We start from the raw sequence: 125,594 nt of genomic DNA, 5'->3' as shown, positions 1-125,594 counted from the left end.
CAAGAGTTGTGACAGAGTCAGGCCAAAGCCAGGAGCCTCAAACTCAATCTAGGTCTGCCACATAGGTGGCAGGGACCCATGGACTTGAGCCATCACCTGCTGCCTCCCAGGGTTGCATTGGCAGGAAGCTGAAATGGGAAGTAGACTTTGGATTGAAACCCAGGCACTCCAATATGGGATGCAGATGTGCCAATCAGTAGCTTACCCCACACCCCCATGGGAAGTGAGCTAGCAGATGGAAGAGCAAGCCTCTCTCTCTCTAAATCTCTCTCTCTCTCTCCCCCCTCTCTCTGCCTTTCGAATAAATAATTTTAAAAGTTCATTAAAATTTAAAATTGAGTTCTCTAGGCACACTGGCCACATTTCAAATGTTCTAAAGCCATACGTGATTAATGGTTTAAGATACTGGGCAGTGCAGAGCAGATTACAGAACATTGCCACAATTGCCAAAAGTTCTGTTGGACAGCTCTGGACCAAGCAGTGTGAGCTGGCTGAGAAGGAATGCCTAGGAGGAAAGTAATCCGTGAGGGCACCCTGGAGGAGGAGTACCCCTTAGAAAGGCATTGAGGGCAGCCAGGGGGTGTCTTTCAGCCTGGATGGGAAGGGGACACTGTGTGTCATGCTCACTGAGTAGCCACTTTGTCCTGGGGCAGGGACAGGGTGAGGTGCCTCTTTTTGCCAGATTCCAGAAAAGTAGCCTCTGTCTTGGGTTCTGGTTTTCACTCTGGCTTGGCCATTGACCCCATTCATCAAATACACAAATGAGCAAACTGAGGCTGAGAGAGGGTGGCATTAGCCAGAGGAGACATAAAAATTAGTGAACGAGGCTGGGCCAGAGCTTCAGAGTCCTCTTTAGGCTCAGACCCGACAATGCAGTGGCACGGCCCAGCTCCAGCCTGTGTACTTCCAAGAATGGGAGCCAGCTGCAATGCATATCGCTGAAGCTTCCGCCCAGCCGTACTGATGTTAGGCCCCCAAAAAATGTTCTGCACCAAAGGGAGGGGGTCAAAAAGCTGGGGAGGGAAGGCCGGAGGGGTCAGGATCCACTACAAAGAGCAGGGTCTTGGAGAAAGGGCCGCAAGTCGTCCCTACGCCTGTTCTCTAGGGAGTCAGGAACTCTGCCCCTTCCAGTCCTCTCTTGCCTCCAGCCCTGCCAGTACAGCTTGGGCGTTCCGGGTTTACTTCTCTCTCTACCTGGATATCTGCCTTTTCCTCCTCCACGGAGCTCGCAGCAGCTTTGTCAAGAATTGGTGTCCCCTACCCGTGAGACGGAGGGGCGGGGGTAGCTTGATAGGCAGGAATGAGGAACTCCCTTCCCCCTCAGGTCAGGGGGAGGGACTGAGTGGACACAGCCAGAAACCTGGGACTGGCGCCTAGGCCCCCATTCTGTGACCTGTGTTCCAGAGCCTGCCTCCATTCCCCTTCCAACACCATATGAGTGGTCTGAGTCCTAGCCAAGCCTGCTCTCGGAGCCCAACACACGGATTCCTGGGAGAGAGTTTGCCCTGGTTTCCCAGGATCTAGGTAAAGTGTCCCCGACCCTGGCTCTGGCTCCACGGCAAGACTTCAGCTGCTGCTCCTCACCAAGCTCCAAGTCTAAGGCAAATGTCACTCTTTCGACCCCCAACATCAGACCCCGTCAATTCGAGACTGGATCACCACAGTGGTCTCCTCAATCTTTCCACTCTTGGACCCTTCAATCCACACAGCAGCCAAAGAAATATTTCTGAAACGTAATCATGTCACTTGGGGAAAAAAAAAAATCCAAGCTCTGGCATCCAAGGCTGCTAAAATCTGGCTCCTTCTCACACCTCTGTTGCGGTTTCACATACACACAGGCAGACTCTGAAAAGCGTCTGAAGAAATATTACCTTCTGTTCTGGGAACAGCTGTACAACCATCCCTGCCAGGAGTCTGCTTAGATTCAGCCTTGAAGAAAAACACGGTGGCAACCACGGTGTGGTTTCCTTTCCTGCCATTGTCTGACCCGGTGGGGTTTCTGCTGATACCCTGCCCCATCCTGTACACACCCCGGCTCCCAATCCTGTACACACCCCGGCTCCCAAGGAACAGGCTGTTTTTATCTCAAGGCGGCTCACTTACTTCATCTTGCCCAGATCTTTCCAGCAGTCTGGGGGGGAAGGGAGAATGGCCTCTTGGGGCTACTCCTGAGTGTGGCTCTCGGTGGGGTTGGGGGAGCCTGGGGAAAAGACAGAAGAGGAGGCCCTGTTCCGGGGACCTCTCGGTGTAGCGCTCAGCTTGAGGCTGTGCCTCTCATGCGCTGGGTCCCTGTGCTGCTTTCCCCGCCTAGGCCCCTTGCTGCTCCCCAGGGAGTCCTGTGGGGAACTCCCTATGACACAATCCCAAGCAGGATAAGGGGTTGGAGGGGGTGGGAAGGAAAGATGGAGAGCAGGTCTCCCTGGGTACCTGTACTCCAGCCTCAAGGGGGCAGTAGTGGGGGCTGGCATGGTCCTCACATCCTCTTCTAGAAAAGACCGAACAGGTGGGGTCAAAGGCAAGGTGGCTGCAGAGGGCAACCTGTAGTCTCCAAATGCAGTGGCCTCACCTGAGGTCCCAGCTCTGCACGGAAATCCCATTTGAAATCCTCCCACTGTGACTCCCAAAACTTCATTCCTTTAGGTGTTGAGTTCACTGGAAGTGTGATTTTTCGGAAGTCAGGAGGGAATTTTGGTTTTCCAGAGCCTCTGTTACATGCACCTAGGAGCAGGGAACTCAACAGCACCCCCGTGGGAATAAACCTGCTAGATGCTTCCTTTCTCTGGGTGTTGGAGGTGGCAGTGGGGGAAACACACGGCACCCAGGAGGCACCTCTTTGGGTGTGGGTGGGAAATCGGGTGAGTGGTCTCGAGGAAAAGCTCCCAGGAGGAGATGCTCTTCGCCTACGAAGGGACAGGGATACGGGGCTGAGATCTCATTTTCTTCTTCAACCTGGGACCCCACATTCTTCAGGCATGGCACAGAATCCAGACCAGGACTTTATGACCCCTGTTCAAGGATGGAGAAACTTCCAATCTGTGTTAAAACATGATTCTAGGGGCTGGCGCTGTGACGTAGCAGGAAAAGCCGCCGCCTTTAGTGCTGGCATCCTATAGGGGCGCCGGTTTGTGTCCCGGCTGCTCCACTTCCGATCCAGCTCTCTGCTATGGCCTGGGAAAACAGTGGAAGAAGGCCCAAGTCCTTGGGCCCCTGCACCCACGTGGGAGACCTGGAAGAAACTCCTGGCTCCTGGCTTTGGATCGGCGCAGCTCCAGCCATTGTAGTCATCTGGGGAGTGAATCATCGGATGGAAGACCCCTCTCTCTGTCTCTGCCTCTCCTTCTCTCTCTCTGTAACTTTGAGTTTCAAATAAATAAATGAATTTTTTAAAAAACATGATTTTATTAAATTGTGCTTTTTGTATAAGTAGGCTTCTTAGTAAAAATCAAAAGAACAAAATACATTTTTCTATTTAAAAAAGTGATATACAATAAGAAATTTTTTGAAAATGAAATTAAAGCACAGGTTTATTTTTGTGCAAAAAATTGCAGTTTTTGATAATGTGCATTTTATTTTTTATAGAAAGCTTTTATTTAATAAATATAAATTTCATAAGTACAACTTTTGGATTATAGCGGTTCTTCCCCTATACCTGCCCTCCCACCTCCTACTCCCTCTCCCATCCCATTCTTTATTAAGAATCATTTTTAATTATCTTTATATACAGAATATCAACTTAGTATATACTAAGTAAAGATTTCAACAGTTTGCACCCACACAGGCACACAAAGTATAAAGTACTGTTTGAAGACAAGTTTTACCATTAATTCTCATAGTACAACTCATTAAGGACAGAGGTCCTACATGGGGAGCAAGTGCACAGTGACTCTTGCTGTTGATTTAACAATTGTCACTTTTTAAAAAAAAAAGATTTATTTATTTATTTATTTGAAAGTCAGAATTACGCAGAGAAAGCAGAGGCAGAGAGAGAGGTCTTCCATCCGCTGGTTCACTCCCCAACTGGCCGCAATGGCCGGAGCTGCGCCAATCTGAAGCCAGGAGCCAGGAACTTCTTCCAGGTCTCCCACGCGGGTGCAGGGCCCAAGGACTTGGGCCATCTTCTACTGCTTTCCCAGGCCATAGCAGAGAGCTGGATCGGAAGTAGAGCAGCCAGGTCTTGAACCAGTGCCCATATGGGATGCTGGCACTTCAGGCCAGGGCGTTAACCCGTTGCACCACAGCGCTGGCCCCTAACAATTGACATTCTTATTTATGATGTCAGTGATCACCCAAGGCTTTTGTCATGAGCTGCCAAGGCTATGGAAGCCTTTTGAGTCCACAAACTCTGAAATTATTTAGACAAAGCCATAATCAAAGTGGAAGTTCTCTCCTCCCTTCAGAGAAAGTGAGGTACCTCCTTCCTTGATGGCCCCTTACAGTAAGAAAGATTTTAAACAGCATAAACACATATATGCCATTTGACACACTTTTAAAAAAAGATTTATTTATTTATTTGAAAGACAGAGTGATCCAGAGACAAAGAGAGGGTGAAGGGAGGAGAGAGAGAGAGAGAGAGAGAGAGAGAGAGAGAGAGAATCTTCCATCTGCTGGTTTACTCCCCAAATGCCTGCAACAGCCAGACCTGGGTCATGCTGAAGCCAGGAGCCAGGAATTCCAACCAGGTCTCTCACTCAGGCCCTCTTCCACTGCCTTCCCAGGCACAGGAACTGGATCAGAATAAGAACATAGGGAATGGAATCAGATCTCCCATACGACACACTAGTGTTGTAAGCAGAGGCTTAACTTGACACCACCAGCCCCTACAATTTGACACATTTGAAATGAACTTCAATTATTATTAATTATGATTTAGCTTAACTCTAGGGTTAGCATAAAACTAGAAACAAAAAAACCTAAAAATATAGGGAGTACAGGGGCTGGCACCATGGCTCACTTGGTTAATCCTCTGCCTGTGGCACCGGCATCCCATATAGGCGCCAGGTTCTAGTCCCGGCTGCTCCTCTTCCAGTCCAGCTCTCTGCTGTGGCCCGGGATGGCAGTGGAGGATGGCCCAAGTGCTTGGGCCCCTGCACCCACGTGGGAGACCAGGAAGAAGCTCCTGGCTCCTGGCTTCAGATCAGTGCAGCGCCAGCCGTAGCGGCCATTTGGGGAGTGAACCAATGGAAGGAAGACCTTTCTCTTTCTCTCTCTCTCTCTCTCTCTCTCTCTCTCTCTCACTGTCTAACTCTGTCAAATAAAAAAATATGGAGTACAAACTGTCAAAACTGAAGAAAGAACTAACTAGTGCTAACAGACATCTATAGTATATTTGAAGAGTAACAACAGAATATACACTCTTCTGAAGAGCATGTGGGACATTTTCTGGAATAGACAATCTGTTATTCCATAAAGCAAGTCTCAATACATTTAAAAGGATTGAAATCATACAAAATGTATTCCCTGGTCACAATGGAATGAAATTAGGAATCAATAACAGAGGAAATGGGGAACATTAACAAACGTGTGGAATTTAAACAATACATTCCTGAATAACCAACAGTCAAAGAAGAAATCACAAGGGAAATTAGAAAATGCTTTGAGATGAATGGAAATGAAAATACACTAAAACTTATGGGAGGCAGTGAAAGCATTAGTTGGAGGAAGATTTACGGCTGTGAACACCTACATTAAAAAAGAAGATGAGATAGAAAACAGAATGGAGGGTCCCCAAAACATTAAAAATAGAGCCGTGAGGGGCCAGTGCTGTGGCATAGTGGGTAAAGCTGCCACCTGCAATGTTGGCATCTCATATGGGCGCCAGTTCAAGTCCTGGCTGCTCCTATCCCAATCCAGCTTTCTGCTATGGCCTGGGAAAGCAGTAGAAGATGGCCCAAGTCCTTAGGACCCTGCATCCACATAGGAGACATGGAGGAAGCTCCTGGTTTCAGATCAGTGCAGCTCTGGCCATTGAGGCCATCTGGGGAGTGAACCAGAGGATGGAAGACCCCCTTCCCTGCCTCTCCTTTTCTCTCTGTGTAACTCTGACTTTCAAATAAATAAATCTTAAAAAAAAAAAAAAATAGAGCCATGAAATGATCAGCAACATTACTTCTGAGTATATATGTAAGGAACTGAAATCAGCATGTCAAAGAGATATCTGTATTCCATATTTATTGAGTATTATTCACAATGGCCAAGATATGAAATTAATTTAGAAAATGTGGCATATATATGCAATGGACTACTAGTCAGCCTTTTAAATGAAGGAAAGAGTGGGCATTTGAACAAGCAGTTAAGATGTCCACTTCCCACAAAAGAGGGGCTGGGTTTCTGAGCCAGCTTCCTGCTAATACTCACCCTGGAAGTCAGCAGGCGATGCATCAAATAGTTGAGTCCCTGCCATCCACATGGGAGACTCAGACTGAGTTCCCAACTTCTGGCTTTGGCCTTACCCAGCCCTGGCTGTTGTAGACATTTGTAGAATGAACCAGCAGATGGGAGCTTCCTCTTTCTCTCTCTCTCTCTTTTAAGATTTATTTTATTTATTTGAAAGTTACACAGAGAGAGAAGGAGAGTCAGAGAGAGAGAGAGAGGTCTTCCATATGCTGGTTCACTCCCCAATTGGCCGCAACGGCCAGAGGTACACCAATCCGAAGCAAGGAGCCAGGAGCTTCCTCCAGAGCTTCCCATGTGGGTGCAGGGGCCCAAAGACCTGGACCATCTTTCACTGCTTTCCCAGGCCACAGCAGAGAGCTGGATCAGAAGTGGAGCTGCCGGGACTCGAAACGGCACCCATATGGGATGCCGGCATTGCAGTGGCAGCTTCACTCACTAAGCCAAAGCCCGGGCCCCATTTCCCTCTCCCCTCCCCCCATAGCTCTTTCAAATAAATAAATCTTTTCTTTAAAAGAGAAACTATAAAAATCAGAGCAAAATAAACCCAAAACAAGCAGAGGAAAAGAAATAAAAAAGACTAGAATAGAAACAGAAAACAGAAAAACAATAGGGAAAATCAATTAAGACCAAAAGTTGGTTTTTGAAAACATTAATATAATCAGCAAGACTGCTTATACTCACTAATAAAAAAGAAAAGATTAAATTCAGGAATGAAAGAGGAGATGTTACTACTGACTTCATCAAACTGCAAAAGGGGGCCAGTACTGTGGGACTGCAGCTTAAGCCCCTGCTTGCAATGCTGGGTGCTCCACTTTCGATCCAACTCTCCATTATTACATGTGGGAAGGCAGTAGAAGATGGCCCAAGTACTCAGGCCCCTACACCCACGTGGGAGACCCTGATGGAGTTCTAGGCTCCTAACTTCCACCTGGCCTAACCCTGGCCATTGAGGCCATCTGGGTAGTGAACCAGCAGATGGAAGATCTCTCTCTTGCTCTGTCTGTCGCTCTCTGTCTCTCACTCTTTCTCTCTCTCCTTCTCTACCTGTAACTCTGTTTTTCAAATAAATATATCTTTTTTTTTTTTTTTTGACAGGCAGAGTTAGATAGTGAGAGACAGAGAGAAACAAATAAATATATCTTTAAAAAAGAAAAAAGAGGGCCAGCGCTGCAGCTCAATAGGCTAATCCTCCGCCTTGCGGCGCCAGCACACCGAGTTCTAGTCCCGGTTGGGGCGCCGGATTCTGTCCCGGTCGCTCCTCTTCCTGTCCAGCTCCCTGCTGTGGCCCGGGAGTGCAGTGGATGATGGCCCACCTGCATGGGAGACCAGGAGAAGCACCTGGCTCCTGGTTTTGGATCAGCGCAGTGCGCCGTCCGCAGCGGCCACTGGGGGGTGAACCAACGGAAAAGGAAGACCTTCCTCTGTCTCTCTCTCTCTCACTGTCCACTCTGCCTATCAAAAATAAATAAATAAATAAAAAAGAAAAAAGAAAGTCCTAAAGAATCAACAATAGCACTATTAGGATTAATAAATTAATTTAGGGGCTGGCATGTGGCACAGCAGATTAAGCAGCTGTCTGCAGTGCCAGCACCCCATATGGGTGCCAGTTTGAGTCCCAGCTGTTCCACTTCTGATCCAGCTCCCTGCTAACATGCCTTGTAAAGCAGTGGAGAATGGCTTGAGTGCTTGGGCCCCTGAACCCATGTGGAATACCCAGAAGAAGCTCCTGGCTCCTGGCTTCAGCCTAGTCCGCCCTGGCTATAGAGACCAACTGGTGAGTGAACCAAATAAATAAATAAATCTTTTTAAAAAAAACCCACAATTGTTATATCTGTAAAAAAAATAATTCACTCATTTAGCTGTGTTGCAAGAAAGAAGATAAATATATAAAAATTAATTGTATTTCTTTTTAAATTTTAAAATCTTTTTAAAATTTTATTTGAAAGTCAGAATTAGAGAGAGAAATCTTCCATTCGCAGGTTCACTCTCCAGCTGGCCACAATGGCCAGAACTGGGCCAGGCTAAAGCCAGGAGTCAGAAGATTCTCCTCTGTCTCCCACATGGGTGGCAGGGGCCCAGGCACTTTGACCATCTGCTGCTTTGTCAAGCCATTGGCAGGGAGCTGGATCAGAGGTAGAGCAGCCAGGACATAAACTGGCACCTGTATGGAATGACAGCATCACAGGCAGTGGCTTTACCCACTACACCACATTGCCATCCCCTCAACTCTATTTCTGTACATTAGCCCTGAACAGGTCAAAAATGAAATAAAGAAAATAATTCCATTTACAATAGCAATAACCATAATAAAATACTTAGGAACAAATTTAACAGAAGTATAAGCTATCTACACTGAAAATCATATTATTGAAAGAAATTAAAGACAACTTAATAAATGGAAAGACACAGTCATAGGCTGGAAGGCTTATTTTTGCTAAGATCAATACTCCCATATTGATCTACAGATTCAATGCAATACCTATCAAAATCCTGGTTAAGTTCTTTGCATAAATTAGCAAAATGATGCTAAAATTTATAAGAGAACTTAGGGGACCCAGAATATCCAAGTAACCTTGAACAAGAAGAATAAAGTGGGAGGATTCACAATTTCTCCATTTCAAAATGTACCACAAACCTATAGTAATTGAGATAATGTGGTATTGGCATAAAGATAGAAATATAGGGGCTGATACTATGGCACAGCGGGTAAAGCCACCACCAGCAGTGTCAGCATCTCATATTGGGTGCCGGTTCAAGACCTGGCTGCTCCACTTCCAATCCAGCTCTCTGCTGTGGTCTGGGAAAGCAATGGATGATAGTCCAATGGATGATTGGTCCCCTGCACCCATGTGGGAGACTTGGAAGAAGCTCCTGGCTCCTGGCTCCTGGCTTTGGATCAATGCAGCTCCAGCCATTGTGGCCAACTGGGGAGTAAACCAGCAGATGGAAGACCTCTCTCTCTACCTCTCCTTCTCTCTCTGTGCTAACTCTGACTTTCAAATAAATAAATAACTCTTTAAAAAAAAGTTCATAAAAAAGATAGACATGTAGTTCAATGGAACACAACTGAGAGTCCAGGAATAAACTCTCATGCTTATGATCAAATAAATTTTGACAAAGGTGCCAAGACCATTCTGTGGGTGAAAGAATCACCTTCTCAACACCTGGTGCTGAGACAACTTAATATGCACCTGCAAAGATATGAAATTGGATCCCCTCCCTCACACCATATGCAAAATTAATTCAAAAAGGACCATAGACCTAAATGTGATAGCTAGTAGTTAAGAAGCTAGTTGGGGCCGGCGCCTTGGCTCAATAGGCTAATCCTCCACCTAGCGGCGCTGGCACACCGGGTTCTAGTCCCAGTCGGGGCTCCAGATTCTGTCCCGGTTGCCCTTCTTCCAGGCCAGCTCTCTGCTGTGGCCCGGGAGTGCAGTGGAGGATGGCTCAGGTGCTTGGGCCCTGCACCCCATGGGAGACCAGGAGAAGCATCTGGCTCCTGCCTTCGGGTGTGGTGTGCCGGCCGCAGCGCGCCGGCCGCGGCAGCCATTGGAGGGTGAACCAACGGCAAAAGGAAGACCTTTCTCTCTGTCTCTCTCTCTCTCACTATCCACTCTGCCTGTCAAAAAAAAAAAAAAAAAAAAAAGAAGCTAGTTGGGAAGTGTGTATCCCGTAACAGACTACCTGGGTTTGGGTCCCAGCTCTGTTCCCAAATTCAGCTTCCTACTAATGTGCACCCCGAGAGGCAGGTGGTGGCTCAAGTAGTTGGGTCCCTGACAACCACATGGGAGACCTGGATTGAATTCCTGGCCTGACCCAGTCATTTGAGTAGTGAACCACTAGATGGGAGCTCTCTCTGTCTCTGTCTCTCTGCCTGTCAAATAAAATAATAAAATAAAATTTTTTAAAAAACACAAAAGCCACACAAGGAAAAAATTGACTTATATCATTAAAATTACAAACCTCAGGGCTTTTTAAAAAAAGATTTATTCATTTATTTGAAAGGCAGAGTTACGGGGTGGGGGAGGGATAGAGAGAGGGGGAGAGATATTCCATCTGTTGGTTTACTCCCTAAATGGCCACGGTGGTCAGTGCTGGGCCAGGCCAAAGTCAGGAGCCCAGAGCTTCCTCAGGGTCTTCCATGCAGGAGGCAGGAGTCCAAGCTGGCCCATCCTCTGCTGCTTTCCCAGGCACATCAGCAGAGAGCTGGGTCAGAAGTGGAGCAGTTGGGACTCAAACCAGAGTCCATATGGGATGCTGATGCTGCATGTGGTGGCTGAACCCGCTGCAACACAATGGTGGCCCAAACTGCAGGGCTTTAAAGGGCACCATCAAGAAAGACAAAAGAAGGGTTGACATTGTGGCACAGCAAGTTAAGCTGCCTCTTGTGATGCTCAGCGTTGGATCCAGCTTCCTGCCACCCGGGTGGGAGACCAGGAAGGAATTCCTGGCTCCTGGCTTAGGCCTGGTCCAGATGTATCTGTTGCAGCCATCTGGGGGAGTTAACCAGTGAATGGAAGCTCCTTCTCTGTTTCTCCCTCTCTCTCTATCACTCTTCCTTTCAAATAATAAATAAATCTTTAAAAAAATGAGTTCACAGAATGAGAGCAAATTTTTGCAAATTATATATCTGATAAGGGACTTGTACCTGGAATACACAAAGAATTCTTATAAGCCATAATGAAAGGACCAAAAAAAAAATTAAAAATAGATACTTCTGCAAAGAAGATAAACAAGTGGTCAAGTGGCCAAGACACACATGGAAAATATGCTCAAAAACATTAGGTCTCAGGGCAATGCAAATCAAGAACGCAATGAGGAGGTATCGCTTCCCACCCACGAGGGTGACTAAAATAGAAAAGATATAATAACAAATGTAAGTGAGGACGTGAAGATATTGGAACCCTCATGCATTGTTGGTGGGGCTATAAAAGGTTCAGCCACTTTGGAAAACAGTTTGGCAGTTCCTCAAAAGGCTAAACATAGAGTCATCATATGCCACTGCAATTCCACGCCTAGGCATTTTATCCAAGGAAATGAAAACACAGCCACACGAAAACTTGTACACAATGTTCAGAGCTGCATTATTCATAATAGCTTAAACATGCGAGCAACCCAAATGTCCATCTGTTAGGTAGCAAGGTAGACACTAGCCCGTATGTGAAAGAGGGGCTGTAGAATAAAGATGAGAATTTTTGTGTGGTTGAACAAGGGAAATGTGGAAGCATGCCTTGGAAGCAGAGCAGCATTCACACATTGAAAGTCTTGGCCGGTGCCGCGGCTCACTAGGCTAATCCTCTGCCTGGCGGTGCCGGCACACCAGGTTCTAGTCCCGGTCGGGGCGCCGGATTCTGTCCCGGTTGCCCCTCTTCCAGGCCAGCTCTCTGCTGTGGCCAGGGAGTGCAGTGGAGGATGGCCCAAGTGCTTGGGCCCTGCACCCCATGGGAGACCAGGAGAAGCACCTGGCTCCTGCCTTCCGGTGCAATGCACCGGCCGCAGCGCACCAGCCGTGGCGGCCATTGGAGGGTGAACCAACGGCAAAGGAAGACCTTTCTCTCTGTCTCTCTCTCTCACTGTCCACTCTGCCTGTCCAAAAAAAAAAAAAAAGTCTTGCCTCTATTCCATAACCTTGTTTGGTGGGTCCCAGCCCTCTTCCCAGTGGGCAGCTTAAGGGAATTTTCTCCACTGTGGGTGCACCCAGGACCTATTATGTCCAATTGCACTATGCTGGTAAAGTTCTAGGAGGAACTTCATGAGTTTCGGGCTCAGAAAATCCTCAACCCAGCAATATTCCGAGGCGGGAGGGGTGAAGAGAAACAGTGGACCCTTACACACATCTCGAAGAACTCCAGTCTAAAGCATCCTGGGCTCCCAGTTCTTTCCTGAGGTGCCCACCTGCTCTGTCAGGTGTCTGCTCTTCACGGAACTTGGCTAACTCGCTTACTGCTGCTCTCTGTCTCACATATGAAATTACTGTCTTGTGTGAAGACTAGAACCCATGATCCAGCCGTCTCTGGTCAACACATCAGCTGTTAACTGTGTCACAGGAGGGGGACGTTGTCAGTTCTTGTTCTATGCCAAAGACCTTGATAGTGAGCAAAGCAGAAATTTTATTGAAAGTGGGGAGGGCAGGCCGGCGCCGCGGCTCACTAGGCTAATCCTCCGCCTAGCGGCGCCGGCACACCGGGTTCTAGTCCCGGTTGGGGTGCCAGATTCTGTCCCGGTTGCCCCTCTTCCAGGCCAGCTCTCTGCTGTGGCCAGGGAGTGCAGTGGAGGATGGCCCAAGTGCTTGGGCCCTGCACCCCATGGGAGACCAGGAGAAGCACCTGGCTCCTGGCTCCTGCCATCGGATCAGTGCGGTGTGCCGGCCGCAGCGCGCCGGCCGCGCAGCGGCCATTGGAGGGTGAACCAACGGCAAAGGAAGACCTTTCTCTCTGTCTCTCTCTCTCTCACTGTCCACTCTGCCTGTCAAATAAATAAATAAATAAAGAAAAGAAAAGAAAAAAAAGAAAGTGGGGAGGGCAGCCTCCTGATGCGGCAATGGGCGGCGGTTGCGGGGTGGGGTGGGGGGTTTCCAAGGGAGAAGTTGCTAAAGTAGCTTGCAAGTGAGGGCTCTTCTATCACACAGAGTGATGTCAAAAAGAGTGTCTTCTTGTTTGATTGGCTAGTTTAAAGGATTGAAACTGTGTCCAATTGGCGGTGCAGAAAGGGTCATGCAAATTTACACTTTCAATTGGTCTATGAAGGTAAAGGATTATATCCAACCAGGGAGGCAGGAATAGAAATTATTGTCCAATCAGCAAGCGATGGGTCTTACTGCTTATAAGCTGGGATCAGAGAAATATTGCTGGGCTTATCTCTAATAGACACCTGGTTCTGCACTGATCCTGCATTAAGGACCCAAGTGCTGCCTTTGGCAACCCCCAGGAATAAGCAGGTGCTTTCTTCCCCAGTCTTACAGAGACCTCGTCCCTTTCTCACTTCATCAAGAACCTTACTTAACTGCCTATTAACCTAACCTACCTAAAGCCTCACAATTGGGTAAAAAAAAATATAGTACATCCACACAATGGAATAATTTGAAGTACTGACTTGTACTACAACATGACTGAATCTTGAAAATATGCTACATGAAAGAAGCCAGTCACTAAAGCCCACTGTATGATTCCAGGTGAAATGTCCACAATAGGCAAATGCATAGACAGACAGTAAACCGGTGGTTGCCTAGGACTGGGGAGGCTTGGAGGAAATAGTGATTGCTCACAGGTGTGGTTTTCTTTTGGGGCTAATGAATATGTCCTAAAATAGATTGGTTGTACAACTCTGTGATTACATTAAACCCTTGAATCACACACTTCACTTTAAATAGGCATTTTGGAGCTATAGGAATTGTATCAGCAAAGTTGCTATAATAACAAAAATGGAAATATAATAATACATATTACAATGTGGGTAAATATTCCTTTAATGTATTAAAGGAAAAATTATCCTTGCTAAAAAAAATTGTAAAATTAAAAAAAATTACCCTAAATCAAGGAAGGCAGACACAAAGACCACATATTGTTTGTATTTGTATGATTCCATTTACACAAAATACAGAGACTAGAAAACCCATAAGCAAAAAGCCGACTAGGGATAGCCAGGGACTGGAGGGTTTGTGAGGAAATAGACTGATTGCTAATAAGTATGGGGACTTTCGGGGGAATGATGAGAATCTTCTAGAATTAGTGGGGTGATGATTGCACAATCTTATGAATAAACTAAAAACTAATAAACTTGTACTTTTTGCAGCGGTGATTTTTATGATATATGAATGATATCTCAATTGATTTAAAAACAGCTTTCCACAATAAACAGAAACAAAGGTATCATGGTTCTAGCTGCAGGACCTTTGAGCTTTGTCACCTCTGATTATTTCACCCTTACAGTCAACATTCTTGACCCACTGTTTGTTTCTGCCTGGGGCTTGGTCCAACTGGGGGAAGAAATAGCTGTGACCTGAATGTCCTTTCCCAACTGGAATAGATTCTACCTTCTCTTTGGCCCCTCCTTTCTTATCTCCTAGCCCTTTGAAGCTTAAGTCCTGTTAAAAATTACATCTGCTGTCAAAGAACTTTGCTGGCCTTTGAACATTCTCTGCTCACACCCAAACTGGTTTGTTTTTTCCTTTGGAGGGATGAAAATCTCTTTTCAAAATACACCTTTTAATCACATGATACAGTAAATAGAAAGAAAAACATTTTAAAAGTCATCTTTGTACAAAGGCAATCCATCATCATCAGAAAATTTGGAAAATTCATAAAAGTATAACAAATGAAAAATATCACCCCTTATTTCCCTACCCAGAAACAAGCACTCTTTCATTTTTAACTTTATTTATTTATTTGAATTGGCAGATAAAATGGTGTGTATTGTACACAACATGATGTTATGAAGTATACACATGTCTACAATGTGGAATGATTAAATCTGGCTAATTAACATATACATATCACATAGTTATCATTGCTGGGGTAGGAACACTCAACATCTACTCTTCACATTTTCAAAATTATAATATATCATCATTAGATATAGTCACCATGCTTTACAACAGATCCAGAAGGAACTATTCTTAATAATCCCCTTCCTGTTTTTTTTCTAGTTTTACTGCCTAAGTAAAATCATACTCATTGTTTCTCAAATTTTTTCAGGAAAATTTCAAACATAGAGAAAAGTTGGAAGTTTAGTATAATGAACATCCATATTATCATCATCTTGAGTCAACAATTGTTAAAAGTTTTGATAAATATTTTTATCTACATATATATGTGTATTCTTTTTCTGAACCATTTCAAAGTAAGTTGCAGATAATTGTGACCTAAATTTTCCAGCATGTACCTCCTATAAAAAAGGGATTTTTTTTTGACAGGCAGAGTGTACAGTGAGAGAGAGAGACAGAGAGAAAGGTCTTCCTTTTGCCGTTGGTTCACCCTCCAATGGCTGCCGCTGCCGGTGCGCTGCAGCCGGCGCACTGCGCTGATCCGATGGCAGGAGCCAGGTGCTTCTCCTGGTCTCCCATGGGGTGCAGGGCCCAAGCACCTGGGCCATCCTCCACTGCACTCCCTGGCCACAGCAGAGAGCTGGCCTGGAAGAGGGGCAACCAGGACAGAATCCAGCGCCCCGACCGGGACTAGAACCCGGTGTGCCGGCGCCGCAAGGTGGAGGATTAGCCTAGTGAGCCGCAGCCGGTCTTTTTTTTTTTTTTTTTTTTTTTTTTTTTTTTAATTTTATTTGAATGGCAGAGTTACAGAGAGGCAAAGGTAGAGAGAGAGAGAGAGAGAGAGAGAGAGAAAGAGGTATACCTTCCATCTGCTGGTTCACTCCCCAAGTGGCTGCAACGGCCGGAGCTGGGTTGATCTGAAGCCAGGAGCCAGGATCTTCTTCTGGGTCTTCCACATGGGTACAGGGGCTCAAGCACTTGGGCCATCTTCTACTGCGTTCCCAAGTCATAGCAGACAGCTGGATTGGAAGTGGTGCACACGCTCACTCGGAGTTACCCCTAATGGTTGAGCTAGAAAAGTGCTATGGGATTCAAAATCCCATTAAGGTGGCATGTACCAATGCCATCTTACTAGTTAAAGTGATCACTTTAAGTTCATAATTGATCATAAAGATAGGATTAAGTGTCAAAGGGATCACATAAATAATAATGCTAATAATAACTGATAGAATTAAAAAGGAGAGAACAATCCAACATGGGAAGCAGGATACACAGCAGACTCAAAAAATGGCAGATGCCCTGAACAGCACTCTGGCCTCAGAATCAGCCCTTAAGGCATTCGGATCTGGCTAAAGAGCCCATGAGAGTTTCTCAGGCATTGAAAGCCAAGACACTGTGGCAAAAAAATGACCTAAATGAAAGATCTCTGTGAGTGAGATCCCAGTGGAAAGAACGGGCCATCAAACAAGGAGGTACCTTTCTTTGAAGGGAGGAGAGAACTTCCACTTTGATTATGGCCTTGTCTAAATAAGGTTGTAGTTTGTGAACTCAAGAGGCTTCCATATCCTTGGCAACTCATGACAACAGCCTCAGGTGATTACTGACATCATAAATAAGAGTGTCAATTGTTAAATCAACAACAGGAGTCACTGTGCACTGACTCCCCATGTAGGATCTCTGTCCTTAATGTGTTGTACTATGCGAATTAATGGCAAAACTAGTATTCAAACAGTGCTTTTTAATTTGTGTATCTGTGTGGGTGTAAACTGTTGAAATGTTTACTTAGTATATACTAAGTTAGGGGCCATTGCCGTGGTGCACTAGGTTAAGCCTCCGCCTGTGGCGCCAGCATCCTATGCATATGGGCGCCAGTTCTAGTCCCGGTTGCCCCTCTTCCAGGCCAGCTCTCTGCTGTGGCCCGGGAGTGCAGTGGAGGATGGCCCAGGTGCTTGGGCCCTGCACCTGCATGGGAGACCTGGAGGAAGCACCTGGCTCCTGGCTTCGGATCAGCACAGCTCCAGCAGCTTCGGCCACTGCGGCCATTTGGGGAGTGAACCAACAGAAGGAAGACCTTTTTCTCTGTCTCTGTCTCTCTCTCTCACTGTCTGTAACTCTACCTGTCAAATAAATAAATTTAAAAAAAATTTTAAAAAAGTATATACTAAGTTGATCTTCTGTATATAAAGATAATTAAAAATGAATCTTAATGATGAATGGGATGGCAGAGGGAATAGGAGACGGGATGGTTTGTGGGTGGGAGGGAGGTTATGGGGGGAAACTACTATAATCTGAAAGTTGTACTTTCAAAATTTATATTTATTAAGTAAAAGTTTAAAAAAAAGAAAGGAAACTGAAAATATACTTTCATAAAAATTAAATGTTGGAATAGGAGAGAGAGGAGAAAGAAAAGTGGGAGTGTGGATGGGAAGAAGGGTAGGGTGGGAAGAATCACTATGTTCCTAAATTTGCATATATGAAATGCATGAAGTGTGTATATCTTAAATAAAATTAAAATTAAAAAAAAGGAAGGCAGACTCGAACCAGCGCCCATATGGGATGCCGGCACTGCAGGTGGCATCACATCTTTACCTTCTATGCCACAGTTCTTGCCCCCCAAAAAGGGTATTTTCCTACATCATTTTTCATACTTAAAGAAATTAATAATTCCCTAATATTATCCAATATCCAGTCCATATGAAAATTATTCTAATTCTCATAACTTTGAGAAATAACTATACAATAGTTCTTCACATTATAACTCTCTGACTCCCAGCAGAAAAGCAAGGCCATTTGAAAGACATTCAACAACTGGAGGACAAGCTCTCATCTGTCCTTGCAAATAAACACTACGGCTAACTCTGAAAACAGGTGATGGAAGAAATGTGAAGGCCACAGTTTTGGGGAGGTGGCTGTTGATTTTTTTTTTAATTTTTATTCCTTTATCTTTATCCGAAAAGCAGAGTGCGACATACACACAGAGACAGAGACCTCGATCCACCTGTTCACTCCCCAAATGACTGCAATATCTGCGTTGGGCCAGGTCAAAACCAAGAGCTTGAGACTCAATCTGGGCCTCCCACATGGGTGGCAGGAACCCAGCTACTTTGGCCACTACCTGCTGCCTCCCAGCTTCCCAGAGTTCATATTAGCAGGAAGCTAGAATCAGAAGTGGAGCCAGAACTGAAACCCAGACACTCTAACAGGGGAAGTGGTTTCCCAAGCAGCATCTTAACCACTGTGCCAAACACTTGCCCTGAGAACAGTGTTTATGCTCCTCCTACCATCCAACCAGGCTCACTAGCTTCACTGGGAGGGAGCATTGCGAAACACATCTGCATTTTCTTCCTGATTGGCATCCAATCTCAACAACAATCATGTTGACCTTATTTCCTCTGGCCTGGTGTGTGTCCTGGGAGTCATCACGGTCACCCTCAACATCTACTCAAGGAAGCAAAGGTGCTTCAAGGGCCAGCATAGCTGATACTCCATCCTCTGTTCCGCCCCAGCTGGCCACTACTCTGTGAGTCACTACTCTGAGTTCACTTGTGCTCAGACAGCCCCTCACATGGCATTTTGCTTTTGTTCTAATTTCCATTTAAATATTTTTAAAATATTTATTTATTTGAAAGAGCAACAGAGAGAGACAGGGCAGGGGTAGGTGGGGGGAGGGAGGAGAAATAGATCTTCCATCTGCTGGTTCACTCCCCAAATTATTCTAACAGCCAGGTCTAGGCCGGGAACCAAGATCTCTAACCTGGTTTCCCACTGGGGTGCAAGAGGCCTAAGCACTCAAGCCATCTTCTGCTTCCTTCCCAGGTGTGTTAGCAGGGAGCTACATCAGAAGCAGAGTAGCAGGGACTTGAACTTGCACTCTGATATGGGATGCTGGCATTGCAAGTGGTGGCTTAACCCACTGCTCTACAACACTGGTCCCCATACACTGGTCATCTTGAGACTGAAGTGGGGAGAAGTCCCTGAGCCAAAAACAGAATAGCAATAAAAGATTCAGATTGAAGCAGGGGCGGTGCGCAGCAGCAGCGATTTCCCAAAGTGTAAGATGAGTTTTGAGGAAGGGGAAATAGCCATACGGAAGTGAGAAATTTCTGAGTATCCTGGGAAAGCATTTTTGAAGGAGGCAGGACTTTGGAGCTATAGAAATGATAACAAAAATATTTAAACAACGGCACCTCAAGCCAGAGGCTGCTCCTCTCCAAACTGTGGCCCTATCCAGGCTGCCTCCTAAAGCCAACCTCTATGGAGATCTTAAGAACTAGCCGGCGCCGCGGCTCACTAGGCTAATCCTCTGCCTTGCGGCGCCGGCACACCGGGTTCTAGTCCTGGTCGGGGTGCCGGATTCTGTCCCAGTTGCCCCTCTTCCAGGCCAGCTCTCTGCTGTGGCCAGGGAGTGCAGTGGAAGATGGCCCAAGTACTTGGGCCCTGCACCCCATGGGAGACCAGGAGAAGTACCTGGCTCCTGCCATCAGATCAGCGCGGTGCGCCGGCTGCAGCACGCCAGCCGTGGCGGCCATTGGAGAACCAACGGCAAAAGGAAGACCTTTCTCTCTGTCTCTCTCTCTCACTGTCCACTCTGCCTGTCAAAAAAAAGAACGACTTGTCATCTTTCTTCCGATCCCAGTACAAAGACAAAAGAGGTCCCATTCTCTGTTCTATGGAACCAACCCAGGACAAGCAGGACCCTCTTCCAGTGTTCCAGCTTGTTCCTGGGCAAGATTCCTGTAGAGAGGAAAGATAACCACATCAGCAATCTCTCTGTTTACTGTGGTCGTGTAACCTCCTGAAACTCTCCCCCACAGAACCTGGGAAGGATTGGACTCTAGAACTCCAGGGCTTGGAGCCAAAGGGCTTGCAAACTGGCTGGGATCCCAGGAGAGCTCTCCTTCAGAGGGGCCGGCGCATGGGTATCTTCCCATTTCAGAGCAATCCTGCCCAACCTACCTTTCAACATGGAAGCATCCCCTGAGTTGGCACAACCCTGCTGAGGCTTCTCTGCTGAGCCTGGCCCAACCCAGAGTGGAATGTCAGTAGAGTGCTGAATATCTATTTATCTATTTGAAAGGCAGAGCATCAGAGAGAGAGAGGGAATAGAGAGAAAAAGATATCTTCCATCCAGTGGTTCACTCCTCAAATGGCCACAATGGCTGGGGCTGGGCCAGAAACTCCATCCTGGTCTCCCACATGGGTAGCAGGGGCCCAATTTCTTGGGCCACTTTCTACTACCTTCCCAGGAGAAGTAGCAGGGAGCCAGATCAGAAACAAAGCAGCCAGGACTCAAATTGGCACTCTCATATAGGATGCTGATGTTACAATCAGCAGCTTAATCCACTGCACCATAACGGCAGGGCTGGGTAGGTAGACTCTGTAATACTCTGGGGTCTCTGAGTTCAGGAAGAACAAGCCCAACTGGTCAAAAGCAAAGTGGCAATAATGGTCAATCTTACTTGCCTTCCATATCTCAATTTCAGTTCCACTTTATGTCAACCTCATCTACCTCCCATAACAGGCAGTAGTCTCACCCGCTGTCACTTATTTCCACAAAGTGTATAATTTATGAGGGACTCTTTCACCAAACTATCAATGCTTTAATGTAACACCCTGTATGGCCTGGAGGAATGACACCAAAGCTAACTAAGATATTCTAAGGCAACGTATCCCCTCTGGCGCCTTATCTTCAAAGCACCCCATATATAGACAACTCTCACGGCCATCTACCTTTTTAGGCCTCAATTTCCCCAGCAATAAAAACGAGCAGCAAAATCAGGTCATTTTTCCAGGGCTCTTCCAACTTTGATCTATGAGGCTTTCGTCTCGACATTCCACAGCCTCCCATTCTGAGAGCACAGGGCCAGCCAGGCCTCGTTAGGAGGCAGCCTGTCTGTGGCTTGGCACCACTGCCCAGCAGGCATTTATTAAATCAGTGGGATGTGGTCCCTGCTGGCCTGAAAAGAGAACATTAAGCTCCAAAAACTTCCTGCAGCAGGCCTCCTTCCGAGAGTGCTGCTCAAAAGGGTGAGGAACAAAACCATTCAGGTCCCTGGCTGCGCTCCAAGATCCTGTTCACTAGTGCTTTTGCCCTGTCTGCACGGAGAAGCCGTGACTGGAAACATCTGGAGGCCTGCTTAAGACCTGGGTGACTCCTCTTTCCTTCCTGTGGGGGGCAGCGGTTCTTGACCTTGGTAATCCAGATTGACCTTTGCCAATGCCCCTTCTTTTCCAATCTTCTGCACTTCATTGGACAACAACCCTCTAATAAAATCCACATGAACCCAGCTGCTAACAGCTCCTGGAAGGGCTGTAAGATCTAACACCTGCCTCTGAATTCCTTGAGCCCTAGTAGCAAGGGAAAAGAGTGCAGAGACCCAACTCTTGCACCTCTGGGTCTTGCAGTGTAATTGTAGAGAAAGGAAGTAGGTGGGAAGACAAACATCCATGATGAGGGTTTACTGAAGGTAGAAAGGCAATGCAGCTGCTGGGTGGCCCAGCAGAGCCCTGTGCGCCTGTGTCTGCCCCATTGCCAGTGACCTTAGGCTGACAAGGCTCATCACTCTGAGAGGTAGGCCTGGGCTGAGAGGTCAGAGTGCATGTGTCACTGATGACCTGGTGGTCCAGGGATGCCTGTCCCTGCTCTCTCTGTTGTGACTTGGGGAGCCCCAAATTCCTTAGGTTTCTGATGAAGGAAATATTTACTGAGCACTTCAAGATATGTGCCTGGTACTGGCGAAAGGCACATGAGTGAGTATAACAGACCCACTTCCTGTGCTCCAGTCCCACATGCTTGGAAATCCTGACCATGGCTCACAAAGTCTCAGGGACACTGGTGGGGGTGAGGTGACAGGGCTCAGAGTTCCAAAGGCAGAAGTGTCATGTTGGCAGGGGCTCGGTGTCTCCCATTGTGCCTTCCTAGCCTCAGCTCCTCTGCAGTTTAGGGTACAGACACAGGATCCCTGTGGGTAAGGTCAGGGCTCTGATTCACGTTAGCTTTCTTCTTCCCACCAGTGGATGGCAACAGACCAAGACATACAACAACTGGTTAGAGGGACTGAGAAGCTGCTTGAGATTTATTGATAAGGTACAGGATACACTTACTGGGCTTGGCCTCTTAAAATGTTTACTTCTCCTTTGCCTTTCCACCCAGCTGAGGTTTTTGCTTGTTCTCGTTTAAGAGACCTCAGCAGATTTCACCGACTTATCTGCTCTTTGCTGCAATGAGCCTAATACCCGTGCAGTCTTCCTGGGACCTGAGGATGGTGCATTTCAGCAGGCCCCTGAAAGACCCTACCAAAGCCAATGACTCTGCTCTGGCCAGTCAGGCCGCTGTGGAGCAGAGAAACTGGTGTCCTTCTTGGAGTGCTGCCTTCATATCCTTGAACTGAGCCAAATGGCAGGCCTCGTCCAGCCCCAGCCAGCGGTAGGCTTGGTGCTCGTGGGAGAGGCGGATCTCCACGTTGTAGTCCTTCACTTCCGCCAGCCAGTAAATGACTGTTTTAGGCTTCTCCCTGGCCACATAATTGAGCTCCTTTCGGAACCCCTCAATGATGGTCAGCTGGCCTGCTTCTATGCCGGCTTCCTCTTGAGTCTCCCTCAGGGCCGTTTCCAAGTCATTCTCTCCCGGTTCCACGTGGCCTGGTTAGGAGAAAAGAAGGAGGAAATCTTCAGTAGTCCCCAAAGCTGGATTTGTCCTGGCCAGATGATTTAAAGACAGGCTCTTCCGTGACTTTTCTAGGTGTTTCTAGGCTACAGGAAGCCTGAAGATTGGCAATACCCTCATGTGCTTGGGAAGGGGTGCGGGGCAGGTAGTCTCTGGGGTCTGGGCAGTCCCTCCTTCCCATTCCATCTTCTCTGCAGAGAGGAAAGCAGCCCATGTGTCTGGCAAGTCAGGTTTCCAGTACTGCTCTTTGATGGTGAGAGAGACGACCCCCCTCAGACTCCTGCATTCTTATGCTTTGGAGCTGTCCTCAACCCATGTTCTCAGGGACCACTTTTCCCGTGGAGACCTTAGAGTGATTTTTCCTAGAAGGGGCAGTCCCTTCTTGGCAGGTTTGGAGCTAGCTGAAGAGGCAGTACTTTGCCTACAATCCAGTGAGGACTTAACACTGTCTACAGCTGGACCCTGCAGTCCCGGGGCCAGCGGACAGGCTCAAAACCCTGCACTGTTGCACCAGCAGCTGTTTCCAAGTAGCTATCAAGGCTTTTTCCAAATTGTTTTCATCTTTCTAACTGAGCAAGGCCAGATTTCAGTTTCATAGGGAAACTGATGGGAACTTAGACTTAGGACGAGCTGAGAGCCAGTTCTAAGAAAATTTATTGGCAAGACCCAAACCCAAGCAGACAGCTGCCAAAAAACTGTTGTAGCAGAACTTGAAGCTCTGCAGACTGGAGCAGCCCTCAGCTTTACCCCTAGACCTTTCCCACAAATTCTCAGCTTGCATAGAAGGAAGGCCTGGGGAAGGTTTGGCAGCCTCTGTCTACTCACAGATCCAACAAGTTTCTGGGGAGTCTTCTGGTTTGGGAGCTCCTGGGGAGCAGGAACTCTTAACTGCTCCCTTCTTGGTTGGGAGATGGAGCTGCACCCGAGCCCTCCTCCTTCCCAGGGGCCTGCATAGATAGCAGTGCCTGAAGCAGTTGCTGCTGCATAGAAAACAGCTTAGCACTTGAAACCCACTGTAGGCCAGCGCCACGGCTCAATAGGTTAATCCTCCACCTAGTGGCGCCGGCACACCGGGTTCTAGTCCCGGTCGGGGTGCTGGATTCTGTCCCGGTTGCCCCTCTTCCAGGCCAGCTCTCTGCTGTGGCCCAGGAAGGCAGTGGAGGATGGCCCAGGTGCTTGGGCCCTGCACCCCATGGGAGACCAGGAGAAGCACTTGACTCCTGCCTTCGGATCAGCGCGGTGCACCGGCCGCAGCGCACCAGCCGTGGCGGCCATTGGAGGGTGAACCAACAGCAAAAAGGAAGACCTTTCTCTCTGTCTCTCTCTCTCACTATCCACTCTGCCTGTGTTAAAAAAAAAAAAAAAAAAAAAGGAAACCCACTGTAGCCACTGGCTGCTGGAAAATTTTCTCTGCATAGCACCTCCTACAGCAATGTGCACAAAAATGGATAGGTAATGCGTTGGGTGAGGAAGGAGGGAAGGGTGCTGGCGGGGACAGGTAACACTGATTCCCCTGAAAAGTGTGGGAGTCTCTGAGCATACTCCTCCCAGGAGCATCTATTCTGCCCATCGGTGTCAACAGGGTAACTTCTCCCCAAACCCAAGCAGGATATGATGGGGTAGGTCCTCTGACATCTTTCAGAGAAGAATCATGCAGTGTGACATAGGTGTGAATATTCCTATTTATAGTACAAATTTGTGACACCTCTGTCTCTTTTTTCACTTTGTTCATCCCTAGTGCAATTCAAATCTGTAAAATTTATTTCCTGTTCCCATTTCTTCTTTTCCTCCAGCCACAGATCATGGTCCTCCACTCTTTGACCACTCTCCTTTAAAGGTCCTCTTCCCTTCTGTCTGGGCTGTTCCCTCCGGGTGTCAGAGCCACAGTCTGTCCCTACCCACTGGGACCATTCCAATGGCGTTAGCTAAGGATGACTCTTTTTCCCCATTTCTCCCTACACATTCTGGCTTCTCTTTCAGGACCATTAAACTGCATCTTTCTTACTCTCCGAGTTGGGATCTGGAGAGCTGGTGGATGAAAAACAGGCAGCTTGTAAACAGATCTTGGTTTGGTCTAAGTCCTCAGAACCCTAATCTTCACTCTTCTGCCCTCTGGAGACTTAGCCAACTCCACCCCGGATGCCGAGTGATGGATCCAGGGTGCAGGTGGCTGATCAAGCTGCGATCTCAAGGTCTCTAATCTTCACAGCCTCCTGGGCTGAGAAGGATCCTCCTAGCCCTCATTCCCCCACTCCTGCCAGAGCTGGCAGACGAATGCACCTACGATCAGGGAACTCACCTTCTCCATGCTCCTAAATCAAAAGACAGCTATGTTCAGAAACACTCCAGAAATCATGCTCTATGTGTATAGTTGAAAAATCAAAGAAAAAACAAGTGATGAGGACACTAAACCAGGAGTCAAAGGAAACCGAACAAATGAAGTCAGAGACAGGGCTAGAAGCAAGCTTAGAATTTTCTAGTCCAACCCCATGTTTGACAGAAGAAAACACTCACAGCCCAGCCATGACTTGACCCCAGCATCCCCAATGCCCAGCCCAGTGGCTTTTCTCCTACCCAGTCATTTACTACAGAGGCCACAGAGCTCTGGAGGACTGGTGAATGATACGCACAAAAACACCAGGTGTTGCTTCCACCCTGTGATTCGGCCACCGAATTCTATTTTGAGCTCTGCTTTGGCCTCGGAACCCTCTATGTAGAAAGGATCAAGGGCCCTATCCACCCTGCCCCTCTTTCTGCACAGTCCCTGGGAAACAAGCCTTGTGGGGGCGGGGCAGGGTGGATTTCTGAGCAACACTCGGCATTTCCCCAAGACCCAGCCCTTCTGGCCTCGCACCTTTGGGAGGAGTCCAGTGATGAATGCCATCCGATGCCTGCAGCAGGAGAAACTCAATCGCACTGTTGTCCGCCTTGGGCGCGAGGCATCTTCGGAAGATGATCAAGCCACATGCTCGCAGGGCCATGGTCTGTGCAAGGACTTAACAAAGGTGAGGTGGGACACGGGGAAGTTACACAGAACAGGAAGATCCATGCTGGGGGTGGTGCTCTGGTGCTGGAGAGAGGCACAGACTATCTACAGGGATCTCATGACCTGCAGGAAAGGGCAGCCTGCTGAGGGCCAGTGGAGGGAACCTGGCAGGACTTGGCAACTGCTCTCAGGCAGTGCGGCCTCTATTCCAACCCCACCAGGTTTGCCTGCAAAACACAGGGCTCCAGTGTATTTGTTATGAGACTGGAGGCTCCACAGCAAACCCACCGACACACGAGAGATGTGGTAATGGGTGACAGGCAGTACAAATATTATCCTCAAATCCATCATCCCACTTCCCTCAGTCTGTATCTTGAGCTCTCAGACCTGACAAGGCAGTTCCTGATGATTCACAGGGGTCACCTACAGAAGACAGCTGGGTAACCTACAAACGTTTTTGTTGTTGATTTATTTTAGTCTTTTATTTTACCCATGTTATTATACATCCACAAGGTTCAAAATCAATTTAAGAGGGTATACATAGCAGAAGGTCTCTTTGCCAGCCCATTAAAGGTAAATTAACATAGTGGTCAACAGCACGAGCCTGGGAGGCCAGTGTTGTGGCACAGCAGGTTAGGTCTCCACTTGTGACGCTGGCATCCCCTATGGGGGCACCAGTTCGAGGCCTGGCTGCTCTGCTTGCAATTCTGCTTACCACTAAGGTGCCTGGGAAAGCACCAGGTGATGGCCCAAGTGCCTGGCCACCTGCCACCCAAGTGGGATACCCAGATGGGTGGGTCTTAGTCTAGTCCAGACCTGGTTATTGCGGCCATTGGGGGAGTGAACAAGTGGATGGTTTTTCTTTGTCACTCTGCTTTTTGAAAAAAAAAAAATCTTAAAAAAAAAGCATGAATCTGGAACCAAGGTTCATACTCTATGGCTCTAACATACATCAGCTATATGACCTTCCTGTTCCTCAGTTATTCCATCTGTAAGATGGAATAATAGCTCTATCTCAAACAGGTTACTGTGAGGAGCACATAATTTAATTTTTAAGAAAGCTTTTATTTAATGAATTCAAATTTCATAAGTACAGCTTTAGGAATATAGTGGTTCTTCCTCCCATACCCACCCATAATTTAAATTTTGTGGATTTAAAACAGTGCCTGGCACATAATAGCACTCAAGAGTTTTCATTATGTGTAGACAGATGTCTGAAAGGACATACATACATCATTAATAGTGGTTTCTGGAAGCTGAGATCATAGGGAATCTTTCATTTTCTACTTCACATATTTCTGTATTCTTTTTTTTATTTTTTATTTATTTTTTCACAGGCAGAGTGGACAGCAAGAGAGAGAGACAGAGAGAAAGGTCTTCCTTTTGCCGTTGGTTCACCCCCCCAATGGCCGCCACAGCTGGCGCGCTGCGGCCAGTGCACCGCGCTGATCCAAAGGCAGGAGCCAGGTGCTTCTCCTGGTCTCCCATGGGGTGCAGGGCCCAAGCACCTGAGCCATCCTCCACTGCACTCCCTGGCCACAGCAGAGAGCTGGCCTGGAAGAAGGGCAACCGGGACAGAATCCTGCACCCGACTGGGACTAGAACCTGGTGTGCTGGTGCCGCTAGGCGGAGGATTAGCCTACTGAGCCGCGGCACCGGTTCATATTTCTCTATTCTTTAAAATTTTACCAAAAAATCTATTAATTTTGTAATCAGCAATACAATAAAGATTTTTTCTACTACAAGAAAGAAGTCAACAGCAAAAAGAAAGACAGGAGAAAAGAATATCTGCACAGAGGAAAGAACAGCCCATGGCGCGGGCGCTGTGGTGCAGCGGGTTAGGCCTGCCACCCGGAATGCCCACAACCCATATCAGAGTGCCAGTCTGGGTCACAGCTGCTCTGCTTCTGATCAAGCAGTGATGGCTCAAGTACTTCAGGCCCTGCCACCCACATGGGAGACCCAGACGGAGTTCCTGGTTTCAGCCCATTTGGGGAGTAAACCAACAGACAAAAGATCTCTTTCTCTCTGTCACTCTGCCTGTGAAATAAATAAATCTTTACAACAAATTCATCATCTGAAGGAGGACATGCAATTAAGATGACAGATCTTATGAAAGGGATAGCTAACATTTTCTGTAATAGCATAGCCGAAATGAAAGCTTAAATTATAATTTCACAGCTAGATTTACTTCGCCATGGGCACAGTAAACAGGCAAGACCGCCCTTTCAGACCAAACAAAGGGTAAGAAAGTTTTAAAGCGAGGACATAGCTTTCCTCATGGGCATTATCTACCTCAGAAAAACCACTATCAGAATATGCCTGTGACTACAGACTTCTAGTTTAGGCCACAAAGATTAGAGATGGGATTTGAGCACCCCCTTGACTTGCATCCTCTGGTCTGCTTTAACAAAAACCAGGAGGAAGAGAAAGCTAGGCATCAGAAGCAATGTAAAGATAGGTGGCAGGCCTATTAAAGGCTGCTCTGTACAGTCATCTGCCATAAAGGAGACCCAACAGGTCAGTCCACTGCGGTGGCTTTCAATGTGGTAAGATTGGGCTTCAGCAGAAGTCAGCTTATGAAGCGCCCTGGCAGCTCTGTCAGCCAAGAGTTGATCACTGGAAATGGACCTGCCCTGGAGTCAAAGGACTTCAGGTCAGAGCCACAGATCTTACTGGCTCTAAGCTGAAAAGTCCTTCACTCAGCCCAGCTTCCAAAGTGACCATCGCAGCTGAGGGGACGGCCAAGTAGGGTCAGCAACATTGGAGGCAGAACTGTAAATTTCTTGCCAGAGTTGCCACCTGCCTTTACCTGGCCAGCTCTTCTCCCAGGCCAGCTAGGTAATGGAGGTCAACAGGGTGCATTCCCAAAGAGGTTCACACCTCCCTTATGATGTACCCCACCCACCAGATTATTATCAGGCCCCCTTCTGTCAGTTTCTATTTGGCTGAGACAGCATCTTTCTTGGGTCCTCTAATAATGACTCTGTCCTTTGTTCTAGAACCTGTCTAGCCCACTTGGGTCTCATTCCTTTGTAATCATAGCCTCTACTCTAACATCATTGGCTCTACTCCCAACCTGTGTGTGTTGATGTTCCTCTCCTCCACTTAATGTTGTATGATTATTCAGAATTTCTCTACAGACAAACTCCTCTACCTGCAAAAGTTGAGTGGCCTTTCTCCCAGTCTTGGCTGGGATCAGCTTTAAGCCATATCCATCAAACTGTCCTTACAAGGGTCCAGAGACCCCCCTCATTTTCTCTCCTCTATGAAATCCTCTCTACCTGGTTAATGCCACTCTTAGGATCAGTGGTTACTATTCTCACCCTGACTTGTATACTACAGTGTCTGTGTAAGTGTTTATAGCAGGTGATAATGGAATGAACCAAGGCCTTCAGCAACCAGGTGGTCAACCAAATGCTGCTACAGGCATATATTTGGCTCCCTACCCAGGAGACAGCGGCTTGAGACATCGCCCCATGCCAGCGAAGAGTACCTCATTGTCCCCAATCACCATAAAGTAGCCAGAGAGACTTATCGCCCCCTTTTCTATCACCAAAAGGTCGGGATGGTAGCTTTGGGATCCGCAAGGAGGACAGGCCTATACTTCTGGGAATGGAGAGTCCCTACCTGTACTTCTGGGGAAGAAAAGTCTTTGTCAAGGTCCCTGCGGGTGCCTAAAGGTCAACCAATGAGGATCAGACCCGCCTCAACCTTTAACCTCCATGCCCTGTATCTATAAAAGGAGCCCTCCTAACCTCTGATGTGCGACTTCCCCGGCCCCCAGTCTGTTGGGACCGGGGAACCTTGCCCGGGAGCAGAATCCCAATAAAAGCTTGTGAATTAATTGATTCGCCTGCCTGGGAAGATTTGTTATGCGCCAGACACCTTGCAAAATGTATGGAAGATCTTTTATCTCAGTTTCTGCTATAGAAAAATTTGTGTTATTCAATTATTCAGCAAATCCTGTGCTGGGCCTTTGCCCTCATGCAGCCAGTATTCCAGTGGGAGAGGCAGACTTTCATCAAATAATTAAGCAAACTAAAAAATAACTTTTAATAAAGTATATGCTACAAAGAAAAAAAATGTGTGAACAGTAGCTTGCCCTCGTCTGAGGGAATCAAGGAAGGCTTCCTGAACAAAGGGTATCTGAGCAGAGAAGCCAAGGAAGAGTCATGGGAAGTTAGCAAAGGGAAGGAGAAACACGTGCTCCGGGTGGAGGGAAGAGGCTGGGCAGAGGTCTGCAGGTGAGAGGGAAGGTGGGATGGCAGAACGGAAAGCAAGCCCGGTGTCCCCAAAGCAGTGAAGGCCTGGGAGAGTGGCCCAGGCAGGATCATGCCCGAGCCATGACAGCAGGGCTCGCGAGGAGCTGCTGCAGGGATGTCAGCTAGAGTAGGAGTCGCTGTCCTGTGCCATCCTTCTACTGGTGCTCAATCAGGATGAGTCTGTGGCTGTCAAAGGCCCAGACTGAAACCTGGTCCAAGGAAACTGTCAGGGCTGCAGGCAGATGGTAATGTTACCTTAGGGGGATAACAGCTTCTCCCCAAAATAAAAGCAAACCCCTAACACTGAGACCTTTCCTGACTTTTCTTAGCCTGTAGCAAGAAGTTTGTAAGGATTACAAATAATCTCAAAAGGGGTTTTTGAAATGACCTGTTGAAGAGAAACTCAGCATATCCCTTTAGGAGGACATTTGGTAATAGTTATCAAGACATAAAGTACACATTCTCTTGGACTCAGCAATACCATTTCTAGCACTCCCACATAAAGAAATACATGTTTAAGATGCACACACAGGGCCGGCGCCGTGGCTCAATAGGCTAATCCTCCACCTTGCGGCGCCGGCACACCGGGTTCTAGTCCCGGTCGGGGCGCCGGATTCTGTCCCGGTTGCCCCTCTTCCAGGCCAGCTCTCTGCTATGGCCAGGGAGTGCAGTGGAGGATGGCCCAGGTGCTTGGGCCCTGCACCCCATGGGAGACCAGGAAAAGCACCTGGATCCTGGCTCCTGCCATCGGATCAGCGCGGTGCGCCGGCTGCAGCGGCGGCCATTGGAGGGTGATCCAACGGCAAAGGAAGACCTTTCTCTCTGTCTCTCTCTCTCTCACTGTCCACTCTGCCTGTCAAAAAAAAAAAAAAAAAAAAAAAAAAAAAAAAAAAAAAAGATGCACACACAGAGACGTTCACTACAACCTTGTTTGCAATATCAAGGAAAAAAATGGCAGAAACAAATATCCATCAACATGGGAACAGTTAAGGTAAAATATAGTATTATCTATATAATGGAATATTATGAAGCCCTTATCAAAATAAGGTAGAGCCAAATGTGTTGCTTCTAAGAAAAGATTTTCAGATATGCTGAGTAAAAGAAGTACAGTTCTGTATGTATAATGTGACTTGTCTGAGTTTAAAAATCCATATGTAAAGTAGTAGCAGGCTTTTATTAAACACGGTGTTCTATTTTCCTGCACTCTCTGTTTATGCACAGAACGTTCCTCATTCTGGAAAGGAAGTACCACGTCACTGAGAACTGGTGAAAAAAAGATTTCAAATTACTGTTCATGGTTCAGGCAGCAGGAGGTAGCTGGAACTCTGCCTTCCCTGTAAAGATGCTCAGAACCCACTGGGAAGTTACAGATGTAGGGTACCTTACTCTTGCCTCAGCTAGAGCACCACAGAAGAAGTGTTGAACTCCTAGATAAACTTAGGGATCCAAGACCTCCCTAGGACTGGAAGCCCCACAGTATTCCTCCACACCACTGTCACCACCAATACAGCATGAGAATGCAACGATGCCTGCACAGGGAGCCAAAAAAGACAGGCCTGGAGTGGCCACGTGGAGCCACTGGTGGGTAGACAGCAGGCCAAGATCTTCCTATGTGGCAGGGGTTGGGGGATGTACCCTAGCAAGAACGTATCTCACTGAATGCCAGTGTGTAGGCAGACATCTAAGAACCAGGTTGGCCAATGATTTATCTCATTGGGATCAGAGGAGCTAGGATCAGCAGCCGGCATTGTGGCACAATGGGTTAAGCTGCTGCCTGCAACACTAACATTCTATATAAGCATTGGTTTCAGTTTGGCTGCTCTACTTCCAATCCAGCTCCCGCTAATGCACCTGGAAAGACAGCAGAAGATAGATGGCCCAAGTGTCTGGGCCCCCACTATCCACAAGTTGGAACAGATGGAGTTCCAGGTTCCTGGCTTTGGCCTGGCTCAGCTCCAGCTGTTGCAGCCATTTGAGGAGTGAACCAGTAAATGAAATATATCTCTGTCTCTCCCTCTCATCTGTAACTCTGCCTTTCAAAAAATAAATAAATAAATCTTTAAGCAGAGTTAGGATCACATGTTCACTCCCCATGTGTGCTATGAACCCATGGAAAAGACTGTTCTTCGAGAAAGGCAGAACTCCTTTCAGTTGCTTTGCTTGAGCAACTCTAGAACCCGCCCTGCCTCCCCAACCCCACTCCATACACACAACTTCCTCCTCCTCCTCTGTGAAGCAACTCAAATGTCACCTCCTCTGTGAAGCCTTCTCGCTGCTAATCACTCCAGCATCTGACTCCTAACACAGTTAAATCGACTTCTATTACAGGTTTCAATTGGAGAAGCAGAAAAGTATGAGTGACAGAAAATTAAGGATTTATTTTAGGGATCATTCCTTGTGTGCAATTATGAAATCTGGTAGAGATCCATGCACTCCATCACCTTTGCATCTGGTTTTGGGTCTGAAGTTTCTATAGCTCGCTGAGGTCAGCAGTTGGAAAGACAACAGAAGGAGAAGTGGAGGTGAGCAAGGACAAACTAGGACCTGTGAGAACAAATCAGGACCTACGAAGACAACTGGAACTTATGAGGACAAACCCAAACCCGAACCTTCCTTTTGCTGTCTCCAAGCTCAGTGACATGGGTGACCTGCAGGAGAAGCTGCCCTCTGCCACAATGCTGAATGTACACCTGGCCCAGGACCCAGAGGAAATGAAGGAAGAGAGTCAGCAGGAGCTGGGAGAGCTGTCCTTGACGAGCAAGGCGAGCTAGCAGATCAGGGTCAAATCCATGCACTGCCGCCATGCCTGGTAGCCAGCTCTGTCCTTCATAGTGTGCGGTTGCCATGTCACTTCAGCTTTCCAAATCTTGCACAAAATTTTCCTAACCTAAACAATATAGGAAAGCAAACCTGGGGAATGCAATTGCAGCTTAGCTAAATTGACACAGTACAAAGCCACCACAAACACACATAGCTACTGCGGTAAATCTCTGTTGTACCATACCTCAGGTAGGGAAGAGCCCAACTATGAGCTCTGTTTCCTTGGGACCCAGCAAGGCAGCTCTCAACAGATGTCCGTGGACTCAACAGAACTCTCTCCTTACCTCCTGCTCAAACAAATGTTTGAGTATTTCTGGGGCCCTGGGAAATAGCCCAGTGTTTTCCTGAAAAGTGCCATTTACATAAAAGTCAATGGAGCTGTTGTTGGGGGTTTTCTGTTTTTCTGGAGACCATGAAGCTGAAACTGTCCAGGGGTTTAAAGTAGCCAGCTTTCACAGGCACGGACTCCAAGTGGATTCAAACCTCAGGGGGTTAAAGAACACAGCATCCAATATGCAAATATGCCTGCAGCCAGGATTGCAGAGGTGAGAACTCCAGGCTGACAGCAGGCAATTCACACTTCAGAAAAATGGCAGAGTGCCTGAGGTGGTTAGAAAAAAATCTGAATTAAAAAAACTCCTCAATGTCATCAGAAGGTTCCAGAAGCTAAGGGAAAGCGCTCTTGGCTTTCTCTTTATATATATAATTCCCTTACAGCCTGCGAGGTTCAGGACTGAGGTGCCAAAAAATAATTTACAGATAAATGGTTATGCTGTCATGTCCCAATGTTTTCATCAAATTAATCAGAGTGCTATTGCGTGTATAGTTCAATCTCAGAAGCTCTCACAAATATACATGTAGATAAAGAGCTCCCCAAATCCTCCCCTTGACGTGTTCCTCCTAATCTAAGATCCCTCCTGCAGAAAGAGTGCTTTATGCCACTGCATTATCAATTAAGCATGAATACTGTGCCGACTACGCCGTGCAAGCTTTCTGACAACTATCATCTCTAATACGCAAGACAACCCTCAAAAGAAACATCATTATCTCCAGTTTATAAGGAAACTGAGACATCAGAACAGTTAAAAGACTTGCCCATGGGCATAGCTGGCCTATAAATGGTAGGATTCTAATCCAAGTAAATCTAACTCCAAAGTCCATATTTTATTCCCTCTTAGACTCTGCTCACCATGAAATAACAGGGCTTAGGGCACAAACAGCCCTGTGAGGACACACAAGTGATTTATTAAATCACTTCCAGTTTAAAATTCCCAGTCTTTAATCGATATTCATATGGAGATTGAAGATGTCAAACCAGAATGCTTTCACTGCACAGGTCTTAGTTGGGAGTGGGGCGGAGCAGTAGATGAACGTCATGGTGCCCATAGAAGATGCAGGAGGGGTAAAATCTGTCTGGGCCACTCCACTGTGAGAAAAGGAAGGCCAACTCTGCCTACCTAAAAGCAACTCTACGAACTGCCCAGGTTTCCCTCATCTCCACGTCATAATTGTCTTTTCTCCATTTTACTAATTTCCTTCTTCCCTTTCCAAGTGGACAGAAATGAGGTGCCCAGCCATGAATAAAGCTCGCCCTTCTAACAACAACAACCATAAATGGGGGGAAAAGAAAAACAAAACAAACAACAAAGAAAATAAGCCCCTACCTACCATGAATAAATTGAGAAAGACAATGTTCCCTCTGCTGCACCTTTCCCTGGATAGCCGCCACTCCCTTCTTCTGGGTGAGACCAAGCTGCTAAGTCATTTTGCTCTTTGCCTTTTGGCTGAGGAAGGAAATAGGAGACTTCACCTGTAATGGCATGAATGGCTTCTAGGATGACACCAAATTCTCACCAGGTAGCTAGCATGGTGAAATTCGTTACACGGCCTGTTAGTGCCATCTGCTGTACGATTCTGGAAAGTAAACAGGAATTCCAACACTAGAGCCTTAAGGTGTCCTTTGTAAGACACGATGTTTTACAGGACTGAAAGGGGGATGTGAAGCTGAATAAAGCCCAACTTTCTAGAGGTTCACAGCCCCAAAGCTGGAGACAAAGCTGTAACTTGTGCATCATAAGGTATATATAAGATGGTAAGGCAACAAAGAAGGATCTTTAGGTCAAATGGGCATGTCATAAGAATTTTGAGGATTGCTAGGGTTTACTGGACAGAATAAGGTAGAGGCCAGGGGTACTCCAGGTAGAGGGCAGAATGGACAGAAACCCTCAAGCAAGCACATGATGAAATTCCATTAGTAAACAACTTTGTTTTCATTGCACAGACAACAAGGCCTTTTGATTGGCTTTAGGCAGCACCATAATTTGGTCACATGGACATTTTACAGGCAAGGTACAGAAAATGAATTGGGAGGAAAGACTGGAAGAAACAAACCAGTTACAAGCTTATTGCCAACACTTCAGTTGACAAATGATATGGAGTTAGATTAAGGCAGAGATGTGAGAAGTGAAAGGAGATGAATGAAGAAGGTATTTCCAAGTAAAACTGACAATATTGATGTTTCATTATCTGAAGGTCAGAGTGACAATTCACAGTCCAAAGGAAAGGGAGAGAGGTTTGGTTTAGGTGACTGAGTGGAGGAACGGGTAGAATCTAATGACTTTTGTCGGAGACAGATTGAATTTGAAGTGCCATAGGCTATTCCCAAGGTAAATGAACAGATGTGTCTAAAGTTCACTGATCATCTTATCCCATCTCTTCATTTCCCAAAGTGGACATTTTCTATAATAGGAAGCATCTGTTCCAGTGGTAGGTACCTATGCAGCCCATTTCCCTCCAATTTAGTTGAGTCTACCTGTCCAAACCTACCCTTATATTTTGTATTCCAAAATATTTTTATGCTCTTTCAGTCAAAAACAGTACAACACAACACAGAAAAGCATGGCTGACTTAGCAATGACAAAGACCTAGCTACTGAATTTAATGGTTATTTAGAGCAAGATACTTATTGAAAGTGTAAAATGAAGGTACCATCTACTTTATGTGGTTGTTGTAGAATTTAAAATAAATGATGTATATATAGGATCTGATATATCAGAGTGAGCCACTCTTACCCTTGCATTATTTAAGGTCACCAGTAAGCTTCTCTATTTTATGGGCTTGAAATTTTTCGTTTGCTTGAAAATCAGAGAGGGAAAGATAAATCTTCCATCTGCTGGTTCACTATGCAAATGCCCACACAGGCCAGGCCAAAGCTAGGGGAATTCAGTCAGGTTTCTCACATGGGTGGCAGGGGCCCATGTATTTGGGTCATCACCTGCTGCCTCCCAGGGAGCTGGAATCAGAGGGGCAGCTGGAACTCAAACTTTGGAGCTGCCACTCCAATGTGGAATGTGGGGGTCCCAAGCAGTGTTGTAACTGCTGTGCCAGAAGCCCACCCCACTTGATGTTTTAATGGCATGTGCTTAGTTTTCATAGAATGTTGAATCAAGAAATGGCTTTTCATGTTTCCTGTGAAACATGAAAATTGCCAGTGAATACATGTTCATCACATCATGTATACCCCATATATATAAGAATCAACAAGACAACTTCCTTTTAATATAGATACCAGGGGAAACATTTCTTTTGGAGACCAGATATTTTTAATTACTAGTGAGAGTTGCTTTTTTTTCCTTAACTGACGAATTTTGAGCTAAATTGAGTACTCAATTACAGGGAGTACCCTGTGAGCGGTATACAAGCTGGTGTGTCGATTTGTTTTTATTATGAGGATAACAGCTACCATTTTCTTGCAGGCATCATGCCAAAAGCTTTACCTTCATTATTAAAAGAGGAAAAAGGAAATTCAGGCTCGGAGATATGCCTAGGTAGTGACTCCAACACAGGTCCGCCGGCCTCAGCATCATTGCTCTTAACCACGACTCTGTACTAGTGTCTTACACTTGACTATTTGATTGCACTGTTTAAGTGGTTGCATTTTTGTTGTTGTTGAGGAGGTGGGGATTCTCGCCTGACCTTTTCCTCTGCTTTAACTGCCGGTTCAGTAAGTGAAATAAATAGAAAACACAAAATCTGTTTTTGGAAAGCAACGGAGGCCCAGGGAGGGGACGGTACGGCGCCTGGCCTTTGGGCCCTAAACTCGTACCTCGCTCGCCTCTGGGGCTCCTATGACCCACTCCATCACCACTTGCGGGGTGGCGTGCGAGCTTCACCAGACCACTGAATTTTCCCTTCTGGTGCAGTTAGGAAAACTGAGGTCCTGCAAGCGACTGGGGCCTGCCTACTCAAACCAAACTGCTAATGTGGAGGAGGGCGCGTCCACCTTTGACTTGGCAGCGACAGAACGCTAGACAACGGCAGACTACCAATGCACTAAGCCTCCCCATTTACACCCTGAAAATTAAACCCAGGTGGGCTCTAAGGATACTCACCTGAAGCTCAGAGGCAAGAGGCGGGCCTTGAACGGAGACGGAAAGTGCAGTGGCCAATCAGAAGAACGCTGTTGCTCCTCAGGAGACCAACAGAATTGGCAAAAGGATCCTGGACCCGCCTCAAAGATACCTTTCTCTCGCGAGAACTTCACTCAAGCATAACGATTGGCTGAAGGACGGAAATTATGAGTCACGCCCACTGTGTTTCGGGTTCCTGATTGGTGTTCACGGGGAGAAGGCGATGCACGTTAACGGGTTCCTTGGATGCTCATTGGCTGGTGGCGCGGCACGGCCGGCGCGCGAGCGCCAGCGCGGGCGTTCGAACTGGCGTTTGGCGCCGTTGCCATGGGGATGCGGCCTGGCTGCCGGCTGGGAAGCCCAGGTTGACAAGACACGAGAGTCTCCGGTCTTGGGCCCCTCGCCGGACCGCATCGTCCTTTTCAGCGGTCAGACAGGGCTGACCGAGGAGGAGTTTGGAAGTCCCTAAGGTGAGAAAGGCGGGCGGGGACCGCGGCGGGACGGGCGTGGTCGGAAGCTGTAGCGCCCGTCTCGCGGGAGAGGGTGCGCGTGACGCCCGCGGAGCACGCAGACTCGGGCGTTTGAGAGGGAACCGGGCTTTGGCCGCTGCCGGTTCCGAACCTTCACCTACCTTTCATCCTCATACTATGCTTCGGCAGTTATTTTTAATTTTGTGTTTTGTGTTCAGCCAATAGCTTTAACGCCAATTCTCATGAAGTCTTTGAGTCCCGAAGTCCTTTACTTCGGCGAACCCCATTCTCCTCCTTTCTCCCCTAATTCTGAAGTCTTTGAGGTAAGGCAAGCATCTTTCACAGTGACTTCCACGTGCTCAAATTTCAGGAAATGTTGATTTGAATTTAATTCGCAAATACGAGGAGTACATAACAAACTTAATGGAAGATGAAATTTATGAGTTTATTTTCGTGAAAATTTTTTTTTAATCTGTGGTTATTTAAAAGTATGTTTTCAGTGTATTATGAGAAAAAGAATTGTATCAAAGTAAACTCATCCTTTTAATACCAGCTCCCCGGGAACTTTCTGAAATGCCGTTGTAGGTCAAATTCTCTTTTATGCCATTTTATCTCTCATATTGAGAGATGACTTTTTTCATTTTTAGAGTAGGGTCAGGAGCACCCTAACTGCATATGCAAAAGGACCTGAAAAGTTCAGTTGGCCTTTGCACACTTTGGGAGAGGTTATGGCTTTTAAACTTGGTCTCTCAGTCCTTTTTTTAGATACCTATTAGTCTTTGCTTAAGACAAACTGTTGCTATGTACCAAGATAATTTATCTCCTTTTAGTTCCTTAGTGACCTGCAGTTATTGCCACGTTTTGCGGGTTCTTTGGGAAAAATTTAAAGCGTCTTTTCCCTTGTATTTGTATTCTTCCGTGAGGAGAGAGGTTTTATAATCTTCTCTACTTCAGTGGGTGTGAGAGCTGCTTGGGTAGCCTCCATCAGGTATCTCTGATAGAGTCGCGTTACCAACACTTGCTTCATTGTTATCTCGGGGACTGTATAGTCACAGTGTCGTTGATGTGTCTTCCTTATGTCAAAACCATGGCTCAATAGTGACTTTAATAAAAGGATTTAAAGAGTCAGATATTATAGAGCTTTTCACTTACATATCCTCGTATGAAAGTTTGAATCCCCAGTTTTTTTTGGCAGTGTTTCAGAGTTTGGCCTTGGTTCTGTCTATGTAACTCCTTCCCTGTGTTGGCTTTCAAGTTGGTTAGCCCCTTTAAACCTCACTTTTTTCCATGTGGAAAATTAAAGGGTTGAATAAGACTAGAATTCCCGTGGCTCTGCTATTAATCTGGTAAAGTAGTTGATGTCAGGTGGGCATCTCGCTGTCTAAAGAAGTATCTTTCTAGCAGCTCAAAGCAATAGCTATCATTTATTGAGTGTTAACTGTACACAAAGCATTAAATCAAGGGTTTTATATAAATACTATGTTTTTGTTATCCTGTGGCATATCAGTGTGCTGTGCAGATAGCATTTCATTAAAAACTTTTTGTGAATGAAAGTTGTTAGCTAACCATGTCCTTGGGGTTAAAATAGTATGTGATTTTCCAATTTAGGAGAAACAGCAATTTCTTTCTCTGGGCTGCTGTTTGGTGGGTTGTAAAGTGAGGGGTTAGGCTCTTCTAAGATCCCTTCCAGATCTAATGTTCTATTCCATTTTCTCCATACTGGCTCAGCAAACCTGTTCACAATTTGTGCTGAATAGATTGTCAACAGATTTTGTTAAGTGAGTAATTGAGTTCTACTTGAACTTTGAGTGTTGTATGCTTCCTGAGTTACCCTCTCTTGATGTTCATTAGCAAGAAGCTGGATCAGAAGTAGAGCATCTGGGACTCAAACTGGTATCCATAGGGGATGCTGGCGCCACAGGCAGAGGCTTAACTACTGTGCCACAGCGCCAGCCCCTCTTGGTGTTCATGTCCTGTTTGAACAAGATGACTTTTCCATAGGTATAAACTAATAATGATAGGTACTATATATTGTTGAATGCATAACAGGCACTGAATTTAGCACTTAGTATATTACTCCAATTCTTACTAAAGCAAACATTTTTCCTGAGTCATTATCATCTGTTGTCTGCTCAGTGCTTCCTGAATCTTCCTCCTTCTGTTTTTGCCCTAACCCTGCAATCCAGTCCTCTCCAAACTGGCAGAGTGACTTTGAAAGACATGTATCAGATCATAAGCTTTCCTCATTTAAAATCCTCTAAATGACTTTTTCTTTCACTTAAAAATAAATTCAGGCCGGTGCCGCGGCTCACTAGGCTAATCCTCTGCCTTGCGGTGCCGGCACACCGGGTTCTAGTCCCGGTCGGGGCACCGGATTCTGTCCCGGTTGCCCCTCTTCCAGGCCAGCTCTCTGCTGTGGCTAGGGAGTGCAGTGGAGAATGGCCTAAGTGCTTGGGCCCTGCACCCGCATGGGAAACCAGGAGAAGCACCTGGCTCCTGGCTTCGGATCAGCGCGGTACACCGGCCGCGGCGGCCATTGGAGGGTGAACCAACAGTAAAGGAAGACCTTTCTCTCTCTCTCTTTCTCACTGTCCACTCTGTCTGTCAAAATAAAAAATAAACAAATTCAAACACCTTTATGTGGCCCAAAAGACTGCATAATCTGGCTCCTACTTCTCTGTCCTATCTCATAGTACTCTCGCTGCTGTGCTCGGCAGACTGGCCTTCTGTTGATCATTGGATCATGCCATGCTCATTTCTACCTCAGGACTGATGGGCTCACTTGCAGTTCTCTGCCTCTTTTATCTCCTTCTTAACTATTTTAAGGTTTACCTCAGCGTTCCCTTCTGAATGAGGCGTTCTCTAATCATGTAATATAAAGTGGGCGGGTGCTTCACCCTGATTTATTTTTCATTACACTATCACTCTCTGAAATTAACCTGCTTATTTGATTATTAATTATCTTCTTCCACCAAAATAATACTGCTATGAGAGCAGTGACTTTATTTTGTTCACTGCTCTATCCTCAGTGCCTAGAACAGGGCCTAGCTCACAACAGGCTCCAGAAAGTATTTCTTGAATGACTGGATAAAGTATGTTGTGGAACTGTGGCCATCACTGTATCCATAGCAATTTATTTGCGTAATACAAACTCAGGGGCCCAGACACTTGGGTCATCCTCCACCACTTTCCCAGGCCGTTAGCAGGGAGCTGGATTGGAAGTGGAGCAGCTGGGACATGAACCAGTGCCCATATGGGATGCCAGCGTCCCAGGTGGCAGCTTTACCAGCTACACCACAATGCTGGCCCCTTACATTGAGATTTGATTGGTTAAATTAGTGGTATACAGTGGTGTAGCCAACATATGGATATCTGATCTCTTTCTAAAAAAAATTCATATAGGTGTTTTAAATAAATTTCATTATGCCTCAGTTTCTTCATTTGTAAAGTGATATGATTGCTATTTATCACAAAAAGTCTGCAGAAATCATTTGGTCACAGTGAATAGAATTGTTGTAATTGCTCTGCTTTCTCAGTGTCACTCCTTTTGAAATAATTCCTGGTGCCATGCTGGCAACGGTTCCCAAAGGAATCTATCCCCGATTGAACTTATATCATCTTGGTAATTTATAAAAACTGATTGTAATAGTTATTTTTCCAATTCAACATGAGATACATTCAGTTGAAAGTATTTTATGACTGTAAAATGACAGATTTGCAAATGACAACCTCCTGCAGTTGGGTTAGACAAAGATTTTAAAAATAAAGGTCTGCATTTAAACTGACATCAGTTGCCACCTGCTCTGGGAATTCTAAGTTAACCCTCTATAATTGGAGAGAGTATTACTTGCCCTGTTTTAAGATAGCTGAGTTCAACAATTGTGTTATGTTTATTTTTAGGTCACTGCTCCCATGTTTTTCCCATATTTAATAAACTCATTGTGGGGCTTTTGAAGGGAATTGCAATAAGTGCAAAGCATTAGCCACCATGAACTAACAATTTTTTTTCAGGTATAAACAGTCTTTGAAACTACTTTCTTGAAAAGTAGTTAGATATAAGTCACATGATTGGTATCCCAAAATCCACATCTTCCTTTGAGAAGTCCATTAAGTATCATATTCTAATTCCTTTGCAGCTGTTGTTTTAAGCAGTTGTCTAGTATCATTTGTCTTGTGTTGAGAGCAGTAGTCTATAGATAGAATAATCCTTAGAGTTTGAAATAACTAATTCCCTTGTTGGGGTAAAGAGTTTATTTGCCTTATAATTGTTTCTTATGATCTTAATAGGGGGTTTATGCTTTATACAAGATACAGAAACATGAGAATCGCTTGAGAATGTTGGGTTTATATTGAATCAGTTTCTGGTGATACAGTGGGCCCAGTGACTTTGTTAGTAACACCTTTTAAAAATGAACATAATTAGTGGTCATCTAGGGATAGGTGAAATAGGGGGGAATGAGGAATGGCTATTAATGGTTTACGTGGCCTAAAAGTGATTGCCTTGATTGGTTATATAACTGTGAACATACCAAAAGCTGTCAAAAGTGTATATTACAAAGGATGAATTTTGTGACATGTGAATTGTACTTTATGAGGCTGTTTTATATATTTTATTTTATTTTTAAGATTTATTTATTTGAAAGCCAGATTTACTGAGAGAGAGAGAGAGAGAGAGGGGTCTTCCATTCGCTGGTTCACTCCCCAAATGGCTGCAACGGCCGGAGCTGCACCGACCTAAAGCCAGGAGCCAGGAACCTTTTCTGGGTCTCCCACATGGGTGCAGGGGCGGAAGGACTATGGACCATCCTCCCAGGCCATAGCAGAGAGCTGGATGGGAAGTGGAACAGCTGTGACTCTAATCGGCATCCATATGGGATACAGGCACTGGCTTTACCCTCTATGCCACAGTGCCAGCCACTGTTTTATATATTTTAAAAAGTCAACATTGACACAATTAAGTAGAATTCAGAGAATTTTTTTGGCAATCATAAGATATTTTTGTCCTTGGGTTTTCATATTCTACAATAATGACACTAAAATATAATTTCACTTTTTCATTTTATGCATGAACTGATTTTAAGGATGTGCTCTAATGCCTGTTGAATCTTCTGTATATTCCCTCACTTTTAGGAACAATATATTCATTTAAAGCATATATGAATAAGTAGAGAGTGGGATGTAATAAGATGTTTGAAAAGCCCATTAAGGTTTAACTGATCAAGGCTGTGCCTAGTCACCATACAAAATGAAGGTGTTGGGCTAATCATGAGTCTCACACTCGGATGCCCACAGGCCTAACCAATTAATGGAAATGAATGAAGTTGATTGATAAAGGAATAAGGAACAGTGGACTTTGTAGAATAGAAAAATATACACTCTTTAAAGGGAATAGCCACTACTCAGTTTTGGCCTGTTCTTGACCTTTCTAATTGTAGACCCAGTGTAACTCTTTCAGTTTTCAAGGAAAGCAGGAACTGGATATTTTTAATAGCTTCTGATTTTTAATTATGTAAATACTATGCAAGCTGAACTGCAGCAGAAGGAGTGCTTTGTTGCAGAATCCAAAAACCTGGGTCTGCTAGCTGGATGCACAGCAAGCCAGTCGCTGACAGTGGGTGGAGGAAGAAGGAGGTAGGTATTTATTTGGAAAATACAAAACAGGAAATCAGGCAGCTAACGTTTTATTCTCAGGTTTGTTTCTTTTTTTAAGGTTCATTTATTTGAGAGGCAGAGTTACAGACAGAGTAGGAGAGACAGAGAGAGAGGTCTTCCATCTGTAGGTTCACTTCCCAAATGGCCACAACCATTGGAGCTGGACCATTCTAAAGCCAGGAGCTTCTTCCAGGTTTCCCACGTGGGTGCAGGGGCCCAAGCACTTGGATCATCTTCCACTGATTTCCCAGGCCATTAGCAGAGAGTTGGGTTGGAAGTGGAGCAGCCAGGATTCAAACCAGCACCTGTATGGGATGCTGTTGCTGCAGAGGCTTTACCTCCGCTGTTGGTCTTCAGTGCTTGTGGCCCTCCTTTGAATAGTCAATGATACTGTGTTTTCTCAGTATTTAGATGATAGCAAAGTGGGCTTCAGTCAGTCTAGGGGCCTGGAGCAGGTGGTAGTTTGCTCAGGGCCTGGGGTACCTGGAAAACCCCTGAAGAAAAGCCCAAACATCAAGATGTTACCTATAGAGGAGATGAATGGCCTCCTGAGTTTTTTGATCTGGGACCCTGTTTGGAGGCTCTACCTTTCCCTCAATTTAGTGAGTTAATTTTATTAAGAGGTTGATTTGCCATCATAGGGCAAAGAAATTTTAAGCTAAGGGAGGGAGACTAAGACTGGAAGCACAGGGCCTGATAGTATCTACATCAAAGGCACTACATAGAGGATAAGTTTCACCTTCATGGGCTAAATGTTATCTACTAGATCATCTGCAGATTAGAGTATCTCTATTGTCCTGGCTAGCTGTAGGATTCTTTTTATTTGTCTTACAAAAATACAGTGTGGTGCATATCAGAGATTATGGTAAAACATATGTAAGTTAAAAAGCAGGGGCCTGCGCTGTGGCGCAGCGGGTTAAAGCCGCGGCCTGCAGTGCCATCATTCCATATGGGCGCTTGTTTGAGTCCTGGCTGCTCCACTTGCAATCCAGCTCTCTGCTGTGGCCTAGGAAAGCAGTAGAGGATGGCCCAGGTCCTTGGGCCCCTGCACCCACGTAGGAGACCTGGAAGAAGCTCCTGGCTCCTGGCTTCGGATCAGCTCAGCTCTGGCCATTGCTGTCATTTGGGGAGTGAATTTATGGATGAAAGACCTCTCTCTCTCTCTTTCTCTCTACCTCTCTCTATAACTCTTTCAAATAAATCTTTAAAAAAGAAAAAAAAAGTTAAAAAGCATAAAACAAAAGATAAATACCCAAGACCTAGCAGACAATTTTCCTATGCTTTCTTCCTGATCCCCATTTCCTCTTCAGGTAACTAGTATCCTAAATTTTGTGTTAATAATACATCATTTGGATTTGTTCACTTTTGAGCTTTATAAAAAGGAACATGGGGTGGATGTTTGGTGTAGTGGTTAAAACACTGCTTGGGGGGCCAGCGATGTGGCTCACTAGGTTAATCCTCTGCCTGCAGCGCCGGCATCCCATATGGGCACTGGGTTCTAGTCCTGGTTGCTCTTCTTCCAGTCTAGCTCTCTGCTGTGGCCCGGGAGGGCAGTGGAGGATGGCCCAAGTGCTTGGGCCCCTGCACCCGCATGGGAGACCAGGAAGAAGCACCTGGCTCCTGGCTTTGGATCGGCGCAGCGCCAGCCGTGGCGGCCATTTGGGGAGTGAACCAACGGAAGGAAGACCTTTCTCTCTGTCTCTCTCACTGTCTATACCAGTCAAATAATAAAAAAAAAACAACTGCTTGGGACACCTACATTTCATGTTGGGATGATCCAGCTTCTGCTAATGTGCAGCCTGGGAAGCAGTGGATGATGGCTCAAGTACTTGGGCCCCTGCCATTCATGTGGGAAAGATTTGGACGGAGTTCCTGGCTCTTGATTTCAGCGATAGCCATTACTGACTATTGTGTGCATTTGAGGAATGAACCTGGGGGATGGAAGATCTCTCCCTGCCTCTGTCTCTCTTGTGTTAAGTAAGTGAAAATAAGTATTTAAAAAAAATTTTTTTTAAGAGTTAGAGGAAGAAAGAAGAAGGAAGGGAGAGATCTTTCATCTGCCAGCTCACCCTCCAAACGGCCGCAACAGCCAGGGCACGGCACAGTGGTCCAAGTACCTGGGTCATCCTTCAGCGCCCTCCCAGGCACACCAGCAGAGAACTGGAATGGAAGTGTAGCAACCAGGACCTGAACTAGTGGTCCATGCCACAACATCAGCACTCCCCCTCCCAAATTTTTAAAGGTTATAATTTTTTTAAGATTTATTTTTTCTTATATTTATTATATTTGATAATCTATTGAGTATAGCTGTAGTTTATTTTTTCACTATTATAACAAAATATGCATATACCCAAACTTATTTGTTCTCTAGTCAGTGGACAATCAGGTTATTTTTATTTATTTTAAGATTTATTTATTTTACTTGAAAGTCAGAGTTACACAGAAGGAGAGAAAGAGAGAGGTCTTCCATCTGCTGGTTCACTCCCCAGTTGGCTGCAATGGCCAGAGCTGCGCTGATCCAAAGCCAGGAGCCAGGAGCTTCTTCCGGGTCTCCCACGTGGGTGCAGAGGCTCAAGGACTTGGGCCATCCTCTACTGCTTTCCCAGGCCATAGCAGAGATCTGGGTTGGAAGTGGAGCAGCTGGGTCTCAAACAAGCGCCCATATGGAATGCTGGCGCTGCAGGCCAGGGTGTTAACCTGCTGTACCACAGTGCCAGCCCCAAGTTTTGAGTTCTTATGAACTGTGCTGTTAGGGACATTTTTGTATATGGCTCCTGAAGCACATGTGCAAGTTTTTCTAGTGTATGTATGAAGTAGAGTTGCTTGGTTATATGATACAAAGACTCAGCTTCCTAAAATAGTGCCAGTTTCTCAGTAGATTTAGGCTCATGATCCTTTGTTCTGGAATTTCTCCACAACTCTGTCTTCAGTTTATTGTATTCTCTTCATCTGTATCTTTTTTCCCTTGGTGGAGATAACTTGCTTCATTGCCGCTTTATTTTATTTTTTTCTGGAGAACCATGTTTCTGCCACTTAATTCAGAATCTACTTTTTTTTTTTTTTTTTTGACGGGCAGAGTTAGACAAAGAGAAAGGTCTTCCTTCCATTGGTTCACCCCCTCAAATGGCCAGTGCACTGTGCCGATCCAAAGCCAAGAGCCAGGTGTTCCCTCCTGGTCTCCCACTCGGTTACGGGGCCCAAGGACTTGGCCAATCCTGCACTGCACTCCCCGGCCACAAATTCAGAATCTTCTTTCTAACGTAATAGAATCCTGTTTAGAAGTATGTTTTACATTTCATAAATATAACTTGCTGAAATTGCCTTTTTTGTAAAGATGGGGATTGAGAGTTTTTAAAATTTTTTTTAAAAGATTTTATTCATTTATTTGACAGGTAGAGTTACAGACAGTGAGAGAGAAAGACAGAGAGAAAGGTCTTCCCTCCATTGGTCCACTCCCCAAATGGCCGCCACGGCCAGAGCTGCACCGATCCGAAGCCAGGAGCCAGGTGCTTCTCCTGGTCTCCCATGCGGGTGCAGGGCCCAAGGACTTGGGCCATCCTCTACTGCCCTCCCGGGCCACAGCAGAGCGCCGGACTGGAAGAGAAGCAACCAGGAATAGAACCGGTGCCCATATGGGATGACAGCGCCGCAGGCGGAAGATTAACCCAGTGCGCCATGGCAGTGGCCCCAAAATTTATTTATTTATTTATTTTTAATTTGGGAGAGTTAGAGAGGAGGGAAAGACAAAGATCTTTCATCCACTGGTTCACTCCCCAAAAGGCTGCAGTGGCTGGTTTCAGCCAGACCAAAACCAGGAGCTAGGAGCCTCAGTCCTCCTCCAGGTCTCCCAAGTAGTTTTAAAGGCCCAAGTACCTGGGCCATCTTCCACTGCCTTCCTAGGTGCATTGGCAGGGAGCTGAATTGAAGTGCAGCAGCCAGGACTTGAATGAGCACCCATATGGGCTGCTGCCTGCCCAGGCAGCAGCACTGAGACTCATTTTTAAGCAATTTTTATTGATTTATCTTTATGTATTTGAAAAGCAGAGAGAGAGAGAGAGAGGGAGCTTCCATCCACTGGTTCACTCCCTGAATGCTCTCAACAGCCAGAGCTGGGCCAGGCCGAAGACAGGAACTGTACCAAATTCCTACCCTTAAAAGTGCCTTTTTGAGGCCAGCATTCTGACATAGTGGGTAAAGCTGATGCCTGCAACGCTGGCATCTTATAAGGACATGAGTTCCTGTCCTGGCTACTCCACTTCCAATCCACTTCCCTGCTAATGGCTCTGGAAAAGCATTGGAAGATGGCCTAAGTGTTTGGGTCCCTGCCATGCACATGAGAGACTGGAATGAAGCTCCTGGCCTTGGCTTGACTCAGTGCTGGTTGTTGCAGCCAGGTGCGGAGTGAGCCAGTAGATGAAAGCTCTCCCTGTCTCTGTCTCTTCCTCTCTGTAACTCTGACTTTCAAAATAAATAAATCTTTTATTTTAAAGTTTTTCCATGAGGAAATATGTATTTGACATTTAATGGTTATTTAGAGAACTTTCTAAGTTATATTTGTTTCAATCTAGGATTAGTTCTTTTTAGTACTACTGACTATATGACTATATGGCTATATCCTTTTTTTTTTTTTTTTTTTTTCAAGATTTATTTACTTGAATGTTAGAGGGGCAGAGAGACAGATCTTTCATCTTCTGCTTCACTTCCCAAATGACCACAATAGCCAGGGCTGGACCAAGCTGAAGCCAGGAGCCTGGAACTACATCTGAGTCTCCCATATGGGTGGCCGGAACCCAATTATTTAGGCCATCATCCACTGCCTTCTCAGGCACATTAGCAGGGAGCTGGATCAAAAGGAGTATATCTAGGATTCCAGCCATTGCAGCCATTTGGGGAGTGAGCCAGCAGATGGACGACCTCTCCCTCTGTCTGTAACTCTGCCTTTCTAATGAATAAATAAATTTTTAAAAATGTTCATTATGCCCTTCTGTTTTATCCAACTGATGCTGTTATTCTCTGCTTGATGAGTCTACAAATGTCTTTAACATGTGTTATTGACAACTTTAACGATAGCTCAGATTTCTGTAGAAAATAACAATACATCTTCTCAGATTTTTCCCATGGTTAATTTTATTTTTGATAATTACTGAATTGAAGGGCATAGGGAAAGAGCTTTTTCCTTTTAGATCATCTAGAATTTAATGGTACAAGAATTTTTTGAGGAGTGATAGCATTTTCTAAAATTAGATTGTGGTGATTTTACAATTCTGTACTAAAACTATTGAATTGCATACTCTAAATGGGTGACTTTTATAGAATGTGAATTATATATCAATAAAGTTGCTAAAGATTAATGATATTCTACAGGGATTTATTGATTCTTCCCATCACTCATTTCCTTGTTGATAATTGAAGTATTTGGGATTTTGCATGAATTAGAGAAACCAAAAATATCTTGAATATGTTAGAACTTGGACCATTTCCTCCATTTTTTCTGAATGTCAAAGAATGACATTAGTTTTTGGGCTTTAATTCTTTGTAGTTATCAAAAACTTTTATAAGAAACATTGAATAATCTTGACATACAACATGCAATAGTGGATTCTGATTTTTGAGGTTTTGAAATTATACCCACTCCTGGATTCATGTTAGTTACTGAATTGTCTCCCTCTAAAGACAGAGACAAAACTCTTTCGGCAAAAATATCCCAGCCATCCCTCAGACTTCTGTGGGCAGTTTTTTATAGAATGATTTTTCTGAATCATTGATTCTGTGTATTTTTGTTACTTTTTTCCCCTCATAAAATAAAATTAATTATTTTGACCAATTTAAATTTTAAAAAATGTCTTCCTTTTCATTAGTGAATGTCATTTAGATCTATAAGAAACAGTATAAACATTTAAATTTGTTCCAAAGTCCTAACAAATAAAAATTGCACAAAATAGATTTTCCACTCACTGGAAAAATCTGTATATGTTATCTAAATTTAAAGTAATAACATTATGTGGTTTTATGTGAAATTCTAGAAAATACAAACCCATCTGTCGCGACAGAAAGCAGGTCAGTGACTTCTTGGGCCAGGATAGAGGAGAGGATTAACTGCCAAAAGGTGTTGGGAACTTTTTAGAATTTTAGAAGTGTCTTGATTGCATTTTATTTTTGCATTTTATTACATAGGTTTTTGTTGTTAAAAGTAATGGAACTGTACACTTAGGTATGGTTCATTGTACATAAATTATACTCAACAAAGCTGATTAAAATTAAGACTGCACACACAGACATGTATTTGCCTCAAATGTTTTTTATATATATATATAATATATATATAATATATATTAGGTGTATATATATATACCTAATATTTCCATATTATATATGGTGTAAGGTGTTTGTATTAAGTGCAATAAAATTGTCATTGATGAAGGAATTTTAATTTAGTAGAAGCCTACGCACAATATTAATATTTAAAGGCAGTATAGTTTGCAAGTATAATGTATCTATTTCAGTATTTGTAATCTCTTCCTTTTTTGTGTGTGGTACAATCACACTTCTTCATTATTTTATTAGAATGTGTAACTTAAGAAGCTGTTGTAATCATTTTGCGCTGTGACTACCTATCATAGAAAATTTTGAAGATGGAAACTAACCTAGGAAACAGAACATTATTTTACTTTAATATGAAGGTAAAAACACAGGCTAGAGATCTTTATGGTTGTCTGGATTCCATCTTATGGTAGGATTATAGGATAATAAGATAGTAGACAAACTCTTGAAGATCTTTCCATTCAGATAGCATTTGGCCTATTAGGTTATCAGTGAAATGTGTTGAAATATATTATGGGAAAAGCCAAATATTTGAAGAATACTTTTTAGTATTCTATTTACTTATTACTACTTAAATTGCATTTTTAATTCTCTTTTACATGTTTACTTCAGAATAGAACAGAAAGTCTCAAGCCCTAATTTCTGTATAACATTTCTTAATTTATAACCACCATCACATCACAAGGTTTTGAAAAGGCTCAGAACAGATTAAAATATGATACTTGTTCCAAAATAGTTAAAGCTATAAGTAGAATTCCTGCTGAATCTTTATTCAGTTTCCATCCATTTGGTTGCTAGTCCCAGTGGTTTTTGCAATCTACTTAAAAATTTTTTTTAAGATTTATTTTATTTATTTGAAAAACAGAGTTACAGAGAGGTAGAGACAGAGAGGTCTTCCATCCACTGGTTCACTTCCCAGATGGCCGCAATGGCTGGAGCTGCATCAATCTAAAGCAAGGAGCCAAGAGCTTCTTCCAGGTGGGTGCAGGGGCCCAAGGACTTGGACCATCTTCTGCTATCCCAGGCCATAGCAGAGAGCTATATCAGAACAGAAGCAGCTAGGATTAGAACCAGCGCCCATATGGGATGCCAGCACTTCAGGCCAGGGCTTTAACCTGCTGTGCCATAGCGCCAGCCCCAATCTACTTAAATTATTTAAGCAAACTGGTTAATTATGAAGCAAAATAATACAAATGCATCTTAAATTCTATTATACAGTACCATTTAAGGATCTACTAGGTTTAATAAGAATCTATTAGCTGATCACATTACCTGATAAATTACATAAACAATCACTACTGATAAAGAATGATGTTCACCAATACATCGATACTTGGTTAGTGTTTTATTCTTCAAAGAATGGCTCTAGAATGAACATTACACTAAGACTGAAAGACAAAGTTTAAAATAGTTTTGTAAGGATACCTTATAACATATATAATGACTGTTCATGCTACAAAATCTTGATCTTAGAACGTGTGATAACACCCAGTTGACAGAGGCACCCAGGTTTTTCAAATAGGTAGCCATGATTTTTTTTCTCATCTGCATAGATTTCTCATTAGCTGCCTTCTGCTTTTCTTGCATAATCTCAGAGTCCCTCTGTTTTCTTTCCTTTTTTTTTTTTTTTTTTTTAAAGATCTATTTATTTTAAATACAGAGTTAGAGAGAAAAGAGAGAGGGAAAGAGGTCTTCCATCCACTAGTTCACTCCCAAGATGGCCACAACAACCAGGGCTGGGCCAGGCCAAAGCCAGGAGCTTCTCCTGGGTCTCCCACGTGGATGCAGGGGCCCAAATACTTGGGCCATCCTCCACTGCTTTCCCAGGTGCATTAGCAAGGAGCAGGATCTGAAGTGGAGCAGCTGGACTCAAACCAGCACCTACATGGGATGCCAGTGCTTCAGATGGCAGCTTAACCTGATATGCCACAGCGCCAGCCTTCAACCTCTGTTTTCTCTGAGAAGTAGTCAAGCTGTCTTCTTTTCTTTTTCCATTGCAAATTTTCTGGGTTTTCATTGTTTTTTTGGTGAACAAGTTCTGACTGATTTCCACGGGCCATGCCAACCACCAGTTAGGGCCTGGAAGAAAACAGCTTGAAAAGTAGTGGCTCACATCTCAAACTTTTTTTATCCTCACATCTCAAACTCTGCTGCCATCCATTGATCTGGAAGGTGGAGCCTGTCCTTATCCCTTGCCTTTTGATTCTTTACTATATATCCTACTTTTGCTCAATTGAATAATAGAAAATGTATTTTAATAGTGTTAAAAGTCATTTATAAGGTACATCATTTGTTTCTAATAAGTCAGGCAACAGACACTTCCTGCATGCCAGACATAGTGATCTAGTGCTGAATAAGATGGCATGGAGCCCATTCTTGTGGAGTAATTTACAGTTTTCAAATTAGTTTTATGTGGGGCTGGCGCTGTGGTGCAGTAGGTTAACACCCTGCCCTGAAGCACCAGCATCCCATATGGGCACCGGTTCGTGTCCCAGCTGCTCCACTTCCCATCCAGCTCTCTGCAATAGCCTGGGAAAGCAGTGGAAGATGGCCCAAGTCCTTGGGCCCATGCACCTGCATGGAAGACCTGGATGAAGCTTCTCCCTCCCCCTCCCCCTCCCCCTTCCCTCTCCCCCTCCCCCTCCCCCCTCCCCCCTCCCTCTCCTCTCTGTCCTCTCTCTCCTCTCTCTCCTCTCTCCTCTCTCTTCTCTCTCCCCACCCCTCCCCTCCCCTCCGTGTAACTCTTGACTTTCAAATAAATAAATCTTTAAAAAAAATTACTTTTATGTGTCTTATTTTATCCTCACAGCATCCTCTAAGACAGAAATGAAACTTAGCAAAACTAAGACTTTGCCCAAGATTACACAACTAAAAGAGGTAGAGTTACTTGATTTCAAGTTCACTTTCAGCCAGGTCAGAGTTAAGTAGTTTAGGTAGATGGAGAGTTTGAGGGAACATGTTAAATAGTTGGATCTTATCTACATCCTAGGATGTGAATCAACTTCCTTGTGCATTCCGTTTCTAGTTGGTTTTCTTTGCTACCAGGACAGAAAAGTTTGAATTTCTGCCAGCTAGATTTCTTCCAAGACTCTGATCCCTAGTACTCACGGAGAAGAATGCTGCTTATTGAGACATTGAATTCCAGTGGGCCCTACATGTAAAAACTTGCCCATCATCTTTCCCCCACCTCTCTTTGGATTTCACTGATTTCCAGGGCATTTTCCTGGTGGTGGCAGCTGGGGGAGATTATGCAGTGTCACAGTCTGCTGAGCAGGGTAGCCTCTGAGTCTGTTAGGGGGTCAGCAGCAGGGCTGCTTTTGCAGCTGCTTTTGAAGGAGACAACGTAGCACAGAGAAGTGGGAAGGACATGACACCAGACATGAGAAGCCCTAAGTTCTAATCTTGAAACTGTCACCTGTGAGATGTGTTGGGCACCCAGTGATACATTATGGATCTTTCTCCTCAGTAAGAGTGATACATGCATCATGTATAAATTTAAAATCATTATGCTAAATGAAGGAAGCCAGATTCAAAAGATAATATATAACTCCTTTTATTTAAAGGTTATTTACACTTATTTGAGAGACAGCCTCCACTCACTAGTTCACTTCCAAAAAGCTTGCAACAGCTGGTGCTGGGCCCAGCCCATAGCCGGGAGCCAGGAATGCAATCCAGGTCTCCCAAATGGAGCCTAATTGAACACTCAATGCTGCCTCCCAAAGTCTGCATTTCGAGAAATCAAACCCAGGCACTCCAATGTGGGATGCAGGTATATTAACTGCTAGGGCAAATGCCCACTCCCAATTTATATAAAATTCAGGAAATGCAAATGACATGTAATGAGAGATAACAAAGTAGTGGTTAGGACAGAGGGAAGGATGGAATGCAATGAGGGATGAGGAATCTTGAGGGCGATAGAAATATTCCCCATTTTAATTATGGTGGTGGTTTCACAGGTGCATCCAGATGTCACAGCTCATGGAATTGTATATTGTCATGCACATACACCAAAAGAAGGGACATTCTGAAGCTGTTTCAGGCTTAATAAAAAATGTCAAAATGGGGGATGCTTTGTGGCACAGGCGGTTAAGCCATCACTTGGGGTGTCTGCGACCCATATCAGAATGGCTGGGATGGAGTTCTGCTTCTGATCCAGCTTTCTGCTGTTGTGCCTGGGAAGCAACAGTGATGGCCCAGGTTCTTGGCTTCCTGCCACATATGTAGGAGACCCTGTGGGATTTCCAGCTCTTGGCTTTGGCCTGGCCCAACCTTGGCTGTTGGAGTCATTTGGGAAGTGAACCAGTGAATGGAGTCTCTCTCCTCTCTTGGCTTTCCCTCTCTGAAACTCTGCCTTTCAAATAAATCTCTAAAAAAGTTAAAACATCATAATGGGTTGGGATTATTTACCATGGGTATAGAAGAACAGCACAATATGTATTTATGTCCTGTATTAGTACGCTGTGTACTTGCTGCCTTTTCTCTAGTATACTCAGTAGTTATAGCTATTATAGTATAAAACTCTAAAACTAAACAAAGTCAGCAATCATCGACCTTGATTTCCAACTCTTCCTTTATCTGTCACTTTTATCTGAATCTTCATGAACTAGTAGAGGTAGAGAGCATATGAAATACAAAATTATAAAAAAACTTTTTAAAGATTTATTTGGAGGCAAGTGCTGAGGTGCAGTGAGTGAGCTGCCTGTGACACCAGCATCCTATATGAGCACTGAGTTCCGGATGCTCTACTTTCCATCCAGCTCCCTGCTAATGTGCCTGGTAAAGTATTGGAAGATGACCCAATTGATTGGGCCCATTCCACTCACATGAGAGACCTGATGGAGTTCCAGGCTCCTGGCCTCAGCCTGGCCCAGCCCTAGGTGTTAGTCATTTGGGAGGTGAACCAGTGGATGAAAGATCTCTTTCTGTGTCTCCCTCTCTTGCTGTAACTGCCTTTCAAATAAATAAAAATAAATCTTAAAAAGAATTTGGAAGGCAGAGTTTTAGAGAATGAGACAGAGATCTTCCATCTGTTGGTTCACTCCCAAATGGCTGAAACAGCCAGGTCTGGATCAGGCCAATGCCAGGAACCAGGAACTCCATTTGAGTCTCTCATGTGGGTAGCAAGGGCCTAAGCACTTGAACTGTCATCTACTTTCTGCCCAGGTGCAGTATAAGGAAGCTGGATCAGAAGTGAGCAACCAAGACTAGAACTGGCACTCTGATAAAGAATGCTGGCATTTCAAGCAATGGCTTAACCTGTGCCACAATGCTGACCCCTTCCCAAAATTTTTGAAATATTTAATTTACTAAATTTTGTCCAGGGCAGGGCTGTCATTGTGGCATAGTGGGTAAAGTTACCATCTGCAATGTCAGCCATCCCACATAGGTACCCGTTTGTGTCCTGGCTGTACCACTTCTGATATACTCCTGCTTGTGGCTTGGGAAAAGCAGCAGAAGATGGCCAAGTGCTTGGGCCCCTGCTACCAATGCGGGAGATTTGGAAGAAGCTCCTGGTTTCAGTCTGGCCCCGCCTGGCTGTTGCAGCCATCAGGTGAGTGAACCACCACCAAAGCCAGGAACCAGGAGCTTCTTCCAGTTCTCCCACATGGGTGGCAGGGGCCCAAGCACTTGGGCCATCTTCTGCTGCTTTCCCAGGTGCATTAACAGGGAGCTGGATCAGAAGTGGAGCAGCCAGCCCTGTTTTTATCTGAAAGAATTCATGCCACAGTACAAGGCAGATCTACCTTATATCATGTCTGGGACAAGGCTGCCAATAATTATGAATCTGTCTGAATTAATTGTCCTGTGCGTTTTACAACCAAAATGCTGTAGGAATTTGGAGAGAAGTCACATCTCCCTGGGATAATTAATCTACTCACCAAACATTATTTATTTATTTATTTTAAAGATTGATTTATTTATTTGAAAGGCAGAGTTACCAAGAGGCAGAGGCAAAGGGAGAGAGAGGGAGGGGTCTTCCATCTGCTGATTCACTCCCCAAATGGCCACAATGGCCAGAGCTGGGCCCATCCGAAGCTAGAAGCTTCTTCCAGGTCTCCCACATGGGTACAGGGGCCCAAAGACTTGCACCATCTTCTACTGCTTCCCCAGGCCACAGCAGAGAGCTGGATTGGAAGTGGAGCAGCCAGGACTTGAACCGGTGCCCATATAGGATGGTGGTGAGGCTTTACCTGCTACACCACAACACTGGTTCCTTTATTTTTTTTAAACATCATTACTTGGCTGGCGCCGTGGCTCACTAGGCTAATCCACCTTGCGGCGCCGGCACACCAAGTTCTAGTCCTGGTCAGGGCGCCGGATTCTGTCCCGGTTGCCCCTCTTCCAGGCCAGCTCTCTGCTGTGGCCAGGGAGTGCAGTGGAGGATGGCCCAGGTCCTTGGGCCCTGCACCCCATGGGAGACCAGGATAAGTACCTGGCTCCTGCCATCCGATCGGCGCGGTGCGCCGGTTGCAGCGCGCCAGCCGCGGCAGCCATTGGAGGGTGAACCAACGGCAAAGGAAGACCTTTCTCTCTGTCTCTCTCTCTCACTGTCCACTCTGCCTGTCAAAAAAATAAATAAACAGAAATACAGATCATTAAAAGTCTCTGAACATAGAACAGAAAATGTGGTTTTATTTAAGTAGTTATGTGAATGAAGCTGTTTTTAAGTTTCATTGACAACCCAATTTTTTTTTTTTTTTTTTTTTTGACAGGCAGAGTGGACAGTGAGAGAGAGAGAGAGAAAGGTCTTCCCTTGCCACTGGTCCACCCTCCAATGGCCGCTGCGGCTGACGCACTGCAGCCGGCCCACCGCGCTGATCCGATGGCAGGAGCCAGGTACTTATCCTGGTCTCCCATGGGGTTCAGCGCCCAAGCACTTGGGCCATCCTCCACTGCACTTCCTGGCCACAGCAGAGAGCTGGCTTGGAAGAGGGGCAACCGGGACAGAACCCGGCGCCCTGACCGGGACTAGAACCCGGGGTGCCGGTGCCGCAAGGCAGAGAATTAGCCCAGTGAGCCGCGGCGCTGGCGACAACCCAGTTTTAACCATTGAACAAATTGTATTTAAATTAACAGTAGTAAAAATGTGAAAATTCAAATTTAAACATGAAAATATGGAACAATAACAAAAAAAGGAATTATCTTCTTTACCAAACAAATTAACAAATTCGCAGGCACTCAGACACTTTCTGAGGCATATCAAAACACCATCATCAAAGGTTGCATTCATTTGAGAGGTATCAATACATGTTCAGTGCTGAGACTATTTGTAGCACTTACAATATATACAAAGCAGCATTAGACTACTGTGGTTTACATTTGAGAAACACAGGTTTAAGCTTTGTTAAAACTTGCCAATTTAATATTACAGCTAACAGTGACAATTACTCATTTCATTTTTTTTTCTTTTGAAACTCAATGAGCAAGTTAACATTTAAGCACATGGAATAATGCCACGTCTTCTTCCTTATAATAGCAAATTTTAAAATCCGAATACTTTTGTATCATGGAAACTTTACCTAGCTGTACAAAGGCTCCCAAATACAGTACAGTCACAAAATTTCTTCATTGTAGAATCCATTAATTTATTTTAGTACAGATAAATGCAGGACACTACTACAATTATTGGGCATCAAAAATGTCAGTGTGTCACTACTTGTATTTCAGTATGAGCACAGCACAACCACAGCCATGGCAAGTAAATGCCTTCACATATCCTCCGCTGCTTCTGGGGTTCCTTTCCATGTCATAGAAGCTAGTTTAATGGATACCTTCAGGTCTCAACCTATCTCTGAAAGTTCCTTTATTAAAAATTTTGAAATTTAGGGGGCCAGCACTGTGGTGCAGTTGGTTCATCCTCCACCTACAGCGCCAGCATATCCCGTATGGGTGCCGGTTCTAGTCTCAGCTGTTCCTTTTCCAATCTAGCTCTCTACTAATGGCCTGGGAAAGCAGTAGAAGATGGCTCAAGTGCTTGGGCCCCTGCACCCATGTGGGAGACTAGGAAGAAGCTCCTGGCTTCAGATCTGCCTAGCTCCAGCAGTTGTGGCCATCTGGGGAGTGAACCAGCAGAAGGAAGACTCATCTCTCTGTCTCTCCCTCTCACTGTTACTCTATCTCTCAAAATCTTTAAAAAAATTTTTGAAATTTAAGTAATGGAATACTACAGTCTCAATAAGCTAGTTTTTTCCCTTACTCTTCATTAACTAGTTCAAATGCAATATGTAATTTTATAAATTCTTATAGACACCTTGTTACATTGATTAAAGGTACCTAAAATACCATTATTGGGTGAAATGTTAACCAAAAAAAGAAACTATGAGTATTTTTGAGACTATTTTTTTCCTAACTAGAAAACCTATGGGGGCCGGCGCCGCGGCTCAATAGGCTAATCCTCCGCCTTGCGGCGCCAGCACCCCGGGTTCTAGTCCCGGTTCGGGCGCCGGATTCTGTCCCAGTTGCCCCTCTTCCAGGCCAGCTCTCTGCTGTGGCCCAGGAGTGCAGTGGAGGATGGCCCAAGTGCTTGGGCCCTGCACCCGCATGGGAGACCAGGAGAAGCACCTGGCTCCTGCCATCGGATCAGCGCGGTGTGCCAGCCACAGCAGCCATTGGAGGGTGAACCAACGGTAAAGGAAGACCTTTCTCTCTTGTCTGTCTCTCTCTCACTGTCCACTCTGCCTGTCAAAAAAAAAAAAGAAAAAGAAAAAAAGAAAAGAAAGCCTATGGGATTCATAATGAACACAGATATAGTAACACTTTAACCCTGCTGTTTTACAACATCAATAATAAGAGTAAATGCATGAAGCATGAAAAGAAGAGCAGGGTTTCAGGAGAAAAATGTCGTAAACACTGGAATTTTGGAAGCCTCAAACACAAAAGGGTTCACAGTGCTTATAAGCATGATCATTATTTTCATCCTTTAAGTAATTCAAATCTTTATTTCATTTCTAATTTTATCCAGAAATAAAAATCCATTACATATTGTATCATCAATTTCAGTTTTCAAGTATTCAAGTAATGCAAATCCAATTATTTTCTTTTGTGGCAATAACACACTTAGCAGGCTGAGCTTCAGATAGGGAAAAATTCATTTAAAATAACTAATACACTCTTCTGCCCAAAGACATAAGAACTAAGACTTAATGCTGTAATCACACAAATGGTATGTAATAAGAGAAGGGGAAAAAAATGGTCCACTATAATCAATGTCTTTTTAAAGATTCAAAACCAGATTACCTTAATATGTGGCTAGATTCCCAGTAGCAAGATATTCTGAAATCTAAGAAACTACAGAAGAAAAACAAGAGTAAATTCAGTTTCCCTGCCTTTTTTCCATAAATGTTTCTATTGTTTACTTTGAAGATTTATTTATTTATTTGAAGGGCACAGTTACAAAGAAGCAGAGAGAGGGAGGGAGGGAGGGAGGTCTTCCACCCACTGGTTCACTCCCCAAATGGCCACAATGACTGGAGCTGGGCCAATCTGAAGCCAGAAATAGGTGCAGGGGCCCTAAGACTTGGGCCATCTTCCATTGCTTTCTCAGGCCATAGCTGAGGGCTGAATCGGAAGCAGAGCAGCTGGGGCTCAAATTGTCACCCATATGCCCATATGGAATGATGGCACTGCAGGTGGCAGCTTTACCCACTTCGCTACAGTGCCGGCCTCTCTATTGTTTACTTTAGATTTCCTTTGTACTTTTACTGGGAGATTTTCTGTCTTTACCTTCTTTCATAGTGATGATCAATTTAGTATGTGTAGCACATTCCGAAGCATCTTTTGTAAGGGTGTTGTGGAAGGGCTTTATTTCACCTTTATTCATAAATAAGAGCTTTGCAGGGTACAGTATTTTGGGTTGACAGTTTTTTTCTCTTAAGGCTTGGAATATATCTCGCCATTCTCTCCTAGCATGTAGGATTTCTGATGAGAAGTCAGCTGTGAGTTTAATTGGAGATCCTCTGAAAGTAATCTGATGTTTCTCTGCACATTTTAGAATTTTTTCTTTGTTTTACTGTGGAGAGTTTGACTACAGTGTGTCATGGTAAGGATCTTTTCTGGTCATGTCTGTCAGGAGTTCTGTGTGCTTCCTGTACTTGGATGTCCCTTTCTCCAAACTAGGGAAGTTTCTGTAATTATTTCACTAAAAAGGCCTTCTAATCCATTCTCTTTCCACACCTTCAGGAATTCCTAAAGCCGATATGTTGGGTTGTTTGATAATATCCCATAAATCTCCAACACTGTTTTTTAGTTTTCTAATTTTTTTTTTTTTGGTCTGACTGTAAAATTTCCAGTGATTTGTCTTCTAACTCAAATATTCTTTCTTCTGCCTCACTGAGTCTGTTGTTAAGGCTTTCTACCGCATTTTTTATTTGATCTATTGAATTATTCATTTCTAATATTTTAATTTCTCTTTAAAATCTCAACTTCATGGGGAAAATGTTCATTTATGTCATGTATGGATGTATTTAATTCGTGGATTTGCTTCTGATTACTTCTAAATAATCCTATGATTAATTTTTTGAATTCCATTTCTGACATTTCTTCAGTCTCTTCATTTTCACATTCAGGTATTGAAATGTTGTATTTCTTTGGAGGCATCATCTTGTCTTCCTTTTATTCTTGTTTGTTCAGTTGCTGCATTTATTTTGGGGCAATTGTGGAGATACTTGTTGGTTTTTTGTTTTTTGTTTTCTGCCCTATGATAGCTTTTATCTTTGGACTGTGCCTCTGTGGATTAGTGGAGTGTCTGCTCTTTCAGTGAATACCCTGAGGCAGTTGCTGGGTGTGTCCAGGGAGCTCTGGTCAGTGCTCCAGGGTGAGGGGAGTACCTGAGGTGACACCCAAATCGGGTGTGGTAAATTTTTCTTTAATCAGAGGGGAGGATTAATCTCTTGGTATAGCCTCTCGCTTACCTCCTCTCCTCCAAGGAGACCAATGCCTGGTCACTAACCCTAGTGGGTATAATATTCGTTCACACTGCCACAAGAACCACACAAAGGATCTGTTCCATCCTCAGTGTGAGCATGGATCCTGCGGCAGTGAAACTCACCAGAGAATCGGGGAGCCCTGAGCGTGTGGAGCTGCCCACAGTGACTATCCAAAGACCCAGTCACACCCTGCGACCTCACACACAGCCACAGTGTTTTCACAGTCCCAGCACAGAAGGCTTCCACAGTCACAGGTACCCAGCCCCCTATAAATTCTCCCAGCCACACTCAGGCATCTCCACTTAGCTGGTTGCTGGGCTTGCAAATATGAGCTGGCACAGCTGTTAAATATGTCCAAAAGGGCACCTGCCCTCTCTTGGCTAGTTACAGGATGCTGGTAGGTAAAAAAAGGCAATCTGAAAGGTACATACTGTTGTTCCAACTGTATAACATTCTGGAAAAAGCAAAACTATGGAGGCAGGCCGGCGCCGCGGCTCACTAGGCTAATCCTCTGCCTTGCGGCACCGGCACACCGGGTTCTAGTCCCGGTCGGGGTGCTGGATTCTGTCCCGGTTGCCCCTCTTCCAGGCTAGCTCTCTGCTGTGGCCCGGGAAGGCAGTGGAGGATGGCCCAAGTACTTGGGCCCTGCACCCGCATGGGAGACCAGAATAAGTACCTGGCTCCTGCCATTGGATCAGCGCGGTGCGCTGGCCTCAGCGCGCCAGCCGCGGCGGCCATTAGAGGGTAAACCAACGGCAAAGGAAGACCTTTCTCTCTGTCTCTCTCTCTCACTATCCACTCTGCCTGTCAAAAAAAAAAAAAAAAAAAAAAACTATGGAGGCAGTAAAAAGATCAGTGGATTCCAAGGACTAGAGTAAAGAGGAATGAATAGACAACAGGATTTTAAGGGCAGTGAAATTGCTCTGTGTGACACTCAAATAGTAGATATGTATCATTATATGTTGAAATCCGTAGAGTGTACAACACTAAGAGTGAACCCTAAAATAGACTATAGACTTTGGATGACAATCATGTTTCAATGTAAGTTCATTAATAATCTGTGCCTTCTACTGGGAACCCCTAAAACTGCTCTAAAAGTAAAGATTAGGGGCTGATATTTGGTGTAACGACTTAGGTCACCACTTGGGATGCTCTCATCCTATATCAGAGTGCCTGATTTGAATCCCATCTGTGGTCCAGTTTCCTGCTAATGTGTATTCTGGGAGGCAGCCGATGATGGCTGAAGTATTTGAGTCCCTGCCACCTATGTGGGAGACACAGATGGAGTTCCAGACTCCTTACTTTGTCCTGCCCCAGTCAAACCTGTTGTAAACATTTGAGAAATGAGCATGCAGATGGAAGATCTCTCTCCCCCTTCCTCCTCTCCTTTTTTTCCCTCTCCCCCACCTCAAATAAAAGGAAAAGCAATTTTATAAACTTAATACAAATTATTTTTAAGGCACAGTATTATCAGTTATCTTTTGCTATGTAGCAAAATACCCTAAATTTAGTGGCTTCAATTACCTGGGACCAACATTGTGGTGCAACGGGTTAAGCTGTCACTTAAAACACTGGCATTCTGTATTGGAGTGCCTATTCAAGTCCCAGCTGCTCCACTTTCAATCATCTCCCTGCTAATGTGCCTGGGAAAGCAGAAGATGGCCAAAGTGCTTCTGATCCTATCTCCCACATGGGAGACTTGGATGCAGTTTCAGACGCCAGCTATGGCCCTGCCCTGCCCAGCCCTAGCTACTATGGCTATTTGGAAAATGAATCAGTGGATGAAAAATCTTTCTCACTCACTCACTCTGCCTTTCAAATAAATAAATTTCTAAAAATTACCATTTCATTGCTCAAAGTTCTTTGAGTCATATATTAGGTAGTTTTTCTGTTTTCTCCTGGAATCACTCATGTGACTGCAGTCATCTAGTAGTGCCACTGAGACTGGATTGCTTAAAATGGTTTCTCTTACATGTCTGGCTTTTGTGATGACTGTTGGCTGAACTTCTTCACATGACAGAAGAATTCTAAGAAAGCAGTAAAAACTGCAAGGGTTCTTAAGGCACGGAAGTCACACAGTGTCATTTCTGCTATATTCTGTTGGCCAGAACAAATCACAGGCTAGCCTAGACACATTGGGAGGAGAAATAGACTTCACCTCTTGATAAAAGGACTGCAAAGAATTTATGGCCTTTTTTTTTTAATCTGTCACAAATAGAAAAGGTCAGGATAAATTTTGAACATGTTACCCATTCCCTTTGGCCTTTTCTGTAACCGTTTCCTCCAACAGTTATTCATGGTTCTTTGATTCTGACTCTGCCCTCAACTCGTTCTCCTAGAGACTAGACAAAATATAAATTAAAATGAAAACGGGGGCCTGTTGTGGTATAGCAAGTAAAGTCACCACCTGCAATGCTCACATCCCCTATGGGCACTGGTTCCTGACTTGGCGGCTCCAATTCCTGTCCAGCTCCCTGCTAATAATGGCGTGGGGAAAGCAGCAGAAGATGGCCCAAGAATTTTGGGCCCCTGCCACCCGGACTCAGATGAAGCTCCTGGTTTTGTCCTGGCCCAGTGCTGGCCATTGCAGCCGTCTGGGAAGTGAACCAGCAGATGGAAGATCTCTGTCTCTGTAACTTTCAAAATAGGTAGATCTTTAAAAAAGAAAACAGAAAAGTTTTACCAATAGTTATCTAATTGAATTTTGAAAACTGAATTATACAAAAAAATTTTTTGGAGATTTATTTATTTGAAAGTCAGAGTTACGGAGAGAGGTAGAGACACAGAGAGAGGTCTTCCACCTGCTGGTTCACTCCCCAGATGGCCACAACGGCCAGAGCTGCACTGATCAGGAGCCAGGAGCTCCTTCTGGGTCTCCCATGTGGGTGCAGGGGCCCAAGGATTTGGGCCATCTTCTACTGCTATCCCAGGCCATAGCAGAGAGCTGGATCAGAAGAGGAGCAGCTGGGACTAGAACCTATGCCCATATGGGATGCCGGCGCCTCAGGCCAGGGCTTTGACCCGCTGCGTCACAGCGCCGGCCCCTATACAATAATTTTTTTTTTTTTTTTTGACAGGCAGAGTGGATAGTGAGAGAGAGAGAGACAGAGAGAAAGGTCTTCCTGTTGCCGTTGGTTCACCCTCCAATGGCCGCCATGGCTGGCGTACTGCAGCCAGCACACCGCGCTGATCAAAAGGCAGGAGCCAGGTGCTTCTCCTGGTCTCCCATGGGGTGCAGGGCCCAAGCACTTGGGCCATCCTCCACTGCCTTCCTGGGCCACAGCAGAGAGCTGGCCTGGAAGAGGGGCAACCGGGACAGAATCCGGCGCCCCGACCAGGACTAGAACCTGATGTGCTGGCACCGCTAGGTGGAGGATTAGCCTATTGAGCCGCGGTGCCGGCCCCTATACAATAATTTTTAAAAAGAGAATGTCACGGGGCTGGGGCTGTGGCGTAGTAGGTTAAGCCTCTGCCTGCAGTGCCAGCATCCCATATGGGTGCCACTTTGAGTCCCAGCTGCTCTGCTTCTGATCCAGCTCTCTGCTAATGGCCTGAGAAAGCAGTGGAAGATGGCCTAAGCAGTTGGGCCCCTGCACCCATGTGGGAAACCTGGAAGAAGCTCCTGACTTTGGATTGGCCCAGCTCCAGCTGTTGTGGCCATTTGGGGAGTGAACCAGTGGACAGACGACCTCTCTCTCTCTCTTGCTCTCCCACTGTCTGTAACTCCACCTCTCAAATAAATAAATAAATGTTTAAAAAAAAAAGTCATTTGCTGAAAGATTCTCATAAATTTGATTAATAGTGTTATGGAGAATTCAGAGTCCTGATTTTAATCACTAGATCAAGATTATGTTACTACCATATAATTTATTAAAAATTAAAATTTAAGCATTTTTATTTATTTATTTTTTTATTTATTTTTGACAGGCAGAGTGGACAGTGAGAGAGAGAGAGACAGAGAGAAAGGTCTTCCTTTGCCGTTGGTTCACCCTCCAGTGGCCGCCGCGGCCGGCGCCCTGCGGCCGGCGCATCGCGCTGATCCGATGGCAGGAGCCAGGTGCTTCTCCTGGTCTCCCATGGGGTGCAGGGCCCAAGCACTTGGGCCATCCTCCACTGCACTCCCTGGCCACAGCAGAGAGCTGGCCTGGAAGAGGGGCACCGGGACAGAACCGGCGCCCCGACCGGGACTAGAACCCGGTGTGCCGGCGCCGCAAGGTGGAGGATTAGCCTAGTGAGCCACGGCGCCGGCTAAAATTTAAGCATTTTAATATATACTCATTTTTAAATATTGATGCTATTAAATCCCTAGATAAATTATGTGATTCATATTCTGTACACATAGACATTGATGACCACCTTTTAAAGTGATCTGAAATTCTGAATTGATACTGAATTGATGGTTTTATTTCTGCTTAACTAACTTTTGCCAGTACTCAGCAGATACAAATGCAGTTTCCTCTGAGTTATATTAGCTTATAATCCTTTGTGGTCTGCTATTTAATTCTGCTTTCTATTCTGAAAGAGTTCTTAGCCTTTGTTCATTAATCATGGGAAACAGTTGTGCGACATGCCTTGACATTAAGTTGAATATCTAAAATTAGTCCTGGTACAATCAGTATTTGAGAACAAGGTTTCAGTAGTTTGTGGCATGTGTTTAAATAGACTTTGCAAGGTTGGAAGAACTCCCTAGAAAAAAGTAAGTGTTATGCGTATTTCTGTGTACCTGTGTATATAATTGAAAGTCTCTTTTTGTTAAGCAGATGAACCAAGTACATTTTACTACAAAAATCTTTATATGTATAAAGTTCTTATGTGCTATGGTGCTTAGTCAGTCATTTCAGAGGAAAAATATGTTTATTGAAAACTTGATATTAAATGTTTTTCTGCATGTTTTATGGTTTTCATTGTTCTAAAAATAATTATTTATACTCCATTTCAAATAAATTATTCTTTTTTCTCTCTCCAGAGTTTACAGAAACCTGTTCACAAGAATGGCATCCTGGTTATATGAATGTCTTTGTGAAGCTGAACTTTCACAGTATTATCCTCATTTTACTGCCCTTGGCCTTCAGAAAATAGATGAATTAGCCAAGATTACAATGAAAGACTACTCCAAATTGGGAGTCCATGACATGAATGACCGCAAACGTCTCTTCCAACTTATCAAAATCATTAAGATTATGCAGGAAGAAGATAAAGCAGTCAGTAGCCCAAAGCATTCTCTTCAGACAAACAGTCTATGTACCAAGCCTTGCAAACTCGGATCTGGCCCTCGAAGACAACTGAATTTTGATTCTCCTACTAACAACAAAAGTAGAACTGCCAGCAATGTTGGGTTTGAAATGTGCCATTTATCAAATTTCTCTACAACTGAACAGAAGCCTACTCACTTAAAAGTTCTGGAACACATGCTACCAGATGATTCCCAGTACTGTACAAAAACAAGAATTTTGAATGCCACAGCTGCTGATTCCTATGTGCAAACAGAAATTAACACTTCATTCTTTTCATCAAACCACTTTTCTCCAGTACTGGGAAATTGTGATATTCCCATTATTCAAAGGATCTCTCAAGATTCAGGATATAATTATGGAATTCCTCATTCCTGTATCAGGTAATAATTTTATCTTTTTTTTGTGGGGTGGGGGAGAGTAGAGAAGGTAGCCTCAGGCAAGGTTAGACCTGTCCTTCAAGACCAGAGGAGAGCAACTCCTTATTTATATTACTGTAAAATATAATGTAGCATAAAAATTATAATGAACAGCTTTTGCATCAATAATAGAAATGCCTGGATGGGAAAAAATTAGTGAGGTATTGAAACTTTCCAGATGGGAGAAAGATGATACTGTTCATGTACTTCAGACAGCTGCTATTTGCCAGATCTTTTACTCCTATAGCAGATCTATTTCTATTATTTATTGTAGTGTAACCTGATACATCTAGTGCATCCATGAAAGTAAAATATTTAAGTGATCTTCAACAATGGAAAAAAGATACACAATCTCCAGGATCTTTTTAAGGCTCTCAGATCCACTTAAACCAACCAGAAGACTTCAAGTTTAAAAAACAAAGAGGTGTAGTTGAACTAAGTAGGTCTTTGGAGCAACTTACCTGTGTACGTTGTGATATGATCCTGACTTGAGGTGCTTTCTATAATTCCACCCCTGAGAAACATGATTTTTGAAATTACAAAGAGTAAGAAACTTTTGATGAAGACTAGAGTTTGAGAATCAGGGTGACGTATAATTTTTACCTAGTGCTCCAAGTTAGAATTTGAAATAAGGTCCCTAAGAAGTGAAATATCAAGTAAGCTGTGCTAGTAACAATGGTGTAATAGGAAATATGCTCTTTTAAAAAAACTGTATTGCTGGGTGTTTTTGTTTTTGTTTTTGGTTTTTTTTTTTTTTTTTGGTTTTTGGTTTTTTTTTGACAAGTAGAGATAGACAGTGAGAGAGACAGACAGAGAGAAAGGTCTTCCTTCCGCTGGTTCACTCCCCAAATGGCCGCCATGGCTGGTGCTATGCCGATCCGAAGCCAAGAGCCAGGTGCTTCTTCCTGGTCTCCCATGCAGGTGTAGGAGCCCAAGCACTTGGGCCATCCTCCACTGCCCTCCCAGGCCACAGCAGAGAGCCTGACAGGATGAGGAGTAGCCGGGACTAGAACCTAGTGCCCATATGGGATTCCGGCACCACAGGCGGAGGATTAACCAAGTGAGCCATGGTGCTGGCCCTGCTGGTTTTATTTTAAAAGTTAGGTATGTGAGTTTTGGGGAAATAAAATTTATTCTTAAGCTGCATTTTCTTTTTAAAATATTATTTATAATAAGGTAAAATATTTACATTTGGTGCAGCATTGCTAAGGTTCCATAGGATTTTATAACCAATCCTTTTACTCCAAAAAAATAGAAGACTCAATCTTAAAGGTAAAAATACCTTTAGTAATTTGACATGTTTCTGGAAACTTTTTTGACATGTTTCTGGAAACTTTTTGTTTGGTCTAGTGGAACACAGACTATTTAGTACTGTTTTCTTTTAATTCTGAGAGAATTAGACTGTCTCACGACTGAAAATGATTGTTGCTGTCTTATTGATTAGCTCATGGTGAAAGAGCAGATATTTTCTCGACTACTACAGTCTTTTATTGAACAATACAAAATCTAAATTGAAATTATTTATAAATAAAAATATCTCTTTATGTTAACCACCATCAAGTATAGAATGGATATTTCAGTTTAAATATTGTCATTTTGTTTATTTGACAAAAATTAAATACCATCTCTGCTAGGCTCAATTCTAGATAGAAAGATAATTAGAATATCTGGAAGCTCTTATATTCTTGATGGATCAGGTGAGGAGGATGACAGACATGAACAACCTTATGGTAAGATAAGTGCTGTTACAGACTTTTTTTTTTTTTTTTTTCCAGATTGATTTATTTGAGAGGCAGAATTACAGAGAGAGGGAGAGACAGGTCCTCCATATGCTGGTTCACTCCCAAATGGCCACAATGGTCAGAGCTGGGCCTAGCCAAAACCAGAAGTCAGGAGCTTCTTTTGGTCTCCCACACAGGAGAAGGGGCCCAAGCACTTGGGCCATCCTCCACTGCTCTTCCAGGCCATCAGCAGTGATGCAAGATTGGAAGTAGAGCAGCCAGGACTCGAACAGGCACCCATATGGGATGCCAGCACCACAGGCAGAGGCTTAACCTACTATGCCACAGTGCCAGCACTTCTTACAGACATTGAGATGTGACAAAGCTAGAGTGAAGGATGTCCAATTGTGCTTTCTTACATTGTATATTCTCTTACTCTTTCCAGTTTAAAAATTAGATGAAGATAAGAAAGGACATTTTCCCTAGTAATCTTCAATAATGCCTTCTCACCCAGACCCCAAGTAGAAGTCAGGATTTTGGAACCATGCAAAATCCCCTTACCAGCTTAAGGCTTGCTATTAAGGAATCATCCTATCCAAAGCAATTCTCTTTGGCTATCTTAAAGCAGGTTTTTACTTTTTAGATATTCTAAAAGTTCAAAATAAATTGGCCTCAGAATTTTAATAAAGTATAACACATTTATAGAAATGGTTGTCCTGACTTATTTAAGAGCTTGAATAGACTTAACTCCAGCTGTCTTAACTCTGCTTGTCAGACAGATATAATATACTTATAAATAAGATTAAGCATTAAAGCTGGCTCCTTTTAAGAAAAGAACATGCATTCCTTCTTGCCCTTTGAACTTATAGCTGCAGACCTTTTTGTCATTAAATTGACTCATCCTGAGGTCCCTGTACATTTTCAGAAGACTTAGGGGCAAGTGTTTGGTCTAGTGGTTAAAATGCCAGCCAGGAGACCTGTGTCCCGTTTGGGAGTATTTTTGTTCCCTATACCAGTTTTGGCTCCCTATACCAGCTTTGGCTCCCTATACCAGTTTCCTTCTAATGCCAATCCTGGGAGGCAGCAGGTGATGACTCAAGAAGCTGGGTCCCTGCTACCCATGTGGGAGACTTGGATTTTGTTCCTGGCTGCTGGCGTAGGCCTTCTTGTGAGCATTTGTGGAGTGAACCAACAGATCTGTCGCTGTGCTCTGTTTCTCTACCTCTCATTTAAAAAGGGTTGTGATGGAGAACCTAAATATTTTTTGTGCTCTTGAATCGACTTCATGTGATTAGGTTATTAGTGCTCAACAACTAGAGATTTTATCACAAGAACCCTTTTTTAAATGATGCAAAGTGGGTTAGGCTGCTGCTTGCTACACTGGCATCCCACACTGAAATGCTGGTTCGAGTCCCAGGTGCTCTGCTTCCAGTCCAGCTTCCTGATAATGTGTTTGGGAAGGCAGCAGAATATGGTACAAATATTTGGGTCTCTGTCACCCAAGTGGGAGACCAGTATGGAGTTCTTGGCTCCTAGTTTTGGCCTGGCCTGAACCTGACTGTAGCAGTCATTTGGGGAAATGAACCATGGATGGAAGATCTCTGTCTTTCCCTCTCTCATCATTTCTGCCTTTCAAATAAATAAATTTTTTTTTTTTTGACAGGCAGAGTTAGAGACAGAGAGAAAGGTCTTCCTTTTCCGTTGGTTCACCCCACAAATGGCCGCTACAGCCGGCGCGCTGTGCCAATCCAAAGCCAGGAGCCAGGTGCTTCCTCCTGGTCTCACATGTGGGTGCAGGGCCCAAGCACTTGGGCCATCCTCCACTGCCTTCCCGGGCCACAGCAGAGAGCTGGACTGGAAAAGGAGCAACCAGGACTAGAACTGGCGCCCATATGGGATTCTGGCCCCGCAGGCGGAGGATTAACCAAGTGAGCCACAGCGCTGGCCCCTAAAAGTAATATTTTGTATTAGAAATTTTATTTGCTATTTTTTTACTGACTTATTTCCTGGCAAAAAATAATATTCCAATCACTTGGAGGGCTCAGAAAATCAGAATTGATATAAAACAATTATAGAGAATAATAGCTTGTGCCAAATCTATTATAAAAGGCTTTTTAAGGGCTTTCAGTCAAATTCTATAATGTAAAAGAGGGAGCAGTTTGTTTTGCCAAAGCATTCTTAACATGGACCAAAGACATTGATCCTGGTAAAACATTTGTTTTCAAGTTACCTAGTTTTAGAGGCTTCCCTCCCTCCCTCCCTCCCTGCCTCCCTGCCTCCCTGCCTCCCTGCCTCCCTGCCTCCCTTCCTTCCATTTGAAAGAGGTACAGGCCGGAGCCGAGGCTTACTAGGCTAATCCTCCGCCCTGCGGCACCGGCATACTGGGTTCTAGTCCCGGTCGGGGCACCGGATTCTGTCCCGGTTGCCCCTCTTCCAGGCCAGCTCTTTGCTGTGGCCAGGGAGTGCAGTGGAGGATGGCCCAAGTACTTGGGCCCTGCACCCCATGGAAGACCAGGATAAGTACCTGGCTCCTGCCATCGGATCAGCGCGGTGTGCCGGCCGCAGCACGCCAGCCATTGGAGGGTGAACCAACGGCAAAAGGAAGACCTTTCTCTCTGTCTCTCTCACTGTCCACTCTGCCTGTCAAAAAAAAAAAAAGAAAGAAAGAAAAGAAAAAAAGAAAAAATACATTGACACCTACCACATACTTCAAGGAATTTAGTAAACTCAGGATAAAAAAGAAATTAGACTAATGGTCAAGGAAATAGTAAATGAGTAAATGTAAAAAAATAATTGCTTGAAAGGTGAAGAGGCATGGGTTTGGGTTTTGTAAAAAATCTCAGATGATAGCAGCATATTGCATTATATTTTGGGAATTAACCAGCCTGAATTTTGTGAATATAAACTTCATTCACCATTAGCAAACTGTATCTGGAAGCCAAAACAATTCTTGAGGGAATTTTTGTTTATTTCTTGGGTGTTTTGTTTTGTGGAGCAACCAATGGGTTAGGGATGGAGATAGGAGTGATCAGGAGGATTTAGCTAATAAAAGAACTTTCTAGAGCAGAAATTTGGCCTGGTGATTAAGGTTCCCACATCCCATATTGGAGTCCCTGGGGTTCAAGTCTCGGTTTGAATCTATGCAACTCCTGATTCCAGCTTTCTACTAATGAGCATCTGTGAAGGTAGCAGGTGATAACTCAAAACTTGAGTCCCTACTGCCCATGTGGGAAGACCTGAATTGTGTTCCCAGCTCTCAGCTTCACGCTTGCTCAGCCCCAGCAATTGCAGACATTTGGGAAGTGAACCAACAAATGGGATCTCACTCCCCACCCCCAACTCTCCCCTTCATTCTGCCTCTCAAATAATTAACTGAATGAGTATATTGTTAAAGAATTTTAAATAATTTTTTCAGTGGTGACACTTTAAATATACCTTTTATTTATTTTTTTTACTCTATTTGAAAGGCAGAGAGAGGTCTTTCATCCATTGATTTGTTCCACAAATGCTTGCAACAACCAGGGCTGGGCCAGGCTGAAGCCAGGAGCCCTGAACACAATCCAGGTCTTTTGTATGGGTGGTAGGGACCCAAGTACCTGAGCCTTTTCTTGCCACCTGCCCAGATGACCATTAGTAGGAAGCTTGGATGGGTGGTAGAGCCCAGACTGGAACCAGGCACTCCAGTCAGGGATGTGGGCATCCCAAGCAGCATCTTAACTGCTGAACCAACTGCTTACCCCATATGTAACTTATAAAAATATATCCATGTCCAGGGTTGAGTATTGTGCAGTAGTTTAAGCCACCAATTAGGATGCCCAATCCAGTACTCTGCCTCTGATTTAGCTTCTTGCTAATGCATCCTCATAGGCAGTGAATGATGGGTCAAGTATTTATGCCCCAGCTACCCATGGGGAAGATCCAGATGGAGTTCTGGATTCTTGGCTTCAACCTGTCATAGCCGTGGCTGTTGCAGGCATTTCAGGAATGAATCAGCAGATGGAATATCTTTCAGTCTTTCTGTCTCTCTCTGTCACTTTACCTTTCAAGTAAATGAAAATAAGTAAATACTAAACAATATTATATGCAGTATTACAATAAAATGTACTGATACTTTGTCCTCTTAAGTAGCCTTATCCTGTTAATAAAAAGTAAAGCTTGTTTATAAACATACCAGACACAACGCCTCAGAGAAAGAGAATCCTTGGACTGAGATGGAGAAAATCAGAGTTTGTGTTCGCAAACGCCCTCTGGGCATAAGGGAAGTACGTCGTGGAGAAATTAATATTATTACTGTAGAAGACAAAGAAACTCTACTTGTGCATGAGAAGAAAGAAGCAGTTGACCTCACACAGTATATTCTGCAGGTAAGATATTTTGTTTTTGTGTTTGGAGCAAGTATGTCAATTTTTTGCCTTTTGTTTGAATAATAGCATACAAATTCTAAAATTTGGTTTCTGGTTTGAGTGACATTCATTCATGGTGTGACATTGCATTAAATCATTGGTATCTTGGGTCTTCATTCTTTAAAGATATGGTGCAGCAGGAGATACAGGAATATAAATCCTCTGCTTTTGTGCAATGAAGCTGTGTCATAATTTACTTAACATACTTTATGTTAATTTATTATACATATTCAGCAAAAGGAGAAATGAGCGCATAGAAAGAATTTAAATAATGAAGTGGTTGTCACAGGACCAGTCACTGAGCATATGCCCCAGAATGACTACAGAATGATCTCCATTCTTGCCTGCATCTCACAATATAAATTTCTTACTGTGCTGAGTACACATCTTGAGTTTAATGATGGATAGTATATTTTTGTGCAACGAGCTCCAGATTGCCAGCCAATTGCTTATTTTAATTCCCAGCTGTCTTGCCTTAGACTTAACTGGTAGAAATTGGGCTCTGATAAGGTAATTATGTACAAGGTAGATTACAACAGGTAAATATAATTAAAGAATATGATTCCATATCTTAACATAAGAGTTTAAATAAAACAGCTCAAACACATAATGTTCATTAACTGCTAGAGTGATCATGAAGAATCCAGTGCAAGGAACTTAAAACTTATCCAAGCTGGTAAGTATACTTGCAATAACTCTTCAGCCTCATAAGGAAGCAGAAAATTCCACAGTTCATAATTTAGGTACTCCAAAATTGTGAATAATCTAAGAGGATAGGTAACCCACCTGATGTTAAGATTCAGGAGTTTCTCTTAACTCAGAATCTGCCTCCCTCAACATTGAAACTATATTCTCTCCCCGATTCACCACCTCATTCTCTTGCCTGCAAATGCAATGACTGATGGGAAAAAAATGGTGAGTAATATGGTAGCCTAGCAATTCACCTTAGTCAGCTGAAATCTTACTCTACTGGAATAAATCTTTTAAGACTGAAGTCAAGTTTTTAAACACTTTCCCCCTCTTTCAAACTCACATTGTTCTTTTTTTCTTTGGTTACCAAAATTCTGTTTCACAGTGACATTCCAGGTAATCCACTGAATCTTTCTATGGGTATTAAATTACTAGACCACTGTAAAACCAACCCAGTCACTTTAACAGCTTTATTGATTGCTGATCAATGCATACTCTATTAGGTCTCAGTGGGAGGTATTTATTTTGAAGATGGTCTAAATGACCAATTAGTTGTAATGCTATCTAGTTCCATGGCTACTTATAGCCATAGGATTAGCTATATCCAATCACTGGCTATCTAAGACTTCTTAATGATGCTTCTGTCACAGTAATTCCCTCAAGGAGACACCATCTTATCTTTTGTATTTTTCCATTATCTCCAAACACAATATCCTTACTACTTTGTCATTAACATTGATCAATATTTATTGACTACCCATAGTTTCCATGGCATTTTCTCTGCAGTTTGAACTTTGGACCTTTGCTCTCATAGGTCAAAGTCCTTACCTGTCAATGCTATAATAAAAAAAGTGGGAAGACTAATTTTCCCATTTTCCTTTCTCAAAGAGAAAGAATAAAAGAAAGGTTGGTAGTAAATGTGGTGCTAAACAAATATTGATTCTAGATTCTTTGGGTTTTATTTTTAAACTTATTCAAGAATTAAAACAATAGGTTTGTGTGTCTAATTAAATACCCTATCTTTTCAGATCTTTTTACTTAGTAGCATGTAATATGCTATCCTATTTAATCCTTAAATTTTATAATATTAGCATAAGTAAAAAATAAGAGAACAACTATTTCATTTCAAGTTTAAAAAAATATATGTAAAGAAAAAAGACTGTGTTGAGATATACTGAAAAATTAACAGTGATTATCTCTGGGTAGAAAGGTTTACAGGTGGGGCTGGCATTGTGCAGCAGGTTAAGCCACCACCTGCAATGCTGGAATCCCATATGACCACCAATTCAAGTCCTGGCTGCTGTACTTCCAATCCAGCTCCCTGCTAATGTGCCTGCGAAAGCAACAGAAAATAGCCTAAGTATTTGGGCTCCTGCTACCCATATAGGGGACTCAGATGGAGTTCCTAGCTCCTGGCTTTGGCCTGGCCATTGCAGTCATTTGGGGAGTAAACCAGTAGATGGAAGCTTGTTCTTGGCTCACACTCTCTCTCTCCCCCTATAACTCTGCCTTCCAATAAACAAATTAATCTTTAAAAAAAGAAAAGGTTTATAGGTAATTTGGTTCTCTTCTCTATTTTAGCCTTCTGTATTTTTAATATTTTCTACAATCAACTGAGTTCTTAAAAGTAAAAACTTGGATGCTGACATGGCATGGTGGGTTAAGCCACTTCTTGCAATGCCAGCATCCCACATCAGAGCTCTGGTTTGAGTTCCATCTGCTCTGCTTCTGATGCAGCTCCCTACTAGTGTGCCTAGAAAGGCAGCGGACGATGGCCCAAGTACTTGGGCCCCTGCCACCCACATGGGAAACTCAAATAGAGATCCTGGCCCAGTGTCAGCCATTGTGGCCATTTGAAGAATGAACCAGCAGACAGAAGATCCCCTCTCTCTCTCACACACACACACACACACACACATTCTCATTCTCTCTCTATATATATACCTTTCAAATAAAAAAAGCTAAAGACTTTTGAATAGGATAAATTCACTTATTTTAAAATTAAAAAGTACTAAAAAATTTATACACAAAAAGTAAAATCAAAAGATACAAAAGGATATATGGTAAAAAATGTACTTCTAATCCTATTTATTCCTTGAAAGCATATCTATTCCAAGTGTATTTTCCAGATATATTCTAGAAATACATATATAGTATTTTTATCATCTGAAACAAAACTTAATTTAAAAATAAGCTGTCAGAGTTTGACCATATCAAGATTAAAATGAAGTTCAAAGTAGGTGTTACTCTAGCTTCATTTCATGTAACCAAATGAAAGTGTATATGATGCAGAGGACATTATAAATTATATATATGTATTAACTACATCAGTCTTTTCATGTTTACACATCTCTCAGGGAAGATGTTTACAGAAGCACTAGAAAAACCAATATCTAAATCCTGTTGGAAGGAAAGATACTAATTCCTTTAATCAGTAAATGCTTAAATTATTTATGAGCATTTATAGGAGAGAGAGAAGTGCCATATACTTCCTTTTGGTTGTTGTTAAAAAGATTTATTTATTTATTTATTTGAAAGAGTTACAGAGAGGCAGAGAGAGGGGTCTTCCATCTGTTGTCGCGCCCCAAATGGCCGCAACGGCCAGAGCTGGACTAATCTGAAGCCAGGAGCCAAGAGCTTCCTCCATGTCTCCCATGTTGGTGCTGAGGCCCAAGGACTTGGGCCATCTTCTACTGCTTTCCCAGGCCATAGCAGAGAGCTGGATTGGAAGTGGTGTAGCCAGGACTCAAACCGGTGCCCATATGAGATGCTGGCTTTACCCACTACACCACAGCACCTGCTCCAAAGTATATACTCCTTGAAGTAATAATAAGGAATAAAACCAAAATTCATTCTGACATTTACTTCTGTTTTTTATTTTCTTGAGAAATGTTAAATATATGTATGCCTACAGAAATCTGTAGACAACTTTTTTGCTTTTGATCTCATGTTTAACTAAAAACCTATGGTGATATTTGAGCAATAAATTTACTTTCTTGCTTAGAAACCAGATGTGGTTCTACATAAATCATGTTTATTAAAGCCAGACTTAACAAAGATATTTAACTCTTTCTTATTGACCTTTTTTAACCTTAATCAAAAGTATAATGAACTCTCATTTACCATCACCCAGTTTCAACAATTATTAACATTTTAGTTAATAAATGTTCTTAAAATCTTACATTTTTCAAAGCACTTAAAGTTCACAGATCAGTATCATTGTGCATAGATTATTATTTTTTCATTTGGCTAAGTTTGACTGTTTCTAACTGATAAATTTGGCTTTGCGGTTCCAGTTCCTTCTCAGATGACATATGAAATTTACATTCTACTGTAATGTAATGGTACACAAGGCAGAACTGAACTTAGGGTACAGTGACCTGCAATAAATTTGCCCAGCTCCAGTTTTCTGAATCTGTCCATACAATTCAGTTAAGAATTCTTTCTTTCTTTTCATTTATTCATTTTCATTTATTTGAAAAGCAGATATACAGAGAAGAAGATGGAGAGACACAGAGTTGCCATCCACTGATTCACTCTCCAAAATCAAGAAAGGTGGCAGAAGATAATCTTACCTCTCATTCATTGTGTTTGGGCTGTCATCATGCCACAGTGAAGCTTGAAATTATTAGGATTTCTTAATCAGATATAGTTGGGCTGCCAACATAATAAGCCTCTAAATTATTCAAATAATGATGGCTGCTGAATTAATGCTTTCCAGACCAATCTAATTGAGTCTCCTATCTCCTTTTTTCCATGATTTTCCATTTGGAAGTCATCTTCAACCCCTTTCTCTCTCTAGTTCCCCACATTCAAACAGTTGCTAAATTCCTCATGTGTCTACCTCCTTTTTATTTCCATTGTATTCATGCAATTTAGACTTCTCTTACCTCACTAGTATATTGCTTGAGTCCTTTTTTCCAATTCTTTCAGTGTGAAGTTAGATTAGTCTTGAAGTAAAATGGTTCAGATTATCCTTCCCCTTATAAAGCCTTTGACCGTTTCCCTGCTGTTTACTTAAATAATGAGCATTCTACCCTCTCCCTTAAGGCTGGTGGCCAAAATCTCTGTGACATACTCCTAACTCATTATTCTAACCTTCTACCTCATTTTTCCACTTTCCAACATCCACATTGAATTCTTGCTTTCCCTAAATGTTAACCAGTCAACTTCTTGTACTTTGTTTGTTGGTGGTTCCCCTATGCTGGAATGACTTCCCTCTCTCTGTCTCCATGCCTGTTCCTCTTCTTCTTCCTGGCCTTTCTCTGTATGGTCTTTTTCTCAGTGTCTTTGCCAATCTGAAGGAATATGTTTTCCCTTTAAATTCCACACATACTTTACTGCTTTATCTTTTTTGCCTTTAGTCATTTGTATGCTTATGTAGATTAACATCTTCAAGAGGTGGGTTAGGATAATGGTAGAGTAATATCTGTATCTTGGGCTCTCAATGCTTATTGACATAAGTGTTCTAACAGTTGAGCAATAAAGGTTCATAGAATTAAAACTTAAGCTATGTAACTTACATAGAATGGAAATCTTCCCCTAAAATTCCAAATATGCTGGCATGAGCTGGGCTACAAGGATAAGCCCCGTAGAATTTAGTTCGTCTCCTGGACCTAAAGGGGACCAGCTCAATCTAGTACTCATCAATTTACTTCCCTTAGGAATTAACAAATGTTACATTCTAAGACATGTCCATAGACAATTCAAAAGAAAATCCTGTCACTTAGCAGTTATCAAATACTTATTTATCTTGAATTTTTTAATGGATAGTTACTATTAAAAATATATTTAAGCTTTTATTGTATGTTAACTAGAATAGTGGTGAAGAAAATCCATAACATGTCTCTTTCTGTACAATTCAAACTTGTTTTTCAGCATGTTTTTTATTTTGATGAAGTCTTTGGTGAGGCGTGTACCAATCGGGATGTATACATGAAGACTACTCACCCACTCATTCAGCATATTTTCAATGGGTACGATAATAATTGTGTGCTTCTCTCTTGATTTTCTACATTTCATAAATAATATCCCTTTATAAATATCACTTTTGCTTTACAGTTTTGAAGTAAATAAGAATTTATGTTTTGATCTAATTTAAATTAGATTTCTGGAAAACTGCAGTGTCTCTACTTAGAAGATTTACTAAGTATTCAGAAATTTGCAGCAAAATTTTCTTCTACACTAATGATATTATTCCTGAGAATTTTGTATTCTGGCTGTAACTCAGTAATTTTTTCATTGCAATAGGATACATAAATGAATATTACTTATCACATTTCCAAAGAAATCTTTTTATTTAAAATTATTCTTTACACTTGACATTAAATGGGACAGAAAAGTAAATTGGGGCCTCTATTGTAAATTTAAAATGTACACATATTCGAGGACTGGCGCCACGGCTCACTAGGCTAATCCTCCGCCTAGCGGCGCCGGCACACCAGGTTCTAGTCCCGGTCGGGGCGCCGGATCCTGTCCCGGTTGCTCCTCTTCCAGGCCAGCTCTCTGCTGTGGCCAGGGAGTGCAGTGGAGGATGGCCCAGGTGCTTGGGTCCTGCACCCCTTGGGAGACCAGGAAAAGCACCTGGCTCCTGGCTCCTGCCATCGGATCAGCGCGGTGCGCCGGCTGCAGCGCGCCGGCCGCGGCGGCCATTGGAGGGTGAACCAACGGCAAAGGAAGACCTTTCTCTCTGTCTCTCTCTCTCTCACTGTCCACTCTGCCTGTCAAAAAAATAAAAATAAAAAAAAAATGTACACATATTCGAATAGAAAATGTCAGCCTATTAAAGTCATTGATTCCATAGAATTTTTACTTTTTTTTTAATCCTTAGAAAAAAGTTTTATTTTGTTTTGTTTTATTTAATTGAAAGGCAGAGTGACAGAGAAATCTTTCATCTACTGGTTCACTCACCAAATGGTTACAATGGCCAGTGCTGGGCCAGGTTGAAGCCAGAAGCCAGGATCCAGGAACTCCATCTGGGTCACCCATGTAGGTACAGGGGCCCCAAGATTTGAGCCATCCTCTGTTGTTTTCCCAGGTGCATTAGCAGGACGCTGGATCGCAAGTGGAGCAGCTGGGACTTGAACTGGCACTCATGTGGGATGCTGACATTGTAGTAGCTGAACCCAGTGCACCATAATACCAGCCCCTTGATTTTTTTCTTTAAAGGTTTATTCTATTTATTTGAAAGAGTGAGGGAGAGACACAGAGAGAACTTCCATACAGTAGTTCTCCCCAAATGGCCTCAACAGCCAAAGCTGGGCCAGGCTGGAACCAGGAACTCCATCCAGGTATCCATGTGGGTGGTAGGTCATCTGCTGCTGCTGCTTTCCCACGTGCATTATCAGGGAGCTGGATCAGAAGTGAAAGAGCCGGAACTTGAACCGGTGCTCTGATATGCAGATGTCACAGGTAGGGGCTTAACCCAACGCACAACAACCAACCCTGAATTTTGACTTTTTTTTTTTAACTTTTTAAAAAACTGGTGTAATTTTTATATACAATAAAATAAACATACATATTTAGGTTTCTTGAGTTTTAGTATTTGTATGTATGCAGGTAATTAGTACCTGAACAAGGTACAGAACATTTCCATTATCTTAGAAAGCTCTCTAGTGTCCCTTTTTAGTTAACCCTCACCTTCACCTCCAGGTTTATATAACTACTGACCTGCCTGCTATCACTATAGATCAGTCATGCCTGTTTGAGAATGTCACAGACTGTAATAATCATTACTGTGCATGTTCTTTTATGACTAATTTCTTTTACTTAGCATATTTTTATGTTAGTGCATGTTGTTACACATATCCATAATTTTTATGGCTGAATAAGATTCCCTTCAGTGAATAAAACACAGTTTGTTTATTCATTTAACCATTGACAGACATTTGGACTATTTTCACTGTTATAAATAAAGCTGTATTAACATTCTTTTTTTATTTTTTGACAGGCAGAGTGGACAGTGAGAGAGAGAGACAGAGAGAAAGGTCTTCCTTTGCCGTTGGTTCACCCTCCAATGGCCGCCGCGGCCGGCGCGCTGCAGCCGGCGCACCGCGCTGATCCGATGGCAGGAGCCAGGAGCCAGGTGCTTTTCCTGGTCTCCCATGGGGTGCAGGGCCAAAGCACCTGGGCCATCCTCCACTGCACTCCCTGGCCACAGCAGAGAGCTGGCCTGGAAGAGGGGCAACCGGGACAGAATCCGGTGCCCTGACCGGGACTAGAACCCGGTGTGCCGGCGCCGCTAGGCGGAGGATTAGCCTAGTGAGCCGTGGCGCTGGCCTGTATTAACATTCTTTTTTTTTTTTTTTTTTTTTTTTTTTTTTTTGACAGGCAGAGTGGACAGTGAGAGAGAGAGAGAGAGAAAGGTCTTCCTTTGCCGTTGGTTCACCCTCCAATGGCCGCCGCTGCAGCCGGCGCACCGCACTGATCCGATGGCAGGAACCAGGATCCAGGTGCTTTTCCTGGTCTCCCATGGGGTGCAGGGCCCAAGCACCTGGGCCATCCTCCACTGCACTCCCTGGCCATAGTAGAGAGCTGGCCTGGAAGAGGGGCAACCGGGACAGAATCCGGCGCCCCGACCGGGACTAGAACCCGGTGTGCCGGCGCCGCAAGGTGGAGGATTAGCCTATTGAGCCACGGCGCCGGCTCTGTATTAACATTCTTATGCTACTCTTTATGCCATGTATTTTCTTCTTTTTAAGATTTATTTATTTATTTATTTGAAAGAGTTACAGAGAGAGGGAGAGACAGAGATCTTCCATCTGCCGGTTCACTTCCCAAATGGCCACAATGGCTGGGGCTGGGCTAGCTGAAATCAGGGGCCTAGAAGTCCTCCTAGATCTCCCACATGGGTGCAGGGTCCCAAGCATTTGGACCATCTTCTGCTACTTTCACAGGCCATTAGCAGAGAGTTGGTTCAAAAGTGGAGAGCTGGGACTGCCAGCATCACAGGCGGCAGTTAACCTGCTGCACCACAAAACCAGCCCTGTGGATATATTTTCATTTACATTATTTAAAAGCCAAAAGAGGAATTGTCAGGTCATAGGTTAGGTGTATATTTATAAGAAAGTTTCAAATAATTTCCCAAAGGGTTGTACCATTTTATATTCCTAACAGAAATATATGAGAGTTTCAGTTCTGCAACCTCACTCACATCTGATATTTTCAGCCTTTTTTGTTTTAATCTGATTGTATAGCACCATTGTATTAATTTGAATTTCCATAATGCCTGATGTTACTAAGCATCTTTTCATATGCACATTAGCCATTCAGATAGCTTCATTTGCTCCATTTTTGTTGTCTTTTTATTGTTTTGTGAAAGTTATATAACCTTGAAAATTTTTATTTTATTTTCATTTTGTTTGAAAGGCAGAGATCTTTGACCTGCTAGTTCACTCCCTAAATGCTCCAGAGCTGGAGCCAGGAGTCCAGAATTCAATGTGGGTTTCCCACATGGGTGGGTGGCAGGGACTCTTAAGTCATCACCTGTTGCCTTCCGGGGTATGCATTGTCAGGAAACTGGATGGGAAGTGAAGGAGTGAGGACTTAACACCGAGGACTCTGATAGGGAGTGCAGGAGTCTCAGGCAGACTCTCAACCACTGTATCAAATGCTTTCCCCAAGTTACATAAATTTTAAAACACTTTTTATGAGGAAACTAATAAAGCAAAATATCTTTCAGGTTTAATTTCTTTTTTTTTTTTTTTTTTGTAAAGATTTATTTTTTTTTATTTGAAAGGCAGAGTTACAGAGAAAGGAGGAAAGACAGAGATCTTCCATCTGCTGGTTCACTTGCCAAATGGCTGCAGTGCCCAGGGCTGGGCCGTTCCAAAGCCAGGAGCCAGGAGCTGCTTCTGGGTCTCCCACATAGGTGCAGGGGGCCCAAGGACTTGTGCCTTCTTCCTCTACTTTCCCAGGTGGATTAGCAGGGAGCTAGATTGGAAATGGAGCATCCAGGACTAGAACTGAAGCCCATATGGGATGCCAGCATCGCAAGTGGAAGCTTAACCTGTATTATGCCACAACACTGATCCCTAGGTTTAATTTCTTATGCACCAAATCTAGGGGATGCTTTTTGAGAGAACAAGTTTCTAAAACAAGTTCAAATTTTAATATTAAGACTTTGGTAATAACAAATCAGAATTGCAAGTTAAGTATATCCATTCTGTAAGATTTTCATGCTTGTATTTATTACTTTTTAAAAAATAGTTAATTTGTAAAGGTAAGATCGATATTATTCTTTACTCTTTTTCTTTACTCTCACTCTACTGGATCTCCTTTAGTTTGTTCAAATTTTCCTCTAAATGTTTTTTTAACTATGCCTCTGCCACTGCATTTAAAGTACCCATACTGCTGGGAACCAGGGTTCAAAATACAGAGAGTCAGGTCTTCAAGCAGCTTAAATCTGATTAGCTCTCATTTCTTCATTCTCACACTTCCATGGTTCCTTTGCTGTTGTCATTTTACTCTATTTTCTGACTTCAAGTACCTTTCTGTTCATTTCTCTGTCCACATACAGCCTCTTTCTACCACTGTCCATGCATAGACTTTTCTTCTTGGTGCAAGCAACTACTTTTATCGCTAACTCATGTGACTCATGATCAAGAGTCTGCAGTAGCTACTTAAACCTAACATTCATTTTCTACTTAGCACTGCATAGTTGGGACTCAACTTCTCCTAAACCATTCTGTGATTGGTAGGTTGTTCTCGCAAATATCTTCTCCAGCTCTCATTCTGCAATTTTTCATACACACATGGGATAGATCCACAGCTGTGTAACCAAATGCAAGAATAGATTTTGAGAATCACAGGAGATCAGGGCTAGAATGGATCTTAGAAACCAAGTAATCCATTAATTTGCTGATCAGAGTGAAAAGTGAGACCCAGAGAAAAGTAGTGTGACTGGCCTAAAATCAAATAATTAATAGCAGGACAGAGACCAGAATCCAGATTTTTTTTCCCTCAAGATCTGGTGTGCCTGCCACCACCTCTGTGGCTGTGGCCTCTTCTCAAACTATTCCTACCTCACAATGGAGGCTGTCTACTTTCTACTTTTGCCTTCAAAGACCAACCTAGTTCCCTAGTCTTTTGAAGTCTTTGTTGAATATATTAGTGATTTTACCTTTGTCAAAACTGGATTAATTTTTGTATGAATAGTCGCTACCATCCTGTTTATTGAATGATCTTCTATTATTTATTTTAATTCTCTATTACTTCTTTCACCAAACTTACCTTTCCAGAGTAAGACAAAATATTTTTTAGGATCCCTTAAAGGACTTAACGTGGTTTAGGAATTCAGTAAATCCTTGTTGGCCAAGCTGTTTCTTAAAAATCCTTGCTTTAAAAAAAAAACCTGGAGCTGGCTCCATGGTGCAGTAGGTTGATCCTCTGCCTGCAGTGCCAGCACCAGTTCTAGATTCAGATGTTCCTCTTCTAATCCAGCTCTCTGCTATGGCCTGGGAGAGCAGTGGAAGATGGCCCAGGTCCTTGGGCCCCTGCACCCATGTCGGGGACCCAAAGGAAGCTCCTGGCTTTAGATTGGCACAGCTCTGGCCATTGTGGCCGTTTGGGGAGTGGGAATGAACCAACGGAAGGAAGGCCTTTGTCTCTGTCTCTCCCTCTCACTGTCTGTAACTCTACCTGTCAAATAAATAAATAAAAAATCTTTAAAAAATCCTTGTTTACAGGGCATGCATTTGGTACAGTAAAGACTTCACTTAGGACATCTACATCCCATATCGGAATGCCTGGGATGAGTCCCCTCTCTGCTGTTGATCCAGGTTCCTACTAATGTGTGTGCTTGGAGGCAGCAGATGATGACTCCCATGTGACACCCACATTGGAGACCCAGATGGAATTATGGGCTGTTGACTTTGGCCTGACACAGCCCTAGCTTTTGTAGGCATTTGAGGAATGAATTAGCAGATACAAGATCTCTATCTGTCTCTCCTTCTCCGTCACTTAAACTTTCAAAGAAATAAAAATAAAAATTAAAAAAAAAAAAAAAACACAGTTCTTGCTTCTTTATCTTCCAGGGTTGTCTTATGTAGTCTCATCAGTTCTGCAAAAAAATTCTTCATGGAAAACTCACACACTGCTTTGAGAATGTTTTTTCCTTTTCCTATCTTTTTTATAATTAAAGACCTCCTTCTCCTTAAAGGATCATATGTTTATAGTTGCGTTTTGTCAAAGATTCTGTGTTTCTATCTGACTTTCTTTATTAAAAATTTGTTTATAGATTACTACCTCCTTATTATGCATAAATGGTATAAATTATTCTTTCCCCAGAGGCAACGCCACTTGCTTTGCATATGGACAGACAGGTGCTGGAAAGACCTACACCATGATAGGAACTCATCAGAATCCAGGACTTTATGCTCTGGCTGCCAAAGATATCTTCAGGCAACTAGAAGTGTCTCAGCCAAGAAGGCACCTCTTTGTGTGGATCAGTTTCTATGAAATCTACTGTGGACAACTTTATGATCTCCTAAATAGGAGAAAAAGGTACTGGATTTGAGTAGGAAGCTGTAAATCTGTTCATTGTTGTTTAAAGTCAGAGTCTAATAAGAGACTTTGGTACATTGGTTTCTTTTTGTGAATGAAAGTCTCCTGCATTAGATATTTTTTAATTCAGCTAATTAAGTTTTTTTTTAAAGATTTATTTTTATTTATTTGAAAGAGAGAAGTAGAGACAGAGAGAGAGAGAGGTCTTCCATCTGCTGGTTCACTCCCCAGATGGCTGCAATGGCCAGAGCTAGACCAGGAGCTTTTTCCAGGTTTCCCACGTGAGTGCATGAGCCCAAACACTTGGGCCATCCTAAGCTGCTTTCCCAGGCGAATTAACAAAAAGCTGGATCAGAAGTAGAGCAGCCAGGACATGACCTGGTGCCCATATGGGATGCCAGCACCACCTACTGGGGCTTTAACCCACTGTGCCACAGTGCTGGCCCCGCTAATTAAGTTTTTAAAGTTTTCCATTTTATTTGAAAGGTAAAGAGAGACAGAATTCTTTCACCTGTTCCATTCCCCACAATGCCTGTAGCCAGGGTGAAACAGGCCAGTGACAAGAGCTTAGAACTCAATCCAGGTTTCTCATGTAGCTGGTAGGGACCCAGGTACTTGAACCATCACCTGCTGTCTTCCAGGGAGCACATCATCAGGAAACTGGATTGGAAGCAGAAGCAGGACCTGAACCCTGGTACTCAACATAGAATGCAAGATCGAAAATGCTGTGCCAAATGCTTGCCCCTGAAAAAAATTTTTTTTAATTTTTAAATTCAGCTAGAAAATTGTAAACTGGTCTCCTAATGTTTTTAAATGATCTATATCCTCATTCTTTTAATGATAATACTGGTTCACTCCCCAAATGGCCACAATGGGCAAAGCAGGGCTGGTCCAAGGCCAGGAGCCAGGAACTTTGTTCAGGTTTCTCACGTGGGCCATCTGCTGCTGCTTTCCCAGGTGCGTTAGCAGGGAACTGGACTGGAACTGGAGCAGCTGAGACTCAAACTGTCACCCATATGAGGTGCTGGCACTGCAGATGGCAGCTTTACTGGCTATGCCACAATGCCAGCACTCCCTTCCTATTCTTTTGACATGTTACTACACTGAGAAAACTATAAATAAGATTTCCTACTTACCCTTGTTTTTCTTTCCAATAATCCAAGGGTAAACTTAATTATAGTTTTCTAAAGTCAGTTAAGATCTTTTGTGTTCACATTAGACTTTTAACTCTTATTAGGCTTAAACTCTTGCCCTTACAACATAATAAAGAATTTTAGAAATATATTTAGTAACACTGCTTTTAAATCCCTACTATATTTTTCTGACATGAAGTTTTATTTAGGTTGGAACAGATGACTTAAACTGAGTAGGAGGCAACAGAATTATGAAGGGATCAACTGACTGGGAGAAAAGGGAGGCCAGAGAGAATAGGGGAATAAAAAGATAAGGGGTTGTCATAACAGAATGAACCAGATTGGAGAATGTGAGGAGGAGTGAGTTGAGGCTAGGCATGGTTGAAGGCTGGGAAAACCTAATCAACTTGAGACTAATGCCCCGTCCCCCATCCCCAGTTGCTGCTGCCTGCCCTCCTCCCTGTCAAAGATGTCCAAACCTCTGAGGAGCAGACCAAAAGCATGTATAAGTTCCATGTGCTCCAGACAAGCAGTGGAATGGGGGAAGGGTGAACAGCTTCAGTTCAATAGGAACACCATGTAGGGCAGGCCCAGATGTGTATGGGCACTAGGATATTAACTGGAGAAGCCAGTGGGTAGCTTTAGGTATACCATTGTTCTGTGCACTGTTCCAACAAAAAAGGGGGCTTTTGAGTATGTCACAACTGAGAGAAAGTACAGGTGTTCAGGATTTGGTCCTAAACAACAGCAGCCAAATAAAAGGATGCTGTTTTGGGGGTGCTCTGGGAATTGTTACCTTTTTTACTCTGTCGATTTTGAAGCCTCAAGTTAATTCAATCATGGCTTCTCTTCTAAGCACCAACACCCTTATTAGGAGCCCTTTCCAGTCAGAATACCCAGTTCCATTAAAGAACACTTGGCATGAGAATAAAGTCCACTGTTGTGCTCTCCTGGGGTGGGGTGGAGGAGAGTTGTTTGTGTGAAGGGGCAGTTAGGATGTCTAGCTGTCTTTTCACACATTTTAAAGATTTGTTTATTTATTTGAAAGACAAAGAGAGATCTTCCATCTGCTGGTTCACTTCCCAGGCCAGAGGCCAGGCCAAAACTGGGAATTTCATCTAAGTCTCCCACATTGGTAGCAGGGGACCAAGTACTTGGGCCATTTTCTGCTGTCTTCTCACATGCAATACCAGGGAGCTGGGTTGGAAGCTAAGCATCTGAGACTTGAACTGGCATTCCGATATGGAATAACGGTGTCACAGGCAGCAGCTTAACCCCCTGCGCCACAGTTCCAGCCCCATCTAGCTATTTCTGAATGCAGTTTTTCATAGTCTGTTTTATGTTGCTGTAACAAAATACCTGAGACAAGGTACTTTATAAAGAAAAGAAATTTATTTGGCTCACAGGGCTCAAAAGTATGGTACCAGTATCTACTTCGCTCTGGTGAGGGTCTCGTGGCTGATGGTATCACAATGGTGGGAGCACATGGCAAGATGGGGAACAGGAGCAGGGAGGGGCTAAGCTTACTTTTTTTTATAACAACATGCTCTTAGAGGAACTAATTCGTTCTTATAAGACACAGCCCACCCTATGAGACCAGCATTAATCTATTCATGAAAGAGGGCCCCATGACCTAATTACCTTCCACTCAACTCCACCTGAAAGGTTCTACCACCAAAACACTGCCACGCTGAGGACTAAGCTCTCAGGGATACAATCAAAACATATCCGGGGTAGGCACTGTGGTGTAGTGGGTAAAGCCACCACCTGCAGTGCCAGTATCCCATATGGGTGCTGGTTCGAGACCCAGCTGCTCCACTTCCGATCCAGCTCTCTGCTATGGCTTGGGAAAGCAGTAGAAGATGACCCAAGTGCTTGGGCCCCTGTACCCGTATGGGAGTTCTGGAGGAGGCTCCTGGCTCCTGGCTTTGGATTGGCACAGCTCCGGCCATTGCAGCCAATTGGGGAGTGAACCAGAGGATGGAAGACTCTCTCTCTCTCTGTCTCTGTCTCTGTCTCTGTCTCTCTTCTCTGTAACTCTGCCTTTCAAATAAATAAATAAATCTTTAAAAATATCTAAACCATAGCACAATGTTTTAAGAAATTACCTAGATTATTACCCTTGGCATTCTTAATTGTCATCAGGGAGATGGGAATATACTAACTCTTGGATTTGAAGTTTCTCTGAAATTCACTGTGGAAAGTTCACACTTAACTCTGCAAGGGTCTTGAGCTGTGGAGTTTTTAAAATATTTCTGGTGAATTAGAAAATATGATCTCTTTGTTTTCTATTCTTGAGACTTCTGTAATGTTCTCATCCACTGATAGGATATTTTTTTATTTATGTGGTTATGCTTTATCCTATTGTTTTCTTAATAAGATATATTTTCTGTAGTGATAACTGGATTTTGATAAGGGTAGACAGAAGTATATGGGCTCAATCTGCCTCTTAAACTGGAAAACAATCTTAAATATCTTAAAAATAATTCCTAAATGTAGAAAATAAAGTGTTTTTATATCCCTGTTTTTTTTTTTTTTTTTTTTTTTTTTTTAAGGTTTATTTTATTATTTGAGAGGCAGCGTTACAGAGAGGCAGAGAGAGAAAGAGAGGTCTTCCATCCACTGGTTCATTCCCTAAATGGCCACAACAGCTGGAGCTGGGCTGATCTGGAGCCAGGAGCTTCTTCTGGTTCTCCCGTGCGGGTACAGGAGCCCAAGGACTCAGGCCATCTGCTGCTGCTTTCCAAGGCCATAGCAGAGAGCCATATCAGAAGTGGAGCAGCCACAAGACTTGAACTGGCACCCATATGGGATGCCAGCACTTCAGGCAGTGGCTTTACCCACTACGCCACAGTGCTAGACCCCTTTATACCTTTATATGAAAAGTGATAGAAATACAATTCTTGCTTACAGGATTTTAAAATCTAGCAGTATCTTTTGGGCTGCCCATTGGGTGCCTTTCTAGGGGTGATCTCAGAGCATAGGGCCTGGGAAGTATATTTAGGAGTGACCTGAGGACTCTGAAAGCTAGATTCTTCTTTTATTCCAGAAGCCTGTTTCAATATAATTGTTTTCTGAAAGATTGTAGACTAGAAAAGCTGTTTTCCTCCCTTCTGTCTGTAAAAATTAGGAAAGTTGTGGTGACACATAGCCTGAGGGGGAAAAATTTAGGAAATAATTTGTGTTTGGCAATGAAGTGGAGTTCCATTCCTAACCTTAATCAGTATCTTATTAGGGGAGAAGTACTTTTAGGTAGTGTGATAGATTCAACACATGCCTCCAAGTTGATCTAGCTTAATGATGATAGTAGACCATAACTGTTCATTACCACACATGCAGGCCTGAGGCACCCAGACGGAGTTCCATCTCTTCCTTGTTATATTAGAAGATGTATCAAGACTCCTTATGCTGCAAATAAAAGAAGACTCTGTTATTACTGTCTTACCATTTAGGGAAATCATTGGCTCAAATAACTGGAAAGACCAAAGGACAGTTCATCTTTAGGGTTGATTTTTTCCAACAGTTCAAGGATGTTTTTCATTCCTTTATCCCCCCAATATTTATTTATTTATTTGAAAGCCAGAGTTGGAGGGAGGGAGGGATGGATGACACAAAGATCTTCCATGCTGTGGATTGAAAGTGGAGCAGACAGGACTCAAACCCAAGCACATATGGGATACCAGTGTTGCAGGTGGCAGCTTAATCTGCTGTACCACAGCACCAGCCACAATAGCTCAGTGATATTGTAAGGACCCAGTTTGTTTGCATCTCTCTGCTCTACCTTCTTTGGTGTTAACTGCATTCTCAAATTAGCTCTCTTTGTAGATACAAAATGGCTGCCACTGCTCTCAGGACTGCATTTTCACTTTCTGAGAGAGAAGGGAGGGCATCTCACCACCAAGCACTTAACAACCATAGACCAGGAATTTGTTTTAGTTGGTCCAGCATAGATCCCATATCCAAGCCTGAACCAATCACTATAGCCAGGAACATGCCATGCACTGATTGGCATAGGTTTTGGTTATGTGTTCATTTTTTTTTTTAAGATTTATTTATTTACTTGAAAGTCAGTTACACAGAGAGAGAAGGAGAGGCAGAGACAGAGTGGTCTTCCACCTGCCGGTTCACTCCCCAGTTGGCTGCAATGGCTGGAGTTGTACCTATCAGGAGCCAGGAGCTTCTTCCGGGTCTCACACATGGGTGCAGGGACCTAAGGACTTGGACCATCTTCCACTGCTTTCCCAGGCCATAGCGAAGAGCTGGATCAGAAGTGGAGCAGCTGGGACTCAAACTGGCTCCCATATGGGATGCCAACACTGCAGATGGCGGCTTTACCCACTACGCCACTATCCCGGCCCCTATGTGTTCATATTTTAAAAGTAGCCAAAGATGTTGATTTGTTTCAGCAATCAGACTATTCCCTGAAGCCTGCAGCTGAGGTCAAGAGGTGAGATTAGGGGAGGATGCATATCCTTCCTACCCAAAAGGCAAAAGAGCTACTAAATGGGGGAGTGGTAGAATGGTGACTGAGGAGGAGAGAACAAATGTCTTTTACAGCAGCAGAACCATACCAACCGTGCTTTTGCATCTGCAGGCTCTTCGCAAGAGAAGATAGCAAGCATGTGGTACAGATAGTGGGACTGCGAGAGCTTCAGGTGGATAGTGTGGAGCTCCTCTTAGAGGTAAGTAATTCTTTTTATAATAACCCACTGTAGCAGTCTAAGGACAAAGAAAGCATTCGTTTTGCCTCCAAGCAAGTATAATGGACTCACATTTAGGAAAAGGGCAATGACAAGCACACCGCCTTGCATTTGTAAAATATTGGTCCTCTTCTGAGAGGATACCTTGTTTCACTACAGGGTAGAGGGAAGTAGGGAATGGGAGAATCCAGAGCAGTTATAAAGGCTGCTAATGTGGCCGACACTGCGGCTCACTAGGCTAATCCTCCGCCTTGCGGCGCCGGCACACCAGGTTCTAGTCCCGCTCGGGGTGCCGAATTCTGTCCCGGTTGCTCCTCTTCCAGGCCAGCTCTCTGCTGTGGCCAGGGAGTGCAGTGGAGGATGGCCCAGGTGCTTGGGTCCTGCACCCCTTGGGAGACCAGGAAAAGTACCTGGCTCCTGCCACTGGATCAGCACGGTGCGCCGGCCGCGGCGGCCATTGGAGGGTGAACCAACGGCAAAGGAAGACCTTTCTCTCTGTCTCTCTCTCACTGTCTACTCTGCCTGTCAAAAAAAAAAAAAAAAGGCTGCTAATGTGCTTTTCTGTGGCAGTGGACTCTGTGAAAAGCTGCTGGAGAAAAAGATTTAAAATAAAATGTCAAATAAGCATTTATTTTCACTTAGGTTCAAAATTTAAAAAGTATGATGAAAATACCCTTTCTGGGCCTGGCATTGTCTCTGTAGCTTATCAGGTTCAGCCTGCGACACCAGCATCCCATATGGGCAGCAGTTTGAGTCCTGGCTGTTCCACTTCTAGTACAGTTCCCTGCTAATACACCTGGGAAATCAGTGGAAGATGGCCCAAGTGCTTGGGCCCCTGCACCCATGTGGAAGATAAGGAAGAGGCTCCAGGCTCTTGGCTCCTGGCTTTAGCCTGGCCCAGCCCTGGCTGTTGCAGCTTTTTGGGGAGTGAACCAGTGGATAGAACATCTATCTCTCTCTCTCCCTCTCCCTCTCTCTCTGTAATTCTACCTTTCAAATAAATAAAATAGATTTTCTTTTTAAAAGATTTTGAGAGGTAAAGCTACAGACAGGGAGAGGGTGAGGAGATAGAGAAAGGTCTCCTATCCTCTGGTTCACTCCCCAGTCGGCTGGAGCTGGCTGATCTGGAGCCAGGAGCTTCTTCTGGGTCTCCCATGTGGTTGCAGAAGCCCAGCCTTGGGCCATCTTCTTCTGCTTTCCCAGGCCATAGCAGAGAGCTGGATCAGAAAAGGAGTAGCCGAGACTAGAACCGGCACCCATATGGGATGCTAGCACTGCAGAGGAATAACCTACTGTGCCATAGCGCTTGCCCCAAAATATAAGATTTATTTATTTATTTGAAAGGCAGAGTTACACAGAGAGGAGAGGCAGAGAGAGAGAGAAAAGTCTTCCATCCACTGGTTCACTCCCCAGTTGGCCGAACTGGCCAGAGCTGTGCTTATCTAAAGCCAGAAGCCACGAGGTTCCTCTGGGTCTCTCGTGTGGGTGCAGGAGCCCAAGGACCTGGGCCATCTTCCACTGCTTTCCCAGGCCATAGCAGAGAGCTGGATTGGAAGCAGAGCAGCTGGGACTTGAACCAGTGTCCATATGGGATGCCGGCACTGCAGGCAGCGGCTTTACCCATTATGCCACAGTGCCAGCCCCCCAAAATAGATCTTTTTAAAATGAGAAATACCCTTTCCATTCCCTTTTCATGAGGCAGCCAGTTTTCCTTAAGATTTATTAAATCTTTATAAAAATAAATTTTAAAATTATTAAATTTGATTTACTCCCTAAATGACCCTAACAGCCAGGTCTGGACCAGGCCAAAGCCAAAGACAAGAACTCCATCTGGGTAACCCATGTGGGTAGCAGGGGCTCAAGTATTTGAGCAGTTTTCTGCTTTTTCAGTCACATTGCAGGGAACAGGATAAGAAGTTGAACAACCAGGACTCCAACTGGCATTCTGATATGGGATGCCAGTGGCAAACACCCAAGCCCCCGAGGCAACTAATTTTATTATCTTTTTTTGTGTGTATCTTTCCAAAAGAATTTTAAAATCTTCTTTTACTAAATTAGGTTATTATAATAAAAGCAGTACTTTTTCACTGTTATACCTAAACATTACAAAAATATACAAGAAGGGGCCAGCGCTGTGGCGCAGCGGGCTAACTCCCTGGCCTGAAGCACCAGCATCCCATATGGGCACCGGTTTGAGACCCAGCTGCTCCACTTCCAATCCAGCTCTCTGCTATGGCATGGGAAAGCAGTAGAAAATGGCCCAAGTCCTTGGGCTCCTGCACCCACATTGGGGGAGACCCAGAAGTTCCTGGCTCCTGGCTTCGGATTGGTGCAGCTCTGGCCAGTGCGGCCAACTGGGGAGTGAACCAACAGATGGAAGACCTCCTCCCTCCCTCCCTTTTTTTTTTTTTTTTTTTGGACAGGCAGAGTTAGACAGTGAGAGAGAGACAGAGAGCGAGGTCTTCCTTACGTTGGTTCACCCCACAGATGGCCGCTATGGCTGGCGTGCTGCGGCCAGTGCACTGCGCCAATCCGAAGCCAGGAGCCAGGTGCTTCCTCCTGGTCTCCCATGTGGGTGCAGGGCCCAAGGACTTGGGTCATCTTCCACTGCACTCCCAGGCCACAGCAGAGAGCTGGACTGGAAGAGGAGCAACCGAGACAGAATCCGGTGCCCCAACCAGGACTAGAACCTGGGGTGCCAGCACTGCAGGCAGAGGATTAGCCAAGTGAGCTGCGGCGCCAGCCTGAAGTATTCACTTTTAACATAATGTTTAGATCCCTCCCCCACTCTGGGCCTTTAATAACTTCTATAGAAGTATATTTCTGATGAACACTCCCTTAATGTAGTATTCCTCAACCTTGTCTTTATATTAGATCATTTGGAAGTTTTACCCTTACTGAAAAATTATTTAATCTGTTTTATCATTTTTAAAATGGCATTATACAGAAAAATGCATAAAACTAGAATGTGTACAGTATAAAGAACAAGCACTATCTATCCAGATCAAGAAATAGAACACAGCCGCACCCCACACGCCCCGCTGTGTAACTTGCTTTTGTACTGACTTTATGCTAGTCACTTTCTTGTTCTTTGTTAGTTTTACCACCTATTTATTCATCCCTAAACCATATAACTGTTGTATGAATAGAGCCACACTGTACATATTCTTTTGTGTCTTGCTTCTTTTGTTCAACATTATGCTTTTGAGTTCCATTTATGTTTTTGCATATTGTTGTTATTCTGTTCATTTTTATTTGCTGCATTGGCGCATACTGCAATTTATCATTCTCTTATTAATGGACTGTTGGAATTTTATCCATTTGGGGGCTATTCTGAACAATGCAACTCTGAGTGTCCTTCTCTTATACATGTATTTCAGTACAGAGCACATGGGTTCTTATTGTGGTGAAGGACATGCATATCTTCAACTTTACTAAATGTCAGCTGTTTTCCAAAGTGATACACATTTCTTCTAGTAGTATATGGCTGATCCCATTGCTCTTTGTCTCACTAGAACTTTCTAATGAAGATTTTTGAAAATTTATATTTTATTATTATACTTCATTGTGGTTTTAATTTGCATTTCCCTGAATGAGTATGAAATTCATATCTTGTCTTATTTTTAACTTATCATTTGGATTTTCTCTTTTGGGAACTCCAGTTTGGGTCCTTTGCTTATTTGGGGGTTGTCTGTTTTTTCCTTACCAATTTGTGTATTCTGGATATGAGTCTTTTTCTTTTGTTTAAGATTTATTTATTTGAAAGGCAGAGTAACAGGAAGAAAGGGAGATAGAGAGAGAGAGATCTTCCATTTGTTGCTTCGCTTCTCAAATGTCCTAAATGACTGGGGCTAGGCAGGCTGAAGCTAGGAGCCCGGAACTCCATCCTGGTCTTCCATGTGAATACAGGGGCCTAAGTACTCAGGCCATCTTCTGCTACTTTCCCAAGTGCATTAGCAGGGAGCTGGATCAAAAGTGGAGCAGCAAGGACTCAAGCTGGCGCCCGTTTAAGATGCTGGCATTGCAAGTAGCAGCCTAATCTGCTCTGCCAAAGCACTTCCCCAGATAGGAGTCTTGTCAGTCATTTGTTTAATAAACATATTGTTTCATTCTGTGGCCTATCTTCCCAGTTTTATCATTATGTCTTTAAATGCTTGAATCCTCATATTAGATCAGGATCTCTCGGGTGACACCCAGGCATGAATTTATTATTTTACATTTAAATACACTTCATGAACCATAAAATTCACTTTCTTAAAGAGTTATATTCAGTGCTTTTAATAGTATATTCATAAAATTGTGCAGCCATTGCTGTTAATTCCAGAAAATTTTTATCACCCCAAAATGAATACCTGTACCTATCATTAGTCACTCCCTGTTTTTCCTGCCCCAGTATGACCACTAATTTCTATTTTTATAGATTTGCTTGTTCTGGCCACATAAATGGAATCATACATTATGCTACTTTTGTCTCTGGCTTCTTTAATTTAGCATAATATTTTCAGGTTTATCTGTGTTGCAACATGTAACAGTATTTCACTCCTTTTTATGGAGGAATAGTATTATGTTGTATGGCTAATACCACATTTTATTTATCCATTCATTAGTTGATGGACATTTGAGTTGTTTTTATGTTTTGGCCATTATGAATAATCTTGCTATGAACTTTCATGGGTAAGTTTTTTTTGTGGATATATGTTTTCAGTTTTCGTGGATCTGTACCTAGGAATATAACTTCTGGATCATACTCTGAAAATTTGCCACACTGTTTTCCAAAGTGACTGTACCATTTTATTTTCTTATCAAAAAATAAATAAGAGGGCAGATATTTTAAAAGCCCTCCAGATGATTCTGACCTGCTGCCATCGTATTCATTCTGAGGCAGTCTAGATGGTTGGCTTAGTAAAACAGAATAGGCAAATAATTGGCCTCTGCTGGTGACCTGCTATGTCATAACTATCTCTGACAAGAAACAGGCCCTTATCATCAATAAATAAGTAGGCAGACCCCAACTATCTCCTTGCACTGAGCAGATAAACAAGGTTTTACCAGCTTGAACAGCCATCTTGATTGCTGACCAACTTTTGCTCATTATACTAGTAAAAAATACACCTCTTGAGACTCAAGAGGCTAATGAAACATACAATGTATTTTAGAGCATGTTATCCTAATTGTGCCTGTTCAAACAAAGACCTACCCTGAACACGGTAAAGGGTTTCGCCCAAAGTTTGGAATCTACCTCAGCTCCTGGGCACTGCAACAGGTCATCTTTGCAATCCTGACCACACTCTGACTAATGTGTACTTTACCTGTCAATAAATTCTGTCTTCCTACCAGCCTTTGTCTGTGCCCCATCTTTGAATTCTTTCCTGTGTTAATGATAAGAACCTGAACCTCCTAAGACACCCAACAATTCTACTACATCCAGCTAGCCTAGCTAGAATAAGACGAGATTAGGACAGGCCAGGTACCCAACAAGACTTTCCTTTTGTATTGCTTCATAGTACATCCCTCCAGGGAGAAGTTTGTGAACCTTTGACCAAGCTCAAGGGTCAAGGCAGGCTGTCAGGTCCATTAATGTAAAAATGCCTTCAGTGGGCACCAGAATTAAAGTCTGTTTAGCTGATTGTACCCTTGATCTGTCCTGCCTCCCTTCTCACCAGGTTGTAATAATAAATTGCAGATGTTTACCAAGCACTTAACTGTTTACCAGATGCAGTGCTAGAAATGAATTATCCCATTTAATCATCACAAAATCATGCTAAGGTAAATGTAGCAAGCTTTATCTTACAGATGAGAAAATGGCCTAAACTTAAATGACAACCAAAGATCATGTAGCTCATGATTGAATAGTTAAATTCTAGTTTGGATTATTCTCACTCTAAAGCTTATATCCTTTTCACTATACTAAACTACCCATAGTATATGGCTAGAAATCACTTTTGATTCATTAATTCGATGAATTAATATGTTTACAGTCGTATCTTCCATGATTATTTGCTTAAAATTTGGTATTTAAAGGTGGTGTGTTTGAGATTCAGACAGCAGTGTTTATGGGAAATTTTTCTGTTGGTTTTTCAAAACTAAGCATTAGACTAGGGTGTGTGAAGTGGCAGGGTGTCCCACCATGGGCATATATCTTTTTACAACAGCTTCTTTTTCCTAAAATAAGAAAATTTTGCCTAAGGGTTGGGACCTGATGTTTCTGTGATTCTAATTCCTGGGTTCTGAGATCCAAAACCCAATGATAGGGGCCAGCGCCATGGCACAGTACATTAATCCTCTGCCTGCAACGCCGGCATCCCATATGGGCACCGGTTCAAGTCCCCAGCTGCTTCTCTTCCCATCCAGCTCCCTGATATGGCCTAGGAAAGCAGTAGAAGATGGCCCAAGTCCTTGAGCCCCTGCACCCATTGGGAGACCTTGAAGAAGCTCCTGGCTCCTGGCTTTGGATCAGCATAGCTCTGGCCATTGCAGCCATTTGGGGAGTAGATGGAAGACCTCTCCCTCTCTCTGTAACTCTACCTTTTAAAAGATAAATAAATAAAAATCTTAAAAAACAAAACAAAACAACGATGGCACCTGAATGTGTCTGTTTTATACGGTTGCTTTCTAGTGCCTGCAAAGCCAGGTTGGGGACATGTTGAAGGAGCTCCCCTGAGACTGTGACCATTCTTAAGCTGTCCAGAGTTTTCTCCATTGTAGAGTTGAAAGGAAATTGTTTTACAGAAACCTGTTTGCTATGGTCCTTTGACCCCTACTATTTCCCCCAGGCAGACCTTCATTGGCCTGAAGTGTCAGGCAAGTTTGGACTTCATAATTTTCTTAGTTGCTGGAGATTAGACCAATTTTTTTTAAGATTTATTTATTTATTTGAAAGGCATAGTTACAGAAAGAGAAATAATTGTTTTGGCTTATAAACTATATTTAAGTGTAAAATAATAAACCCATGCCTTCTATCTGCTGGTTCACTCCCCAAATGGCTGCCAACGGCTGGGGCTGGTCCAGGCCAAAGCCAGGAGCTTCATCTCGATCTCCCATTTGGTAGGCAGGGGCTCAAACATTTGGGCCATGTTCTGCTTTCTCAGGTCCAGCAAAGAGCTGGATCAGAAGTGGAGCAGGCCGGCGCCACGGCTCAATAGGCTAATCCTCTGGCTGTGGCGCGGGCACCCCGGGTTCTAGTCCCGGTCGGGGTGCCGGATTCTGTCCCAGTTGCTCCTCTTCCAGTCCAGCTCTCTGCTGTGGCCCGGGAGTGCAGTGGAGGATGGCCCAAATGCTTGGGCCCTGCACCCGCATGGGAGACCAGGAGAAGCACCTGGCTCCTGGCTTCGGATCAGCGCAATGCGCCGGCCACAGCAGCCATTGGGGAGTGAACCAACAAAAAAGAAAGACCTTTCTGTCTGTCTCTCTCACTGTCCACTCTGCCTGTCAAAAAAAAAAAAAAAAAGAAAAAAGAAAAAAAGAAAAAAGAAAGTGGAGCAGCAAGGATCCAAACCAGTGCCAATATGGGATGCTAGCATCCATTGCAGGCAGTAGCTTAACCTGCTGCACCACAACATAGGGCCCAAGATTAAACCAATTAAATGAGAAAGAAACAAACACCAAAAGGAAATTCCTTTTCCTTGGCTTTGGGCCATAATTGTGCTAATTGGCAGTCTGGTATCAAGTCAACCCCTCTATTCTGGAAGAGTTTATGACACTGTCTTATCCAAAAATACGGTCCCCAAAAACAGAAGGAAGTTTCTTGTTATTCAATGATATATTGTTGTATTGCCACTGATACGCTCAGTCTACAATATAAACAGTGTTGTACAAGCAGTACCCAACTGAGATGGAGTTGGAAAGTTAGTTTAAATTACGGATATCTGACGTAGTTACCCTCATAAACATTTAGTGGCTTGAAACAACAGCACTTGCTAACTCAGGTGTCACTGTTGGCATCACTTATGTGTTTGCTCAAGTGTCATCTTCAATTGTTAACTCTCTCAAATCACCCTCAATCTTGCTCAGACATGGCCACTTGTTGCCTGCCTGCATAGCTGGCAGCTTCATTTTTCACACCTAATTGTCCTTCCTCCAAGAAATTTTTCCTTCTAGTATTTGTTTATTTGTTCTTGCCAATGCAGGTACCAGGACTTCCCTGCCTTTCCAGAGGATTTGCTGCCTCATCACATTTCCCAGATTTGAAGTCAAGATTTTGCTTGTCAGGCAGTTAATGGGCATTTTCTTTTTCAGTAGCAGGGATTTGTAGAGTTCTAAGCCATTCTTTTATTTAATAAATTTTCATAGGTACAGCTTTTGGAAAATAGCGGTTCTTCCTCCCCATACCCGCCCTCCTACCTCCACTCCTGTCCCACCTCCTACTCCCTCTCCCATCCCATTCTTCATTAAGTTTCATTTTAAATTATCTTTATATACAGAAGATCAACTTTATACTAAGTAAAGATTTCAACAGTTTGCACCCACACAGACACACAAAGTATAAAGTACTATTTGAAGACAAGTTTTATCATTAATTCTCATAGTACAGGTTCATAAAGGATAGAGGTCCAACATGGGAAGCAAGTGCACAGTGATTCCTGTTGTTGATTTAGCAATTGACACTCTTATTTATGACATCAGTGATCACCCAAGGCTCTTGTAATGAGCTGCCAAGGCTATGGGAGCCTTTTGAGTCCACAAACTCCGACATTATTTAGACAGGACCATAATAAAATTGGAAGTTCTCTCCTCCCTTCAGAGAAAGGTACCTCCTTCTTTGATGGTCCCTTCTTTCCACTGGATCTCACTCACAGAGGTCTTTCATGTAGGCCATTTTTTGCCAGAGTGTCTTGGCTTTCCATTCCTGAAATGCTTTCATGGGCTTTTTAGCCAGATCCGAATGCCTTAGGGGCCGATTCTGAGGCCAGAGTGCTGTTTAGGGTGTTTGTCAATCTATGAGCCTGCTGTGTAGCCTGCCTGAGCCATTATTATAGACATTTTCGATAACCTTAGGTATCCATTTGCAGAACTTCTGATAAACCTTTGATGTTCATTGCCTTGAATGTGATTAGTAACAGGCCCACACAAGAGTTTCTCCTAGATGAGCCTCAGGGGTATGCAGGCAATACTTTATACACAGTGGCATACTGCTGCAGAGCTCTTGGCCTTTTGGTATTTATGCAGGAAATCTTAGGTATTAAAGCCTTGCAACCAGAGGGAGCTGGGTGTCAGTGTCATGTATCTTTAAGCATATCCTTTATCTTTCTGAACCTGAAACATGTGAATGATAATAGATAATTGGAGATGACAGAAGGACATGAGATAGGCTGGCGCCATGGCTCACTAGGCTAATCCTCCGCCTGCGGCGTCAGCACCCCAGGTTCTAGTCCTGGTCGGGGCGGCGGATTCTGTCCCGGTTGCTCCTCTTCCAGTCCAGCTCTCTGCTGTGGCCCAGGAAGGCAGTGGAGGATGGCCCAAGTGCTTGGGCCCTGCACCCGCATGGGAGACCAGGAGGAAGCACCTAGCACCTGGCTTCAGATCGGTGCAGTGCCGGCTGTGGTGGCCATTTGGGGAGTGAACCAATGGAAGGAAGGTCTTTCTCTCTGTCTCTAACTCTGCCTGTCAAAAAAAGGACATGAGATAATGTACTAAAATGCTTAATGTGATGCTGGCCAAGTTTGTTGCATGTATTATTAAGTCCTGAATGTTTCCCAGAACCATAAAATTCAGAAATTGTCCTATTTTCTGTTTTATCAGGTTCCCATTTCATGGCTCACATGGCACATGTCTCTAAAGGACCTAAACTTAAGAAACTTGCCTGATAGACTCTGGTTAGGGAAGGAGAAGTTTGAGGAAAAGAAAGTGAGATGAAAAGGAGGCCTAATGATTTTTAAGATTATTGTGTTCATTTTTCTTAGTTCCTAGATTTGCATTTCTCCCAAATAGATTGTATCTCTTTTTCTTTTATCCCTTCTTCCATCCCTTCCTTCCAATTTTGGCTTATACGGGGAAATGCATGGAATCGCATATTGATCTATGAGGATGTATTTTCCCATGAAATTCTTGATTGCTTTCATATATTAAAAGAAATAATTTAATATTTGGAAGACTGCTCAAAGAGTTTAATTCTTTAGTATCCTTTTAAAAATTAATGTTTTAAAAATAATGTTACCATGTGCCAATCATGATATTGAATTTTTTTAGGATTTATTTATTTGGGGGCCAACGCTGTGGCATAGCGGGTAAAGCCACTGCCTGCAGTGTCAGCATCCCATATGGGCTCCTGATCGAGTTCTGGCTGCTCCACTTCTGATCCAGATCTGCTATCGCCTGGGAAAGCAGTAGAAGATGGCCCTAGTCCTTGGACCCCTTTACCCGCATGGGAGACCCAGAAGAAATTCCTGGCTCCTGGCTTTGGATTGGTGTACCTCCGGCCGTTGTGTCCAATTGGGAAGTGAACCAGCATATGGAAGACCTCTCTCTCTCTGCCTCTCCTTCTCTCTCTTTGTAACTCTGACTTTCAAATAAATAAATCTTTCAAAAAATTCATTTATTTGAAAGAGTTATAGAGAGAAGGAGAGACAGAGAAAAATCTTCCATTTGCTGGTTCTCTCCCTAGGTGGCCACAACGTCTAAAATGGGCCAATTCAAAGCCAGGAATCAGGAGCTTCTTCCAGATCTCCCGTGTGTGCAAGTGCCCAAGCACTATGACCATCATCCATTACTTTACCAGGCATGTTAGCAGGGAGCTGGGCAGGAAGTGGAGCAACGGGGACTCAAACCAGCACCCACATGGGATACCAGCACTGTAGGCCATGGCTTTACCCACTATGCCAGAGTGGATGGCCCCATATTGAATGTTTTGCATGTATTTCATTTTTTTAGTCCTCATAACAGACCTATGAGATTCCCGTTTTATAAAACAAAACACCTGAGGCCCTGAAAAATTAGGATTTGCAGCAATAGTTCACACAGTCATATTGTAGAGCTAGCAAATGAACCTTGAGAGTCTGGCCTCAGATTTCATTCTCTTAATCGCTTCTCTTCAAGTGTATGTCACTTATAAAACATTGATAACTTCTTTTAAAGATTTTACTTATTTGAAAGGCAGAATGACAGAGACAGATCTTCCATCTACTGGTTCACTCCCCAAATTGCTGGGGCTGGTCCAGGCTGAAGCCAGGAGGCAGGAACTCCATCAAGGTCTTTCATTTGTGTGGCAAGGTCCCAAGTACTTGGGCCGTCTTCTGTTGCTTTCCCAGGCACATTATCAGGGAGCTGGAATGGAAGGGGAGCAACCAAGACTCCCCAGCACTACAACATGGGATACTATGTCACAAGCATTGGCCTAATATACTGCACCACAACACTGGCTCCCATCAGTGATCTTTGATGTTCATAGTCTAGCTCATTTTCACTCCTCAGAGCTTAACTACTCTTTACCATGGACCCTGAAAGGTATAGTGGTAGGAGGCTGTGAATGACGCTGAGAAAACTGCAAAATACCAGAAATTTCTTCATGTCTTTGCTAAAAGTCATTTAGCCAGGAAAGGCCACCTCCACACTTTCGATTTTTTGAGACCCATTCAGAGGTATCCAATTTATTGTGGTGGACAAGGTGCAAAAAAAAGCCAAGTGCAGAAATCTGTAACAGAATCCCAGAAGCCCATTCTTTTTTTTTAATTTTTATTTTTTTTTCGACAGGCAGAGTGGACAGTGAGAGAGACAGAGAGAAAGGTCCTCCCTTACCGTTGGTTCACCCTCCAGTGGCCGCTGCGGCCGGCACACCACGCTGATCCGAAGGCAGGAGCCAGGTGCTTCTCCTGGTTTCCCACGTGGGTGCAGGGCCCAAGCACTTGGGCCATCCTCCACTGCCTTCCCGGGCCACAGCAGAGAGCTGGCCTAGAAGAGGGGCAACCGGGACAGAATCCGGCGCCCCGACCAGAACTAGAACCCAGTGTGCCTGCGCCGCAAGGTGGAGGATTAGCCTATTGAGCCGCGGCGCTGGCCAGCCATTATTCTTTAAAAAAAAAAAAAATTTATCTGAAAGTCAGAGTTACACAGAGAAAGGGTAGGCAGAGAGAGAGAGAGAGGTCTTCATTTGCTGGTTCACTCCCCAAATGGCTGCAACGGCCGGAGCTGGACCAATCTGGAGCCAGGAGCTTCCTATGTGTCTCCCACGTGGTTGCAGGGGCCCAAGGCCTTGGGCCATCTTTTACTGCTATCCCACGCCATAGCAGAGAGCTGGATTAGAAGTAGAGCAGGCTGGTGCGCGGCTCACTAGGCTAATCTTCCGCCTGCGGTGCTGGCACCCCGGAATCTAGTGCCAGTTGGGGCGCTGGATTCTGTCCCGGTTGCCCCTCTTCCAGGCCAGCTCTCTGCTGTGACCGGGAAGGCAGTGGAGGATGGCCCAAGTGCTTGGGCCCTGCACCCACATGGGAGACCAGGAGAAGCACCTGGCTCCTGGCTTTGGATCGGCTCAGCATGCCGGCCACAGTGCGCCAGCTGTGGCGGCCATTTGTGGGGTGAATCAATGGGAAAGGAAGACCTTTCTCTCTCTCTCACTAACTCTGCCTGTCAAAAAAAAAAAAAAAAAGAAGAAATAGAGCAGTCAGGACTCAAACTGGCACCCATATGGCATGCCAACACTGCAGGCAGTGACTTTACCCACTGTGCCACAACACTGGCCCCAAGGCCATTATTCTTGACTCCCTTGAGGGTAAACCACCAGGTCAGCCTTTGAACTTCCTGTCAGTAACCACAGTTCCTTCCTAGGTGTGGCCTTGAGGTATCTGAGCTCTCACTGGGTCCTAGCAGAAGTAGCATAATTACTTACATGTGGAAGAAGGTACCTAGTTTTTCTTCTAGTCTGAACATATTTTATTTATGTGACCTTGGACGAGTCACTGATATTCCCTGTCTTCGTTCCCTTTTCTGCCAAGCATATTGCTTGTACAAATGTAAAGATTTGAAACCTCCTGTCTTTTCATGGGGCTTACTGTAAAATATTAAAAAATAATATCTTGTTTTCTTATTTTACTCAGGTTTTCCAGAATAAGTATGTCTTACTTTCCTAATGAAGAGAAGGGGGAAAAAGAGAAAAATTTGAAAAAAGAACAATGCAAATCTAAGATCTGTCATCTTGCAAGCCAAATTATGAAACCATGAAGTGAGAGGGATAGGGAGGGGCCAGAATGAGGAACTGTATTTAAATTAAATGGTTCAAGTAGAGCTTTGCCTTAAGTGTCCTACCCAGCATTTGAGCTTAGATAAAGCACACCAAGCTACTTATATACCACCTTAATATACAGAATTTCCACTCTGACTCTTCTGATTTCTAATTAGCAACAACATGCTGTTCATGTATTGGATGATCTAGCTTTATAAATTAGCAAGTTCTCTTTTCAAACAGATTTATCATTTAGTCTCTTTAAATTTTTGGTGAGCTGTTTACACTTATTCTAAAGTTTGATTTTAAGTCTCATATAATCTTTAGAAACATAGCTGTGGCCGGTGCCGCGGCTCAACAGGCTAATCCTCCGCCTTGCGGCGCCAGCACACCGGGTTCTAGTCACGGTCGGGTCACCGGATTCTCTCCCAGTTGCCCCTCTTCCAGGCCAGCTCTCTGCTGTGGCCCGGGAGTGCAGTGGAGGATGGCCCAAGTGCTTGGGCCCTACACCCCATGGGAGACCAGGAGGAAGCACCTGGCTCCTGCCTTCGGATCAGCGCGGTGCTGCGGCGGCCATTGGAGGTGAACCAATGGCAAAGGAAGACCTTTCTCTCTGTCTCTCTCTCTCTCTCTCACTGTCCACTCTGTCTGAAAAACACACACACACACACACACACACACACACATAGCTATTAGACTGTGGAAGAATTTATTTTTAGTTAAATTATAAAGAAAGTTACCTGCCCCTACTTGAAATGATATTTTATGGCCTCTTTTTGAAGTTTGACCCTCAACTTTTAGGTGCTTGATTTGGAAACTATGTTCAATATGATATAAATTAAAATTCTGAGAGATTGGGACAAAAAGGATTTCCTTCCTCTTAATTCCACTCCAAAATAAATGAATTCATCATAAGTGCCCCACAGTGTAGTAGAAACAACATGGAATCAGACATACCAGATGTGGAATTTGGCTCTGCCATACAACAGACTAAGCAAATCAACCGCTGAATTTGTTCCTCAGCTGCAACCTGGATGATAATCATACTTAGTCCTCACCTCAGGCTGTTGGGGGGATTCTAACAGATAATGTTTTTAAAGTCCTTCACCTTTTTAATTCTTAGTAATTGAGATTCCTCCCCCTGTCCAAAATCAGGGCAGTATGTTCAAATATGGCTGTGTTTTCGATGGCTAGAGGCCAATCCTGAGGCTTCCCCTCCCCCTTCCCTCATGCTTTGGAGGCCAGAGGAGTCCCAGTTAGTCTGTTCCCAGTTGGAGTGGAGGGAGGACTGTTCTCCAGGGAAATCATGGGCTCATAGTAATTACAGTAACTCGTCACTTCCATGTTTCTATACCTCATGCCTGGCCCCCTTTATGACGACATCCTGGGTGAACAGGTGGATGTGATCAGTCATTCCATGATGCACATTTCTGTCCTTTGCTTCAGTTACTAAGATAGATGGGTATTATGAGACCTTGCTTGGAGCCAAGTTATGCCCTGGGGATTTTTAGTTAGTCTAAATCCATCAAAGATATTAAAAAGAGTATATGAGATCAAGAAGTAAATTAGCTCTTGAGCTTTTGAATGTCCTCTGACAAGATTAGTATTCCATATTGTTCTCATTGCCTTTGGGTACTTACTCTATATGATTTAGTGTTTGGGCAGCTTTCCACCTAGACAGAAAAAACTGTAGTGTACTGACCAAATTTTGTGTTTGATCTCTATTGCTCTTAGCCAACTCTTAAGAACCAGAGGGTTTTGTTTGCTCCTTGGGGGAAGTCATCCTGTGGATTTTGTTTTTAGGTGATCTTAAAGGGCAGCAAGGAGCGCAGCACTGGAGCCACTGGAGTTAATGCAGACTCCTCTCGTTCCCATGCTATCATCCAGATTCAGATCAAAGATTCAGCCAAGAGGACATTTGGCAGGTAAGCTGGAAATATGCAGGGAATTGCATTGTCTGCCTTTCCTTAGTATGACTTTGAAATATGTGTTGTCAACAACAGAACACCCTCCCACCATAGAATTTTTCATTGCAGGGATACAGAGTTGAGTTGTTAGCCCTGAAATAAATCATTGTACTCAAGTGCCATCAGTTGATTAACCATGAAGTAATGACCTATTGTTGGTCAACCCTAAGTTATTAGAAGGGACATTGATTGCTTCTAACATAAAACACAGTATCAGCAGAGAAACAGCAGAAAATGCATCTTAGAGAGCTTACAGGCCATAAAGAAAGGGGGAGGGGCAGTTATTAATCCATTCTTCTTGAGAGAAGCTGTGAGACAATTGGATACATCCATTGCCTCTCTAGTGCTATCTTAGCAACTCTCTGCCACGCTGATGGATGAGCCTATCTCACCTTTGAGTAATGAGTCTCTTTCTTGCTTTTTTTTTTTAAATTGGAAAGTAGCCCACAAAAGTTTGTATTTCATTATCTAAGTGGTCATATAAGTGATTTGCATTGTGATCATTTGGCCTTACGGAAAAAAATATTTTGTTAATTTCACTCATTCTTTCTCACATGATTAAAGCCAATGGAAGTGTCCGCGTGAACAGTTCCAACAGCAGCTGACAGATCAGAATCTTGTGACGCTTTTGGAATGCTGAGAGTAATGTTTTTTTTTTTCCTGAGGATGAGCCAGTATTTCTTCCTGAGGTCAAAAAATGTCAATAGTCCCCAAAAAATCATTCTTGCTGTTTCTTTTCTCTAGGATCTCTTTTATTGACTTGGCTGGCAGTGAAAGAGCAGCAGATGCCAGGGACTCAGATAGGCAGACAAAGATGGAAGGCGCAGAAATAAATCAGAGTCTTTTGGCTGTAAGTTGTTCAAAATCCTTATTCTAAAATTCCTTCTGGAGAGATTTTTCCTTTTACAATCAGCCAGAGTGGGTAAAGGGAGGTGGGGAAATCAGTAGAGCAGCAGATATACTCTTACCTGGCAGTGGAGTTCTGGAGTTGGGGTTAGAGGGCACCCAGTCAGACTCTTGACAATCCTAGATAACTCTTTTTTTTTTTCTCCCTGCCTTCTCTTCCTGTGGTCAGTCCCCATTAGGAACATAAGTATTTCTGCAGTTGCTAAATGGTAAACTTTCTCCCTCTCTGCAAGTTTTAAAAATTGCATTAATTTTTCAAACATACAAAAGTAGAACAAATAATACAATGGTCTCCCATATACCTGTTTCCCAGCTTTGACAGTTATCAACATAGAAAAAAAAATTTAACCTTCTCTGCTTGAATTACTTTAAGAAAAGTCTTAGTTATCTTGTCATTTCTTTTACCAGTATTTTATTATATATCTCAGAGAAATAAGGACTCTTAATTTTTTAAAGATTTATTTACTTATTTGAAAGGCAGAGTTACAGAGAGATAGAGGCATAGAGAGAGAAAGGTCTTCCATCCACTGGTTTACTCCCCAGGTGGCTGCAACTGCTGGAGCTGAGCCAGTCCAAAGCCAGGAGCCAGGAACTTCTTCCAGGTCTCCCACATGGGTGCAGGGGCCTAAGGACTTGGGCCATCTTCCACTGCTTTCCCAGGCCATAGCAGAGAGCTGGAAGGGAAGTGGAGCAGCTGGGTCTCAACCAGCACCCATATGGGATGCCAGTGCTGCAAGCAGCAGCTTTATCCACTACACCACAGCACCAGCCCCAGGACTCTTATTCTTCTTTTTTTTTTTTTTTTTTTTTTTTTTTTGACAGGCAGAGTAGACAGAGAGAGAGACAGAGAGAAAGGTCTTCCTTTTGCCGTTGGTTCACCCTCCAATGGCCGCCGCGGCCGGCGCACCGCGCTGATCCGATGGCAGGAGCCAGGTACTTATCCTGGTCTCCCATGCGGGTGCAGGGCCCAAGCACTTGGGCCATCCTCCACTGCACTCCCTGGCCACAGCAGAGAGCTGGCCTGGAAGAGGGACAACCGGGACAGAATCTGGCGCCCTGACTGTGACTAGAACCCCGGGTGCCGGTGCCGCAAGGCAGAGGATTAGCCCAGTGAGCTGCGGCGCCGGCCCTTTTTTGTTTTTTTGTTTTTAAAGATTTATTTATTTATGTGAAAGTCAGAGTTACACAGAGATAGGAGAAGCAGAGAGAGAGGTTTTCCATCCAATGGTTCACTCCCCATTTGGCCATAACCACTGGAGCTGTGCTGATCTGAAGCCAGGAGCCAGGAGCTTCTTCCGGGTCTCCCACACGGGTGCAGGGGCCCAAGGTCTTGGGCCATTTTCTACTGCTTTCCCAGGCCATAGCAGAGGGCTGGATCAGAAGAGCAGCAGCCGGAACTAGAACCGGCACCCATATGGGATGCCGGCGCCTCAAGCCAGGGCATTAACCCACTGCGCCAGGGCATTAACCCACTGCGCCATAGCGCTGGCCCCAGGACTCTTTTTTTTTGGACAAGCATAGTTAGACAGAGAAATAGTCTTCCTTACGTTGGTTCACCCCCAAAATGGCTGCTACATCCGGCGCGCTGCGCCGATCTAAAGCCAGGAGTCAGGTGCTTCCTCCTGGTCTCCCATGTGGGTGCAGGGCCCAAGCACTTGGGCCATCCTCCACTGCCCTCCCAGGCCACAGCAGAGAGCTGGACTGGAAGAGGGGCAACCGGGACTAGAACCCAGAGCCCATATGGGATGCCGGTGCCGCAGGTGGAGGATTAACCAAGTGAGCCATGGCACTGACCCCTGGACTCTTATTCTTAATATACCACTGTGGTGTAGTGTATTAAGCTGCCACCTACAATGCCAGCATCCCATACGGGCACTGATTCAATCCCCTGCTGCTTCACTACCAATCTAGCTCCTTGCTAATGCACCTGGGAAAGTAGCAGAGGATGGCCCAAGGGCTTGGGCCCCTGCACTCATGTAGGAGGCCAGAAGAAGGTCCTGCCACTGACTTCTCCCTGGCCCAGCCCTGGCTGTTGCGGCCATTTGGGAAGTGAACCAGCAGATGGAAGACCTCTCTCTTCCTGTATCTCTCTCTGTATTATTGTCTTTCAAATAAATCTTTAACCAAAAAAAAGACTATTAGGAAATTTGGGGTTTTATTTTTATTTATTTGAGAGACAGAGCTGTCATCTGCTGATTAACACCCCAAATGCCCACAACCAGCCAGAACACAACACAGATCTCCCATATGGATGTCAGGAACCCAATTACTTGAGCCATCTCTGCTGCCTCCCATGGGTCTACATTAACAGGAAACTGGAGTCAGGAACAGAGTTGGATATTGAACCCAGGTACTCTGATATGGGACACAAGTGTCTTTAACTCCTTTTTTTTTTTTTTCTTAGATTTTTTTTTTTTTTTTTTTTTTTTTTTTTTTTTTTTTTGAGAGGTAGAGTTACAGAGAGAGGGAGAGACAGAGAGAAAGGTCTTCCATCCGCTGGTTCACTCCCCAAATGGCTGTAACAGCTGGAGCTAAGCTAATGCAAAGCCAGGGGCCAGGAGCCTCTTCCACGTCTCCCACATGGATGCAGGGACCCAAGGACTTGGGCCAGTTTCACTGCTTTCCCAGGCCATAAGCAGAGAACTGGATCGGAAGAGGAGCAGCCAGGACTCGAAGTGGCACCCATATGGGATGCTGGTGCCTACAGGTAGAGGCTTAGCCTACTATGCCACAGTACTGGCCCCACAAGTATCTTAACTCTTGAGCAAACACTCATTCCTGCTGCTAGATATTTTAAATTATGCATGTAATTTTTATTTGTGGCTCACATATTTCTATTGGGCGATATTACTTGAGGCTAGATCAAGTTTGGGCTCTGTTTTTTTGTTTTTTTTTTTTGTTTGTTTGTTTGTTTTTTGCAGGAATAATTCATGGGGCAGGTGCTGTGGCACAGCGGGTTAACACCCTTGCCTGATGCACCGGCATCCCATATGGGCACCCGTTCAAGACCTGGCTGCTCCACTTCCGGTCTAGCTCTCTGCTATGACCTGGGAGAGCAGTGGAGGATGGCCAAGTCCTTGGGCCCTGCACCCACATGGGAGAATCAGAAGAAGCTACCTGCTCCTGGCTTCAGATCGTTACAGCCTCGGCCATTGCGGCCAATTGGGGAATGAGCCATTGGATGGAGGACCCCTCTGTCTCTGTCCCTCCCTCCCTCTCTCTCTCTCTCTCTCTCCTCTCTCCTCTCTGTGTAAATCTGACTTTTAAATAAATAAATAAATAAATCTTTAAAAAGGGGGTGGTGGCAGCACTGTGGTGTAGCAGGTAAAGTCGCCACCTCCAGTGCCAGCATCCCATTTAAAAAAAAAAAAAATAATAGCCGGCACAGCAGCTCACTAAGCTAATCCTCCGCCTTGCAGCGCCGGCACACCGGGTTCTAGTCCCGGTCGGGGCGCTGGATTCTATCCCGGTTGCCCCTCTTCCAGGCCAGCTCTCTGCTGTGGCCCGGGAGTGCAGTGGAGGATGGCCCAAGTGCTTGGGCCCTGCACCCCATAGGAGACCAGGATAAGTACCTGGCTCCTGCCTTCGGATCAGCACGGTGTGGCGGCCATTGGAGGGTGAACCAGCGGCAAATGAAGACCTTTCTCTCTGTCTGTCTCTCTCTCTCACTGTCCACTCTGCCTGTCAAAAAATAATAATAACTCATAAGACTTCCTATAGTGATTCATCAGGAGGTATAGAATGTCTGCATGTCTTTCTCTGATTTTAAGACCAAAGAGATTCAAACATATTATCAGCTTAATTCTTCTATTGGTGAGTTTTCTGTAAGCCTTTTTTTGCATAATGATTTTATTTTTTTCAAGATTTATTTTATTGAAAGGCAGAGTTAGAGAGATCCTACATCCTCTGGTTCACTCCCCAAGTAGCCACAGCAGGGCTAGACAAGACCAAAGCCAGGAGCCACAAGCTTCCTCCAGGTCTCCTACATGTGTGCAGGGGCCCAAGCACTTGGCACATCTTCCACTGCTTTTCCAGGTACATTAGCAAGGAGCTGAATCAAAAGCAGAGCATCCAGGACTCCAGCTGGCACCCATATGAGATGCCAGTATCTCAGACAGCAGCTTTACCTTCTACACCACAGCACCAGCCCCAAGCCTAATGATTTTAACCACCTATGTATTTGTATTCACCCCTTTTCTGAGGAAGAAGGAAACACACTGTAAACACTTCTGTACTTTGCTTTTACATAACAGTATCCCGAAGATTTCTCCATGGCTATGTATGGAAATTTTCTTTATTCCTTTATAGAGCTGCGTAAGTGCTGCCATGTGCTTCTTCACATTATTTAAGTCCTCCCCCCCTCCCCCCGAACTGAAGTCTCCAGCTGGGTATTTTCTTTCCACACCTCATGAGGGATAAATTGAGAATACAAGAAAGAGGGAATCAGCATCCTTTTATTTCTATCCTTAATTTCTTTGAATAATTTTAAATTTACTAAAAAAAGTCACAGAAGTAATTATTCATGGCATTCGTGTATACTACTTTAGTCAGCTACCCCAAGTGTTACCATCTTACATTACCCATAGTACAATGATCTGAGTCAGAAAATTAACATTGGCATAATACTATTAAATAATCCGCAGACCTTGTTTGAATTTCACAAGCAGTCCTGCTGCTATCCTTTTTCAGGGCCGAGATCTTGTATCACTTTGGGTTGTCATGTCTCCATCGACTCCTCAGTTTTGCCGTTCATGAACTTGACATGTTTGAAGAATGCCAGACAGTTATTTTGGAGACTCTCAGTTTCTGTTAATTTCCTCATGATTAGATTGAAATTACAAGTTATTAGTGGCAATGCCGTGGAAGGCATTACCCTCTCAAGGTGTGTCCTATCCAGTGGTGCGTGTCAGTAGTCCATTTGGGCTGCTATAACAAAAACGCCACAGACTGGGTGGCTCAAACAACAGACATCTATTTTTCATAGTTCTAGAGATTAGGCAGTCTTAGATCAAGGCCCAGTTCTTACTGTGTCCTCACATGGTGAAAAGGGGCAAATAACTTCTCTGGGGCCTGTTATAAGGGCACTAACTAATCCCATTCATGTAAGCTCTGCCTTCATGGTCTAAACACCTCCCAGAGGCCCAACCCATTATACTATCACCTTGGGGCTAGGATTTCAACATACGAATTTGAGGGGGATACAAACAATCCATAACAATATGTGACGTCAGTCCGTCTTAGTACTGGTGATGTGCTGATGTTAATCTTTATTGGTTAAGGTGGTATATGCTAGGTTTCTCCACTATGAAATTACCGTTTGCCTCTTTGTAATTATAAATATATGTGGCAGATACTTTGAAACTGTACAAATACCTTGTTTTATAACAGCCTTTTACTCTCTAATTTTAGCATCTCTTGATACTTCTTACCTGCAACATTTATTAGCATGGTGTTTACCTGATGGAATTCCTGTCATTCTTCGTTGATTAGTTGGAACTCTGCTGTGAGAAAAAACTGCGCTTTCTCCCCAGTTTATTAAATTATTATATGAGTACACTTCAAAAAGCTCATAGGATTGGCCATGTGGCATAGCAGTTAAGGCATCACTTGTGATGCAGGCATCCCGTGTGGGTGCTAATTCGAGTCCCGCTGCTCCACTTCCAATCTAGCTCCCTGCTAATGTGCCTGGGAAAGCAGCGCAAGATGACTCCCTTTACGTGGGAGACCCATATGTTCATGGCTCCTGGCTTTTGCCTGCCCCAGCCCTGGCTCTTGCCACCAGTTGGGGAGTGAAGCAGCATGTAGAAGATCTCTTTGTCTCTCCCTCTCTCTCTCTGTAAATAAATAAATAATCTTTTTTTTAAAAAAAAAGGTTCATGAGAGGGGCCAGCACTGTGGCACAGTGGGTTGAAGCCTCGACCTGCAGCGCCAGCATCCCATATGAGCACCAGTTTGAGTCCTGGCTGCTCCACTTCTGATCCAGCTCTCTGCTATGGTCCACAAAAGCAGTATAAGATGGTCCAAGTGCTTGGGCGCCTGCATCTGCGTGGGAGACCTGGAAGAAGTTCCTGGCTTCAAATTAGTTCAGCTCTGGCCGTTGTGGCCATTTGGGGAATGAACCAGTAGATAGATAGAAGACCGCTCTCTCGCTCTCTTGCTCTCTCGCTCTACCTCTCTCTCTGTAACTCTCTAATAAATACAATAAATCTTAAAAAAAGTTCATGAGAAATGGTATTAATAGCTAAGTTTATTTTGATGCAAAAACTTTTTAAATGCAGGTTTTTTTTTTTGTAATAGACATTTTCCATGATCCTTTTTAAAAATGTTTTTATATTTGAAAGGGAGAGTAACAGAGAAGGAGAGACAGGTCTTTCATTCCCTCTTTCATGCCTCAAGTGGCTGTAAGAAGCCAGGGCTATGCCAGGCTGAAGCCAGTAACCAAGAACTCTATCCTGGTCTTTTATTTGGGTAGCAGGGCCCAACCATTTGGGCCATCCCCCACTGCCTTCGCACACACATTAGCAGGGCTGGGAGTAGTTTAACCAGGACTTGAACTAGCATTCTGATATGCCAGCATTGCAAGTGACAGTGTAACCCATTGTGCCACAATACCACCCTTCCTGCCACCATGAGCTTTTTTACAAATTTTATTTGTTAGAGAATCAAAGAGATAGGCAGAGCAAGCTCCCCATCCACTAGCTCACAACCCAAATGCCCACAACAGCTGACTGGGTCTGGGTCTGATTTGAAGACTTAGCCAGGAGCTGGGTGCTCAATACAGATCTCCCACATGGATAGTAGGAACCCAACCACTTGAGCATCACTGCTGCCCCCCAGGGTCTTCACCAACAGGAGCCAGAGCCAGGGATTGAACCCAGGTACTCTGATACGGAACAAAAGCATCCCAACTGGCGTCTAAACCACACAGCCATCCCAACTCGTGTCTCAAATGTGCACACCTCTGCTGCTCACCTACTACTGCGTGAGCTTTTTGAAGACCTCTCATATCAGTGAATAGATATTTCCTTTATTCATTGGATTATAATCTATTTCTGTCATTTATTTTGTTGCTCAAAGGGTACCAGATTTGGCTGTTTGGAGCTCTTTCACGGTGACTTCTGTTTCTCTTTGACCCATAAATTAAAAGAGATCTCCTGCCTCTGGGTTCACTCTCCAAATTCCTTCAACAGCTGGAGCAGGGTCAGGATTAGTTTGAAGTCAGGAGTCAGGAACTCAGTTCAGTTCTCCCATGTGGGTAGCAAGGACCCAACTACTTGAGCCCACACCTGATGCCTCCCAGGGTATGCACTGCCAGGTAGCTGGAATTAGAAGCAGAGCCAGAACCTGACCCCAGGCACTCCAGTATGGAATGCGAGTGTCCCAAGAGGCATCTTAACTGCTGCACCAAACTCTTACCGCCCCCATCCCTCACTTAAGAAAAATAAGCTTGCTATGGATGTAGCATCTGATCTCTTAACTCTTTGTGTATGTCATCCTTGATTTGATTGTTGTTCTTCCATTTTGCAGCTGAAGGAATGTATCCGAGCACTGGATCAGGAACATGCCCATACTCCTTTCAGGCAAAGCAAATTAACTCAGGTAAGCTGAATGTGCCCCTTGAGTTTGTCCTGGTTGATTCATTTTTTCCATCTTCCACTCATTTGTTCATTCAGACAGCATTCATTGCCAGCAGGACAAGGTGCTTTCAAGAGAAGGAGAGGAGCCACTTTCCTCCCAGGAGCTCTCAATCTACGAGGACTTTAGAGAGGGACTTATTCAGACAGAGAGCTCTGCAATACCCAGTAGCTGGAGTCCAAAGGGACAGCAACACTTTTGCTGATTGAGTGGAGTCATGGAATCTTTGAAGAGGTAGTATAGTTGTACTTGGCCCTTTCTTGGTTGGCTATAAGACTTAGACCAGTGTTTTCAGTACAATGGTACAGTTAAAAAGAATGAGAGAGATTTTTACATATACTGAAAGATAACCATGCTCTATTGTGATGTACACAACAAACTGTAGAACACTGTAATAATGTAATTACCTGTGTGATTTTAAAGCATTTTCCCAAGAAGAAATAGTTAGCATTGAATATATCCAGCAGAGTAGTTATGGGGATAAAGGTGAAACTAACTTTTCATGTTATAAGATTATGACTATAGAACTTAATGTTTTTTTTGCTTAAAGATTTATTCATTTTATTTGAAAGGCAGAGTTAGAGGCAGACAGTGAGATTCTTCTATCCACTGGTTCACTCCCCAGTCAAAGCTGAGCCAATCAGAAGCCAGGAGCTTCCTCCAGGTCTCCCACATGGGTGCAGGGGCCCAAAGCACTTGGGCCCTCCTCCACTGCTTTCCCAAGTGCATTAGCAGGAAGCTGGATCAGAAGTGGAGCAGCCAGATCTCAAACTGGCCTCATATGGGATGCCAGTGCTGCAGGTGGTGGCTTTACCCACTATGCCATAGTAGCACCAGCCCCAGAACTTCCAGTTTCTTTTTATATTTATATTTATATATAATTTTTGCTTCTAAGGGTGACTGAATTCGATGCCTTGTTAAGAAATCAAGTGGTATTTGTACTTCTGCATTTTTCTTCTTTTTTAAAAGATTTTATTTATTTATTTGAGAGGCAGAGTTACAGAGAGAGGGAGAGACAGAGAAAGGTCTTCCATTCGTTGGTTCACTCCCCAAATGGCCGCAATGACAGGAGCTGGGCCCATCTGAAGCCAGGAGCTTCTTTTGGGTCTCCCATGTGGGTGCAGGAGGGTACACTGCTTTTCTAGGCTATTAGCAGAAGCTGGATCAGAAGCGGAGCAGCCAGGGCTTGAACTGGTGCCCATATGGGATGCCAACACCACAGGCGGAGGCTTAGCCTACTATGCCATGATGCCAGTGAACTTACTATTTTATCAAAACAATATGCAATAAAAGAAAAACTACACAAAAAATTTTGCAAATTATGACTATTCTGAACTGTAAGTAATTTTATCTTGCTTTTTCATCGTGAAAATGTGCCTCTTTATTAACAGACAACACCAGTAGACAATGAAACAGTATCTGTAATGGCTGCAGGAGAGTGGCATGGGGAGGGGTCTGTCTAGGTATAGACCCCTGTGAAGATGATTATGGATACCCTGGGTTCCTTTGAGCACCATGTCCTGTGCACTAGAAGCAGACCTAGAAGAGGATCTGTGTGCTGCAGAATGAAGCCAGCCTAACTTGTGAGAGGGATTTTTACTTTGTGCTGTAGGCTAGTGGCCTCATAGGACCTATAATGACTCAGCTGCATGGGGCCAATGATGTGGCACAGTGGGCTAAGCCACTGTTTGCAACGCTGGCATCCCATGTGAGTGCCAGTTTGAGCCTTGGCTCTCCACTTCTGATTCAGCTCCCTGCTGTTGTGCCTGGGAAAGCAGTGGAAGATGGTCCAAGTGCTTGGGCCCCTGCCACACAAGTGGGAGACCAGATACCGTTCCAGGCTCCTGGCTTCACCCTTTGGGGAGTGAACCAGCAGATGGAAGATGTCTGTCTGTCTTTATCTGTCCCTCTGTCACTCTGCCTTTCAAATAAAATAATTTTTTTTTTTTTTGACAGAGTAGACAGAGAGAGAGAGAAATGTCTTCCTTTTCCATTGGTTCACCCCCCAAATGGCCACTACGGCTGGCGTGCTGCGCCGATCCAAAGCCAGGAGCCAGGTGCCTCCTCCTGGTCTCCCAAGCGGGTGCAGGGCCCAAGCACTTGGGCCATCCTCCACTGGCCCCCTCCCCGGGCCACAGCAGAGAGCTGGATTGGAAGAGGAGCAACCGGGACAGAATCTGGTGCCCCGACCGGGACTAGAACCCGGGGTGCTGGCGCCACAGGCGGAGGATTAGCCTAGTGAGCTGCAGCGCCAGCCAATAAATTTTTAAAACAAAAATAACTCAGCTGTTAGATTTTATCTTTTCGAACATGACTTTGAACCTTCTTACAGGGTTAGTCCCAAGCCTGCCTTAGCACTATCATTTTTGTGTGTGTGTGTGTGTGTGTGTGTTTATTTTTTTTATTTAATAAATGTGAATTTACAAAGTGCAACTTTTGTATTGTTGTGGCTTCCCCCCCAACCTCCCTCCCTCCCTCCCGCGGCCCTCCCCTCTCCCACTCCCTCTCCCATCCCGCCCTTCATCGAGTTTCATTTTCAATTACCTTCATATACAGAAGATCAACTTAGTATATACTAAGCAAGGATTTCAACAGGCTGCCCTCAAACAACCGCACAAGGTATAGGGTATTGTTTGACTAGTAGTGTTGTTTTTAAGTTTCATTAAGGACAGAGAGCCTACGTGGGGAGCATGTACCCAGTGACTCCCGTTGTTGTTTTAACAATTGGCACTCTTATTTATGACGTCAGCAATCACCCGAGGCTCTTGCCATGAGCTGTCTAGGCTATGGAAGCCCCTTGAGTTCACCAACTCTGAACTTGTTTAGTCAAGGCCATATCACAGTGGAGGTTCCTTCCTCCCTTCAGAGAAAGGCGCCTCTCTCCTTGATGGCCTGTTCCTTCTGCTGGGGTCTTGTTCACCAGGATCTTTCATTTAGATTGTTTTTTGCCACCGTGTCATGGCTTTCCATGCCTGTGAGACTCTCATGGACCTTTTAGCCAGATCCGAATGTCCCAAGGGTTGATTCTGAGGCAGGAGTGCTGTTTTGGGCGTTTGCCATTCTATGAGTCTGCTGTGTGTCCTGCTTCCCCCGCAGGATCATTCTCTCCCTTTTAATTCTATCCATTATTTACTTACACTGGTCTTATTTGTGAAATCTCTTCGACACTTACCTTATCTTTTTGATCGGTTGTGTATTCATACTTATCACTTTACCAAGTGCGCTGGCATTGGTACCTGCCTCCTTGGTAAGATTGAGTTGAAATCCCCTGGCACATTTCTAGTTCCACCATTGGAGGTAAGTCCGAGCACTATCATTTTTTAAAACGTTTGCTATCAGCCGGCGCCGTGGCTCAATAGGCTAATCCTCCACCTTGCGGCGCCGGCACACTGGGTTCTAGTCCCGGTTGGGGCGCCGGATTCTGTCCCGGTTGCCCCTCTTCCAGGCCAGCTCTCTGCTATGGCCAGGGAGTGCAGTGGAGGATGGCCCAGGTGCTTGGGCCCTGCACCCCATGGGAGACCAGGAAAAGCACCTGGATCCTGGCTCCTGCCATCGGATCAGCGCGGTGCGCCGGCTGCAGCGGCGGCCATTGGAGGGTGATCCAACGGCAAAGGAAGACCTTTCTCTCTCTGTCTCTCTCTCTCCCTGTCCCCTCTGCCTGTCAAAAAAAAAAATAAAAAAAAAAATAAAAAAAAAATAAAAAAATAAAAAAAAAAGCTCTTAAAAAAAAAAAAAAAAAAAGTTTGCTATCTCCAGAAAATGTGTTTCTGTGAATTTTAAAATAATCCAAACAGTATGTACAAATACAAAGAAAATACAAAAGGCCTTAAAACTCCCCCACCCACCCAGTAATAATTGCTTCCACATTATAGTGAGCATCCTTCCAGTCATCCCTCTGCCCATGTAGCTACACAGAGTTATAGAATCATACACCTTTTTCACTCAAAGGTTTATTTTTAAGAATTATTTATTTACAGGGAGAGGTGGGAGGAAGGATGAGGGAGGGAGAGGGGGAGGGGGGGAAGGGAAAGGGGAAGAGAGAGCGAGCGAGCTTCCATCTACTGATTCACTCCCCAAATGGCCACAGTGTCCAGGGCTGAGCTGGGCCAAGACCAGGAGCCTGGAGCTCTGTCCGGGTCTCCCATGTGGGTGCAGGGACCCAAGCACTTGGGCCATCTTCCACTGCTTTCCCAGGCCATAAGCAGAGAGCTGGTTCGGAAGAGGAGCAGCTGGAACATAAATTGGCACCCATGTGAGATGCTGGTGCCACAGGCAGAGGCTTAACCTGCTATACACAGCTCTGGCTTCTACATGTTCTTCAGTACAGATATACATAATCATGTTTAATGGTTATATTATAGTTGTTTGTTCCATGTTTACATGTTTATAGACTCCTAAATTATTTCTAACTCTGTATTATAAATAATTTTGAAATGAGTATCCTATGTATACTTTTTTTGGTCATTTGAGCAATTACCTGCTTAATATAAAGTCATAAAAGTGTAATTGCCAAACCAATGGTGTGTATATTTTTTATATTTGGGTCCATATTGCCTATTGCAGGAGATTATCCCAGTACATGGTGCATGGTTCATGTCCATGTATTTCCCTGGGCCCTCACAGTGCACAGAAATCATCAGTATTTTTTCATCTTACTGGCAAAAAATACTAGTTTTTTTAAAATGGTTTATTTTAATTTCTTTGGTTAATGGTGTTGAGTACTTTTTTCTGTGTTTATTGATCATTGGTATTTTGTGAATTGCCTCTTTGTGGACAGAGGGGAAATGTGGCGCAGGGCTCTGCACTTAGGAGGCATTTGCTATGCCCTTGTTAGTTGGCTTTATGACCTGCCTTCTGTTTTAAACAGGTCTTGAAGGACTCTTTTGTTGGCAACGCCAAAACCTGTATGATCGCCAACATTTCACCAAGCCATGTGGCCACTGAACACACTCTGAATACCTTGCGCTATGCTGACCGGTAAGTCAGCTCCTAGGCAGCAGGCTTTGTGAGTGCATGTGTGTATCTGCATACATGTGAGTGTGTATGCAATATCTCACACACACGTGAAGTCCTGACCTTGAGCTCTTCAACCTTGTTCTTGAAGTAATTAGTGCTATAAGGAACGCCACCTGGCAGGCCCTGAGTGTGCAGCTGTATTAAGAGGAAGATGACACATTCCTTCAGAAGTTGACTCCATCAGTGGCTTTTCAATGGCTAGTGTAAAATGGAAGTTTAACTTGGAGTAGGATTTTCAGTAGAATTTTCTTCTACTGATTAGCCTCAGCCCAATTTATAAGAGATAGAATACCTATTATTTGCCAAGACAGAATCACTTAAGCACTATGTAGGAGAGAGCAAGCAGACATGTTACACCTTTCCTGTGAACATTTTAGAAAACAACCCCTCCCCCACCACCCCTCCACGCCCCCAGCTTTAAGCATGTATCTCAGAATTTTTTGTACAAGGGCAAGCACTGTGATGCAGCAGTTATCTAACACTTATAATAGCCTGCATCCCATGTTGGAGTGCTTGGATTCAAATCCCAGCCCTGCTAATGGCCCAGCTTCCTGCTAGTGTACACCCTGAGAGGCAACAAGTGATGACTCCAGTACTTGGGTCACTGCCACCAGTGTGGGAGATGCAGATTAAGATCCAGATCCTGGCTTCAGCCTGGGCCAGCCTCAGCTGTTGCAGGCATTTGGGAAATGAACCAGAGGTTAAAAGCTCTCTGCCTTTCTTCCTTTCAAATAAATTAGAATAAAATAGAGGCTGGTGTATAGTAAGTTAAGCCCTACCTGCAATGCTGGCACTCCCATAGGGGCACTAGTTGAAGTCCTGACTGTTCCTTTTTATCCAGCTCCCTGATACTGTGCTTGGGAAAGCAGCAGAATGTGGCTTAAGTGCTTGGGCCTCTGCTACCCATCTGGGAGACCTGGATGGAGTTCGAGGCTCCTGGCTTCAGCCTGGCCCAGACTTGACTGTTATGGTCATTTTGGGACTGAACAATGTGTAAAAGGTATCTTTCTGTCTAACTCTGTCTCTTCCTCTCTGTGGCTCTACTTTCCAAATAAATCAGTTTTTTAAAAGATTTATTTATTTGAAAGGCAGAGTTACAGAGAGGCAGAAGTAGGGAGAGAGAGAAAGAGGTCCTCCATCTGAGGGTTCACTCCCCAGATGGCTGCAACAGCCGGAGCTGCACCAATCCAGAGCCAGGAGCCAGGAGCTTCCTCCGGGTCTCCCACACAGGTGCAGGGACCCAAGGAGTTGGGCCATCTTCTGCTGCTTTCTCAGGCCAAAACAGAGAACTGGATCAGTAGTGGAGCAGCCAGGACTTGAACCAGCACCCATATGGAAAGCCGGCACTACAGGTGGTGGTTTTACCTGCTACGCCACAGCACCAGCCGCATAATTGAAAAAAAAAAAAAAAGATTCAAATTGCATGCATTCTTTCAAAAAATTCCTACTTTACTTAAAAAATATACCAAATTAACTTATCTTTTATTTTCTGTATACTTGTTATGCCCTGATATAGTGCAGTTCTGACACTGGCTTCCCTGGCCTGGCCCTCACTTGGGCTGCAGTGATTTGTAAAACTCTTCCGATCATTCTGATGAAATGTTGGATGTATTTTTATGTCCTCAAAGACACAGCTTTTTGTTTATTTGAAAGAGTGACAGACACACAACACACACACACACCTTCCACCCACTAGTTTACTCCCCAGATGGCTGTGACAGCCGCCAGACTGAAGCCAAGAACCTGGAACTCCACTTGGGTTCCTATGTGGGTGGCAAGGTCCAAGTACTTGGGCCATCATCCACTGCTTTCCCAGGTGTATTTGCAGGGAGCTGGGTTAGAAGCAGAGCAGCCGGGACTTGAAGCAGCGCTCCAATTTGGGATGCCAGCATTTCAAGTGGCAATTTTCCCTGCGGCACCATTGTGCCAGCCCAGCCCTCTTTTCTTCAGGTGCAGGGCAGATATGTCATGCTGAAATAGAATGTCCCTTTTCCTTACTCTCTCCCATATTAAAAAAAAAAATCCCTGCCAATCCTTGTAATACTTTCATTGTTTTTAGTTTTCCATGAAAGCTATAGAAAAGGAATTGCAGAGCATGTGAGAATACACATTTACTATACAATGGTTTATTTGCAGGGTCAAAGAGCTAAAGAAAGGCATTAAGTGCTGTGCTTCAGCCACCAGTCGAAGTCAGTCATCAGGAAACTCCTCTCCAAAACGAATTCAGAGCCCTGCCGTGGTCCTGCCAGGGGACAAATATTCTCCCAAAAAAGTAAAGCTGGGCCTTCCACAGTCACTCACGGTAGCATCTGGCTCCACAAGAGGGAAGAGCAATCCTCTGGCCAGCCACCCACCAAATATCCCTTTTGCTTCTGTACCTAAAGTCCCTGGTAAAAGGGGGGGCTCCAGAGGCAGTCCTCCCCAGGAGTGGGTCATACAGTCTGGCCCTGCGAAAGGAACCATGCGTTCTGGTCTTCTGGCTAAAAAAAAGGAAGAGGAGTCCACACCACTGGGCTCTGAGAAAAGTCAAATGGGCAACAAAACTACCCTTACATGGGGAAGCAGGACCCCATGCCCAGAAGGCCTAGTGCATGGTAAGCTACCTGCCAAGTGCAAGAAAGTGCAGACTGTGCAGCCAGTACAGAAGCAGCTTATGTCACGAGTCGAGCGCTCCTTTGGAAGCACCTGCCACTTAGAGGACAAGGCAGGCGTGTCTGCCAGGCCTGCTCCTGGAACTTGGACAGACATCCCCCCACATCAGAGAGAGAGAGAGGAACATTTGCGTTTTTATCACCAGCAGTTCCAGCAGCCGCCTCTCCTCCAACAGAAGTTAAAGTATCAACCACTGGAAAGGTTTGTATGCCAGTACAGGCCCCCAGAGGTTCGGCTGCATAATGAGACCCCTCCTCTATTCCAGTGTCACTCTGAGAGCCATGATGGAGCCCAAGCTGAGGACCTTGATGACAGCGATTTCAGTGAAGATTCATTTTCACATGTGTCCAGTCAGAGGAGCACTCTGGAGAAGAGTGAAGGCTCGTTCTTCCTTCATCAGAGCGGGGGCCAAGGTCCTGAGGAACGCATGTCAGAAAGGCCTCAGAGTCTCCTTTTTAGCCCCAGGGCAGGCGGTGAGGAGAAAGCTGAAGGCTGGGTATACTCCAGGGACCCCCAGAGCCACAGAAGAGCAGCATTCGATCATAGCCACAGCCCAAGGAAGGTGCCCTTGGATTGGAGCAGAGACTCCACCTGCTCGGGGCCTTCTCCAGGAGACAGCCTGGCCGAGAGGCCTTGCTGCCCACAGGTAGATTTCGTAGTGAGTGAGAAAAGAGGTAGAGGTCCAGCCTTTGATGGCAGACAGGACGCTTTCAGGAGTGGGATTCCTGGGCAGGCAGAAGACAGCTCCTCGTGCCCGGGGGAAGACGGCTTTGCTTGCTCCATGTCCCCAGACCAAAGAGACACAAGCACCACACCCCCAGGAGAAGTCTGTGAAGACTGCCCGGCTGAGGCAGGCAGGACGGAGGAAAGCAGCAGTCCTTTCCAAGAGGGCTCCGACTGTGCTTCTGGCCTGATGGCTCCCCTCACAGTGTCCCTCCTGGAGAACCCAGATGATGAGGTCCAGGGAGGGGCTGTGCACAGACTAGCGCCAGAGAGCACAGTGGGACCAGCTGTGGGCTGCACAGCAGCATCTGGTGATATAGAGGCAGCTGCCTTGCCAGTGTCTTCAGCAACTGGACACCTGTGGCTGTCCTCATCTCCTCCTGATGATAAGCCTGGTGGTGGTCTGCCAGCTTTGTCCCCATCACCCATTCGTCAGCACCCACCTGACAAGCTGCCCTACAGGGAGGCTGGCCTGGGAGAGGCCTGCCTGAGCAGAGAGACTGCATTCTTCTCCCAGGACCATGTGGGTGGTGAGCGGTACGATGCTGAGAGCGAGCTGGGTGGCTCCTGGGGTTTCCCAGGAAAGCCCTTTTCTACCTTGCATATTGGGGTACCCTGTTCTGGACCTACACGAACAGAAAGAAATGAAGTGGCTGACCGATGCTGGGCCCAGGAGAGAGAACATCCTGCAGGGCTCGGTTGGCAGGAGCTTGGTTCCTCTGCAGACTCGAAGTTGCCCTGCTGCGACGAGGACATCCTGTGGCTCAAGCGAAGGCCTATCTCCAGGTGCTTAGCAAAGCCCAACTCTCCCCTGGCCCCTGGCCGCTCTCCTGAGGCTGCAAGGACACTCAGGACGCTCCATCAACCCACTGTAGCACGAGCACAGTAAGTTGGGCTTTCTCCCCAAGAGCCCCTTTGGTACCCCCACTCTCACCCCAGCTCAATGTTTTGTCATGGACGAAAAGCAGGCCACCCTGGTGGACTGTCTTGCTGCTCCATGGTGTCTTCCCATCACTAGAGTCTGAAAAAAGGCAGAGCCTTCCATTTTTAGCCCCAGTCCCCGGCTTTTGTCCCTGTGTCCCCCACAGGAAGTAGAAATGTCAGGAGACTAGGCAGCAGGCTCCACTTGTGCCCCGGATGCCTGCTGCAGTGTGGTTGCAGCCTTGAGAACCTTCCTGCTGCACAGCTGTGAAGCAGCAGCACCTAGCCCATCGCTCAGTGTGGCTGGGGGGCAGGGGACAGCTTGAGGGCCCCAGCACTCCCCCTTTTCTCGCTGGTACTCCTGGATCCCTTGACTAGTCCTGAGAAAGAACAAGTGAGAGGAGGTAAGTGATGAGCTGGCTTTGCGCAAAGCCTTGACCACTTTGGGCAAATGCAGATTATGCCTAGAATTGAGGCTTAGCTCCAGACAGCTGCCCAGGAGAAGATGGGGAGCCAAGAGAATCATTGTGTCCCTCTGGTGTTCCCAGGCAGGTGGTCATTCAAGCACACCAGGAACAGCTGGATGAAATGGCCGAGCTGGGCTTCAAGGAGGAGACTCTGGTGAGCCAGCTAGCATCTAATGTAAGTGGCCTTGGTGGAACACTTGGGGCTGTTGAGAACTGGCTTGCAACTTGTCTGATGGACAACCTGGTTTACCGTAGTCATGTGCAGCATATGGGGGCTGTTACACACCACTGCTGGGCCTTGTGCCGCCTCCTGCCTGGCCAGTACAGCTTGCTACTCAGGACAGGTACTGTTGGAATATGGTGCTATACTCCGCATTCTCAGGCTAAAATGTTCTCAGCTTCTATCCCCAACCACTCTGCCTTCCTAGTGGTTTATTGGGGCCTCTTCCTGTGACTCTTAATAACACCCACATGCAATCAGAGGCATTTCTTTTTTTTTATGATTTTTATTTATTTATTTATTTTTTGAGAGTTAGGGAGAGAGAGATCTTCCATTCACTGGTTTACTCCCCAAATGGCTGCAATGGTCAGAGCTAGCCTGATCTGAAGCCAGGAGCCAGAAGCTTCCTCGGGGTCTCCCACGCAGGTGCAGGGGCCCAACTACTTAGGCCATCTTCTGCTACTTCTCCAGGCCACAGCAGAGAGCTGGATCGGAAAAGGAGCAGCTAGGACACGAACGGGTGCCCCTATGGGATGCCAGTGCTACAGAGGCTTAGCCTACTTTGCCACAGCACTGGCCCCAACCAGAGGCATTTCTATCAGAATACACCTTTATCTGGAAAGTGTCTCACACGCAGAAGACTGGGCCCCATCCCGTGCCATTGCAACAATCCTGATGGTTTCTCAGCTGCTGCTGCTGGTAGTGGTGAATTCTGAAATCTTCCTGTTTAGAGAAGGAAGTAGAAAAAGAGATCTGGTGGAGGGCAAAACAGAACAAAAGCTCCATTTGTCCTGTTTCTTTTCTCAGGATTTTGAAGACTTTGTGACCCAGCTGGATGAAATCATGGCCCTGAAATCCAAGTGCATCCAGAGTCTGAGGAGCCAGCTGCAGTTATACCTCACTTGCCACAGGCCAGCCGCAACCCCTGAGAGGACAGCAGTGTCTTAAAGCAAGATCCTGGATGGGACGGTGCGGGTAGTGCAAGTCCCTGTGCCCGACCCTTGGGCTGGAGGCGGCCCGCCAAGTCCTCCCTGCACATGCCAGAACCATCTGGTACCGCCTGTGCTAGCCTCATCTCTACACACATGGCCTTTGATGAGCCTCTGTCCCTCCCAGCCCCAAGTACGGAGCAGCTATAAGAAAGGGAGTTTAGAGCTAGAAGAGAATGCTTTACTAAATCCTTGCCTGAGGGCATACAATTGGACCTGACACCCTATGGATGTTGTTAAATTCAAGGACTGGAGGACGGGGTAGTTAGTGGTATCTGACCTCTGGAGGTCAGAGGTCACAATCTAGGGAAGGACGGACAACCTGCTGACCCAGAAGCTTTATCAGCTGAGTTCTGTCTTCAAAGATGTAAACACTGGCCCTAAACTAAAACAGTTTTGAAATTTTTAAATGAATAAACCTTGAGATGTCTTCAGTAGCTGATGTGATGGCTTTTGGCTTACAGTTCCCTTCCCTTCCTGCAGTCTAGTTTTGAGAAAAAAAAAAAAAAAAGAGGGTGTCCATGTCACTGCGTTCTTTTTCACATCTCTGACCTTTGCGGGGTGACAGGGCTATCCAGTGCCCCATGCTTCCTCATTCACACCCTTCATGGAATCCTTGAGGAGCTGGAGGGTCTCAAGCAAGGCTCCAAAGGCTCCATCCCAGGTGTGCTGTCCCGGGCACCCTGGCCACTCCAGCTACACCGCCTCTCACAGGCCTTGGCACGGAGTACTCCAGTCAACAGTGACTCAATTTATACAT

At 44.4% G+C, this 125,594-nt stretch overlaps 2 protein-coding genes across 8 annotated transcripts; one reads left to right on the top strand and one right to left on the bottom strand.

Annotated features, from left to right (window-relative positions):
* Positions 1 to 21,923: 21,923 nt before the first annotated feature.
* Positions 21,924 to 37,593, bottom strand: NUDT2 (nudix hydrolase 2). Of its 6 annotated transcripts, none has more exons than XM_008274509.5 (4): positions 37,004 to 37,142; positions 34,281 to 34,396; positions 25,396 to 25,536; positions 21,924 to 22,516 (listed from the first exon to the last, which is right to left on the bottom strand). In XM_008274509.5, exons 3-4 carry the CDS (start codon positions 25,520 to 25,522, stop codon positions 22,200 to 22,202), a joined length of 444 nt encoding a protein of 147 aa, XP_008272731.1. In that variant the 5' UTR covers positions 25,523 to 25,536; positions 34,281 to 34,396; positions 37,004 to 37,142; the 3' UTR covers positions 21,924 to 22,199. The 6 variants fall into 6 exon arrangements, with proteins under 6 accessions (XP_008272731.1, XP_069909595.1, XP_002708070.1 ...); XM_070053494.2 differs by having other exon boundaries at positions 25,396 to 25,525; positions 37,004 to 37,115; XM_002708024.6 differs by lacking the exon at positions 34,281 to 34,396 and having other exon boundaries at positions 37,004 to 37,593.
* KIF24 (kinesin family member 24) lies at positions 37,352 to 125,271 on the top strand. 2 transcript variants are annotated; one of them, XM_008274282.5, is made up of 13 exons: positions 37,352 to 37,491; positions 65,356 to 66,003; positions 71,935 to 72,124; positions 77,732 to 77,829; positions 84,140 to 84,355; positions 90,083 to 90,170; positions 105,142 to 105,263; positions 106,050 to 106,155; positions 113,739 to 113,810; positions 118,714 to 118,823; positions 120,999 to 123,122; positions 123,707 to 123,800; positions 124,653 to 125,271. In XM_008274282.5, the coding sequence occupies exons 2-13, from the start codon at positions 65,381 to 65,383 to the stop codon at positions 124,791 to 124,793; spliced, it is 3,984 nt and encodes a 1,327-aa protein (XP_008272504.3). In that variant the 5' UTR covers positions 37,352 to 37,491; positions 65,356 to 65,380; the 3' UTR covers positions 124,794 to 125,271. The 2 variants fall into 2 exon arrangements, with proteins under 2 accessions (XP_008272504.3, XP_002708071.3); XM_002708025.6 differs by lacking the exon at positions 37,352 to 37,491 and adding an exon at positions 37,677 to 37,814.
* Positions 125,272 to 125,594: the final 323 nt, after the last annotated feature.

This window comes from Oryctolagus cuniculus, chromosome 1 (assembly GCF_051225735.1).
Source record: "Oryctolagus cuniculus isolate XC-2025 breed Fujian yellow rabbit chromosome 1, ASM5122573v1, whole genome shotgun sequence".
Taxonomy (NCBI): Eukaryota; Metazoa; Chordata; class Mammalia; order Lagomorpha; family Leporidae; genus Oryctolagus; species Oryctolagus cuniculus.
The sequence above is the reverse complement of the archived record's forward strand: the minus strand, read 5'-3'. Positions and strand labels throughout refer to the sequence as shown.

Coding starts and splice junctions, on each gene's coding strand:
- NUDT2 (XM_070053494.2), bottom strand. Junction 22,517..25,395: donor TCACTGGACTCCTCCCAAAG/GTGCGAGGCCAG, acceptor TCTCCTAACCAG/GCCACGTGGAACCGGGAGAG.
- KIF24 (XM_008274282.5), top strand. CDS start 65,381: ATGGCATCCTGGTTATATGAATGTCTTTGTGAAGCTGAACTTTCACAG. Junction 66,004..71,934: donor ATTCCTCATTCCTGTATCAG/GTAATAATTTTA, acceptor TAAACATACCAG/ACACAACGCCTCAGAGAAAG. Junction 113,811..118,713: donor GGCAAAGCAAATTAACTCAG/GTAAGCTGAATG, acceptor TGTTTTAAACAG/GTCTTGAAGGACTCTTTTGT.